This window comes from Meriones unguiculatus, chromosome 8 (assembly GCF_030254825.1).
Source record: "Meriones unguiculatus strain TT.TT164.6M chromosome 8, Bangor_MerUng_6.1, whole genome shotgun sequence".
NCBI lineage: Eukaryota > Metazoa > Chordata > Mammalia > Rodentia > Muridae > Meriones > Meriones unguiculatus.
This window is the reverse complement of record NC_083356.1, coordinates 27,230,131-27,334,468: the sequence shown is the minus strand read 5'-3', so window position 1 is coordinate 27,334,468 and position 104,338 is coordinate 27,230,131. Positions and strand designations below refer to the sequence as shown.

Genomic DNA, 104,338 nt, shown 5'->3' with positions numbered 1-104,338 from the left:
AATGCACATAAAATAAAAATAAGCATTTTTAAAAAAAATACTGTAACGATGGGGCTAGAGAGATGGCTCACAAGCATGCATGAAGACCTGAGTTTGGACCTAGCACCCACATCAAAAAAATATATATGGTGGAGTGTGTCTGTAATCCCAGCCCGAGGATTCAGACACAGAAGGATCTCTGGGGCTTTTGAGACAAGTAGTTTCACCAAGCTAGACTAACTAACTAAAGGTTAGCTGAGAGATCTGAAAACCTAAGGTGGAGAAACACACAAAAGGTTCATCTCTGGCCTCTACATACAGGAGCCCACACATAGACATAACCACACATATATACTGAAGACACAAATAACAGTGTGGTAATTATTCATGGGACCCCTAGCTGACCACGTGCATGAACGACCTCTCATTGAACTCATTGTGTCCCTGTAAGGCATGTCATTCTAGTTAAATATCCCTTAGGACCCTTCTTTGGTATGGACCAACAGAAATAAAATACAGGGGCTCAGTGGGAAGTACGAAGCAAGCCTGTATGCCAGTCAGGGGTCTGGGGGTGGGCAACAGCTGAGTTCAGAGGTGGAGCAACCTTGAGAAGGTCCCTGGAGAAACAGAAGCTGTGTCTCCGTTTGCAAAACACTATCACTCCAGACTTGAGAGAAGAGCGAGGACGACACCGAAGTGTCAGCCAAAGCATGGGCTCCTGGGGGACAGGGTCGAAATCACAAAACCTGGTGTCACTCAATCCATTCCATGAATGAAAAGAAAGAAAAGAATGAATGAAAGGCTGTGTGCCACGGAGGCCTTACGCCAGGCACCAGCCGGCCAATGAGTGCCTTCGCCAGAAGCCCCGCTCCTAAGGCCACACCCCCAGACCCTGTCACCGTTCCCTCCGACTGCTCGCAAACTACGGAGCGGTGGATCGGGAGCGTTTCTGAGACTGCGCATGCTCCGCAGCGCCCACGGGCAGGTTTAAAAGCGATTGGCCGAGCTCCCGCCGACTCCTCCCAACCCGGCTCAGGGCCTATCCACAGCTGAAGGCTCGCCTTTCCCAGCACCGCCCCGCCGCCTGCAGCGCCCTGAGGCGGAACCTATAGTCAATCAGGCTGAGAAAAGAGGGAGGAGAACAGGAAGTGACGCACGAGAGCCAACGGAAGGTGGGCGGCCGGCGCTTGTTGCCCTGGGAACTGAGCTCTCAGCCTGCGTCAATTTGCGTCATCGGTCGGTGGGCCTTTTACTGTTTACGCATGCGCAACCAAATATAATTTTTAAAAAATATATAAATATATATCTTCAACAATTTTTTTCCTTTTTAGCTAATTTATCCTTCTCTCGATGTAGCTGTCATGTTGTAGAGGCAACAAATTTTTGAATTAATAAGGAATAACGTTTTCACACATGAATTCACACAGCTGTCAAATGATAGAATTTTTTATTTGACCGTTATGTTTATGCTTAAGTATTCATACAAAAATAGAGTGGTCACCTATAGAGCCAGGAATATTGTCGAAATTTTTATAATCCAATCTTGTAATCGGATTTTACGCTTAGGGGAAAAGTATACATAAGAATGAGAATATTAAAAAAATCCCATCAAGTATTAATCGAAGAACCTGCAATGCCGTATGTGACCACCAGATGTCAGAAGGTGCTAGCAGCCATGCTAGGAAAACAAGACATCTGGGTTGAATTAGGCTCTAATTGCCTCAAATTGCCTCTGAAACTCAGGGTTTTGTCACTTTGTCCAGGAGCCTTGGTCAGGGGGTTCTGGGCAAATTCCGAGTAGACTAGCCGAGAAGAACCCGTAAGAGAGATTTTACTGCATTGGCAGTGGTTTAGTTTCTGAATAGTGATTTAAGAATTCAAGTACATGCTTTAATTCCGGAACCATGGAGGCAGAGGCATGTGGGTCTCTGTGAGTTCAAGACTAGCCTGGACTACAAGAAGAGTCCCCTATCGCAATTTAAAAATAAAATAAAAAAAAATCTTGACACAGGTTTTCTCTGTGTAGCCCTGACTGTCCTGGACTAACTTTGTAGACCAGGCTGGCCTTGAATTCACAGAGATCTGCCTGCTTTTGCCTTCCAAGTGCTGGAATTAAAGGCGTGCACCATCACCACAGGGCCCAAGAAACAAATCCAAGTTATTAAGTACATTATTTTTTATAACACTGTATATCAAATGTCACATGTACAATAACATATAATATAATTGAAATTGTATGTTGTATATATGTGAAGTATTGCCTTATGGTTAAAATGTTGGTCTGTTTCTTAAATATCACAGCATTAAATTAAATTTTTACTTATTTATATGTATAGGTGGGTGTGTATATGATGTATTTAACCCCACAACATAGGAAGCAGATGCAGACAGATCTTTGTAAGTCTGAGGACAGTTGGGGCTACACAGAGAGGCCCTGTCCTGGAAACTAGAAACAAAGGAAGAAAAGCAGGCGGGGGAGCAAGTCTGTAACTGCAGTTCTCAGCAGTGAGGCAGAAAGGACTGCAAATTCAAAGCTAGCCTGGAGTGCAGAGCATAGCCACAAAGCATGATCCTGTCTCAAAGAGAGAAGAGGGGGTGGAGGCTTGGGCAATGGTTCTGTGGTTGGTTAAAGTACCGGCCACACAAGTTTAGGCACTAGAGTTAGGATCCTGGGAAGCCATGTAAAATGCTAGGTGGGCCTGGTGGCCAGCCTGTAATCTCGGTCTCAGAAGCAAAGACAATGGAGTCCCTGAGAAAGCTGCCTAGCCAGACTAGGTGCATTGGGGAGCTGGGCTGTGGTTTTCCTCAAGAAGGAGACGGAAGAGGACCAAGGAAGATTCCTAACATCAACCTCAGGCCTCCACATGCATACTTAAGAATGTGCAACAAATACACACAGATGTACACACACATGCCCCCATCCACATGAAAACACATATACACACGTGCATACCACACACAGAGACACACGAAAAGAAGAAAGGCAAACTCTTTCAGTGAAGAGACTGGAGAGAAGCCAAGTGTGGCGGGGCTGCACGCCTTTGATCCCAGCACTGAGGGAGGCAAAAGCAGGTGGATCTCTGTGAGTTTGGGGCCAGTCGGGTCTACAAAGTGAATCCAGGACAGCCAAGGCTACACTGAGAAACACTGTCTTTAAAAACCAAAAACAACAACAAACAAACAAAAACAAAAATCTTGTGTCCGAAAGATTGCTCAGCAGGTAAAGGTGCTCACTGTCAAGACAGAAGACCTGAGTTCAATCCTCAGGAACAACTACTCCCACAAGTGTCCTCTGACCTTCATATGGGCACATAATAAAATGTAAGGAAAGCCTTTTTTTTTTTTTTTTTTTTTTTTTACTAGTTCTGAGATCTGAGGCTAAAGTTTGATGGCGGATTGCTAGAGGAGCACACAGGAGGCCCTGGTACTGTTGAAAATAAAATTGGTGTTGGGCTATATAATGTTTATTAATTTTTGCCCTGCAGCTATTATGGCAGTATTATTTAACCTGCTGTCACAATAAGATACACACACACATGTTAGATTTTATAATTGCCTTATTTACCTTGGGCCAGACAGATATTCCACTTATGCTGTCTCTATAACCTCACCATTCACCTCCCAGACTCCATCCAATGCTGTCCACCTTGACCATTCTATCTGGGCTACCTTCTGTTCATAATCTTATAAATACCTGCTTGTACTCTTCATCTGGGCATTTACACACCATTATGGGAGCCCTTACTCCAGGCACACATGGTTCTTTCTCCACACTTACCCATCATGGTATCCTCCTTCCTCCTCTCTGCAGGTCTCTCCTTTCTGCTTCCCATGATTCTCCTGTTCCCAAAGCCTGGGAACCTCAGCCATGCCTACTCCCCCATTCTTCCTTGCCCACAGTTTAGGCCTTTTAATTAACCAATCAGAAATAATGTATTAGGCAGGCTTCCACAACAAGGATAGGGTAGTAATCAGATCTTGAGGGCCAGTAACTAGCATCAAAATACAAGCATCAGACCAACCTCACAACAACTGCCCTTTTCTGTCTCAATAAAAAGGTCATTTTTTTATACAGTAAGAATAATTAGGAAACAATTATAAAAACCCATAGGTAGTAAGACTATATATATAATGTCTAGTCTAAATGTATTTGGCAATCTTGAAGAAAATATTTATCCTATCTATGACCTAAGTTATTTTTATTACCGTTTGTATCTACCAACCTAAAAACATCTACCTAGACCTAAAACATCTTTTTAATTCCTAAGCAACTAAACTAATTGCAAAACTATGATTATTTATTTAGTCTTCAACCCCATCGGAGACTTGAGGAGAAGTAAAATTAATTACTTGAGTAAATAGGAAGTACATGCTAGCAGCCTCCCAAAAAATAAAAATTGACAGAAACAGTTTGCTGCCTGAACAGCCATCCAAAATTGTTTACAACATTAGAGCATCATATCAGCCTTCTGGCCCAGTAACTTTGACAGACATATATGTGAAGCAGAAACTATTGACTTGACCTGCATTTAAGCTTGGCCATTTTAGGCAGAATTCTGTCTGTCATGGAAGCCAAGGCATTTTCTTTGCTTTAGAAGCTGGTTTGCCACATTAGAAGGCATCTCCATAAGGAGATTCCTATGCTGCCAGGAGATGACATGTCTCATTGTCAAAGAATCCTTAAAATAATAAAAACATTTAAATGCCATAATGTGTAGGTCTGTGAGGTTTTTGAAGACTTATCTACTTATTTATCTTATATAATCTATCTATAGAATCATATCTATTTGTTAAACATGGGATGTATAGTTCTGTGATAAATTAGACTAGTGTCTGACATAACCAAGAGTTGATTAACTAACAATTAACTTTCATTACCTAATATCCTAAAAAGTTTGTAAGAGTAGGTTTTAAAAGTATTGGAAGTAAATCTTAAAATTGTATCAATATACCAAAATTTATACGAAAGAATCAAAAATACTTCTTTTTGCATCAATATACAAAATTCTTTACCAATTAGTTTGAAATAACCTTATTTGAGAATAACAATAAAGCCTTAAGTTGAGGAGTAGATTCAGTAATCCACCTTTTGTCTTATGCCAACTATATTTCCCTTTCTTTTTTTTTCAACCCCAATCTCCATACTTGAGAAGAGAAAGGAAAAGAAAAGAGAGAAATCCTTGAGTCTAACCTCATTTTCTCTGTGAATAAGATCATTAATAATTTATAACAGATTCCCAATGACAATAAACATTCATAGGCCAAGAAAACAACTAAAAATCTGCCCAACCCCCCTTTAAGGAAATGGGATGTCGTTATCACGCTTTTTTTCTTGCTGATTTTTGGGACAAAGGAATCCTACTTGGAGGCCCAAAGAAAATTGGGGAAAAAAATGGTTAAGTAAACTAGCATTAACATTTGTGGTCCAGTCTCTGAATGTTGAGAAATTTCAGGCTTAATAGAAGTCCAAAATGTTGGACCAGTTGAGATCAGCGGCTTTTTCAAAGCTCTCTTGGGAGCAGGCCTTGAGGAGCAGCATCTGAAATGGTCGAAGTTGGAAAGCTGGATCCTTGAACAAGTCTCGGCATGCTGAAGGATGAGTCCTGTCAGGTTTGATCTAGCATCACCACTGTTCAGTTCTGTTGTTCTGAAAATATGTAATTTCTTACAAGTATCATACAGTTCTAAAATTGTAAATGAATGAGAGGTGCAGGATGCACAGATCGATTAAGGATGGTTTCTGCTCTTTGTGTGAGCAGAAGGAAGACATATATAAATCTTCATTCAGGTCATATAAAGGATATACATGTCATGGGGATTTTGTAGCCAACAAGAATTATTGGGGACGTGTAGACATCTGTGTCTCAGTCACTTTTAGAGCTATTTTTGTGTAGGGCGATTAGCAATATAAGTTACTTTTATTATTGAAAATACAATCAATTATCACATTGAAATCAAAACAAGGTTGTATAGATCTAAATATCCTCCTTTGGGCTTTTGGGCATCTGTTATATTAGGCCAAGCTGTTACTGTAAGAAGGCCTCAAGTTTCAAGAGAAGCCAGTTGCCCTGACCAATAGAAAAGGCATTATCTAAATTAAATCAAAATTATTTACATTCCTTTTTACCTTTAATGTTTAAGCATATCCTAGGCATCTTGTACCTGTTTAAATGTTCAGGCCTGGGTTTTTATATTTGTTATGGTTGTTTTTGTCCTATCCCCTTTGTTATATGGAATGGGCGGTTACGCCTTTATAGCTAAACTTTATATAAACTTCCTTTTATCTTTAGAGTTTAAGCATACTCTAGGCATGACCCCATTCCTACCACCACCACTGAAAGAAAACATTTGTCAAAAGGTTGAAATGCAGCAACATATGCTTATAATTTCCTGATTCCTTCCTTCTTTCTTTCTTTCTTTCTTTCTTTCTTTCTTTCTTTCTTTCTTTTAACTTTTTGGAGACAAATTCTCTAAAATCACCCAACTGGGTCTAGAACTCCTGTGTTTAAGCAATCATCCGTCCTCAAAGCTACAAGCAGCACCATCACACCAGCTTGTAAGTTTCATGTCAGAATGTATTACGTTTGCAGTTTCTTAGCCTATTGTACACCAACAGTCCCAGCACCTGGGAGGCAGAGGCAGTCAGATCTCTATGAGTTCCAGGCCAGCCTGGTTTACAGAGCAGGTTCCAGGACAGCCAAGACTACACAGAGAAACCCTACCTCAAAAACAAACAACAATAACAACAACATCCAAAAAAGCATGTACCACTATCTGGCAAGATTCAAATTCTTTATGTGACTGAGGATGACCTAGAATGTCTAATCTTCCTGCTTCCTGTGCGTGTGTGTGTGTGTGTGTGTGTGTTTGTCTGCTCCCCACCACAATGATCAATGACTAGTCCTCTAAAACTGTAAGCAAGCCTCCAATTAAACACTTTCTTTTATGAGCTGCCTTGGATACGTTGTCTCATCAGATCAATAGAATAGTAACTAAGACAGTAGCCTTGGCTGGGAACTGGAACACCCTATTGTTGGGGGCCTTTTGGCACCTTGCTGCCCCCTAAATTTTGGCATCTGGCTTGACCGGACTACTGCCCGGATACAATAGTGCATTCCTGGCTGACCTGGGCTTTCGATAAGATCATCTTCCTGAAATACCTTAAATCCTCCTCTCCCTCAGGGCTTCCTAAGTAACTCTTCTGAGGAACTTTCCAAATTACCATTATTAGCACATCTTGGTGGGCCATCCTGTGATTTCTAGTCACTTAGTAACCCTGCCAAAGGCAATTACATTCCTTCTGCTTCTGCCTATATAGTTGTATGGAAAACTCAAATAAACTGAGACTTTGATCAGAGATACTGTCTTGGTCTTCATTTCCCGCACCCTTGTCCCCTTTTCATTCCCACTCCCCCATTCAGGATCTCCGTTGAAAGACCTGTGGGACGGGTCACCCTATATAGACCAGGCTGGCCTCAAAATGACAGAAACAGCTTGCCCCTGATAAAGGGGATGTACTACCATGTTCAGCTCTCTCTCTCTCTCTCTCTCTCTCTGTGTGTGTGTGTGTGTGTGTGTGTGTGTGTTTTCAACCTTGTGAGTCCTGGGGATCTAACTCAGATCATCAGGCTTTGTGGAAAGAACCTTTACCCACTGAGCGAGTTTTGGAGTTTTGAGACTGGTTCTCATGTAACACATCCTGGCCAGGAACTCCTTATGTATCTGAAAATGACCTTGAATTGTAGATTCTCCTGCTTCTACCTCCCTGGAAGCAGAGATTACAGGCATATATCAGCACGCCCATGTGTGTATGTGTTTTCAATGGACTGAGACAATGTATTGGAAACTCAAAAGGAACATTTTCATGTTTAATTTTCATTGTTTATAAATTCTGTAATCTTTGGCAACTATTTCAGTTGAAACTATTTAAATGTCAAAAATAAGCTACTTGAAAAAACACATATTTTTGAGACTTTCTTTCAGTCTGATGGTCAATGATGTCATATTGGCTTTTCAAGCCCTGCCCTTTCAGTCTTGGTCAGGGTGACATAGAGGTGGAAAAAAAAGAGCCTGTGGACATATTTACATGCACATATGTGCACACACAATATTATAAATTGCATTTTCATAAGTGTATAAGTTTTAGACAAATATACAAGGTCTAACTCTTGGTAGCCATTATATAGACAGCAGAGATCCCTCTGTCTCTGCTTTTTGGGTTCTAGGATTAAAGGTAGGTATGTGCCCCCATGCCTGGAAATATACATACTTTGCATATTTGTAATATTCTGAATAATTAAGATTCTTAAATTAAATTTAATTTTATGTGCATTGGTGTATGGGTATCAGATCCCTTGTAACTGGAGTTACAGTGGTAGGCTGCCATGTGGGTGCTGAGAATTGAACCCAACTCCTTTGGAGGAACAGACAGTACCTTTAACCACTGAGCCATCTCTCCCGCCCCCTAAAGCTTTTTAAAAATAAATACTCATTTATTTTATTTATATGTGTGTAGGTGTGCATGAGTCATAGTGGGTATGCAGAGGAAAAATAACAACTTGTGGGACTTAGTTCTCCTTCCACTAAATGGGGTCCAGGAATCAACTTTAGGTCCTTAGGTCCTTAGGCATCAAACATCTTGCCATGCTGAACCATCATGCGGTCTGTGATGGTTAATTTGGAATGTCCACTTGATTAGTCAGTAGAGGACAGGGACTCTCACTGCTGAGTGTGTATGTGAGAATGTTCCCAGACATTAGACCTGCCCTGACCCATGGCTTAATCCAGCAAGGGGCTGAAATAGACTGTCGGGGGTGATGGAATCATGGGATGTGGGGATGGGTGGAGAAAGCTATGCTCCAGAACATGCTTTTGAAAAGTGTAACTGGGTCCTGGTCCCTTCCTGTCACCACTCTTTGTTTCTTGGCCACCGTAAGGTAAGAGACACAACTCTACCACATGCTCTGGAGGCCATGATGGTCCGCTTCAGCACAGCAAGCTAAAGGAGCAATCTAGTAAGGGGGACAAACCTTCCATGTAAACCAAGAGAAGTCCTACTCTTTCAAACTGTTTCAAGTATTTGTCATAGAGATGAAATGTCTTGGAAAACACACACACACACACACACACACACACACACACACGTGAAATTGTCCAACAAGAAAAGACAAATAGCCCCATTGATTACAAACAAGTCATAGACCAATGTGCGCATGGAAGGGAGAGTTCCAGAGCATCAGAGGGGCTGGGAGTTCAGCCAGTAGGAGAAAGCTCATCCCCAGTGTTCCATGTCTGGTCTGTTAGACAAGAAGCCAATCTTATTTAGAGGGGACTTCCTGCTTGAGGAAGCAACAACATGGGATTGGCTCAGGGGCTGCCTTTGCAATTCTCCAATGACAACAGAAGGCAGTCAGTTACAGAGCTACCCTGGCCTAGGAGCAACGAATAGGGATGATGTAAAAAAGAAGTGAAAACCTATAAGAAGTACCTTATACCATGTAAGCATGAAGAATTGAGTTCAGTCCCTGGAACCCACATAAAAGCCTGTTGTGACAGTTCACACCTTAATGCTAGCACTAGAGAAGCATGCACAGGCAGATCTCTGGAATTTTGCCAACTGGCCTAGGCGAATCAGTGAGCTCCCAGTTCATTAAAAGACTCGGTTTCAAAAGAGCGACAGAAGAATATGTCTGATGTCAACCTGTGCTCTACACAATCACATGCACACACAGGCATATGTGCCCACACACCCACATGGACATATACATACACCAGTCATATGCCACCCGTACACAGAAAGAAAGAAAGAAAGAAAGAAAGAAAGAAAGAAAGAAAGAAAGAAAGAAAGAAAGAAAGAAAGAAGTAGAAAAAAAGAAAGAGAGAAATAAGTCTAACTCCTAGATGTGCCTGCTTTCTGCCAGAGAGCCCACAGTCTCAGGTAAGAGTCTGAGACATGTGGGCCACAGTCTTTGCCACAAACACTCAGCTCTGTCACTATCCAGAAGGGTCACAGACATCAGAGACAGATGCCCAGCACTTATTCACAAAAGTATATGAAGAGCATCTCAGATTTTTCTTTTGTTTCTCTGTGTAGCCCTGGAAATACCAGAAACTCACTGTGTAGACCAGACTGGCTGAAAACTCAGAGATCCACCTGCCTCTGTCTCCTGATTGCTAGGATTAAAGGTGTGCAACACAAATCTCAGATTTAAAAAAAAAAAAAAAAAAAAAGCAGAAGCTAAAACATGGTGGTCCTTCTGCTCATGGGATAAGAAAAGCATCATCTCAAATATGCAAAATGGACTTGAACCTTTGTAAAGCTAGACATATGGCAAAGGCCAGTGTTCTCAGTTAGTCTGGAGGTTGGAGGGATCAACTGAACCCAGGAGGTCAAGACCAGCCTTGGCAACATAGCAAAGATCTTATATCAAAAAACAATATACTCTGGGTGTGATAGTGCTACACCTTTAATCCCAGCACTCGAGAGACAGAGGCAGATGGATCTCTGTGAAGTTGAGGCAACTCTGGCCTACAGATCCAGCCATGGCTACACAGAGAAACCTTGTCTCAAAAAAACATACACAAAAAAAGAAAAGAAAAATTAAAAATAAAAAACAAAAACAACATACACCATGTCTTAGCTAGGTTATCTATTGCTCTGATAAAGCACTAACAGAAAGCAACTTGAAGAGGAAAGGGTTTACTTCATTTGCATTTCCACATCACAGTCTTATTTTCAAGAAGGGTCAGGGAAATAACTTCAGGCAGGAACCTAGAGTCAGGACGTGAAACAGAAGCTGAAACAAAAGCCATGGAGGATTGCTGCTCACTGGCTTGCTCTTCAGGGTTCAGAACTTGCTTCTTTGTTTTGTTTTGTTTTGTTTTGTTTTGTTTTGTTTTGTTTTGGAGATGCGGTTTCTCTGTGTAGCCTTGGCTTTTCTGATCTAGCTTTGTAGACCCGGCTGGTTCTGCCTCCCTCAGTGCTGGGATTACAGGTGTGCACCACCACACCCAGTTGCTCAGCCTATTTTTGTGTAGTACCCAGGACCACTGGCCCTAAGGTGACACTTTCCACTGTGAGCTGGGCTCTATCACATCAATCATCAATCATCAATCAAGAAAATGCATCCCAGGCTTGCCCGAAGGCCAATCTGCTTGAGGCATTTTCTTAGCGGAGGTTCCCTCTTCCCAAGTGGCTGGCTTCTATCAGCCTTCCTCTAATGAAGGTCAGTGACCAGGGTTAAAGGTTCTCTGTAACTGCATTCTTTCAGGTCTTTTCTTAGTTGGTGGGACTTCACGCACTAACTGTTGAGTTTCATTCTGTTACTGTGACAACTACAATGACCAGTCGCAGCTTAGGGGAGGAAACGGTTTATTTCAATTTACAGATTACAGTCCGTCCTGGAGGGGTGTCAGGGACAGGAGCAAGAGGGAGGTGAGGCACTACTCAGAAGTATGAAGGGAGATGCTTCCTGGAGGTAAGAAAGCTGGATTGCGCTGGGCCTGGAGCCCAGGAGTCAACTGCTCCCACTCCAAGTCGCTACTTAGTTGCTGTCCCTCGCTGTGCCCTCTGCAGTCACCACTCAACACCAACATCTTCCAGAAAATCAGATAACTATGTTTCTTTTCCCCTCCTTACCACAGTCTATCACATATGCTGCTCTTGGCAGAATACAAATGGGCTGGCTGGGGCTCCAAGGTGTAACTAGTGCTTGGGTGAGGGATTCAGGGGCATCAGAAATGAATGGACACGCACTTCTTGGGAGTTGAAAAGACTGAGCTCTCATCCGGCTCTTCACGATGCAGGGAGGTTCCTGTGATGGTCGAGACTCTCGGCAGAATCTAGAACCACCTGGATGGTTCTGTTCTAGGTACAGGCCTGTGAGGGGCTTCCTAGATCGAGTTAATCAGGTGAGAAGGCTCATCCTGACCTGTCAGATTTATTAAAGGGAAAGCCGGCTAAGGACCAGCACTCATCCCTGTTTGCTGACTGGTGGTACAAGGTGGCCAGCTTCTTGAAGCTCCTAATGCTGTGACTTTTCTGTCATGATGGACTATGCCCTGGGACTGAGTCAACAAAAACCTTCCTTCCCTAAATTGGTCGAGTGTTTTGTGGTTTTGTGTAGCAACATAATCAATGAATACGGTAGTCTTCAGTCCTCCTGTTGTTTTAGGCTCATGTTCACCTTCCTCTGAAATGGTGAACATTTGCCCTTTCCAGCTTGACTACTGTCTCCTCTGCTCCTTTCCCTACTGTCATGTCTATAATATGATCCAACCCCCTTCCCTCCTCCTGACTCTTTGGGAATTCTCATTTCTCTCTCTCTCTCTCTCTCTCTCTCTCTCTCTCTCTCTCTCTCTCTCCCTTTTCTTCAGGGTTTTTGTATGTATCCTTGGCTGTCCTATACTCCCTTTGTAGACCAGGCCGGCCTCGAACTCAGAGCAATTCACCTGACTCTGCCTCCCTGAATACTGGGATTAATGGTGTGCACAACCACACCAGGTTGGAAATTCTCATTTCTCTGAGCTCTCTAGACATCTATCTCATCTCCTCCTGCCCTGTTTTCAAACACACCCAAAACAAGCTATACAAAAACAACCAGCTAAAAAGACAAGCCAAAAAACTTCAATGGCCAATCTGTTTTTAGCATTTAAGTTTTCTGTTGAGTGGTTCCTTGTCTGGCTATGTCCTAGTGCTTGACACTGAAGGTTCAAACCTGGGCATTTAGAAGTTCTTGACTCTTCAAAGGTATCGGGTGGCAGTGACAGTAAGGATGGTGGCAGCTCAAGCCTCTAATCCAGAATCAGGGAGGCAGAGGCCAGTGGATCTCTGAGTTCAGGACCATCCTGGTCTACAGAGACAGTTCCAGGACACCCAAGGCTATGCAAAGAAACCCTGTCTTGAAAAATAAAAACAACAAAAAGGAAAGATTGCAAATAGCAGGGAAACTATTTAAAGCAAAACAACAATACAGATTAGGAGTGTGCTATCAAGAGACTAGTCGGTCACATGGGTGAAGATACTCAGGGCCCTTGCTTGTGAAGTCTAAAAGAAGGGGAGTTGATTGCTTAGAGGTGTAGTTTTCGTAGTTCACTATTTAACAGAGTATATTATTACAGCATCTTTTCTACTGTACATTTCCCCATCATGTGTGATTTTAAACTACATGCACACTGGATTACAAATAGGAATAATATGGTTTTCTTAAAAGTTCACTTTAAGGACAGTGTATCTTATTATGCATATACTCCAAACTATTTCTGGCTCGCCTCTTTCTTTTCCTTTCACTACTAGAATACAACAGAATAGAATCTAAGTTTGATGGCAATTAAGTGGAAGAGAAACTTGTTTCATTGACCAGACTGGTGTGTGTGCATGTGCATGCATGTGAGATTGGGCACCATTGCATGATGGAGGTAGGGAGGGTGGTGTCATAGGCTGTTGGCTCTATTGTTCAGAAGAGTGTGTGCATAGCCCAAGCCAAGTGGCATCCCAGCCCCCTTAGCTATTCCTTGTATTTGTCTGCCTCTCAAATGAGAGGAAGCACGTAACAGACAGCCTTCTTTCATGGCTTTTCTTTTTATTTTTATTTATTTTTTAATTTATTTTTATTTTATATACATTGATGTTTTGACTGCATGCATGTCTGTGTGAAAGTGTCGTATCCCCTGGAACTGGAGTTACAGACAGTTGTGAGCTGCCATGTGGGTGCTGGGATTTGAACCCGAGTCCTCCGAAAGAGCAGTTGGAGCTCTTAACCTCTGAGCCATCTCTCCAGCCCTTCTTTCTTTTTAAAGATTTATTTATTTAGGGCTTGAGAGATGGCTCAGCAGCTAAGAGCACTGTCTGTTCTTCCAGAGGTCCTGAGTTCAATTCCCAGCAACCACATGGTGGCTCATGACCATCTATGAGATCTTGTGCCATCTTCCAGTATGCAGGCAAACATATAGCCAGACATTGAATGCATCATAAATAAATCTTTAAAAATTTATCCAAAAATTATCATGTATACAGTTTTTTGGCCTGCATGTACGCCTGCACCTCCAGAAGGCACCAGATCTCATTATAGATGGTTATGAGCCACCATGTGGTTGCTGGGAGTTGAACTCAGGACCTCTGGGAGAAGCAGCCAGTGCTCTTAACCTCTGAGCCTCAGAGCCATCTCTCTAACCCCTTTCATGACTTTCCTTTTTTTCAGATATGAGCAAAAATGTCATCTCTCAGAGGCCAGTCATCACACAGGCATGACACTTTTTCACTGGAAATGGTATTTTTTCCCAATATATCGGGGAGGGGGGGGGAAACGTAACCTTGTTGAGAGCCGGCAACATGGCCAACTTGCTGACTGCTGCCCTTGTGCTTGACACTAACACGGGACATATCTATGGACTCAACCAACGTGGGATACAAGTATTCAGGAAAAAAGAAATGACCCCTGCAGATCGGTGATGTTGAAAATTTTCACCATTGCTCTCTCATACAGCACTTATCAAGGGTATAGGAGAGGACAGGTATTGTATGAGAACGTGCCTTGGTTAAGCAGCTGTAATCACCTCTTTAAATGATTTAACCAGATGTAATTGCATTACGTGTGGGGATCTTAGAAACAATCCCCCATAGATACCGAGGGACAGTTGTGGTTTATGCTTATTTGGACCAGGATACACTACGGTAAAGACTACCCTGAAACCTAACATGATTCGACCTATAAAATCCCACCAATTTAGTTCCTCCAACTCAACTTGGAGCCAATTTACGAGGTGTTCTGTTCAGGCCACACCTACTTTACTTTCCCAAGTTTACTCCCCAACTCATGCAGAATTCCATGGTCTCCCGGCTCCACTTGTTGCGGTGCCCAACTTAGACAACTTGTTATTTATTCTCCGGACCATCACTTGCTAGGATGTTTCAAACAGTCTTCCTTCTACCTTGTCCCTGTGTCCTATTCCTTATGACACAGTCCATCTTCTTTAGCATGGTTTTGCATGGCGGGCCTGGCCTTGAACCCTTGCTGATTCTCTAGGTTTTGTGGTGGGATTACAGGAGGCTCGAGAACTATCTAGCTCAGTCGCCTGCCTAACAGACTAATTCCCATGAGCCACAGGACAGGGGCTGGGGCCGCTTTTCCTCCCTACTCCTTTGGCCAAACCGTTGCTCCTTTCTCTCGGCTCTGGCTTTCACTCGGTCCGTTGGACTACCTGAGTGTGGCACATGCTTCCTGGCTCCTTCTAGAACATGATCTCATAAAACATTTCACTTTCTTCAGCTTTTGAAAGGAATGGTCTGTGCGACTCGGGGCTCCTCGAATGCACTAGGAGAACTGAAAAAGTTTCTTCCGGTCATTTCCGAAGGGATTTTCCTGGGTGCGGTCACCTAGGCTTTCGGGCCACCACGCTACACGGCGTCTGCGCAGGCGCGGGCGCGCGGGGCATCACGGGCCGCCCGGACGCGGAAGATGGCGGACGCGGCCGTGGGTAAGGACAAGTGCGGGGAACAGCGGCTCGTGTCGCTGCCCCTGTCCCGCATCCGAGTCATCATGAAGAGCTCTCCTGAGGTGTCCAGCATCAACCAGGAGGCGCTGGTGCTCACGGCCAAGGCCACGGTGAGCGGCCGGCGGGACGACGAGAGGGGCGGGCGCGGGCACCAACCGCCCCTCGGGTTCCGCACACGCCCGGCTATTCGGCTGCCCGGCGGGGGCTGCGCGACTCCACCTCTTTCTGCGCCTGCGCACTCCGCACCCCTGCCTGAGCTCCGCCCACCGCGCCGCTCCCGCTGTCCTTTGCGCTGCTCTCACTCTGCGTGCTCACTTCGCTCCCACCGCTCTTCGTGTCCCGCCCACCGCGTCACTCCCGCCCTGCCTCGCGCGCGCGGTCCGGTGTGCGGCTGCGCGTGTAGGCGTGGGTCGGCGCAGCGCGAGGTCCGACTGCCGACGTAGTTTCTGTTGCTGACCTACAGGGTGACGCGGGAGTTCTCGAAGCTTCCAGGGCAGCCTGTCATGGGATGTTCAGCCCTCAGGCCTCCGGAGGTTTTTATAGTTTATGCAGAACAGCTGGTCGCAAGTTAGACTGCAGAGACAAATTATAACCTCACAGCCCCCTCCCATCACAGATCGCTCTGTAGACTTGTAGACCAGGATTACCTTAAACTCAAAAGAGATCCGCTGGCCTCAGCCTCCCAAGTCCTGCTGAATTTAAGGCCTGTTCTCTTGGTCTTGGCCACGTTTCTGATTGTAGAGCAGTCCTGCTACCTCCCCCTTCTGAGTTCTGGAATTAAACATTCGTGCCAACACTCCTGGTTTAAAGTTTGGTCTAGATAGTAGGAACCTTACTGTCCCGAGACCAGGCCATTATAACTGCCTCTAGATTGCTTTCCCGCATCTACTTACAGAACTTCAGTGCGTGGTAGTTTTACAATATTTTGTACTAGGGTCAAGGGAAGTACAAATCTTAGAAATTAACAACAGAGCCGACCTTAAGTAGAGCCTGACAAAATGAAGTAGTTTCCCAGTACAAATACAAGTCTTAGGATAACAAGCCCCTTGGGGTTGGAGATTTAGCTCAGTGTTAGAGCACTAAGGCTCTGGGTTCGGTCCTCAGCTCCGGAAAGAAAGAAGGAAGAAAAAGGGATAACAAGCCCCCTTTAGACAACGGTGTGTTATTTATACATAGACTGCACATTTCTAAAACATCTCAAGATCATGGGGGAACTTCCTCTTGTTTCTGTGTGGCCTTGGGGGGCGTGTCCTAGCATCAAGAACCTAAGAACTGCAGACCCTTCTCTCAGCACTTACTAGCAGAAATATGGAACCTTGGGGAAGACTCAGTTTACCTTAGTTTGGAGTCTTGGGATTTTGTCCTAGAAGGTACTTGGGCAAAATGAGATGTCACTTTTCACCTGGGGGTTGTTGGTTTTTAACTATGGTTAAAGAACCTTCAACAAGAGATTCAAGTAGACTGAAAATGTGTTCCCAAGACACAGACAAGTGGCAGTTCACATCTGTAATCCAGTCACTTGGGAGACTGAGGCAGGAGCATCTACAGGAATTCAAGGCTTAGTAGGGACTACAGAGGGGGACCTTAGTAAATTCCTTTGCAGACCAGATATAATTCCAAAAGATAGGGTTTCTTTGTGTAGCCTTGGCTGTCCTGGAATTGTGTAGACCAGGCTGGCCTTGAACTCAGAGACCCACCTGCCTGGACCTCCCTAGTGCTTGGATTAAAGGTGTTACCAAGCCCAGCTAGATAAAATTTTTGAGTGGGCTTTTACTCCAATTTGTAGAGGGTGGTAACACTCTACCCCACCCCTCTTTTCAGACAAAAGCTCAGACTAGCCTTGAACTTGATGGGTAGTGAAGGCTGCCCTAACTTCCTGTGCCTCTTGCCTCCACCTATACTGTGCTGAGATGACAGTTGTGCACCACAGCATCCCCAGAAACCAGTCATTTATAATATAATCACTTGTAAACATTTTTTATGTTATACGGCGAAGCTCAGCTGGAAAACGCCTGCTGCCTCCTGCTTTACAGTCATGCTTCCTTACTAATTTCATGTTTCCTCCTCCTGAAAAATGATTTCCTGTAATTTAATTTGAGGAACCAAGATAATGTGAAGTACTAATGAAATTTTAAGTGTTGAATTTTGTGGTGGATTTTCAACATCCATTTCGACCTTTCATTTGATTTTGTTGTTGGTTTAGGAGCTCTTTGTTCAGTATCTAGCCACCTGTTCCTACAGACATGGCAATGGCAAAGCCAAGAAAGCGCTGACATACAGTGACTTAGCCAGCACGGCAGAAGACTCAGAGACATTGCAATTTCTTGCAGGTACTTAATCTTGGGACATTCTGGGTAAACTTGTAGTGAACTATTCCTCCCTTTATTGTTCTGCCTGCTGCCTCAGTTTGTCCTGACTTGGCACCGGGAAGTGTTTCTGGCCCTTCTCCATTTGAACCCACCAGGAATCCTAGAAGTTGACGGCATTCCCAAGATGATTCACTAGCTATGCAGGCTTACTGAGCTGTACACTTGTCCTGTTTTCCCCCACCCCCAAAACAGAGCAACTGGTGCATGCAGCCATGGGTAAGGCTCTGGCTAAAAAGAGCTTCAGGCTAGCCAAGGGGCCAGCCCCACCTTCAACTAGCTTGGACAATGTTGTTCACAAAATCAGGTCATAGAATGTAAGGCTATGGAGTGTAAGTCTGTAAGCATGCACCAGGAAATGATGCTGGTCTCTGTGATTCTTCACCTAGAAGTGTACTTGGATCTCATCTTGGTATATACTTATAGAAGGTATTCTAGGGCTAAAGGTAGAAACAGTACCTTTTGGAACTTGCATTGTTGTATTCATAGTTCTCCATAACCAATTGTTGATGTTTTCTGTTTTTAAGATATATTACCAAAGAAGATTTTAGCTAGTAAGTACCTGAAAATGCTAAAAGAGAAGAGGGAGGAAGAGGAGGAAGAGAATGAGGACGATGAAAGTGACGCTGCTGAAGCCCTGGCGTAAGCCAGCAAGAAGCGCTCTCAGTGAGCCCAGGGAGCATGCTCAAGGACAGACTGACAGCTGGGAAGTGATGGGCACTGCAGCTTTGTCTCAGACTTGCAGCTTGTTTCATCCCTTCTTGCAGTGGGAAAGACTGGACAGCAGCCTCCCCCACAGGCCCTTCAGCCATCTTCCTCTAATCCCAGGAGAGCCCTGGGCAGATGGCACTGCTCTGGCTTTGGGAACAGCAGCACATAACACTGAGCTTCACACTGAACTTGCAGGGAAGACCTGGAAAGCTCCATGTCAGCTGTGTAGTCACTTGGACATCCTGTTCTCAGAAATGGCTACACCATACTGTGCTACCTTTGAATTTTTTCATTTTTTAAAAAATGGACTATGTAATTCTATTGTACAGAAATTTGCTCTTTCCTTTCCATTAAAGGTCTTGTATTTTACAGTAGCGTGCTTTATTGATGTAGTTTGAGGTTCTTTGATTTTTCTAATGTCTTTCTCCCTGAGCATTTTGTGAAATTTCAGAGTGAGCATTTCTGGCTGGAGATTGTGATCCAGGTAGAGTGTGTGCTTAGGCACAGGGCCTTGGGACTGCTCTCAGCAGCAACAAGTAAGTAGCTGCTCCATTCCCAGAGGAGAGCCCAGCTCATCACATGCAATTGAAGGAGTCTTCTGTGTGTCCTAGTAAGGGTTTCTATTGCTGTAATGAAACACCATGACCAAAAAAGCAAGTTGGGGAGTAAAGGGTTTTTTCAGTTTACGCTTCCACATCACTGTTCAACACCAAAGGAAGTCAGGAATGGAACACAAACAGGGCAGGAACCTAGAGGAAGGGCCTGATGCAGGAGCCATGGGGCTTGCTGCTTAATGGCCCAACCTGCTTTCTTACACAATCCAGGACCACCACCCCAGGAATGGCACCACCCACAATAGGCTGGGCCTTCTCCCATTGATCTTTAATTGAGAAAATGTCTTACAGCTGGATTTCATGGAGACATTTCTTCAACCGAGGCTCCTTTCGGATGACTCTCTCGTGTGTCACATAGCAGGGATTATAAGGACATGCCAATTCTACTGGCTAGCAATTTGTAGTTTGTTACAAATAATATACAGAACACCCAAAACATTCCCATGGCACCAGAGCTAATCCCTGTCCCTTACCCGCTCATAACCACTGTTTCTTTTACCCCCTTCTTCCCCCCTCAGCATCTCACTATATAACCCTAGCTCTGAACTGGGCCAGGTGTGCCTCTGAGTGCTGGGATTAGAGACGGCAAGATCCTCCCTGCCCAATTTTGCTTTTAAAACGCATCTGTTAAAAATCCACTCTTTGATACACGGAATTGTCACATGCAACCACGTGACTACTATTAAGGACAGTTCTAGCACCCTCTTGAAAAATCTCTTGCCAGCATCTCCATCTCCATGTTACCCTGGCAACCACTGAGCTGCCCTGCGACCCAGTTGAAAAAAAAGACTGATGCACAAAACAAAGCCTTAGGAGGTCACAGGTTTGACAGAACTTGTTCTCCAGAGCACATTGTTCATTCTAGGGACTTTCAGTCGCCCGGGCTCTCTCATTCCACCCCTCCCCTCTCTTCCCAGCACCTGCACACTTTTCACTTAGCTGTACAGGTCAAATCAGCCTGGAGAGAGGCCTCCAGGGGCTCCACCATGTTCACCCCGTTCAGCAACCTGAGCTAGCTCAGAGAAGGCAAAAAACAAAACGACACAAAACAAAACAACAACCCAGTTCTCCTAGTCTGGAGCTCAGGGCCTCGCTCAGGATAGGCTCAGTTGCATGACTTCTCATATTTCCTTCTGTGCTGCTGGTGTACAGGCACAGTTCTCACATACCACACTCTTCTCCTGCTGTGGTGCTCATCAACCCCAGTCCTTGGGTGATGCAGGACACTGTTGAGCTAGTCCATCCTTTGGGCACAGCCCCTGGCTCTGCAGAACAAGGTAGGGTCCAGATCCCTATGGAAAAGAGGCACTCAGAGAAGCTGGACTCTGCCTGTGCATTTGACAGCACTCTCAAGGGACACATCGAGTAACTAACTAGACACCTTTGGAGTAGGCAGCTGTAAATATGAGGAATTTTATTTCATTTTATTTTATTTTACTTTATTTTGCAGACATACTATGCGGCAAAACAAAATTTGACACCATACAAAATAACTTTATAAAATATCATTCACATATTTTATCAATTTACAGCATTCTGTGCATGTTAGGGGGCTACATAGGGAGGTGAAAAAACACTATACCAAACTTTTAGTATTAGTTTATACACACAGAAGAACAACATAAGTAGCGGTTAGGTTTCCCATGAATTTATTGCAAAAATAGTGCAAACTATTTAACCTAGTAAGCTGTGAAAACAAACTTGAAAGGACCCAGCTAAGCTTAAACACGACAAGAGATGCGCAGTGTCTCAGCATTCAGCTTTCTTCACCAGCTGTCTTGTTCATGCAGACTACCCGCCCAGGTCAGCGTGGGTGAGTGCTGAGAAAGAAAGATGTGAAGGCTGCCGCTCCTGGGCCCATCTGCCCAGCGGCTGCACGTTGGCAGTGCCTTTAGGGTCATGCTACTTACTCAAGGGACACCCATGAGGTCTATGTGTAAAAGTTAAGATGCCACGACTTTGCACTGAAGGTACCCACCCTTGGGTGATGAGGAGAAGGGGACCGAAGCAGCATGAACACAAAAGATCTGAATGGCACAGCCTGCTGAGAAGCGGAGTACCCTTTTCCTCAAGTGTGCTTGGGGAAAGATTCCTAATGTAGGGTGACCTTAGAACCACATACTGCAGGGGGAGAAAGGAGGTACTAACTTTTTCAGTTTTTCTTTCAACAGACTATTGGGGTCCAAAAAAGCATAATACCTGAACAAAATAAAGTAAAACACAATGCTACATAAAAAAGCAAAACAAAACGAAAACAAAACAAAAAAACCAAAATGCAGCACACGCAGGTCTTTGACTTGAGGTACCTATGTAAATTTCATCACCTGCCCAAAGTACTCATTAGGTTAAAATAAAATGCTTCCGGCAAGCCAATTATAGGATAGGGCATTGATTACAGAGAAAGTGCAACAGCTCTGAGCTTCATATCCATACGCAGCATACTAAAGGGGGATTTATTCTATAAAATATAGCTTAAGTATAAACCTGATGGAAGTTAAAAAAAAAAAAACCAAAAAAAACCAAAACAAAACAAAAAAAAAAACAAAACAAAACCACACACATCTAACTAGAATCATCTTTTTTCTTTTTTTCCTTTTTTGAGATCCTGCAAAAGGAGAGGGGTAGGGAGCAGAAGAAGAAGGGGGGGGGGCAGCTCCCAAATCACCTTTCAGAGTTTTGCCACCAAGTACAGTTGGTTCTTTTCTAAAATCCAGAGAGCTCTTTAAAAGACTAAAACTACACTACAGGAAAGATTCCCTACACCTTTTGTTTCTTATTGGTATAAAATCAAATTTGTAAGACTCCAAAATATTGTGTTACCTCCAAAGAATTATGTTAAAAAAGATCGCCATAGTAGGAAAAGTTGTAAACTGCCAAATATCAAAGCGTGGAAAGTCATCAATCTCCGACCTTATTTTCTTACCCATCAGAAAGCGTTCCTGACTTGAGAGAACACGGGCTGCAGCAGAATGTGCATCTTCCCCACCTCCAGCCTGGCCTCCAGACAGCCTCGAGCTTGCCCCGCCTCTGCCCGTGCTGCCTAGCACGGTCACCACTCACACCAGGAGATGGAATCGACAACTGTCCATTTGCTGCTTACGAAAGAAAGTCTTATACAAAACATGCCAGAGAAAGAGGGAGACGGACAGCTGAAAAGGCAGAGACACAGTACTTGGGGTATCTTTTTGTGAGGGTCACCCCTCTGATGGCACAGAAATGAAGCGATAGCTATGAAGACATGCATAAAAGAGCCGGGGTGTGTTATGTGTGAAGTCTGCTCTTGGACACATTTCCCCCTCCTTTTCCCAAGAGGGTAGGTTGGGATCCCAATACACCAGAGCAGTTGGGTGGAGACTTGCACGGCCAGTTGGGCTCCCCACTTGCAAGATAAAATGACTATTCTGAATTTCAAAAATGCATTAGGGTTAACATAAAAGGCACAAAATAAATTAAAAACATATTAAAGAAACGGAAATGATGATTTCAAGTTTCATGTGGAGTTAGTTATGTCCCACTGTTTGGTTACTTTTTCCAATTTAATTTGACAGACTTAGTAAATAGCACCCAACTGTTTTAACTGAGGTAGATCCACATTGTAAAGAAGCTGGGTCCCCTCCATTTTCTCTCGAGATTGAAGATGCTTTTACAGAAACAAAAATCTGTTGTAACCGATGCAGAAGCAATGACAGGTGGCAGTAACTGCAGAGAGCTTGGCCTAGGAGCAGGTCGGTGAAACCCACGTCCCAAGCATGCTTCCGGAAACAGTGGGTCCTGTCAGACCAGAGGTGAGAAATCACACCTTTGAAGATGACCTGGCTAAGGTCTCTAGACAGACTGCCACAGAAATGCACATGATCTGTTGCCATCAAGCCACATAGAAGAGCTCAGGTGAGGGGGAGAAGTGTAACCTTGGCAATGACCCCCCCCCCTTTTTTTTTAACTCCAGAGGGAACACGTGCTGAGTTAGGATTGAACATCTTGATCTGGACAGTTGAAATTTACTCTGCCTTTTTTTTTTTAATTTTTATTTTTTTGCACACTTTGAAATGCACAAATTCACTATTTGATTAAGGCTTAATTTAAAGCGACATGACTACTGGTATTACGCAAGGCCTGGGCATCCTGACGAAGCCACAGACTGGTATCAAAACCGAAGACAATGACATGAAGCCTCAGAATTGGGTTTAGCAGGTACTATAATTTTATAATTAATTATACAATCCATGTAGCAAATGAAAAATTATACAGAGGGGCCAAGGGTTATAAATAAGTTTACACAGGAACTGTCAATTTACAAAACAGCACTGCGTGGTTTCTAAACCGCAAGCACAAGACGTTGTCACACAGATCCACTGTACAGGCACAAACATGTCCATGACGTACAGAGTACCACCTGAACCAGGCCCTTGTAGCCGCTCCACTTCTCAAAGTAGCAGACGTTAAATGGATGCAATACATTCTGATTCAAAATGTCTTCTAGGAACATTTGAGTGGGGGAGAACTTAGAGTCTGGGCGAGGAGCCACGGGGGAACTTCTGAATTCATTTTTGGTTCTTTTTCAATTATTTTACAAAAATAAAGTAAAACTAGAAAAATTGATAAAACCAAGGGTTAAAACCCCTCAATAAATATTAGGCAGATAATCTGAAGTAAACGGAGGTAAGAGTCTGGAGTCGGGGCTATGTTCTCTCCCTGTATCTATGAGGCAGCAGCCACTGTTGCACGGAAACTTTGCAATTTTCTCTTACAACATTTTTTTTTTAAATAAAAACTCACGTGCCCCTACAATTTCTAAAACATGAATTCATAACAACTACACTGAAATTCCTTCTCAAACTCAAGACTCAAATTTTAATTTAATGCTGAATTATACCCTTTTGGAGAGTAATCACATAGGTCTATTTGGCTTTGAAGAGGAACCAAAATTGTCAATGTGTCATCCCTCCAGAGCCGCCACACAGGCAAAGGCCTTTTCTAGGCAATTAAAAAACACAAGGCTGGACGGGACTACTTCTCCTGTTAAAAAGCAATCCCTTGACAGGGAAGGGAGGGAGGTTTTCATTAGACTCTAACTGTTAGGAAACTGCATCACCCCTGGCTTGGGAAGGTCAGAGATAAAAATTACACCACAGGCATGTCAAAGCTGGAGTCCTATGTTTTCCGTTTAAGTGACAGACAATCACACCTAAGTGAGCAGCTCCCCTCCCCCCACCCCCAGTCACAGAACAGTAACAACAATGAAAAAGCATTCCAAAACATTAGGACCAAATAGCACCTTACGCTCGAGGATTCACAAACACATGATTCCAATTCCCTCCCTCTAACCCTACTTCCACTACGACAGACAGTCTTGCTGAGGTGTGGAGAGTGCGAGACCAGTAAGGAGGCTGGGCTGGAGCCCTGACCAAATAATGGTCTTCCGCCTGTCTCCCGAAACCCCAGCAGAGGTGCACCTGCAAGCCAGGGCACCAAGAACAGGAGGGGACCGAGAGTGTCTCCACAGCTGCAGGCTGCGGGGTGGCTTCAGGGTGCGAGTCGCTGAGGACTGACGGAGCTTCCTAGGCGGAGTCCACTACAGACCAGCCTCAGCACGACTCTGAAAGAACACCAAGAAAGGTGCAAGGTGTGGGACCAGGTGTCCCAAGACAGTGAAGCCAGAGCCTGGAGGGAGGGTTGAGGCCACCTGCTGTGCAGGATGGAGGGCCCAACCTTGATTGGCCATTACAACCAGTGGATTTCCCAAGAGCCTCTGTCCCCACACATGGACCTCACTGACACTAGGGAGCTTGAAGATGAAGAAAGAACTGAATGAGGAGGGTCTATATACTAACTTCCTGGTGACACGTACACGGAAGAGGATGGGGCCTGTGCCTTACCTCTAAATGAACTCAAATAAAGGCAGCTCTAAGCAAAACAGGGGCTCATTCGGGCTTTTAGCCCTCAGGAACGCAGGGACCAGAACTGCCAGAGCATTAGAAGGTTTCACATCGTGCTCTCACTTCAACCAGTTTAAAAAAAAAAAAAAAAAAAAAAAGTGTTAGCTCAACACTGCAGTGGCCAGCACTCTGGGCTGTTATCTCTCACAGTGTCATGAGTGGAAAGGCTGGCTGCCTCTGTGCTAGCGCCCTCTGAGGGCTGTGGCTCATACCACCGCACCTGGGTGTGACCCTAAGCAGAACATGTCTAGCACCCCGTGTCTTCCTGGATTCTCACCAAACACCGGTGGCACTCCCCGACACAATGCAACAGAAAGGGGAGGGGGGCACAAAGACATCAGGAAAAGCGTTCCCTAATACCTAGGCACCTGCCTTCATGACACTGTCCACCTGTCCCTCAAGATTTCCTAAGACAACTAATGGAGGAACCTGGGGGCTTACGCTGACTTTCCAAATTTAAGCTCAAGGAAACGTTAGGGGGAGGGGCCAAGGTAGAGCCATGAGGTAAGAGGATGACCTTCTGGGCAGCAGAGTGGACAACCCCTAGAGAGCTGGTCAGACAAATCTGCCAGTGATTCCTGCCCTGCCCACACTAGTGGGAGCTTCTACTCTAGTACAGCCCATTGCTCCTTCCAAACAGAAGGCTTGACGTCAGAGCACAATGCTCTCAGTCCTTCACTTCCACACAGGGTCCCAAGGTCAGCCAGGCCCACGCGAGCTGGATCCATGCAACTGCGTAAGCACATTATCTGCACGAGAGTCGGTGTTGAAGCACCTTTATGAGTGTGTAGTGTATGTATAAAAAGGGAGGCGAGAGCAGGGGGGCCACTTTCAACCCACCGGTAAGCAAGCAGGGGCAAAGATGCCTTCTTACATTAGATAGAAGAGCAAAACCAGGCAGGGACGGGCTATCTCCAGTCTCGGCCACGGGCAGCCCTGTCAGTCACTCCCACCAGCCTGGAGGATGCACGTTCTCCGTGCACAGAAGAAGCCCTCTGCCAGCCTCTCGGGTGCTAGAGTCCTGTAGCTGGGCAGTGCTGAGGAGCCCTCGGTCAGCGACAGCAGGAGGGCGCCGCCCCAGATCACAGTATGGCACACACGTTTTCAAGCCAGAACTGAACAAGGAGTTCACAACTTAGTTTACTCAGGCGATTAATTTGGCTATAATCAGTGTGGATAGCGATGCTTCAGAGCAAACACAAATCTATGAGAAGTCAGAGGTAGCTTTTATGCATCTGTCTAAAAGGTTTTTTAGAAACCACCTTCTGTAGTGATTTGGCTAAGCCGATACATTCAACTTGAGACAATAAAATGGCTGAACAAATCCAAAGACACAAAGTGAGGGGTCTGCAATGGCACTGACAACACACACACACACACACACACACACACACACACATATACACAGACACACACACGGTGGTTGAGTGTAAAAGCTCCTTTTGTTTCAGACGCTGGTACCTTGACCAGACAGTTCATGTGGGGCTGAACCCAGCAGGGTCCCGAGGCATGAGGGGCTGTGCCAGGCTTCAGGTCGCCCTGCCATCCATGGATGTACCACCAATGACAGCCTGGCACAACAGTAACCTCACAGCTGGCCAAAGAAGTGCAGCAATGGCCTGTTAACACTGGCTGGGCTATTCCTATCCCATCCAAGCTGACAAAGGCCACATGGAACTAGAATGGCATATTCTGGGGGCCTTGCAGATCACAACTAAACAGACCAAAGTGTCACAAAGACGCCTAACTAATTCATTTACATTTAAGCCTTCAGGTCTCAAAGAGCCTGCCGTCTCCTATACAGAGGCAGAGCACTTCTTGTCAGAGAGTGAGACAAGGCTAGCCCATGATGCTTGAGAAAACAGAGCCCAGTCTGCACTCTAGCATATAATACTGAAATGTGTATGGGGGTCACAGAAGTGAGGCAATGTCCCACACATCCACACCATTCCTGCCACTGTCAATCTGTTTACAATCACTTTAGATGAGTACAGCAGCTATGGAGTTGGACGCAATAAAGAAAACTGTCGCCAGATCAGTGCAACTTACAGGAGTCAGCATGCCTGCAACACGGCCCTAGCGACAGAGTGACAGGTGCTGTTTCCAGTGAGCCAGCCAGCCTGGTTACTTCAGGGGAAGGGCTTAAAACATAAGCAAAAGGTCTGCATTCACAAGTGAGGCATATGAACGCCAAGGGAGTGTAACTTCTACTCGGGGCACATTCCTTTTCTCCTGGGCGTGAAAGATGAGTCAGGGAGAGGTCACAGCAAGGTTGCTTATGGCTTCTCTGGGGCCACCGGGATTGTCCACTGCCTGTGTAGCAAAATGCCCATGAAAAATCCTTGCAACAATCCAAGAGGTCAGGGCCATGCCGAAGGACCCTGAAGGTTCTTGTGACCAGCCAGTGCTACCACCACAGGGACTACCGAGAGAGACCACCCAGCCCTAAGGCCTCCTGGACACTCAGGGGTCCCAGCTGCGTGACCCGGGACTGGTCTACCCTTAACACATTGTATCAAATATAGAATTTGACTGAAAAACTGCTTGTAAAAATAAAATTCAAATCACCCTGCAGATCAATGCAAAAGCATACCGCTGCATCTATAAGAAAAACAATTCATCCAGAAAAACTACATCTGTGGCTTCCAAAAATAAAGCATTCGCAAGCCTGAAGGTAAACATTGGGTCGTTTATAAAAGTTGGGGGAAATAATCTCTACCATATCCATCAGGTACCACGTGCATTGGGATAACCAACTCAGCTGGATCAAACCAGAGCAGGAGAGGAAAATAAATAGCAACATGTGCATTTAAAAACAATAAAATAACATATAAAAACAACAAACAAAAAACCCCGCCCAACCCCACTGCAGGGGCTGTCTATCAAGCGCTCAGTTATCAGGTAAACATCAGAAATACAGATGTTGGGCCAGCTGCAGACAGCACGGAGCTAGCGGTCTCCCCACCGGCAGTGCCCTGTGGCCTGGAGGCCAGCAAGCGGGTGAGTGTGAGGAGTTGCCAAGAGGCCAAATCTGGAGAAGGCAGAGCAGACCCAAAGTGGTATCAAGTGTGCACGAAAGGACTTCCCAACAGGAGAACAAAGCCAAAACCAAACAGCCCCTCTCTAAACGTCCTGGTGCGCTCAGCTTCAGAGTCAATGGGAACTAGGACAATCTGGGCTTATCCACACGCAGTGACAGGATGGGAGTTTTGCTAATATTCCTAAGGGCTAATCTACAGAACGGGGCCTCAATGTCTCCCCTAGAGTTTCAAGCTGCTTCATCAGCATGCTGTACACAGTGATAAAGGACATCAAGACTGGTTTTTAAGAGTGAGTATCTTACAATGTTCTAGGAAGAGTCCCAGCATGAGTGTCTACTTGGGTAGCCTCCCTTAAAGAGACAGGCACGTCCTAGTTTTCCTTCCAAATGGATACAGAGCACAACATAATCACATTCAGTTTGCTTAAAGCAAGGCACACCTTACTTACAGTGGGGTTGGGAACACAGCTAGCAAGTGGGCAGTCCTCAAACTCGGCCAGGTATCACCTCAGGGGATAATGGCACCTGTCGCCAGTCTTGGGCACAGGTACAGTCAGAAGGCTGGCTCCCTCAGAAGAGGGCCCGATTTTCTACCACACTCTGAGGTCTCACACTGTCTCAAAACTTATGCTAATAATAAGGGGAGGGAGGGCAGAAATTGGGGAAAACAATTATTTACCTGAGAAATTGCAACTATAGCCATTTATAAGTTCCACATCATCGGACATGCCGACGATGCGCATCTAACACAATCAGGGACATTTGGTCTGGGGATGCTTTTCATATTAAAAGTGTCACAAGTAAGCATGGGCTATAGAAAGTACTTTTCTCCAAGTACTTTTGGCCCATCAAAAAGAAAACTTGTCCTTCAAGATGATCGAAACAAAACAAAACAAAACAAAACAAAAACCCAAAACTCGCAGCTCAGATTTTTTTTCCCAGCCCACAGTGTTCCGAGGTGTGAGCTCTGACAGGGATCTTTCCTGCTCCCCTGGCATCATTGGGGGAGGACCTCAGAAAGCCTCCAGAGTCACAGGGGCGGGGGAGGCGTTCGTGGGAAGGGGGTGGCCCTCAAACACAGATGCCAGCTGTCTGCTGTGCCAGGTCCAAGAGGCTAGCAAGCAGGCCTGAGAATCTGCATTCTAACAAACCCACTAGCATGACTGAGATCCCATGGCAAAAGGCTAAAGACATACCCTAGACACACATGGTTTTAAGAGTAGCTGAAAGCAATCTAATTTCAGATTCTAAAAGTTTACCAGGTGCCACTTCTTCAGCCTGACCATGCTAGGTGAGCTAAAGAGTGTTTTTATACCCTTTTGGAAACAGTTCGAGAAAGTGCCACTTGCCAATGGGATAGCAGGCAGCCCCAGTACTTCTTCGACTGGAGGTTTGTCACTTTAAAAGACTTCTAAAGACACAGCAAGAAGAGACTAATGTCATTAGTAAGACACCCACATGCACACACAGATAAACCCACCGAGGGCGTGGTCTCCCAGGTCACTACGTCTGCCCTTCCCACCAGCTCCAGTGCAGGTGGGCAATAAACAGGGCAGCGATGGTACTGTGTCCTCTAGTATGAGGCGCCACGGCAGGGGGAAGGGGTGGGCACCCTCCCTCCACCTCAGGGTCAGAGGTAAATCACGCAGAGCTGGGGGATGAGGACCATCAGCAGGGATAGAGAAAACCCACAGAGCACAAAGCAGCACGGAGAAGGCTTGTCTCCTTCCGGGAACTTGTACATGGAGAGGATCTGGTTCTCACTCAGCTTCAGTACAAGCACAAAAAGCCCCACAGGACACATACGCTGAAGTGGCTGCTGCCACGCGCAGAAGCACTTGTAGTGTCCCTTTCAGTTCAAGGGTCTCTAGGCTGGCAAACCCACGTTGGGGTCCAGGAGCAAACACCACCCAGTCTGTGCCTCCTGTGCCAGCCTTGCCCATCACCAGCTCCTTGGGCACCCTCTGTTCCTACCTGCCAGTCTCATGCCAGCAGAGCCGCCAACGGCAGCTCTCTCCATTTCAGTGCATTCTGAAACCCACCTTCCGAAACTGCACGCGGAGAGGAGTGCACTCTTACGTGGACTTGTTTCCCAGCAATGGAAGAATAAATAAATTCCATTTGTGCTTCATCAGCTGAGCGACACACATGGATGAGGCAGGGGAGGACGGCAAATTACTGGCAAGCACACTGTCCTTCCCGGAAGTACAGGCCACACAGTCCACACTGGGGAGGGAGAGGAGAAGGAGGGGTGCATCGCTGTCACGTGAAGCCAGTTGCATATTCCTCTACTTAAGCACTAAAAGCCACAAGAGGTGGCCTGTCGCCAGGCTCCAAACATTTCACAAGAAGCACCCCATAGTCAACAAAAGGGGAAAAGCATCTACCTACCACATTAATACTGCAAACCAGATATATATATATTCTTCTCTTACATTAAAGACATAACAGTGAAAAAGGATTGTACTGTATTTATCACCACAGACCCGTATTCTTTAGAAACTTTGGAAAATAAACGTCACAGTCCTACAGGACACATCTTATGATTACACTGTCAGTATATTGTCTTTTTTTCTCTTTTTAAATAAATTTTTATCAAAATGGCACTTGTCTGCCAATCTCTCGGACATGTCACTGTTGTAAACACACGTGACCGTCCCCTCTGCCACTACGCCTCTGTTCAGGCCTCGAGGGCAGGCGTGGCAGGTGAGAGACACCATGCATACCTAGCAGCCTCTGCCCAGGGGCTGCAAAGCATGCGGGCCTCCCTTAGAACTCAACATTAGTGACAACTTGTTAGGGCCAGGCTTTAAAACCCCAATGGTGATGCATTCATGCTCAGAGCCTTCACAACTAGATTGAGCCCATCGATTTCATTGAGAATCAGCTGTTTTAAAAACACGTAAATCGAATGACCAAATAAATTAAAATGTTTTAAAGCCCTGAGAGTTCATAAACTGGTTTTAGGACATTTTTTTTGTTGTTTTTTGTTTTTAGGAAACGGGACTCTCAGTGAGCAGCTTATGGGTTTGGCAAACCACGTTTCCTACAGTGGGGTCTCATACAGGCCTGCAGCTCAAAATCCAAGTCTGAAATCGGGGACGGAAGGCATTCTGGAAAATGGAGGATCTGATAAAACCAAAGACGTCTCATGTTCGATGCTGGCTGTCACGGAAGGGCTGGGCAGCTGTTGGTCTGAGTGTAGCTGGTCTCGTGTGAATCCAACTTGGTACACAATCGCTAAACACTACAACACTTCAAGCAAAGTACATGGTGCGCAGTGTGTCCTGGTGGACCTGGACCGCCTTCGCCAGTGCTTGGTGATCTCGCCCATTGCTCTGCCCAGAGGTATGGCTTCCTTCGGCGCTGCAGGGACATGGGAGAGAAGAGAAAGAATGCAGTCTTGACTGGAGGAACTTGAACCAGGCACGAGCATGGAGAGCAGTCGTCAGAGCCCATGAGCCGCCAGCCTTGTCTTAACCCCCTTCCAGGTGTGACACTTACCTGTCGTGTTCTTTATCCACCAGGTGGTACCTGGCGCGGAAGGCCACCAGGTGAGCATAGTAGGCGGGTGCAGGTATTGACACAGAGCGTGTGCAGCGCACATAGGTGTGACACAGCTGGTAGGTCAGAATCTGCAGCTCGTCAGAAGAGAAACGATTGTCATCCCAAAGCACGTGGTAGTGGGAAGGACGGCTTGTCCCCTGAAAGAGGTAGGAGGGACAGAAAGACTCACCACGAGGCCTTACCAGAACCGCAACAAGCGTTCCCAGTAAGACAGACATGGTGGCACATGCCTGTGATCCCAGCACTTTTGAGGAATGAAGAAAGGATTCAAATTTGAGGCCATCCTTGGTAAAACACCCTGTCCTCAATCCCCCAAATCATCTAATCTTAAAAGCCCCATATCTATAAAACAGATTATACATTTATTTACATACAGGAAAGTCACAACCAAGACATTTCTGCCTCCCTCCAAACAGGCCTTGCAGGCTTAGTCTAGGCTGACCTGGGACACAGTGCCCCTGCCTCAGCATCCTAGGTCTCCATGCCCAGCTCACAGAGTGATAGTAAATATGACCGTGACTGAAGAGAGCCAGCAGAGAGGATATTTGATGTTCCTAATGCAGAGAAGTGATCAAGGTTTGAGGTGACTGATGGGAATGAAGGGGGCCCCATCATATCATCATAGACCTCATACATGTGTTAAAATATCATATTACACACCACCTCCATAAATGCGCATTTCATGTAGAAATAAAAAAAAAAAAAAGAGAAAAAGAACATTTTAGAAGGAGCTGAGCCAAAGACAATGCCTTCTAAATATATTAGGCATTCTACAATAGTTTATTTATAATACCAACAAAAAACTCTCATCAAAGCTTTATGTTAATATTAACATTCAAAAAGTGGGAGTTGGGCTGGAGAGATGGCTCAGAGGTTATGGGCACTCAGTGCTCTTCCAGAGGACCCGAGTTCAATTCCCAGCAACCACATGGTGGCTCACAACCATCTACAGTGAGATCTGGAATCCTCTTCTGGAGTGCAGGTGTACATACATGCAGACAAAATATTGCATACATAATAAATATTTAAAAAAATAAATAAAAAGTTGGAGTTGAGAATATTTGATGCACTTTTCCCTCCAAAGTCTTCTGCAAGGGAAGAGAAGGACTCACGCAACAGAAACACTGGTGGCTCCTCCCTGCCTACCTGCTACTACTCTTCAAAGACCTCGCTCTAACACCGGCAAGATGGCAGAATGCTGCTACAGAGCACTCCAGGACTTGTTTGTCCCGACATTTTCTCGGTAGCCAGAAACATGAGTTCTGGCCATGAACATGAGTTCCCACCAGGCTCCAACCACAGCAGCTTCCTGGAGTCTCACCTGTTTTAAGCTCACTGGCTGCCAGCACCTGGCCTTGACCGTCTCCTCACATTCCTTACACCTTGGTCTCACTACACCTACTTCTACACAGGTCCCTTCTACCTCTTGTTTCCCAGTGTCTGACCCAGAAAGTCTTCTGGTCCCCAGGCAAGTGCCCAACTCTCCTGGCCACAATATGCCCCAAATGCATGAAATCACCACAAACATCCCAGACCATCAAAAGGGAGCCTCCCTTCTTACCTGGATGCCGGCATGACTGCACAGGTAGAAGTCAAACTCAGTTGGGTGGGTGATTTTCGTGTCTACGGTTGTGCCTGCTGGAATGTTCCCACTCTTTCCAACCTGTGGCGACACAGAGAGCTCATCAGGTGTGGCAGGATGGGTGGGCAGAGCCAGCAAGAGCACAGGAGCACCAGCTTCTCAGCACACACATCTGTTAAGCACCAGCGATCTCCACAGCTTAACTTGGGCCGAGCTTATGGCTCACATTGCATCTAGGTGCTGCAGGTGAGCACAGTCTGTCTACTGAAGGATCTGCCTGAACAGGCTCCAAGAGAACAGGCTAGGCTCTATGAGGCTGAGGGTGAGACCAACTCCAGATTTTCCACCTCCACCTCCCAAGGGCTGAAAGTGAATTGTAAACCACCATGCTCACCTTAAAATACTTCAATTAGAGAGAGAGAAAGAGAGAAAGAGAGGCAGGCTCTCCCCTGGCAGTGGTGACATTTTACTTTTCTTGCTGGCATAAGCCAGGCCATAAAATCCTTCTATTTATTTATTTATAGTCAAGAGCTCACATTGTAGTTCAGGCTGGACTAGAACTCATTAAGTATTGGACTCAATTCATGACAATTCTCTCGAGTGTTGGGATAACAGGCGTGTGTTACTGTGCTCAGCCAGGCAATTCCTATGCACAATCCCCTAGAACACTGAGGTTATTTCTTGTTTTGCTAGGATAGGCACAGAGAACCGTTAGTTGTGTGTTCCAAGCTGGTCATGGATCTGTACTCAACACATCAGGGACTGGGTGCCACATCCTTAGCCTTATCCTTGTGGGAAGGGCCAGGGAGACGGACGGAGACACAACGACTCATGGTCAGGTGGTTGGGGTGTGGACAAGCAGGTCTGGCTTTGAGCCAGGCTGTTTGGTTGTAGATCCTCTGTCCTGGCTCTTCTGTCACATGCCTCCATCTACCCACACTCAGTGTCATGAGGTAGGTTAATAGCTCTTTTCTAAAACAGCACAAGGCTTTTCTTTTTTTTTTGTCTGTCTGTCTGCTTTTCAAGAAAGGCCTCTGTTCTATATCCTAGGCTAGCCCCAAACTTGTGACTTTCCTGCCTCAGACTCCTAGAAGCTGGGACTGCAGATCTGTGACATCATACCAGGCTTACAAAACATTACTCCTTGAAATTTGACTGCAAACTAAACTCAATAAAATAACTATATAACTAGGAAACTGAAGAGGTGGGCCAATGGTTAAGAGCACTTGATGCTCTTGCAGAAGACTGGTTTGGCTTCCAGACTCACATGTTGGCTCACAACCATCCATAACTCTGCTTTCAGAGGACCTGATGCCCTCTTCTGACCTCCACGAGTAGTCCATGAGCACGGGCACAGACACAAATAAAATAATCACATTAAAAGCACCTGTCTGCATCTATTCTTCTTCTCTGTCGCATTGTGTCAGGTTCACAGCTGACAGTCTGTGTGGGAAACCTGCCTGTAAACCTTTCTAGGCTCTGAGACTTCTAGCATGGGTGGCTTTTTTAAAAAATAAAAAAAGTGTTTGGAGTCAGGCATGGTGGTACATGCCTTTAATCCCAGGAAGATACAGGTGTACTTTTGTGAGTTTGAGGCCAGCCTGGTCTACAAAGTGAGTCCAGGACAGCCAGGGCTCTGTTACACAAAGAAACCCTGTCTCGAAAAATTAAAAAAAGAATGTTTGGGCTTAGCTCCAGAGGTGATTTCATCATGTACCATAAACATTTGTGGTGCATTTCACTGGCTCAGTGTTCCTATCTGCAGAAACTGGCGTTGCCAATCTCCTCTGCTTTCCTGGAGGGCATCCTCTCCCTCCTTCTGGACATCCAAGAAAGCAGATTTACACCCTGTCCTCACTGCTTCCTCATTATTGTCCTTCGTAGGGAGGGAGGCTGCCTCTAGGAGTAGCGCCCCTGGCAACAGAGCCATGGAATCTGCAAGGGAACAGACACCCAGCTGCAGGCACGTCAGCCTCCCTTCATGGTCTGCAGGGCCATTTCTTATTTTATAATAAATGCACCCACGTCTCCAGGCTGAGCTGATCTGCTATGAAACCATTTGGTTTTATGCGGCTGTGAATGCTCTGTAGTTTCTGTTTGTTGTATCTTTAATGCATGAGCTGCGGGCAGCGAAGTGAAAGTGTCAGGCATTCTTAAACTTCATTTGCATAATGATCAAAACATATGGTTTCTACACAATCAAGGTTTGGAAACCACCGGAGACTTCCTTGTCCTTCCATGTGAATCTGGCACCTGCAGCTCTCCTCACCCCTCCCATTCTCTGTTCCCACTCATTCTTGCTTGTTTCAGGTTCCGGCGGTGGTTACAATAGCCACCTGTGACACTGTACTTGTCAATTTCCCCTTGAAATTCTGTAAGCTTTTCATGCCCCTGCCCCCCAGCTCCCTGCTTTACATATTTTAGGGCACAGCACTAGGGGCAGTGGAGACCACAGCTTCAGTACTTTACTGGTAAGTGCCTCCTTTCATTGTGGCAAGGTATACCTCAGTGTCTCTACAATACGGATAAGCCAACGCTGGGCTACCCCGGAGGCCACGGGGCAGAGAAGACCTGCAATGACCATCTTGCAACAGTGTGGTGATCCCAGGCCTTACAGGACCCAAAACGCTAGATTCAAGGTCTGGTAGACACCCGAGGCCTTTCCTTTATCGACAACCTATGTCTCCCAGACAGCAGCTACCCTTATAGACAGCTGTGGGCCTTATTGTGCTGTTAGAAGCACAGAAAACATTTTTTCTGGGTCGTGGAAGCTGGCTTAATCAGTAAGCCTGATTTTAATCCATAGAATGCACATAAAAGTGTCAATGGTGGTGCACTCTTGCAATCCCAGTGTTGGAAAAGCAGAAACAAGATTCCTGGGGCTTGCTGGCCACCCAGCCTATCCTAAGGCTGACACTTTAGGCTTGTCACCTGGTGTCTGCATGAACACACACATACATGTTCACAAACACACATGCATCTAAGAAAGTAAAAGGCAGCTTTTCTCTCTCTCTCTCTCTCTCTTTCTCTCTCTCTCTCTCTCTCTCTCCAGATGGAGGGCTCGAGCTACATAAGCTCCCCCAAAGCCAGAGGTAGCTTCTGTTGGAGCTCAGGTGACTCCAACCTCTCACACTCCCTGACTGTATGGTCCACGGCTCTAAACAGCTGATTTCTCTCAATTCCCTGCTCCTCCCATTTTTACTCCCTCCTTCCTTTCTTTTGTACTTGTACTTGTTCTGTAGCCAAGGCTAACCTACATTCTCGAAGCTGCTGTGCCTGCCTCGTGGTGCTGGAGTACAGTTTATTCAAAGACGGGGATGAAACACAGGTCTTCGTGCATGTTAGGTAAAGCGTTCTACCAACTAAGCCACATCCCAGCCCCGCTGCCATGAGTTCAGTTTTTGTTCGGAACCACCTCTCTCTCATTTATCAGATAAACGACAGTTCGTGTCTGGCTCTTCCTCAACAAAGCCAGAGGGGGCTTGCGAGACACCTGAGCCTGGGTCCCCATGAAGCCTCTCCCGACAGTCTCCCCAGACTGTGGCTGCCCGCGGGCTGTGACTCACGCGCTCATTCTTGTCTGTGCAGAAGAGTCGAGTGTGGTGTCGCTTCTGCACCACGATGAACGTGATCCCTGGCTGATAGTCCTTCTCCAGCTTGATGCAGGCCTCTCGGATGGCCAGCAGCTCATGGTGGAGGACCTGCAGGGCAGAGGTGGGCGTCAGAGGCCTTGCTTTACAGGCATCTTGCAGACTGGGAAGAGCTTTTCCAGTCTGGCCAGCACTGGGTCAGGCATGCCACAATGCCTTCTGCCAGTTGGCCTAGTTTCATTGCGTTGCTGTGGTAAAGACTGACCAAAAGGGTTTATCCAGCTCACACTTCCAGACCACAGCCCATCACTGAGGAAAGGAAGGGCAGGAACCCAACAGAAAACACAGAAGAGCATTATTTTTGCTGGCTTGCTCAGCTGCCTACCTTTCTTACTTTCATTTTTGTTTATGCCGAATGGCCTGTAACTCACTATGTAGACACGGCTGGCCTTAAATTCACAGAGATCTAACTGCTTCTGCCTCCCCAGGACTAGGATTAAAGGCCTGCACCAATACACCCACCTCAGCTAGCTTTGCCATACAGCCCAGGTCCACCTCTCTAGGGATGGTGCTGCCCAGAGTAAACTGAGCCCTCCTACATCAAACAGAAATAGGAAAGTGTCCCACAGACACGTTTTCTATTGTTAAGATTATGAAGTACACAAAGCTGCTTAGCTTGGAATCCATAACGTTCCCAATGCTCATAAAACAGCACTATGAAGACTTATTGGCATGGACAGCAGAGCCGTTTGCTACTGGCTTGCTGACTGAGGGGACAGGAAAGACAAATGGAGCAGATACTGGCTCCTGTCTGAGCTCAGCCATCGCTCGGCACTCAGCAACCCTCATCCCTTCCACCCGTCAACTGTGGGACCTGCCCTGACAGCCTCATGTGAAGACTTTGGTGCACAAGGACCAGGAATAGTGGACTTTGGTTGTCAAGACAGTGTTTCCCTCCCTCTGCCTCCTGAGTGCCAGGATTGGAGGTGTGTGCTACCATGCCTGACCCCCTCAGATTTAACGGCCTGAGCCAAACAGTTTACAATGTTTCAAAACGTTATTTCTAGAATGCCAGTGCAACAATTTAGTTGAAGGGATTTCTGGTATTCTCTGCAGGGTGGAGCTGGCAAGGTTAAATCCAACCTCAAGGGAGGAGTACTAGACGGATTGGGAACCCAGGAGGTTCTGAGACAGGGCTCCAGCTCACGGGAGAACATTGTGGAAGCTGTCACCAAGGTTCTTACAGAATATAGCACTAGAGGCTTGACCAGAAAGAATCGAGGCAGATAGCCCCCTGGAGCCAGGAGGATTTGTTCTAGAGAGAAAAGGCTGCAGCCTCCGTCCTAAACGAGAAGGCAAATGTGCATGTACCGTGTCGCATGCCTCCAGACTACGAATAAGGTAGGCGCGTCAGATCGAAGAACAGCCCAGGTCACACAACACGGTTCTAAGTCTGCTTTCAGAGCCCCTGACTGAGCCTCTCGCCACACTCACCCAGGTCTCTACTGCCCGAACGTGAATCTGAAACTCCACTTCTGCCTTCCCCCACCATGAGCCGCCCTGAAACCAAACGACACCCCTCCGCACCATGACCTGTCCTCTAAACTATGACCAGCCAACGGACAGAAGCCGAGAAGACAGTGCCGTGCGGCCAACCTGCTGGAACTGGCCCTCGGAGACGCCATCTCGGTAGAAGATGATCCGGGTGGGCTTGAAGCGCGTGGATTTATAGAACTGAATGAGCAGCTCCCGCACCATGGCAGCCAGGTCCTGGATGATCTCCTGGCGGTGCTGCTGTACGCGCACGGTGGCGCAGTAGCGGTTGGGGTGTGCGTCCATGCTGCCCACGACCTGCGGGACACACAGTCAGCAGGCGGCAAGGCCTCCAGTGAGTGGTCCCTCTTCTAGGGTCCAGCTGGAGCCTGGCCTGTGGAGAAGTGTCTTCTCACAGCGGCCCTCAAAGCAGAAAGTTCTAAGCACCTTCTAAAAACGGGACCCTTGCCCCACGGAACACAAGAAAAGGCAAAACTGAGTCTATATGGTGGTTGAATTATCTGCGCAAAGAAAGCAGTTGAGGGTGCCTCTAGTTTTTCAAGAGCAAAAACACCTCTCCAAAGTGTCACATGCACATCAAAAACTCAGCATGGCCAGACTTTGGTCCCTAGGAAGGTCACAGCTCTGATTGAGGGGTCATGGAAAGGAGCAAACCAGAGAGCCAGAGCAGAAACCATGATGCTTCCAGGGTTCTGAGGTCAGAGGACAAAAGGCACACCACCCAGCTACAGCTAGGCCCTGCACATTCTAGGCTGGGGAAAACACTTCCTTATACCGTAAAGCATAAAGGAAAGGGCCCTGTGTGTCTGGGCAGCAGGTGACCTATATCTCCCCTGAAAAGCTTACAGAGCAGTGTCTATAGGCTTCCCAGTCTCCTTGTTCTGGCTCTGCTTGGGGCTACAGATTCTCTCAAGCATAGTTTCCCTCTCACACCATGTGAAAAGAAAGACCCAGAACTATTTGGAATAACTAGAAATGTCAACGCCAACAGAAACCTCCTCCTATTGAGAGCTGTGCGCTCAATAGGAGGAGAATTTGGTAAGCCTTGCTCCGATGCCAGCTCCTGTTTGTCAGCTCACCTACATCTGGACTCAACTTAAACCAAAGCAGCTGGGTATGCCTGTGAGGGATTTTGTGGATTGGATCATCAGCGGTGGAAAGACCCACCCAAAATCTGAGCCACAACTTCCAGTGGCAGCCTTCTGCTTTTTGCCTGCTTGCCCAAACTCTTGTTGGCAAGTTTTGTCTACTTTGTTGCTATAGGCAGATTCCAACTCAGACTCAGGAGATCTGGACTCCAGCACCAAACTGGGACCACAGAGACATCCAGTCTTGAAGACTGAGCAGCTACTGATTATTCTTGGCCTTTCTGTCATAAGAGTACATCCTCTAATTATGTGTGTGCTATTCCTTTAGAAAATCCTGACTAATATGAATATACTTGCCTAAGCCTCCAAAGCCTACGCAGAGGACCTGAACACAGTGGTGGGGGTGGGGGTGGAGGTGGGGAGAGGAACAAACTAATGGTGAGCAAGTAGAGATCAACGTGGCAAAAGGCCTGGGCCAGACCCCAAGCCATTTGGCTGTGTGGATCCTTTCTGACACTGGAGACGCTGGACACCACCTGAAAGCCACACCCGATAGCTATGCACAGCACACATGATACAAAAGGGGGCTCCTTTGTCTGGAAGGTGGAATGGTGTCCCATCCAATATCATATCCCATGCCCCACTCTTTAAGACAAATTAAACAATGGCGTTAAGTCATGTTGGCACCAACCGTATGCCAGGCACTGAGCAAGGACCTCATATCCTTTCACAATCCTAGGCTGACAACAGTACACGTGAAAAAGCCCAGAAAGATTGAGCTTAATTGCAGGAGAGAAACAGCAGAGATAAAAGCAGAGGCTTGAGGATGAGGCTCAGCTGGGTGTGAGGCTGCCGCCGCCATGCTGGGTGAGGGGTGCTGGATCCCACTCTAACCGAGGCAGCACCCATATGCCGGCTGCTATGCACAGGGCCTTTCGGCTCCATTCCCCAGGTGAGCCCTTCTCTGAGGCACTGATGGTGTAGGAAGGCATTTGAGGGGACAGGATCCGTTCAGACAAATGATCCAAAAGAATTGTTTTCTTTCATACCCGCAGCCACCCTGGCTCTAGAACTCTGTATTCTCTGACTAGAGCAGTGGTAAGAGAACAGACAGCCTTTGCACTCTGCACTCCAAAAGGCCAAAGAACACTTATTACAAATCCACAGCAGGCAGAGGGAGTGGTTGCTCAGTAGTCAGCCAAGGCCACATCGAAGGGCTCAGAGGTAATGTTCCCCCCAGAGGTGCCACAGACAACAGGAAAGGTGGCAGCCCACACACCTGTGACCTCCTCAGTCACCCCCATCACCTATTTGCCATTAGATCATGATCAGACAAACCAAGCAGGTTAGTAACCTTCATGTCTTTCTCCTAGCACACCACTGCAAACAGACCAGACACTTGAGGGCCCGGGGTGTTCTGTTTTCTCCTCCACCCCAGCAACATGACAAGGGCAGAGAAGGCAGAGGGAAGTGTGGACACTCACGGCAGCAATCGAAGGCTTCTTCCCATCACCAGCTGGTGGGTGGGTGACATCAGCTCCCAGAAAGATGACAGGCTGCTGGAACACTGGAGGCCTACAAGAAAGTGGGTGTTTGAGGCCCAGGCTTGGGACGCTATGTCTCTGGGAGGTAACCCTACCACTAACATGGGCAGTTTTAAAGAGATCTTCCTGCCCCCACCTCAATGAGTTCAGACAATATTCTGTGTGTGAGACCCTAGGTCGAGAGTAACACATCTCTATCTGAGGTGACATCACAGTTGTGCAAAGAGTCGGGCACTCCAAGGGGAGGGTGTCTATTTCACACTGTCACCTCCCAATCAAAGTCAGGTACAGTGGAGAGCCATAAGGTGACCACGGCAGTTCCTCTGGACATTTACCCAGCACCCACTCAGGACATAACCATGTAAGAACGGAAGCACTTCCTAAGTGTTCAGCATGTGTATCCACGTGCCCTTTCCAGGGAGAGGAGGACACCTGTCCCCTCAATCTCCACTATGGTTCCAACTGTCTGCAGGGGACCTGAACCCAGCCTCAGACTTAGGGTGGCATTTCTTTTTTTTTTTTTTCAATGCAGTTTATTCAGGAACCTTGAACAATCATCTGACCCTGGGGAAAGCCAGCCCACAGTTTAAATAGCCTTTGGGTGGCCAACCCCAGCGTGCCATGTGGGCAATAGAGTGGCACTTCTAAGACACACAGATTATGGCACTGTAGTCTTGGTAACCAACTCAAGATGCCAGGGTCCCCTCATTCTCCTCTGCTGGGAGGAAGGCAGGAGCTGGGCGGTAAAACACAGATCCTAACAACTGCCCTGCCACCACCAGGCCCCCAGGTACAGCTGGGCAGCGGCCGTGGGTGGGTATGATTCACCCGCCACAGTCCAAGCCACACCTGCCCTCAGCTTTCTCTAATCTGTAGCTCAGCAGCGGTTCCTATGAGCCCAGCCCGCCGCCGCCTCCCAGGCTCCTCTTAACTCTGTGCTGCCATGGCAACAAGATTCCTCTTTCAAGGTCTCCAGTGACATGGAGCGTCCCTGAGTCCAATGATTAGGCCACTCAGTGTGGCTCATTGGCATATTCTGATGCAAGACACACTTTCATGGCTGCCTCCCTTCCTTGCCTGTTCTTTCTATTACCAGTGTCCCTGAACTGTACCCTGAGCACAGAGCTCAGATCTCCTTGCCGTTCACTCAAGGGTGCTCATCCAGCCTCATGGCTCCTGCGCTCTGACAAGGGGCTCTCCTTACCACCTGATACAGGCCAGAGCCCCGCTCCCCAGCCAGAGCCACTCCTTTTTCATGAGGGTCCTGTCTTTGACACTAACTAGACCGAGAGTGTGAGACAAGTCTTTTTTCCCCTTCAATCTAGTCCACCTATTTCCATCTCCAAAACAATCGGGGCTCCTCATTCTGCCTGTCCCTCACTTCAGCCTGGCATAGACTGGCACCAGAGGCTTCCCAAGTACACTTCACATGGAGTCACAATCAGTCGCCCAAAACACAGGCCTGCCCATCACTCCCATGGTCCTTATGACAGTGTCCTCAACCGAGGTTATTATTGTGGTCACTCTCATCTTTTGCCTCCATCATAGGCCCACTGTCCTTGCCCTCTATCACCCAGGGTCACATCAGCCTCGGGAGGCAGATGAGGAAGACGACGACACAGTTCCACATCCACATCCCTTATCCCTACGGGGCATGCCGGCAGCCAGCACTTGGCACAGGAACAATAGCGGCTCCTACAGGGAACTTCCAGTCAAGTGCTCTGACCCTGGCAGTCAGCTACCAGCCTTGCGTGAGAAGAGTGGGAAATACAGAAGCCTGCATTGCAGCAACGCTCCAGAGACCACCACGTAACAAGAGTTTGGAGGCCCATTTCCTGACCCAGCTCCATCTCACTCCCTCTCACAACTCTTCAGAGGAGACTGCTGGTTCTGGCACAAGGAGCGGGGTGGCAGTGAGCTCTGCACTAGCCTTGAACGATCAGAGAGCCCAGTCACAACACTGCCTACCCCCTAGGAGCCTGGTTCTCAGGGGCCTGGGACTTACGCCCGCATGAACTAAATGTGAGCACTTCTCTAACGACCAGCCGGTCTGCGTGCCAGGTGTGGCCACCTCACCTGCCCTGGGGCAGCAGGATGTTGTTGACGCCTCCCAGTTTGACGTTGATCTTTAAGCAGAGATTGGATAGGGTCTGTGGCGTGGTCCTCTGCACGTTCTTCATCTGGACGCACTGAGTGGCCATCCCCAGCACTGTGTCTCCCACACGCTTGACTTCCGCTGCGGAGCAGAGGTGCACATGTCACAGCTCCTAAAGAGAAGCAGCTGTCTTCTGCCCTCTCTTGGATTGCACTGGTGCAGTGTTCAGCCACGGCAGCTGCACCAGGGCACCTATGGAAGATGCTGGCAGATGGAGGGGCAGAGCTCCTGGCTGAAACCCGCTGTAAAACTGCCAGGCACCTGTGCCTGTCTCCCTCAGCATGGGAAGCTGGAGGTGCATCTCATACCACCCATTTGTAATCCAGGGCCCAGGGTGGGGTGAGCAGAATCTGGCTGTAACTGAAGCCTTGTCATTCCTCAGCAGAAATGACACCCCATGTTGAGCAAATGCCTAGGTAGCTAAAAATACAATCAATGGCCTCCTCAAAACCTTTGGCAAACACAGAACAAGCATCAAAGAGCCACAACGAGCCACGTTCCTCCATCCCCAGATTCCTTCCTGAAGCAGCTGGTCACTGTGCCCAGGGCTGCTCCTAGGGCTGGCTCCAGAAACCAGGACTCCAGGAGCAATACTCATTGAGTCCAAACACTTCTCTGAACTTGCAGGGGAGAAGCATGCGTCTGTAGTCTGTCTGGGGCCAGAGAGGACAGACCTCGACTCATAACAACCACCAAGAAGCCCAGACCCCACCCCCCCCTTAGGCTCAGGAATGGGCAAGAGCCAATCATTTCATTCAGTAAACACCAAGCGGAACAGGCAACCCACACCCACTGGAAGCCCCTCAGCTCCCTGAAGGCTGCAGACAGCAGCCACCTACCATATACAGGAGTTTTGCCAGGCAGGATGACCACCACCAGCTGCAGGCCGGCATATGTGTTCTTCAGGTGACGGAACATGGGCTCCACGCTGTCGGCGCCCTGTGCGTATTTACAGAAGCAGGGCTGACCCTGGATAGGCATCCCGGCGTCTCTTGAGATCTTCCTCAGTTGCTCTGTGAAGGACCTGAGGGAAAAGGCCACTTTGCTAAGATGTACAGCATATGGTAAGGAAGTCATCAACCAGGGGCTCTGAATACAGTTTTAGCAAAAGCAAAATGAACAATAGAAAGGCACGTTGAATTTCTTCGGGACTGAGAATCCAGCTCAGTTGACAGTGCTTGCCCAGCAAGCAAAAGGTTTGATCCCCCACACGGGTATTTCATTGCATGACTGCAATGTCAGCATTTGGGAGAGGCAGGAGGGGCTACAGTTCGAGGCTAGCCTGGAACACATGTGGCTCTGTCTAAAAAAAAACAAATTAAGTTTTAAATTTGTTTTTGATAGGCCAGGATGGCGTCACCCTGTCCCACTCAGCATTCCACAGTCTTAGCCTCCAGAGGCTCAGTTTGGGGGTAGGGACCATGTCATGCTAGAATTAAATCTCAGACAAAGCCAGATATCAAAGCTCTATTAGTAACCCATGAACAGGGTGAGTGCACACATGCCCACAGAAAACCGAGGGATAGTGGTCAATAAAAAAATGCAGGCTCACAACCATCTATACTGGGATTGGATACCTTCTTATGGCCTGCAGGTGTACATCTGTACAGAGCACTCACCTACATAATCAATCAATCAATCAATCAATCAATCAATCTTGAAAAAAAAAAGACACAAATAACAACAAAAGAAGTCTAGGACCAAGAAAACTTTGCCATCGGCCTCCTGGGTGGCTGTGACTATAGGTTCCTGCTTCCACGTCCACTCTGCCTGTACTTTTATTCTACCTTTTGTTTTTCCACACTAAAGCCCAGAAGCCTGAGCGGCTGGCCAAGTGCTCTACCACTGAAATGGCACCGCTCGCCCTGGCTTTTGTTTTAGACTCAGTGCTCAGGTGAGAGCACTGCTTTCCCTCACACCTAGTCTGGCCTCTTCACATCTCATGTCCTAGGAGTCACCCCAGGCAAGGGTTAGAGAAAGGCTGCCCACCACTGATCTCAGGACCCCAATGACCCCCATCTGGGGACACGGAGGTCTCGAGCAGGCTTACTTCAGATGAACTTCAGTACACTGGCGCTGGGGTGCGAAGCAGGCAATCGCCCACACCTTGATCTCGATGCCTGTGTGGAACTGCTTGTTTCTCATGTCCCACACGCCCTGGACAGGGGTAGCAATCGCTTTGTTCTGCAAATAGAGAAAGAGAGTGCTTCAGAGTGAGGAAACAAATGGAAACATTCTTGCTGCTGGTCCTCCCCACCAGCACTTAACTCCTAGAGCACCAGACCATGGCTGTTGCTCTCCACCTCTCTAGCATCCCTTAACTAGCCCTGTAAGTAACCCCCACACGCGTGCAGAATGGGGGGTGCCGATTGGAAGGTGGCAAGCTACATGAGAAATGAATGGATGGCTGGACCAATATGAACTGGTGGATACAAGGGGTGAATAAGTAAGTAGATGGGAATGATGAAATTAGTAGAGCTGGACAGATAACGGCATGAAAGGATGGGTACATGGATGAAGTTGAGCGGGGTGAGATGGACAGATGATGGGAAGGCATGAATGGAGGAGCAAAGAATGGATAGGTAGGTGGGTGGATGGGTGAATGGGCTGCACTCAGATAAATGAATGGGAAAGCATCAATAATGGACAGATAAATAGATGGAGGTGAATAGAGTCAGACATTTTCAATTCCATCTCAAAATCCTCTGAAGAAGAAAGTGAAGTTTTGATGAGAGAAGACTTGGAAACACCGAAAGCAATGTGCAAACCTTTAGTCTTTGTCATGCGTGGGGTCCAATGAGTGCAGCTCTTGGGAGCCATCTGCCGTGTCCAGGGTTTATAATGGTTACAAACACACATGGCTGTCCTCCCTGCACCGCGTGCGCGTGCGCACACACACGCGCGCACACACACGCGCGCACACACACACACACACTCACACTCCACATGCCATCCATTTGCACCTACCCTGCCCCCGTAGAGGATAGAGGGGGGCTGCAGAACCCGCCCGGTCACATCTGTCATCTCATCCTTGACCATGATTCCAAATTCACGAACATATGGGTCTGTATTGAAACTTGCACTTCGCATCTTGAGGAAGAAAAAAAAATAGGGAAATGAGTCAGTGGAGGTCCTGGTCCCTCCAGGGCCCATCTCTGCTCAAAGTACAGAAATGTGTGCTGGGGGGTTGATGTCCTTGCCATGGTGCCCTATCTTGGAGGAACCTGAGGACCCAGTGCTCACCAATTTGCTGATCTCCTCTTGACGGTCCGGTGCTGACCTGGCAGTTGCTCTGATCATGGTTGAGGTCTGATTGTCTGTTAATTTCTTTATACATCTCTGTCCAGCGACTATGTTACAGACCTACAAAAAAGACCCACACAATTCAACACATGAGTTGTGCACGTTTCTAAGGGTAGTGGGAAGGGAGTTTTCAGAGGCTCAGCACCCAAGCCAGAGCCCTGGCTAGTGGTAGGCCTGCCCCCAAACCCACCACTCACAACAGAACTTCTAGGTACACCTGCCATGAAAGACATACATCCTTAAGCTTTGGTGGTACTCTGCTGGGCGCAAGGGACAATATTTAGAATTGTGAAATTGAGCTGGGCATAGTAAGGGCTCACATCTGTTGTGCTGGCTGATATGATGCCCACCTGGGGAGAGGGTACCTCAACTGAGGAAATGCCTCCATAAACTGAGGCTCTAGGCAAGCCTGTATAGTATTTTCTTAATTAGTGAAAGATGGGAAAGGCCCAAGGCATTATGGGTGATGTCACCCCCCAGACCAGTGGTCCCGGACTCCATACGAAAGCAGTTTGAACAAGCCATAGGAATCAAACCAGTAAGCAGCACCCCTCCACAGCTTCTATGTCAGTTCTACCTCTAGGTTTCTGCTGAGGTCCTCTTCCTGGTGAACAGTGATATAGAAGAGTAAATGAAATAAAGCCTTCCCTCCTCAACTTGTTTTTGGTCCTTAAGCAACACAAATCTTAAGGAAGACACTAATCATCCCAGAACTCACAAGGTGGAAGGAGGTAGGATCTCTGAGGCTAGCCAGGGCTATGCAGTGAGATCACATCTAAGAAACAGGGGGGCGGGTAATTCCATCTCAGCTGCTAATCTTACGCCATTTTGAGAGAAGGAATACACACAAAGGGAGGCAAATCTCAACAATGCCACAAATTAGCCCAGTCCTAGAGCACCAGGGAAGCCCAGCTGGATTCCAGCTTCTCCTCCCCAGTCAGGGTGTAGTCAGCGCAGACTTGCCTCCAGGGGAAGGTAGGTGTGTTTCTGCTCCTGTCCAACTTGTAAACACGGGAGGTGGGGGTAGCGCAGAACCAGCTTGTGCCTGTCCTTGAAGTACTGAGCCACGGTACACTCCACTGTCTGCCCACTCTCCTGCTGCAGTGGGAACCTGTGAAAGAGGTGATTCAGGCAAGAACATTGCAGGCCCCCTGGACACCGGAGCTCCCATACTCCTCCGGAAGGCCAAGCATCTGTGTTGTGTGGGAAGCAAATCCTTCAAGCATCTCCTGAACTATTCTAGAGGTCTTCACCTCTCAGGCTGCCTATGCCTACTGGCAAATATCAACTACCCACGCGTCTTAGAAAGGCACTAATCACAATTTCTATTGAACACAGAAAGATGAATCCAGAAAGGTCTGATGCTTCCCAGCAGACCATGGTGACTAAGTAACTCCTGTACCCTTGGCTCCCAGCGGTGAGAAGAAATTCCCAGATAAAAGCAGGCTGGTCTTAAATCTAGGGTTTCCTTGTAGGACTGAAGCAAGGAGTGATAACTAAGACATTAAATAGGGGAGGTGAGCTATGTACCACACGCAGGGGAAGGACAGCTCCCAGGTGGGACAGGCCATCTGGCCCAGTCTTCTTGAGCAGATTCCTCTGCTCTGTCCAGACTGCCAGGTAATCTGCCACCCCTTGTCCAACGGGCAGGTGACAGAACACGCATCTAGTCCATCAAACCCTGCTGTTCCATGAGGAGCAGACACCTTGGCACCCTAGCAACAGTGTTTTCTGTGAATGAAATAAGCCAGCAAGTTCTCACTAGGTACAATAGATCCAGAACAGGGCACAGTGCCGACGCTTGTCAGTTTTCTCCTAAACACACAGTCAATTGTGTTCTTGCCACTAGACAAACGACAGCACGACTGGCCACTTAACTACTCCAGTCAGCAGGGCTAGTCAGCTGTGCCAAGGGGCAGAATGGTGCCACAGGTGTCACTGCTCCTCCCAGACCTAAGCAAAGCAACACAGCAGACAGCCAACACTGTTAAGGCTGCTTCCTCTGTTCCCCTGTGCATATGTTGGGGAATTATATTTGTTTGCTCTTACCCATCCATCCATCCGGGTGTATTATCTGCATGTATGTCTCTACAGCAGAAAAAGGCACGGGATCCCATGGGACCACAATTATAGACAGTTGTGAGTTGCCATGTTAGGAATTGAACCCAGAACCTCTAGAAGAGCAGCCTGTATTCTTTACCATTGAGCCATCCCTCCAACTCCCACCTTTTTTTTTTTTTTGGTAAATTATTTTGCACATCATGGCATATGCCTTAAATCCCAGTACCCTGTAAGCAAATCCATCTTTGTGAGTAGTTCCAGGCCAGCTTGGTCGACGTAATGAATCCCTGTCTTAAAAACAAAACAAAATGGGGGCTGGAGAGATGATGGCTCAGAGCAATGGCTGCTCTTGCAATGGCTGCTCTTGCAGAGGACCTAGGTTTGATTCCCAGCACTCGTACAGTGGCTCACAGTCACCTGTATTTCCCGTTCCAGAGGAGCTAATACCCTCATCTAACCTCTACAGGGACCATATACATGCGTGGTGGACATACATGCAGGCAAAACATTCATACAATAAAAATAAAGATATAAAATTTTAAAAAACACTGAACTTACTGTATTTTAAATTATGTGTGTGTGTGTGTGTATGTGTGTGTGTGGGGGGGAGATTCATGCAGGTGCGGGTACCAGGGGAGTACGTAAGAGGCCGCTAGAGCTGGAGCTAGAAGAGGTTGTAAGCTGCCCAACATGGGTGCTGGGAATCGAACTTTGTCCTCCGCCAAGAGCAAGACACGCTCTTAACCACTGAGTCATTTCTCCAGCCTGTGGAGTTCATTTTTTAGAGCAGAGCGTGTGTGAGGCACAGAGGTAGCTGCCCCATCAGGACAGTCCCGTGGCTTCCGGTGTCTGGGAAGCTGAGTGCCTAGGGCAGGCCTAAGTTTGAAATGCGGGTTGGCTGAGGGTTGGCTGTTTGGCCGCCTTACGTTTGGTGACTGGCAGGCCGCCGGGTCACATTGCAGACACGGTACTTCCTCTTCATCTGACCACAGTGCGTTATCTCCACCTTTAGACCTGGTGACAAACAGCAGGCATCAGAGCTACTCTTGCCATGTGCTTACAGTCCAAGCCACACTCTACAGTAGGTTTCCACACTTGCAGCTTCGGCCACAGACGAAGCCATGGGGTTCTAGAGCTGAGGACTAAGAAATGGGGGCATCTACACCCACCTTGCTGGATCCACCTCCTCCAGAGATCCCTTCTGCCGGCAAAATTCAGCCCAGCGATGTGGGCGCCACTACAACCCTTCTCTGAGACCTATCGTCTGTGGCTCAGACAGGACACCCAGGCTCCTCCCATGCGGTTGTGCTCATTAGAGCCAGGGGCCCTCTGTGCATGGGTTCCGGCTATGTCAGAGTCAGTGTGCCTGGTGGCTTACTCTTCCCACAGCTCCCACCTCCCCCTTTGGAGGTGGAACAAGAACCCACACATGCATGGGCGGAGACTTTGGAGGTAGGGGTGGGGCTGGCCCCTGGCCTGCCGTGCAGAGTGGTTCTTTACCTTTGATTTCTTTGGTAAACTTTACCCTTTGGGAATCTGTCAGAGGTTTTTGTTGTTCTTCAATACTTTTAAAATCCAAAACTTCACAAACAAACTCGATCACTGGCTGTGCCTTGTAAAATGCTGTTGCTGACACTATATGCAGGAGAAGAAAGAGTCAGACAAGAACGTTCGATGGCGGCATCTGGAGTAATTCCTGTGACTACTCAGTAGCTCAGGAGACCCGACCTTGCTTCTCCTGTTTGGAGTGAGTCCTGGCCCTTTGTGATGAGAAAACCAATGTCCAAATATGCCCAGGGCTCCATACTCCAAGGGAGGGACTGGCCCCAGGGGTTCCATGCTTCCTCTAGCCAAAGGCAATGGTAAAGGATTGGCTGGGTCTGAAGAAGTCACTCAAGGAGATTACTGAGGTCTTGAAAAGTCTGGCCTGACAGGGGACATCCAGGATGTCAGATCCCGTCAGGTTTTCTGGCTACCTTCAGCAAGAGGCATTCCTGAGGTTTTCCTTTCATGTAGTTCTTTGACAATCAATGCACATCTGAGCAAGGTGTGACCTGTGGGCCTTCCTGGGGCTGTTGTAAGAACTTGCCTCTTCCTGGCTGTCGGTCTCTGGCAGCGGGAAGAGGACTACAGAGTATGACCCTGAGTCTTCTGAAGCAGGAGGAACAATGGGGGGGGGGGGGTACAGTGTCCCTAACGTTGAAAGCTAACTAGGTTGTGGGGGCTCTGAACCAAACAACGGATTAGTCTGTTGATGGAATCACAATTGAATGGTATGTCTTGGGGGTTGTAAGAACTCAGATGAAGGTCCTGACCCGAGGAAGAGCTTAGCTTCCTGGAGATGTGCTCTCAGGAAGGCCCCTTACCCCGACCCCCTTCTATCTCCTTGCTTCCCAGCTACCATGTGATAAGCAGCTATGCTGTGTCACAGCCGCTGTGTCATGGTGTTTTCTTCAGGATGACAGCATCAGCTTACTGTGGCCTGAGGCCTTTGAAACCCTAAGCAAATCTTTAGTGCTATAAATGGTTTCTTCTAGGTACCTGTCACAGCAAGGACAGGGCTAATATAGCCCTAAGGATGGAAGATCACTAGGCAGTGGTCAGCCATTGGCACCAAATGGTGCCCTTTCCTTAGTACAGACAGCAATGAGTAATCAGGAAACATGGGAAGAAAGTGAGGGTTGTAGCCCCAACCCCACACCTCGGGTGCTCTAGCAGTGCAAAGGGCCTGGTAGAGGCAGCTCTCCAGGCTGCCTCAAGGGTCCCTGGGGATGGAACACTCCAAGGTCCTTGATATCCAACTAGGAACTACCTCAGACACCAGGCTGGTGCCACACCAGAGCCCTGCTACAGACGGCGATGAGCCTCTGGGCTCCTCCGCCCACTGCAGCGGGAGCTGCATGGGCCCCCTCCACCCTGCATTAAAGCCCGTGGGCTTTCCTTACCATCGATATTCAGCATCATTTTCCAAAGAGAAGGTCGGACGGACTGATGGAAGCCAAACCACACTTCTCGGCCCCCACCCAGAGGGTTGGAACAGCCTTCAGATGCAGTGAAGAAGGAACGGCCAACAGGGGTGTACCTGCAACAGGGGCAAGCCCTCCCCTGTCAGACACTCAGCCAGGAAGGGCCACGCTGACTCCATGTCTCTCCCCCAGTCATCCCAGCAGCCACAGCTACACTCCGACATTCTAGGCTTTCTTCTGTGAATTTCACTCTATGGAGCTCTGGTCTGCATCCACACCGTGTAAGCGGCGTCCCTGTGGGCTTACACCGTCCAGCAGTCTGTACGGGACACTGGACAGCTTCCTGTTTGCAGAGCCTACATGCTGAGCTGTGCACACAGATGACCTGAGCTGCAGGCTGCCCAGCCATGGCAAACACACTCTCTCTGCACCCTCGGCTATAGACTACTGGACACGTGGGATGTGCCACCACTCAGGATGCCAAAGGGAGGACACTCTTCAGCCGAGGTACAGGGGGCACTGTTTGTTAATGAAATCATCAAGTGTGTCCTTCTTACTTCCTGCCTGTGCTTGTTAATCCTGTTGCATCTTACCATCTCCTGATCGTAAAAATGAGTGTAAACAATTCAAAGGAATTCAGGAGGAAGAAACCATAGGAATTCCTGCTGCTCAACTAAACATTAGACAATGTGGCCAGTGAAGTAGCTCAGAGGGTAAAGGGTGCTTATAGACAAGCCTGATGAACCAGTACCATTCCTAGGATCCACATGGAGGAAAGAGGAAACTGACTCCTAAGTTATCCTCTGACCTACACACACACACACACACACACACACACACACACACAAACACACACACAAGGCATGGCCACACAAATTAAAAATACCGGTTTGTTTTTGAACCATAGACAAGATCTTGTTAATCTCCATTTTGGGCTATTTCTGTGCCTACCTGCCTCCCTCCCCTCAATACTTCTTGGCAGTGATAGACATGCCAGGGCCCTGCCAGAGTGACAGCTGGCTCTGGGACATAGTCTCCTCGATGCCTAATGTGTAGTTGGGGAGCCAAAGGAACATCCAATTTTCTCCAGAGCAGAGAGGGGTCAATCCCACGGCCTAAGCCCAGACGAGTTTTTTTTTTTTTTTTTTCTGCTGCTCACTTCTGATCTCCTTAGTCAATTTCCACCATTTCTGAGGTTCTACTGTGTGCTTTGTGTGAGAGCCAAGTTCAGACGTGGCTCCGTGGGCTTGGTCCCATGTTCTAGTCAGTGCAACACATCCTCTAGCAAGAGGAAAAAGGACAAATCATTGAAACGATCTGTACCGCCCTTTGTTAGGTATAGCAAATGTCATAAGAGCTGTGGCAAGGTCTCGCAAGGACAGGCACTCAACCAAGCATGATGTGGATGGTCAATGTGGTGTCCAAGTGTGGCCCTGTGAGCTCACAGCCAGAGGTGAACCTTCTACACTCAGGCAGGGCCACTGGTGATGACTCTAACGTTATCTTCTTCCATCTCTGACTGTTTGCCCCACAGCCTGCACATGTGAGGCCAGCAACACTGGCTCCTCCCTTCCTTGGTCAAGATCTCAATCTTTCTGAGAACACTCCGCTTCAGCTTGTAGCCCTTTCCCCCACCCAGCTTAGGCCCTCACCTCATGGATGGCAAGTGCCTCATGACAACGTCCAAGGCCTGGATCGTCTCGAAAGGGACGCTGGGCAGCCGCCCCGAAAGTGCATCGTGTAGCGCCTGCAAGCTCACGCACGACACCCACTTGATGGAGACCTTGAAGATGCGATCTTTACCTTCTCCTGGCAGTGTGACCTCCAGTTCCACCTGTCAAACCGAAGCACGAAGGTCATTTCCTCCCCCAAAGCACAAGAAATTAAAATTTTTATCTTACTTTTGTGTGTGTGCAGCGGTGCAACTGTGTGGAGGCCAAAGGCCTCCTCAACTGCCTTCCAGTTTACAGGTTCAGCCTTTCTTTGAACCGGGGGCCGGCTGGTTAGGCTAGGCTGCTCAGCTCTGCACCCGCTGCTGAGGGCAGAACTCAGGTCCCCATGTTTTTGTGACAAGCACTTTACCAAATGAGCCACCTCCCCGGGCTCAGCTTTATCTCCTTTCAACAAATGTGCAATCACACAACTGTGTGAGGCTGGGGGCCAGCATACTGGACAGAAATGTACTTGTCCAAAAGTGGTCAGAAGTGTATTCAGCTCAATCCTCAGCACACAGGGCATTCATGACTCGAACAGTTATTCAATCTACCCATAACTTAATGTCCACTGTCGGATCTCAGTTGTGCCTACAACACTGCATCATGACTGTGGCTCATACACCATTGCATAGGTAAAGATCAAAATGGCTTTGTTGCCAGGAGCAGTGGTGCGCACCTGTAATCCCAGCACTAGGAGGCAGAGACAGGTGGATGGATCTCTGTGAGTTTGAGGCCAGCCTGGTCTACAGAGCAAGTCCAGGACAGCCAAGGCTACCCAGAGAAACCCTGCTTTGTTATCTGCGGTTGACACGTGCCCATGTTTCTGGAATATTTTATCCTTAAGTACCCAAAACTTACAGCAGGGAGACTGGTTCACCTCACCCTATAAGTATCACCAGACACTGAGCTGAAAAAAGCCCAAGGCCCCAGGGCCAGAAATAGGCAGAAAGGGGACTGGGGTTTAGGATGGCCAATGACAGTACTCATAGGGAAACCAACCCAGATGTGTGTCCAGAACCCAAGTATGTCTGGTACATCACATAGCCCCAGTCTATGTAGGAAAGATGGTAAACTGGCTAGACTCAGCCTCTGAGGACATATACACTGATCCGTGCGGATCTTGCTTGGACATCTCTAATGGAAGTTTCATTTTCTTTGTAAACTCAGTTATGTTATATAAATGTTTTTTTTTAATCCCAAGTGTAGGATTTCAGTCGGGCTTTAGTTTGCCCACAGCTGATAGTTGTCTCACTCGGGGCATGATCTTTGACAGCTGCTAACAGCCTGCCACATGAGGCAAGGAGAGGGGTGTAGCCTAGGGCTCTGATGATATAAATATGACAGCCCAGAAAGACAGAGTGTGGTGAATGGCAGTTTGGAGAGACCAGAGACAGACGGACAGTGTGGCAATTCGGAGCGGTTAGACAGAGAGAAACGCTTCAGAGCACAGCAGCTTAGAGGAAACTGCTGGCTGCGTCTGTGGTTCATGGAGAATGGTATAGCCAGGAGAAGTAAAGGGGTCTGTGTCCCCTCTCCCCACTAACCTTTTCTCTCCTACCTAGGGTTGGGCCATTGATGGGAAGTAGAGGCCTAAACACCCCAAGTAAAAAAGTGTTTTAAAATGAGCGCTACAGACACCCTTGCCAGAAGGAAATCAAATTGAGAAAAAAATTGTGTGCGTTTTGGTACAGCACACCACTAAGAAACAAAGGGAGAAGAAAGCTGCACCCAGACACAAAGAAACAGTGTTTGGGGGATGTTGTGAACACACAGAAGCAGCTGTGTCTTCAAGGTTTCCCTGTCCTCAGCTATGGGGCCACATGCCCCCCTCCCCACAGAAGGAGCGGCAGCACCAGCAGGTGTCTGGCGTCACAACCACTATGCTGACAGGCCAGAGGGACAGCTGCAGGGCTTGGTGCCATGCATCCTTGTCTGACAGGGACGTGCAGGTCACGTTCTGTTTCAATGTGCCCAGGGAGCCACTGTGACTTTGCATAGAAATCGTCTGGGAAAACAAGTCACTTGCCTGTGCTTGAGAAGTTTTTTTGCTTGTCGATTGGACAGAACTAGAACCACCCGAGAAGTGGGAGCCTCAAGTGAGGAATTCCCTTTGTCAGACTGGCCTGTGAGCATTCTCGAAGGAGGGCCCAGCCCACTCTGAGTGGAACTTCTTGAGGGGTGGTTCTGGATTATATAGAAAAAGCAAACTGAGAAAGCCAGTGATCCATGTTCTTCTATGGTCCCTGCTTTAGTTCCCCCCGAGGCTCCTCACTTGTCTTCTCTCAATAACGTCCTGTAACCTTTAAGTCAAATAAGCCCTCCCCAACCCCAACCTGCTTTTGTTTTTATCCCAGCAACAAAACTTGGTATCAGAAGTGGGGTGTTGCTGCGCTAGGCCTGACCATGTTGTTCTTCTGGAAGGTTGTGGAAGCGTCTGGAACGTCAGGCTAGCAGTGCGCAGAGCCTAACGAGCTGTTGTTAAGGGAGCTTGAAAGAAAAGAATGTTGAGAGTAGTGCAGACAACAGAAGCTTGGCTTGTGAAATGTAGTGGGAAGCAAACACCATCAGAGGCATTGGTGTGATGTATTTGAATTAAGAGTCGATGTTAGTGAACCTTTTGTGTTTTATAGGGACAATTGATGCTGATCAGCTGTAATTAGTAAAAGACCAGTATCACTGATATGAAATAGTCTCTGAGTATTTCCTTCGGGTCAGCACACAAAAGCAGTGGTCTAGAGGGACCTAACACTGCCAATTAAAGCTGAAACATGGTAATATTTATATCCTCCACACGGTACTAGCTTTGATGGCACGAAAGCTGAAGAACTGAAGGAGTCATGGAGAGAAGCTGAGGCTTGGCACCACATGGCAGGCTTAGAATTTCTGAAGAGGGGTCATTAGTGAGGGTGCAGCCTCAGTTGCAGTGGAGACCCCAGGATTGAAAGGGTCATAGAATGCAGCTGAGACTTGATACCAAAAGGCTGGGTCAGAGTCCCTGAAGAAAGTGCAGGAGGCCATTGGTAAAGTGTGGCCTCATCTGCAGTGGAGACCCCATCACATTGGAGCTGTCAGGACGGGGGGATGACCATCACAGGCAGTAGCAGGGGGAGTGTGGGGTCAGATCCAGAAGTGGCACTGCCCAAATCCTGCAGACTCCAGAAGACCATGAGTAATCCAGACACTGGGCACTGAGCTTTTCTTATGAGACAGGCTCTCACTCCATAGCCTTGACTGGAACTCATGTTTCCCTTGCTCATCCTCCAGTGGGACTGCTTTTACACCCTGGTTCTTCTTGTTCTCAATAACAAAGTATTTAACTTGTTTTTAATTTTACAGGAAAATCCAGTTAAGAGACTTCGGATATTTTTTTAAAGACTGTGAACTTCTGTTTTGTTTTTTTAGAACCAGAGTCTCACTGTGTAGCTCTTGGCATCCTGGAACTCTTTCTGTAGAACAGGCTGGCCTAAAACTCAGAGACTTGCCTGCCTCTGCCTCCCAAATGCTGGGATTAAAAGTGTGCACTACCATGGCAGGGTTTTTAAGGTTCTATTTTATGTAGGGGTATTTATACGACCTCTGTGTGATAAACAGGAAAGAGTCATGGTTTAAGAGTGATGTTTTTATGTGTCAGGTTGGCAAGGGGTCCACTCTTCTTGTCACACTGACACAAGCTAATGTCACCTGGGAAGAAAAGATCCTCAGCTAAGTACCTCCACCAGACTGGCCTGTAGGCAAATATGTAGGAGGTTTTCTTGACTAATGATCGATACTGGAGGGCTCAGCCCATTGTGGGCAGTGCCACAATTAAGCCGGTAGGTCTGGGTTGCAGACGCCACGGGAAACAAGCCAGTAAAGGATGATTCTTCCACGCCTACGCTTCAGCCCACACCTCTGTTCTTGCTTTGACTTCCTTCCCTGACTTCTCTTGGGGTAGGCTTTGAGGCCTCCTATGCTCCAGCTAGGCCTCGGGTAGCAGTCTCCTTCTGTTGCCTTAGGATCAGGATGTAGAACTCTCCTCTCCCTCTCCAACATCGTACCTGCCTGCACCCCACCACACTTCTCAACGTGACGATAATGGGCTAAACCCTCTGAAACGGTAAGCCAGCCACACAATTAAATGTTTTTCTTTATAAAAGTGGCCATAGTCATGGTGTCATGTCACAGCAATAAAACCCTAACTAAGACATCAGGACATGTGAGCCAAGTAAACCCCTTCCCCTCCAAGTTTTCTTGGTCACAGTGCTTATCAGCAACAGAAAGTCAACTGCAACAGTAGCCCTACAAACACCTGCATCAAAACCAGTGCATTTGTGAAGTGTGCCAGGGACCCAGAAATGCCCTGGCAGGTGAAGGCAGAGACACAAGGGTGGGTGTATGTAGGCTTCTCAGGGGCTCCCATGAGCTGGGTCTCAGCCGTAATTTCCATCTAAGAAGGGGACACTTAACTCTCCCTGGCCTGGGAGGCAGCAGCTCAGAAGCTGCAAAACCCCCAGGCAGCTGGCAAGAGAAGGCACAGCTGGACACAGCTGAGGGTAATGCATCGAGTGAAAGAAGACTGGGGACTTCAGTACCAACTTTAGAGGAAATGGTATAACTTTCCAGTTCTGTGCCATCTCAAAGTGAGACCACGGGGCTGGCAGGTGCAAGTACTCTCAGCCCTAAGGAATTGCTGCTTTCTTTCCGCATAGGCCAGCAGCGAGGTAGACACCAACAGGAGAGGTGAGTTCTGGAGAGGGCTGCACCTTGGAGAGGTGATGTGACGTGGACACTGATGTACACCCATGGCAGGTACCACGGTCCCCACTGAGCCACTAGGTAGATGCTAAGCTAATGAACTCAAGGAGAGTCCTTTCTTGCTACAGATGACAAAAAGAGAGAGAAAGCTTTGCTGGTAGTAAAAGAAAGAAAAATATTTGTGATGGGCTCAGACAGGAGGGAAATCCCCACGTTAGCTGAGAGGTTCCCAAGTTCTCTGGGGCTCCAGAGTCATAGGAAAGCACTGTCGAGGTCTAGGATTAAGTCAGAAGGAACCGTGCGCCTCCAAGTGCTGTGTGCAGGCTAACACAAACAGGCAATAACGCACCTACCATACCTGCGGAGGGCTCATATGTCTTGGGCAGTGGGCTGGAGCTCTGCAAGCCTTGCTACTCACACCACAATGTGAGAGCAGAGAACACACAAAGCCTCCGGACCCGCAGTGGATCACACTGCAGCTGAGTCCCAAGGTGTCCCACATACAGGAGAGGCGGGGCTGCCTGTCCCAGCTGCTCCACTCTGTGGGGGATGTCAGGCTGGCGGCGGGGGCAGGGACTGTGTCAGGTCCCGTTACGAGAAGAGGCATACAGGCTACATCTGTTTTCACTACAGTTTGAGCTGGTAGCTCATATGACTGTGTGTCTGCATCTGAGCATCAGAGACGTACCATCCCTCCTTCAGGACGCCTCTCCTCAGGCTCCTCCCAGTGTCTAATTATAAATCTGTACCAACAAAACTGTGAATAAACTCCTTATGCTTTTCTTTCTTATAGAGCTTTAAACAAAAACAAATGTGTAAATTAAACACAAAACCTTAAGATCAATAAATCTCCAATTCACAGCATGTTAATTTGCCAGGGAGAGCCTGCTCAGCTCATTTACACCCAGTCCTGGGATTCCCTCCAACTCAGAACCCTCTGCCCATCACCCTATCCTGGAGTGGCAGTGACAAGCCACGTGCCACTTGTGACTGGGAAAAGCGAGATCAGAATATGGCCCAGGGAGCTGGGTAGTCATCGGCCCCTCTCTCTGCCCTTAACATAGCGCATTCCTGTCAGCATGGTGACACGGAGCAGAGCCACCAGGTACCAAGACCACCTGGCTCCACTGGGAATGCGGACAGGCACAGAGGAGCCAAGGCTTTTGGTCACTTAGCAACACAAACGTCTTCAGGCCTGCAGAAAATGTGCCGGGCCCATCATTCTCAGACATGTCAAGGTCTGGACAGAAGCTTTATTACTTTTTAAATAAAGCGAAGATAAGGGCAAAAATAATAAGGGAAGGTAACTGTTTTCTACAGCCACCGCGGCCAACCTGACTCATCTTCCCCCTCCTCACTGCAGAGGCTGCTGCAGCACACCGCTCTGTTACGCTGCCAGCAACACACACGCACACGCACACACCACACACACAGGCTGCGTCTGCTGCTCTGTGGGCTGCACTGGGGAGTGTGTTCTCTATCTGACCAGCCTCACTGCACACCTCAGCACACACCTCATGGTGAGGCCCACACACAGCAGCTTCCCTGGCCTGCCAGATGAAGTGATTTTATACAACATCAGAGAAGTAACCCTGGGGCATGTCTGAATCTCACCGCACCACCTGCACTCGGCCATGGCACTTGTAGCCTCACCTTGTCCCTGCCGATTGGAAGGGGCATGGCAGTGTACAGGTTCTTCCTTCCATCGAACACTGGCTTCCGGTCCCCGAAGATCTGGGTCTTAAAGTGCTGGACCATGTGCTCCACTATTTCCCTGAAACAGACAGAATTCATCAAAATGTCAAGGAAGCTGAAGAGGCGGCATGGGGGTTGGCGTCTGTCTGATAGAAGTGAGCTTCAATTTGAAGCCACTTAAGGAGACCAGGGTTTCCACCTGTCATGTGGCTTTCTGCTCTCTGCTGTGGGGGTAGGGAGAAAGTAATAAATGCACCACGACCTGAAGCCGGCTTCTCTCAGTTTACTGGTCGCACAAATGTGGGACAGCATCCTGTTGAGTTACATGGACATATTAGTGGATGCTTCCGTTACCTTCGGACTGCCCACGTGCATTGAAATGTAGCCGCTGGACTCTCTTTCCCAGAGTTGTAGATCATCTGTTATGGGGCTGGATATCCCCCATAGTCCACAGACCACAATTTCTGGCACATAACAGGGTACCTCGCCTGTGAGGGCCATGGGCATCACCAACATCTTAGATGAAACCCCTCCTCAACTCTCTCCAAGACAAGCAGAGAGGAGCTGCAGAGACATCGGAGAGGAAGCCCTGGGCTGAGCAGGCACGCGCTCGGCTCTGGACCTCACTAGGCTGTTACTGGGAGCCCTCGGGAACGCCTGTGCACGCTGTACCCAAGAGCAGCCCACATGCTTAGCACAAGGACAACAAGCATCAGCCGGCCACCTGGCCTCAACCTTGCCAGCAGGCCACACCACCATCACCATTTTCTGTGGGGAAACACTGAAGCCCAGGGCCTCCAAGAGCAAGGTGCCCTCTTCTACACCCAGCTTCCTGGCCCCTGGGAAGGGCTGTGCAGTAACTGGCATGTGCTTGCTGTTACTTTCACTACAGTTCTGGAAGTCTCTTTAAAAAAAAAAAAAGAAAGCCATACTTCAGTTAATTTCTAATTATGCAGGTTTTCTGCTACCGCACGCTTTGTGAGACAAAGCTAAACACTTGCTCAGACTGCCTCCCACCCCAGCTTTCACACAAGACTATGAACAATCCACAGTTTTATACAGCCACACAGACACATTAATTTTTTTTTAAATTGCTCTTATATTTTGTTTTAAAAAAGATTTTTGTTTTATTTTTAATTACATGTATTGCGTGTGGGTGTGTGCATTCAAGGACAGAGTCTGTGGAAGGCAAAGGATTCCTTGGAGCTGGAGTTACAGATGGTTGTTAGCTACTTGGTGTGGGTGCTGGGAAATTCACTGCCACAGTCTCCAGTGATCATTATTCTTTTACATTAGGCTATCTGGAGCCTGATAATGTCCTACTATGTATCTTTCTTTTTTAACCCCATGAGACAGGGTTTCTCTGTGTAGCCTTGGCTGTCCGGGACTTGTTTTGTAGACCAGGCTGGCCTCAAACTCACAGAGATCCATCCGCCTGCCTCTGCATCCTGATTATAGGTGTGCGCCATACCACCTAGCCCTACTATGTGTCTTAAGGATATCTTCTTTTTTTTTTTAAGCTTTTTTTTTTAAAGTTTTTATTTATTATTTATACAACATTCTGCCTACGCACCAGATCTTACTATAGATGGTTATTAGCTACCATGTGGTTGCTGGGAATTGAACTCAGGACCTTTAGGAAGGACGGTGAGTGTTCTTAACCTCTGAGCCATCTCTCCAACCCCTAAGGATATCTTCTAACTACTATGTACAACACATATAAATATAGATATAATCAAGCTATAACAACATCCAGGTAAGCTATTGATTACCTATAGATAGAAACTTGGGAATGTATCTACCTATCCTTTTGAGATAATCACTTAAAACTAAAATACTAGGCCAGAGGATATGCAGTATCTTTAATGTATGTACCCAACCGCCTTCTTAAACTTGTAAAGCAGACTATGCCACAGATGGGCTGAAATCAGGGCCAGGAGGAAAGAGGGATGGATGAGCTACTTCCTCGGCAGTAACTATATTTTTTGTGAGTCTAGCCATGCCCTCTAGAAACATGAGGCCTAGCTATCTCGTATTACGGCAGGCAAGACTGAGGTGTCCCTGCTGGAAGGTGGGTGCATGATGTCATAGCACGAACAGTGACATATCTCTGGCTATCAAAGCCTCCCAGTTGGGCTAATCTTGGCTTTCACAGTCTGCTGTGCATGGAACAATGGGAAAGAGACAAAGACAGGGGCAGAGTGAGGGCAGCAAGGCAGAGTTATGCCCATGACATGAGGAAAGCATGAAATTAGCACTCAGCTAGCTACCTTCCTGCTGAGCCCATTTTGCCAAACTGTCCTGCTGGGTGCTTCTCCACTAGGGATGGAAGTGGGATCCTGTGCAAACACAGTTAAACATTGGCCTGCTTCAAGGGGAGAGCCCACAATTGCGCACAACACTGTTTCTGACATTACATCACATTGACTACCATAATCTTATGGCCCACCACAATTAACAGTGAAATGAAGAACGTTAAAGGTTTGCATATTTAACCAGCCAGAAGCTCTCATAATTATCTGCAAGCCTAGTGGGCTGGTCCTCGCCTCGGTCCGCACCACGCAGGCCCCTCAGTTGCTGAGAGACTGAGCTGACGCAGTTCAAACCATGGCAACCTCAGCTTCTTACAGACATGACAGGCAAAGAGCAGCAGAGTCCATAAAACAGCACGTGACCACTGCCAGCCACACGCGAGAGCCTGATGTAAGCCTGAGTCACGCCTCCTTTCAGAAAGGGCTTTCTGCTTGCTGTGGATGGCATGACAAGAGCCTGATGGGAACCACAGAGCCCAGACGACAAGAGTGCCTTTGCCTACCCTTATTCTAGTCCAGAGGGTATATGCTACAACATTTGAGACCAACAGGTTTCTGTTCCAGGAAGCTAGCAAGCAAACTGACACACCCATTATCAATCTTCATTGAGACAATATAAAAGACCCAGAAAGACCCTCAGCACTGACAGCTATGGCTTCTGTGGAGAAACATACTTGTTACAGGAACACATTAAAAGGGCCTGATGTGTAACACACTCTAGGCACACTGGTTCAGCAAGTCAGATAACAAGAGTCCTAAGGCTCTCCTCCTCCAGCAGCTGGTACAGAAGGTACACCAGCATGGGGGCACCAGCACCCCTGGAGACAGTCTGCAACACAGATTAAGGCTCTCCCACAATGCAGCTGGCTTTGGACTTAGCCTCTTGCCTTAAAATGTTTAGAGGAAACAGAAGGTCGCTGTTTGGGGACTGAGTTACTGGCGGTGGGCCACTGGCTTCACATTTACTGGGCATCCTGGCTCTGGAGCCCAGCAAAGCGGCAGACCCAAAGTTGCAGGGGTGGAGAGCTTTAGGCCAAGAAAATGGCAACTGGATTGATTCCCTCAACACCCTGCCACGTCAGGTACACCCCACAGATGAGCCAAGATCACGGTGTGGGTATGTGATCCAACCACAAAGGTGGCATACAGCCTAAGGGAGAGCCTGCGCTCTGACAAAATCTCTCGGAAAGGAAACTCAACAATGAGTGAGTGAGATGGGCTGTCCACAAGCAGAAACCAGAAGTCGTCCTCAGGGGGCCTGGGAGATGGCTCAGTCAGTGAAGTGCTTGCCATAGCATGAGGACCTGAGTTCTGATCACTACGTTGGAGAAACAAAGACAGCTGGATTCTGGGAGAGCACAGGCAGACCGGCATGGTCTAATCTGTAAGCCTTGGGACCACGTGACAGACCCTGACACAGAAACAGGGGTGTGCTAAGGAATGACACACAGGTTGACCTCTGCCTTCCACAGGCACATTCACTCATTTGTGCACACATGATGTTTGAGGAAAAGCAGTAAAAACTATCCCAGTTGAAAAAATCAGAGTACCCTGATTCTTAGCTCACAGCCCTCTGACCGAACGTAGAGATCCCTGGCCTTGCACGCGAAGAGTAGCAATTCTGAAGAAGAGGGAGAAAGAAGCTTCAAGAAATGAAAGCCAGTATTGTCCCATATACCTTGAAAGGCCAACATAGAGTTCGAGAAACAGGAATCCCAAAATATTTACACGGGCAGGCTGTAGTCACATGGTGGGAGAACAATATTAAAAATAAGAAGAGAGGCAGTTAGCTCAGCAGTGGCTGTTTTTGTAGAGGACCCGGGTTCAGTTCACCACCCACGTGACAGTTCACAATTGTCTGTCACTCCAGGGGACACAGCTCCCACCTCTGGCCTCTGCTGGTACACAAACACACAGACAAAACACCCATACACATAAATAAAATTAACTTAAAACGTGAAAACAAATTACGACACGTCCACTATTGTAACCAGCTTGTTTTTCTTCTGTGTGAATGTTTGAAGAAGAGAGACTATGTAACCCTGGCTGGTCTGGAACCTTCTATGTAGACCAATCTAGCCTTGAACTTAAGGGATATGCCTGCCTCGACCTCTCCCACACGTTGAGGTTAAGGTCATGCACCACCCGGCTTGACCTCAGAAACATAGGGTGTTCAACTGCTGTTACCAACACAGTGGGCGAGAGAGAACCGACTCTGCTAAGTCGTTCTTGGACTTCCGTGCGCACACTGCAGGATGCGCACGCTCTGTCTCTCTCACAGATAAACACAATATGGATAAATGTAATAAAAATTTTAAATTAAAAAGTGGGTGGGCTGGAGAGATGGCTCAGAGGTTAAGAGCACTGGCTGTTCTTCCAGAGGTCCTGAGTTCAATTCCCAGCAACCACATGGTGCCTCACAACCATCTATAATGAGATCTGGTGCCCTCTCTGGCCTGCAGGTATACATGCAGATACAATATTGTATACATAATCAATACATAAAAATTTTAAAAAAGGTGAGTTAGCAAACTGGCCCAGTAGGCAAAGGTGCCTGCTACCTAACACTCTGAGCTCCAGGCTTGAGAACCATAGAAAGATGCAACTCTATGTAGATGAAGACTAGAATGATTCCTCTGGCCAGGCCGGCCGGCTTCCTGGCTTCCTGGTGTTAAGATTACAAGTGTAAGCCACCATGCTTGCTTATAAATCACTTCTAAGTAAGAATTATCAAATATAAAGGAAGACACCTTCTATTATTGGAGGTTAGTCTGTCATTGGGACACAGCAATTAAAAGCACGGTGTGATGGTGCCCGCCTTTAATCCCAGCACTGAGGCAGGTGCATCTCCAAATTCCAGGCCAACCTGGTCAATACACAGAGCTTCATTCAGGCCAGCCAAGGCTCCATAGTAAAATTCTGCCTCAACAACAAAAACCAAGCTGGGCACAGTGGTGCAGGCCAGTAACCCCAGCACTCAGGGAGGCAGAGGCAGGCGGATATCTTTGAGTCCAAGGCCAGCCTGGCTTACTTAAGAGTCCAGGACAGCCAAGGCTACAAAGAGAAACTGTCTTGAAAAGAAAAGAAAAAAAAAAAAAAAAAAAAAAAGAAAGAAAAGAAAAAGAAAAAGAAAAAATGACACAATTAGAGCCAGGGAAATGGTTTGGTGGGTGAAGGTTCTCACTGCTGAATCCAAACACCTGAGCTGTATCCCTGGGCCCCTCTTAGGGGAGGAGAGGACCAAGTTCCACCAGTTAACCTCAGCACAGCTTTCTCAATACACAGGGACAATGAATAAACGTAATTTTAAAATATTTCAAAAACAAAAAGATACAACAGTTAATGAGAATGCTTGAAGCAGAAATCTCACCATGAGAGAAGCAAGCCCACATCATTGTTATGTGAAATAAATAAACCAGTAAGGAAGTAAAGACTGTACAGAGTTAGGCTAAAAGGACTAACCAGGTCAGCCTAAGACCAGGGCACACCTGTCCCCACCAGAGGATACGCTTCTCAAGATAGACTCAGGGCTAGGCCCCATGCCTTTGACCCCAGGGCTCTTTTAACTAAATAAAAATCAAACTTGTGCATCACAAGTGAGACCAACTCAGAAGAAAGTATGTACACAAAGATGATGCAGAAGAAAAGAGTAAACACTGACCCTGCGAACAGAGACTGAGCAGAGAAAAGAACAGCGGCTCAGTAAACAGAAGTGGAAAACTTAACAAAGCAAAATGTTTGCTCTGGGTAAAGATGACTAAGCTGCAACCCCTTAGCAAATTTAATTGGAAGAAGAGCAAACATAAAATATTCAGGATGAAAAGGGCTTTATACAGGGCCCACAGACACTAAAGACAATATGGAGCCTGGCATGCCTTTGGCTCTAGCACTTGGGAGGCAGAGGCAGGCAGATCTCTGATTTTGAGGTCACCGGTCTACTGAGGGAGTTTCAGGACAGCCAGGGCTACACAAAGAAACCATGTCTCAAAGAACAAAGCAAAAATAATGAAATGTAAGGGGGAGGTGGGGATTGAGTACCATGGAACCTGCTGAGTTGGTTGTTGATCGTATCTTGTCGTGTTTTTTTTTTTCCATGCTAACACATGTTATGTTTTTAAAAGGAGCTGTGCACATGCCTTTGATCCCAGTGCTTGGAAGCCAGAGGTAGGTATTTCTCTGAGTTTGAGGCCAGCTTGGTCTAATCAAAAGCCTTTTTAAATAAAGAATGGACACACACGTACACACATACATCATGAACAACGGTTCTGCTGGAAAACCCAGTTAACTTTGATAACATGTAGAATCCTTGAGAACACAAACTACCCAAGTACAAACAAAATGAAGCAAACAACAACAACAAAAAGCAGTGCCCTGATTATCTGAGGACAGACTTAAGCTGCACGAACCAATTCCTACAAACACAATTCTTAGCCCAAACAGTTGCAATGACAAATTCAGGGGGTATTTAACAGTGGAGTTACACAAATCATGAATATTTCCCCCTTCCGGTTTATGTGTGGATAGGGTGTATGGAGGGGAGGGGGCATCGACAGTGCCCAGTGTCATCATTGCCCTCATCACCCACCACCTCGAGACACACCCCCTCTCTCTCTCGTTTGCAGACTAGGCCAGGCTAGCCTCTCCTGTGCCCTCCTCCATCAAACAATCACTGGGATTACAGACACGAGCTACCCTGTCCAGCTTCATGTAGGCTCCTTCTGCTTGCTCAAAAAAGGGCTTTACCCACTCGTCTGTCTCCCCAGCCCTGAATCTTACACTGTTTGCTCTTACAGTGTACACAGAACAACTTTCTGAATTATATGCTCCTCCACAACTCTGACATAGAAATCTAACAAGACAGGACAAGAGGCTTGCAGCCCACAGGCACAAATTCAAACCAGTTCTGTATAGAAAGAATACATCCTGAGTCTGAGCTGCACAGCTCCTCTTTAAGAACATGTGTTAGCATGAAAAAACCAGCAAGATATGACCAACCACAAACTCAGCGGTGACAGAATTTAACTGACTGTTGGCAGATAAGGATGATTTCTCCCTATGAAATTTCTTTATCTAGTAGGACATCTTAAAGAGAAACTGACTACTTCTCACCATCAGTAACAGGACGGGGGGGGGGGCTGCACTGCCCACGCTCAATATCCTGGGTTTCCTCCACATTCCATTAATGAAAGTAAAGAAATAAGATGTACAGTAAACTAGAAAGACACCAAACCCTCCTCATTAAAAATCATGCTAAGGTTGGAGCTAGAGAGCTGGCTCAGTGCTTAGAGGCACCTGTTGCTCTCCAGAGGACAGGGTGTGGGTCCCAGAAACTATGTGATGGCTCCACACTATCTGTAACTCCAGCTCCAGGGGATCTTATCCATTCTGGTCTTCATGGACACTGCATGCACATGATACATACACTTACACACACACACACAGGCAAACACTTGTACACATAATTGTGAAATGAATGAACATATTCGCATTTACACAACATTCACCCTTAAAGCGTACAATGCAATGATTTTAATTAATGAGTTGGAACCTGGACACCATCCCATCAGTCTAAGTTTGATGCATGTCCATTGCCCCCAAATAAACCTCTGCACTCTCCCTGCTGTCATTCATCTGTGTCTGGAAAATGGTATTTCAAGATGCTAGTGACGAAAGCAAAGAAAGAATCTAACAGTTTAAATTCAAAACTGTAATAACTTAAAAATTCCAACCTCTAACCCCAGTCATTATTATTTTTCTCTTGGGTTTTTGTTTGTTATTCAAAGCAAAGCTCTAGATTTGGAAAAACAAACTTGGAGAAGTCAGCAGTGTGAGGTTCCAGCCTAGAGTTAAGGCTGAGCACTAGCCCAGTGTATACACTGCTGTGGGTTCAACTCCAGCACCATAAACAAGACAAGCTGATGAATTATTGGCCTAAAGAGAGACCAAAGCAGGTACCCTAACAGCCACATGCATGGCTGACTGACCCTCCCTTTCAAAGGTGCCGTGATAAATAGACAGGAACAGAAAAGCCTCTATAATACCTCATCTCACACTACACACAAAAAGCAGTTCCAGGATGAAGCACAGATCCAAGCACAAAAGCCCAAATTGTAATTCTTCTAAAGAAAAGAGGATCTTTATGGCCTCTCTTCACACAAACTTCGTAGGGAGAAATACCTGTCATTTCTAAAGTACAGAAACTGGACTGCAACAAAGCTCAGAAATTTTACTCATTAAGGCACTATTTAAAAAACCAAACCAAACCAAAGAAAACTCTAATACAAAAAAAAAAAAAAAAAAAAAAAAAGCAAATTTCAGACTGGAGAAGAATATTACCAACCAGATCACAGACCAGCTTAACAGAGAGCTCTGGATCTAAACGACAGAACTTACCGCCATGAGTAAGATGGAGGATGCCCGACCTAAGGACTCCACATACACGTGTAAACATGGGCATATGTCGGCCCGCACACATGCACTGCACACACATACACACAATTCAATGCAATCCTCCTAACACTGAGAGTAACTGCTATCATACAGAACAACACAGGTGAATCTCAAAAGACAATGTTGGATAAAAGAGGTGATGCTGCATGTCTTCTGTTGGCAGGACATAACAAAAGGTGATAAAAGTTGGAACTATGTGACTACATCATAACAACTTCACGGGAAAGAGCAGACATGCTGGGCTGAGGTACCTGTTCACTCTGCGCGGGCATTTCTCTGGTTTAATGTCCAATTCATAGTGATAAATGTCAATTTTGGGGATGTCCATTTCAAAGAAATTGGCCTGCAGTTTGATTGTTCTCCCGGAGGTGCCGAAGTCCGGCCGAGGTGGAGGCTTGAAGGCATATCCTGGGATGGGTGATGTTGCCGGAGCAGGAGACGCAAGAACTGGAAAACAGTGGGGAGACAGAAGACTCAGGCTTGTTCCTCAGAATCATGGTGCACCCCAGCCTTCCCATACCCTTCAGATCCTGAGGCCCATACCTCTACATGTGCTCCATATCTTGCTTCCCCCTCTGTTCATCCATTCTCCCACCTCATGACATCCCCGTGCAAATCCACCTCATCACAGGGGCAGGGGACACAGTAATGTGCCTGCCTCTGGCAGCTTGCTGGTCAGTGGTTGCCGAACCCTTCTTTCCCACCCCCCACTCCCGCCCTCTTGTTCTCCCGGATCACCAAGACAGGTCTCCTCTGCTGGGGACTTCTGTTTCTCTTCCTGGCTCAGAGAAAGTTCACACTGTAGCCTGCCACCCTTCCCAGGATCCCATTCCAACAGAATGTCTGGGTCCTAGCCCTCCCCCCTCCCTCAGGAGGCTGCTCAGTGCACCTCTTCCCCTGAGGCCCCCATCCCTGTATATGTGTTCCCCAGCAGAGATCCCGCATTGGCCCAGCACAGGAACCCTGAGGAGGCTTAGGGGAGGGGAGGCAGCATCCCATCCCCATTTCCAGGCACTCTCCCAGATACCTGGCCTTAGTGTCATTTCATATGTAGTATATATCCTTCCTCTCGAATCAAAAACCTGTGGCCCTCTAGCATCTAGCCTATGTGTCCAGGTGGTGCCGATGCCTAAGAACTCAGCCGTTCATATTTCAGCCCTACCCAGCCATTACTAACCAGTGTCCCCCTTCCCACTGCCCCACCGAGGCCCAGGTGAGGATTTATCACCTGGAAGTAAATTCATCCCCACCCTCCCTCCTCTACCTCCATTTCCCTTTATTACATCCCGGGGTCAGCCATGTCATGCTGTGCTTCCATCCCAAGGTCTGAGGGTGCAACAGAAACCCAGACACACCTGACGGACTCTCCACCAGTGCTCAAGGAAGCTGGGCCTCAGACAAGGACTGGAAAACTCCAAGTCTCTAGAAGGTACCTGTAGCAATCATCAGAGTCCTGGGTCCAGCCTTCCTGCTCCAGTGGTCACACACACATGTAGGCACACTGACCCGCTCCCCACCGGCCCCAGCAGCGATCACAGCACCTGTGCTGTTTGACTTCCATAGGCAGCATGGACTCACACAGGTTCTCAAGTACTGGCTCTCTCTGGCCCTGGAAACCTCCCCACTCAAGAACCTCATCTCTGCAAAGGACCAACCCACGTTTCCAGGGGTGATGAGGTTTTTTGTTTTTGTGTTTTGTTTGTTTTGTTTTTGAGACAAGGTTTCTCTGCACAGCCTTGGCTGTCCTGGACTTGCTTTGTAGACCAGGATGTCCTCAAACTCACTGAGATCCACCTGCCTGTGCCTCCCAGAGCACTGGGACTACAGGCATGCGCCACTGCACCCGGCTCAGAGGCGACCGACGTTTTAACATTAACCCAACCATCAACTCAGAGCGTGCTGGGTTGAGTCGGGTTATCACAATCCTTCGATTTACCTGCGCTGCCTGTGGGGAACTGAAGCGACGGAATAGAGGGAATTACTGGCAAGGAAAGCAAGGCCCATCAGACAAGCCTTATCTGTGGCACAAGTCAGAATTGCCAAGGTAAAGGTGTCCCCACTGCTGCTCAAATCCTCAAATCCTGCTTTGTTCGGCTTTGGATTTGAGACAGGGCTTGCTGCTCTGCAGCCCGCACCTGGCTGGGAACTCACGAGACAGAACAGGCTGGTCCAGCCTGCAGCTCTTCTCCCGGCTCTGCCTGAGTGCACACAGCAGTTGCAGGCATGTACTGTGACTCCGCTAACTACCTTAGCTGTAGCCACGGAGCAGTGTCATACCAACTCCGATGCCAGTAGAGGACAAATCACAAACTGTATTCAGGAAAAATACAACTCTGTGTTTGTTCATTAACAGACCCACTTTTACTTTTCATTCAAATATCCTGTTTCAAAAGACAAGCCACCCGCATTTTAAAACTCCACAAGCCCTATTGACAGTCACTGGGAATAAACACCCCACCAAAAACAGCACAGTGAGCGGTCTTGGGAGTCGGAGGGGGGGGGCAGGGGGCTTGCTCACTCTGTTTTGTTTTCTCCAAGAAAGCCTAAGTGCCCCTGAGCTGAGCTGTTTCCTTGAAGGCAATCATGTCTCTCCTCTACACTAATATGACTTTAGAGGTGACATAGTCACAGCTTGTAAAACAGGCACCTCTCCAACAGCCCCCTCTTACGACCCTAACATGTTAGGGGCAGACTAAAGATCAGGAGCATATGAAAAGCTTTTCTCAAGTAGGTTTGGCCCTTCTGGACAAGCATCACCCAGCAGGAGGAAGTCAGCTCGCTCCATCAGCTCAGCAGGACATTCGCCACCCTTCCCTCCACAGGCCCTGACAGCGACATAGAAAAGCTCAACAACCCTGCCCCTTCCCTTCAGGCCAAAGGAAAACAGACCTGTGGTCCCTGCTTTTCGGGGGTTCTCTACTGGTCCATGTGGCATGGGCGCGGGGGTGGGGTGCTTAGAACACAGGATCAGTTAATCCAGTCAGGAAGCTGGAACACACTCACTGCATGGGAAGACCCCAGTTTACAAAGGCAATTTAAGGAGCACTGGGGAGGAGGGGGGCGGAGAAAGAACCTAGGCTCCTCCCTTCTGTCACAGCTGATGTGTCCTCATCACCTAGACCTGGCCAAAGCTTATTTACAGAGGTCCACTTCTCGGGTCACCTGAAAGCCTATCCTGTATGCATCAGCCATGGGAACGGAGGACGACTGTGAACCAGCTCAAGCTGCAGGCAGAATTAATAACAGCAATGGGGAAACTGTGAAGTGTGCTCTCACAAGACACTGTTTCCAGGACTTCTGGGGGAAAACGAAAGCGCGGCCACTTCACAGAAAGCCATGTAGATACAATACAGAAGCACAACCGGATCATCCAAGTTCTCTGGCCTAGACCTCTTCCTAAGTACTGGGATCCCTCTTTGGAGACACCAGAGGCCTATTTTTGTCACTCCCAGGGAGCCCCAAGTGCACACTGCCAAACAAGCAGGAGGCTCAGACCTAAAGCCCTGGAGAGGAGCTGCGTGAGCACAGAGTTCCCAAGAGAAAGGAGCAGTTCAGGGGAGCAGTTAGGCTTGTGAGGTGCAGGCGTTGGACCTGACAGGTCACAATGTGCCAAGATGGAGGAGGCAAAAAGCAGGCCTACCCACACACATCCTCACACTCCTCCAGTCTGACAATGATTATACCAAGATAAAGTGAGGAACAGTACCAAAAGACTCCTGGTGTGCTGGCCCTGCCCTCCGGGCACGGTCTCCGGAAGGATTTGCTGCTGCTCCTCCCCCAACCCCAGGCAGCTCGGGGTCATACTACTGACAACCTGTCTCCTAGGCTTGTTCTCAAAAAAAAAAAAAGTTTCCAGTTCCGTCTCCTCAGGAAATCCTTGGGACCAGGAAGGCAAATCCCATCTTTAACCTAGAAGTCCACAGATCTTCATGATTGGAAGAAACCTAGGAGGCCCAGGGGGAGGGGCGGTGCCAGCCCTCAACCCCTCAGTGATACCCGTAAGTTAGATATTGCTAAACTAGAGAGGGTTCCCTGGCAGGGAGACTCCCAGGGCCCAGTCCCAGCGTGGTGCCAGGAACAGCGCAGGCACCCAGTGTTTGCCGACTTGCTGATCACTTAGCACATTTGTTTTAGAGCTCCATTTTTAGAGCTCCATCACAAACAGCGAAAGGGAAACACAGAGAATGAGTAATCGACTTCCTGTATGAGCAACTGGGTCCAGGAGACCAAGAGATTTGGTGTTTCTGACAGATGCCAAAAAAGGCGCCTGTGAACAAGCCTGCTGCAGCAGAGGGTGGCCTCAAAAGTCCCGGGGAACTGGGGACTCTGTACAGGAAGGCAGAGGATGCCAGACTCCTGTCCCTGGGGCTGCCCCTCCCACACCCTCCAGCAGCACCCACTGTGCATGCTCACGCACATCTGCAGCCTGCCTCGAAAGGCCAAGTGCTGCACCCTGGAAACACTTGCTGTGCCTGCGTGCTCAGTTCAAACACAAACACCAACCCCAGACAAGGAACCTGAATTAGTGGGGAGGAGGTACTGGGTCACAGGTAAGTTCTGGGAGCAACCCACGGGACACCTACACGAGGCCTGAAATGCCTTGGGTCCCCAGCACAGATCTGACCCAGTGCTAGAAGGGCCTCAGCCTCCCACATCATGATTGACTAGCAAAAAAAAAAAAAAAACAAAACAAAAACTGAGCAGATGGTGTAAGGAGGAGGCGGCGTAGGGCCACACCACATTCCCAGGGCTGTGCAGCAGGCAGGTGGCGGCCCAGAACGGGCTACTTTACTGATCTTTCTACCTACCCTCAGGCACCTACGGAAGGGTCCTAGAGAAATCCTGTGGCTCAGCCCTGACAGCCTAGGTTACCACCACCTGCCCATATCTTGCAGTGGGATGGGTGCCAGATGATGTTGGAACGTCGTCAGCAGCCCAGACCTGCACTGCGTATAAGCATTTCCGGGGAGAGTTCGTTTCCTGAGGGCTGTGAGGCAGCCCTGGGTAAAATGGCCAGCCACTCCTCCCGGGCAGCGGGTGGTAGACAGACAGTCCTTATACAGGGCGCCCTGCTGCAGGATGCTGGCCTATGCTTGGCCACAAACCACTACCAAGGAAAGTCATGGTGCCTTCTGGAGAAACCTATGCTCGCTCCCTCTCTTACAGGCCCAGAAACAGGGGGACCTGGATGTCCCTCCTCCTCACCAGGCCTTCTGTCCAGGCCCTCAGAAATGTGTGTGTGTGTGTATGTGTGTGTGTATCACTCACTGAGTAAAGGGGCTTTGTTTCTCTACCCACGGTGGAGATGGAGCCATTGCTGTCGTATACTTTATTCTTTTCAACCTTTATAATAAAAAAATTACAGCAGAAAAAAAAAAAGGTAGAAAAGATAAAACTGCAGAGAATGTTACCACTCAAGACAATCCCTGTAAGATGAGCCTTCTAAGTACACATGCCTCAGCTAGACCTGACACGATTTTTCCACCCTCTTCCTTCTTTTAACATTATTCTATGCCCAAACCTCAGTGCTTTCCAAACGCCCTCTGGACCACACAGAGACTAGGCCTACACCCCTGAAAGAACACATCTCTACATCTCCCTCCATCCTGGGACAGAAACCAGGACCCACAGTGAGGGCTCTGACAGCACCCTCCCTCAGTGCTGGCCTACCTATATTTCTGCCCTTCCAGACACACCCATGTCCTCCTCTTCAGAAGCTCTACAGCTTCTCAGATCTAAGGTAATCACCTCACTGAGCTCATCTGCGGCCCTCACCCTGGTCCAGGCACATCAGAGCTTAGAAGCCCTCAACAGGCCACCCCTACATGGACAACACGTTCTGGTACCCAGGACACAAGGACCTGACAGGGATGGAGACTTCCTGCACCCTGTGGGTCCCCTCAAGGTCATCCTCACCCCAGCATATCACTGTCTACATTGCAACTGCACATAAAATTCTAAGATTCCTTTCTTTCTTTCCAGATGGTCTCATGTAGCCCAGGTTGGCCTCAAACCTGCTATGGAAGCAAGGCTGGCCTTGAATTCCTGAACTTCTTGCTTCCATCTCCCCATCGCTAGCATTCTCAGTGTGCACCACCACATCTATGGAGTGCTAGGGGATTAAAAAAGGGTCTTCTACGTGAAAGGACATAGCTGCCAACTGAGTTCTATGCTAGCCCAGTATTCTGACCATCTCCCCCAGGACGGATGCTACACCCAAAACCTGCCACCTCAGAGCACCTCAGTCAAGTTTAGCCCTTTCTGCCCCAGCACCTGTCCTCGATACAGTCCCAGGTGGACGGAGGAAAGCCACCTTTACCAGCACTGCTGTGAGCTTCCTTCCCATCGATGTGGGATTCTCCAGTTACATCTGAATAAGAAGTCCTTATTTTGTATTACATATTAGATTTGGTATTTTAGTGGCTTTAATTCAGTATGACTAATTTGATCTATCAACCTATGTATTCTGTTTCATCCATGAAAACCATTATTCTAGAAAAAATTCCCACAAAGCGTCACCAGGCTGACAAGGGAACTCGTGACCTGAACGTGTGAGAACCAGCTTCCCCGGATCTCAGGGGGCCAGTGTGTCTTCATCGCTAAAGAAAGAAGCTAGTGCCCAGCTCCTGAAAACATCAAACCTGCCCTCAGACTGGCTATGGGGGATAGGCAGGTCAACCGTTCCTCTCCAGGGGCCTTTCGGGAACTGTGGCACCTGCCTTCCGGAGGCGGGAACGGCGGCGAGGTCAGACCCGCACCCTGCAGACATGGTAGGGCCTCTGCCGTCTCCATGGCTGCAGCAATGTGCGTCACTTCACCATTTACCACTGCCATGGCAACCGGCCTCTCCTGCGGCTGCTCATCATGCAGGCTGCTAGCAGGGGAGGTTTGAATCAAGTTTTAATCAGGAGGCTGATGTCCTGAGGCCCGGCAGTGGCACCTCCACACGGCACCCTGGCACGCCCATGCAGGGCCATCATGTAGCCCCGGGATATGCTGTGGTATTAGGCATTCCAGGGCACTAGAATTACAAGATGCCCCCATATACAAGTGTTACCGGCCACTTGGAAACCGCTGTGGGAAATGTGCAAGCAAATGGGTGTGGCCGTCCAGAGATTTGTGTGTGTGTGTGTGTGTGTGTGTGTGTGTGTGTGTGTGTAGACTTAACCATAGGAATGGGGGCACAAGCTCACAAACCCAGAATGCCAGAGACTGAGACAGGAGGATCATGAGTTAGAGGTTAGCTTGTGCTACCCAGGAAGACACTGTCTTGACAAATAAACATTAGGGAAAAAACCACGCAAAACAACTGTTCAAGGGCTCAGGGGCTAACAGCGTTAGCTGATCTTGATCTTTCAGAGGACTGAGGTTCAAGTCCCAGCATCCACATGGGGCGGCTCACCAACACCTGCAGTTCCAGTTTCAGGCGCCCTAATGTTCTCTTCTGGTCTTTCCGTTAACAAACATTCAGCCTGTTCAGCTCGGCAGAAGGCAGCTCCTGCAACCCCGCCCTCACATGGTCAGGCTTTCTTTCCTTAAGCACCTACTGTGTAGCAAACGCACGTTTTGCTCTGCTGGACACCTGAACCAGCTGAAGACCATGTCCTTGACCACAGGTACCACGTGACAAATCACATGGAGCAGGAAGTCACCTTGGAAACCAGAAGGAGAATTTCCCACCCCTTGCTTGCTCAGCCCGCTGAATCACCAGGTCTACACAGAAAAATAAGGGGCTACCACACCGAGGGGCTCCGTGGGAGTGAGAGAAATGGGAACCGTAATAGGACAGTAAACACCCTTCCCAGAAGGCTGCTTCCTGTCACCACCCACCTGCCAAACGCACTCCTGCGATGACATCTAAGTATGAGTTATATGACCTTTAAATGGAACAAAGGTTGCATGACCTCACTCCTGCGTGACTTAAGTGTTCCTTACATGGGGAAAGGGGGTGGGGTGGGGGATTGCTGCCAGCAAAGCGCTTGCCATGAGAAAATGGAGACGAGCTCAGAGCCCCAGCACCCATTAGAAAAGCCGCTTGGAGGGCCAAAAGAGGCAGGTCCCTGCAGCTAGTCTGCCGATCTAGCCAACTGGTACACTCCAGGCTCAGAGACAGGGTCTTACACATATGTGGCAGAGAACAATTGAGGGAGAGACCTGAGGCCAACCTCTGGTTCACATATACACCAACACACACACACACACACACACACACACACACACACACACACACACTCTCTCTCTCTCTCTCTCTCACACACTCTCTCTCTCTCTCTTTCTCTCTCCTTGTGAAAATCTCAACCTCACACAGTATACACAGTATCTTTTTTTTTTTTTTTTTTTGGTTTTTGTCTTTTCAAGACAGGGTTTCTCCATGTAGCCTTGGCTGTCCTGGACTCACTTTGTAGGGCAGGCTGGCCTCAAACTCACAGAGATCTTCCTGCCTCTACCTCTCCTGAGTGCTGGGATTACAGGCCACACGGGCCACACACAGTACCTTACGCCAATGACAAGCCAGATAGGTTGACTGCGGCACTAGGAAAGATGAAGCAAGTGGACAGATGTGACTATGACAACACATGTGCCACACTAAATACCATTCTAGGTGAAGAGTAAGTCTGCCTCAAGCAAACAAAAACCAAAGGCTTCACTCTGAAAACAAACAAAGCAACCCCAGGGCTCTTCCTCCAGGACCCAGCCTAGCCCCAGGCATCCATGGAAAGAGATGCAAACACATTCCAGCCTTGCCACTCAAGTGCCAAGGTGATTGCAGAGTTCTTTCCAGGGCTTCAAAGCAAGTACGGCTGAAGGCACACGCCTTATCGTCTTTCTAGAACTCTGTGCTCATGCTAAACACGAGCCAGAAATTATGAATGAAAAGAACGTGATACAAACAGCCAGGGAAGCTGAGTACCCGTGCCACGCCCTGGGTCATGCCAGGCATGGACACCAGCCCCTCTCTGCCACAGCCAGCTCTGCAGGGAACCATCTGCAGACACTGCAGGGTTGGGTGGCTTGTCAGGGTTCTTTGTCTGGGCAATGGTCAGGCAGGGCTGCGGTCCAGGCTGGAGCTGGGCATGTAGGCTCCAGAACAGTGTGGAACCTGCAGCACAGAGCGACAGAAGCTTCCGTCAAACAGGTGCTTTGGGGAGACTCAGGATGCATGGCTGACAATCCTGCTGTCATGCAGTGCGCCGCATGCCACCCACGCTGACAGAGCTACATTAAACACACAGTCTTTTTGGACAAGACAGGGCTGCCTGGAGTGTGTACCAAGAATGAAGCCGGGGCCATCTGCTCCTTGGCTGGGAAGAGAACACAAGTACCTTGCACTATCAGCAGAACCAGTCAGAATCACTGTCAGGCAAGACCCAGGTAACCACTAACCAACTGTGGACAAAGAACGCTAACACAAAGCCAGCCCGCTACAAAGGAACGGCTTCCAACACAGGAACACCCATGCTCACGTCTGCCTCGCTTCTGGCTCAAGAGTCACAGCCAAGTACAGCTTGGACGGGTACTGAACTTGTGGTCAGATAACTTCCACTCACTTCTGACTCCCCCAGTTTGGCAAATGCTACCGTAAGCTGAGCAAGCGTGCAAGGCTATGGGGAGGGTACGAAAGAACCAGAGCAGAAAGGGATGGAGCCTCTGGCCTTCCAGGTCCTGGCTCCCAGACTTAGCTGTGGCTGAGGAGGCGGCACACAGAACAAGGGCCAAAAAGGATTGACCATTCCAATGTTGCTGGGTGTGACAGTCCTCACCGCAGCTTGATCACAGGTAGTGAACATGGATGGACCAACGTTTGGCTACTTGTGGGCCTTAGATTGGGGTGGTTTGATCTTAGAAGGTGTTTGGGGCCACTACGGAATTTAAATGTTCCAGAGCACACAAGGCTTGGAAACACATAACCAGGAATTCTGGCCATTACCTAATGTCCTGGTCAATCTCTTGGTTCTATCACCGGGCCCTTTAGTGAGGTCCTTTCTCTTGCATAGTGGGGGCAGAAAAGAGGATGGCAGGGACCATTCTCTAACCTATCACCTCTGAAAGCTACCATGGATCCAGGGAGTCTCTTGCTTTGACCACGCCTGATCAAAAACCCTCTGGGAATCTTCTATTGTCATCATAGTTAGTTTGGGTGAGACAGGAAGGCGCTGGGTTAGAGGCAAAGGGGAACCGACACTCCAGGAGGTGAAGGTGCTAGGTAAGGACGGTCAAGGGCTTCTCAGAGGAGCCATTATCACAGAGGCTCACGTGGCCCTTTTGGTTTAATGAGTATTCTTCTAAATATATTTTGACCTTCTTTTGGCGAGAGCTATAATGTGCTCTGTGAGTGCAGGATGCACACAGCAGCTTAAGGTTCGATGTGACAGGAGTAACACTCCATGCATAGCTCCAACCACCCACTTTCACCTCAAACTGAAACAGCTGATTTACAGGGTGGGCTTTGTAATGTTTGTGTGTGGGGGTGAGGGTCAGTATAAAATTGCAACCATGACCCCCTTTGAGAAATGGCCTCCAAACCCATCCCCCAAATTTTTTTGTCTAGTAAATGGGGAACTGTTCCCTCACAAGTCATAGAAGCATCCTCAGGTCCAGCAACTCTCTCCCCTGCAATATTCAAAACACATTACACATAAGGAGCTGTTCAAGGAAGCTGGCTACGGAGCTAGTCACTCCCACCACTATAACTGCACCAGCTGCTCTGAGCAGCCGGTTCAAAGCCGTCCCACAGTGAGCCGTGGGGTAGCTTGGGGAAGCTGACACCTTACTCTGTCCGGCCTTCCATCCGTTCCTGAGTCAACATGCATCATGGTGTCTGCCAGCATCTGCCTCTTGCTAGACTGTAAGCCTCCTGACCTCAGCAGCTGTGGCTCTCTGTGCCAGCTGTGGACCGGCTGAATGCACAGGTGACTGCAAGAGGAAAATCACTTTTCTTGATTTACAATTCAGTGTTACCTGTCTTATGAGAACTCCAAGCCCCCCCCCCCGGGAACAGTTTCTTCACACAGCCAACGTCTTCTCGGGTGATGCAGGAGCACCAGACACAGAACACCAGGTTCAAGGCTTCAGTGTGTCTACACCTGCTCCTCAGATTCACCTCCTACCTCTACAGGCTTACTGGCATGGGGAGAAGGGCCAGGCGGCAGACCCATTCCTGGTAGCAGATCAAGGACCCTGCTGTCCAGCTTCCCCCGAACCAACCATGTCCTCCGGAGAACCCAGGAGGCACCTTTAAAACGTAAGGAAAGAATCTTTTCCCCCCTCAAAAACTTTTCCCACCCTAAATATAAGGTGAATAAGATTCAACTCTCCAAACTAATGATCCAGTACTCCCAGCACTCAGGAGGCAGGGGCAGGAGGACCTGAGTTCAGAGGGAGTCCCCAGGACACTCAGGGCCACACAGAGAAACCCTGTCTCAAAAATCAAAAACCTCAACTCCTTTTGCTTCCAGCTGTGTCCAGCAACAAGGAGAGCAGCCATGCCACTCTAGCTTCCCATTGGTGGTGCTGAGCTTTCTTTCCAGTTGTGTCCAACCTTCTTGTCCCGCTGCCATGCCAGGCACCAGGTCTGGCCACGTACTGGTAGACGGGAAGGATTCCTGTTTTTTGGATGGGCACTGATATACTAGTCAGTACCTTAGTAGACTAGGATGCCAACCCAGGCTCTTCATCTCCCCTGTTACATGGCTTTGCACCCTTCAGAGAAAGCAGGTGTTTGGAACTTTGAGAAAGAGAACAAAGTGGAATGAGCTGAGTCCTCAGCAAGTCACCCAGGTAGCACTGAGAAACAGGGCAGCTTCAGGAATGCAGCATGTACCAGCTCTCAGAAACCCATACTTAGAAAGAGATGAAGGACAGGCAAAACTCAGTGTTCATACCCCTCCATGTGGGACCCATGATGGTCAGCAGAACCTGGCTCGGCCAAAGTGGCTCTTCAGTCCAGAAAGAGCAGGGTGGGTACCACTGAGTACCGAGGCAGGGGAAAATATGTACCCCATTCCATGTACCATAAGATAAATCCCACCCTTTAGACAAAGAACCACAAGCAACTAATGACACCTGAAAGAGGGAGAATTAGCCTCTCCCTGGATGAGACAGTCCTCTTATTGGTTGTCCAATCAGTGGTCAGCCTTAAAACCAGATATACACACCAAAACAGATTAAGTACAACTTGTGTATATGTATGTGTTTATCAATAATAAGTAAATGAATAAATAAATAAAGGATGATCAGCTTGAAGAGGAACATGGGAAGGTAGCTCAGAAGAGCTGAGGGGGGAAAAAAATCAAGGGGAGGGAATAATGTAATTCAATCTCAATTAAGAACATATAAAAACTGGGCAACGGTGGAGCACACCTTTAATCCCAGCACTTGGGAGGCAGAGACAGGCAGATCTCCGGATTGAAGGCCAGCCTGGTCTACAGAGGAAGTTCCAGGACAGCCAGGGCTACACATTGAAAACCTGTCTTCAAAAACCCAACCAAACCAAAAACCCAAAAACACCCATCAGTACTTAAAATAACATGGCTAACTAAGAGCAGAAAATACGGGCACTCTCCGGAGCACCAGGCAACGTGAACTCTGCAGTCGTGAAGGAGAGTGGATTTGCAGGCAATGCCCTACGCAAAGAAGTGTCCTCATCCTTGGCAGCTGGTATTTTTAAAAAATGACCCTACATGACAGCTGTAATTACAAAGGGCAGCTCGGGCTGGGTGTGGGGCTCATACCCATAACCCCAGAACCTGAAAAGTGAAGGCAGAAGATCAAGGTCACGCTTAGCTACCCACCAAGACTTGTTCTCAACAAACCATGAAAAAGAAAACAAAAACAGAAACCTCACAAAGGCTAAGGTGGGCTGAGCAGACCAGACTGAGGGCAGTCAAACTTACCATGCCAGCCACTGCTCCCTTCACAGAGAGACCCAGAAACACGCCCAGCTCAAGGCCCGTGGGAGGCTCGTTCCAACCGGCCCCAAAGGCAGCAATCCCAACACTCAAAACAGGTCCCTAACCTGGGCTTATGTCATGGTTAGGGGAGTTCACAGCTTTGGTGCTGTCCGTACAGCTGCGCCCACTGCTGACTTCCTGGCCAGGATTAGCTTTCCACCGGAGCTCCCCATCTAGCACACACGGAGGCTCGTCCAAACTTCTTCCCACATGAACAGCCCTCGGTCTCTAAGGAAGGAAGAGGCCGCTTTTTTTTTCTTTTTGACCCGAAGCGGCTGCCTCTGCTGCTGCTCAGGCTCAGAGTCCACAGGACAACAGCAGTGGATCCCGTTTCCAGCGGCACACCCCTCTGCTAGCGAGAGCGCACCTTGAGAACTTTCACCTAAGGAGAGTAGTGTGCGGCCAACGTTCACTCGCGCTCTCTCTGCACAGATACCAGCATAAACAACAGCTGACAATGGCGGTTCCCCGGGGCCTCTGCCACCACTTGCTTCCCAGGCTGAGCTTAGGACGCGGAGACGGGGACCTCAAACTTTATCTCTTAACGGGCCATGAATAAATCATCCCTCAGATCCACTAACTAACTCAAATCTGCCTAAGCCTGGCTTGTCCTTACAGTCGGCAAGATCAGACACATTTTAAGAGAAAAAGAATGGGGGGGGGGGGGAAATGTTATGGCAGGAATGGGCAGGTGTGAGGCTGAGCTGCAGCTGTGGCAGGGCACCTGAGCGGTGTGTGGAGGCCCAGAAGACAAAGCAAAGGTGGCCCTTCCTGCATGCGTCAGTTGCACCCCACGGGACTTCCACCAAGCCTTGGCCCTCTGCCTGTCTTGGAAAGAATGGATGTCATATTTTCCACTGAGGCAGCAGAACGCATGAGCATCTTCTACTAACCTACCCACACAGGTTCCTTCTCAAGCCAAGGTATCACCGGCCACCCAGGAGAACTGGCAAACAGCCCTTCTGTCGGGGACTCTTGGCAGACAGCAATGCCAGCCAGTGCCCAGGCTGCAGGGCTCACGGCATCACCAGTCCACCTCAGAGCTCATCACTCTATATAATCTAACACAGAAAGGTGAGGTGGGGAGGGGTAGAACCTGGCAGCAGAAAGGGGGCAAGTGACCCCCATAGCAATAGGACACTAACAGTGACATCTCAAACCCCCACCACTCTGATGGGAGGAGGCTTGAACCAGGGAGAGAAGCCTGGCCAGCTAATAGGGCCACTGCAGGATCTACCATAGACAAAGGTATGACAGGAAGCAGGGCCTGGGCTCGCCTCCCCCGCCCTGGGGTAAAGACTCACAGAACAGTTTTCGCCAGCACACCTCAGAAAAGACACGTCTTGCTGAAAACCACCTTCTTGGAGTCCTGCCCACTGCCAGCACACCTCACAGAAAAGCCAGGCCTTGCTGATGTCGTCCTGCTTGGTACCCTGTCTTGTGTCTGGTTTTACCAGGTTTAAGTCACACCTTGTTTCTTGCCAGGCCAGATATTAAGCCTCACTTTGACCAAATAACGGTCCTTGGTTAGAACAGTGGTAGGTCCACACAGCTCCTGCAGTGCGGTGGACACAGAGCCACACTACTCCCCTGCTGAGACTCAACGTATCTCTTACCCCTCAAGACAGCCACAGCATCGGCACCGCCGGGGTCCACTGCCAGGCACTTGTCTTCTTCAGCTGCTTCTCCTACCTCCATCCTCAGAACCCAGAATCTGCAGGGCTGTAGCCCACCAGGCAGCTCTGCCCCAGGAGAGCTGAGACCTTGTCTAGTCACAAGGTTTCCCACATTCCACAGACTCTGGCCACTCTGGGCCCATGTCCCTCAACTCTCTCAGTGGCCTGCTCTGAGCTCCCACGGAGGTGCCCAGCCAAAGCCTGTGTGGTATCTACACTGCCTAGCGCCAGCCAAGTCTTACCACCCCCTCTCCAATCAGGAAGGGCTCCATGACTACTCTGAATCTGTGTCTCTGAGTCACCAAGCCCCCACAATTAACATCCTTACTCACCATGTGCCTGTCATGGGGACACTCCTTGGGCCAAAATGTAGGCACCGTCACTGGCTCTTCCGTTTTGCCTTCCACACTTTAAATAACAAAGTGAGTCTAGAATGTGCTGAATGGACTCAAGTTCCTGAGTCTGTACCATAGCCCAAGGTGGGGAATGTGGCTCAGTCAATAGTAGAATGCTTACTTAACATGCAGAAGGCCCAGGGTTCAGCCCTCAGTGCTGAAAGAAAACAAGAGTGACACTCCACAAAATGTGGACTGCCACACCATCTCAGCTGGGTGTGCCAAGGTGCCCTCGAACCCTGACCTGCACATCCCTCTTGGGCCACTGTTCCTACACAGACACAGAAGAGCCCTTGCTTAGAGGAAAACCGTTGCTAAAACTGTACAGAGAACATGCTGCCGCTGCTCCCACTTCTGACAAGGAGCTTCTACGACACACCAGAGCCCCAGCAGGACCATCCAGCGCCCTGTGTGCCAGGCTGGATGTCACGGCACAGGCTGCCATGTGACCCTCCGTGGAAACGCTTACACGTCCAGGGTCTTCTGTTAGGCGCTCTGTAACTGCAAAATAAATCCTCACATTTGTGTTAAATTACAATAAACAGAAACAGCACCTTCACACTTGTAGGATGGCGCACACCCAGAGCATTGGGGCATTCACACCCAGAGCATTGGGGCATTCACACCCAGAGCATTGGGGCATTCACACCCCAGAGTGCTCCGTGCACACCCAGAATAGTGAGGTATGCACGCAGGATATCTATCCCTTCCACACAATATTCAGGACGTTCTTCCAACAAAAACTGAGTGTAGCTGCCTCAGCTTTGTCCGGAGGAGTCTCAGGAACCACCCACCCACCCCTCTCCCTGCCACCCCCGCACCTGGAGCTCCGTGGGTGCTGAATAGCACAAACTTCGCTTGTATTTCCCAGCCTGGGCCTAATACAGTAACCCAGAGGAGCCTCTTAAAAGCAAATTTAACAAGTGACAGGAAACAGAAAATGTCCCCAATTTGTCCCACCAGCTATTTGAAATGTCACTTCTAAATACTGGCATCCCATAGAGGGAAAATTTTTTCCCTAGTCAGAATAATTAATTAGGGAGTAAATTGTTGAAATCAAGCAGATATAATCCACAGGACTGTTTGGCTTCTTTAATCGATTCCTTCCTGAGGATAGACAGGCTTGCAATTTAAAATAAATTAAAACTGTTCCCTCATTCTTCAGAATACTGAAGAACAGCAGTCCTGAATGCGGGTGGCTTCAATTCCGGGCTGTGCCGGAAGCAGGGCCTGACTGCTGTCTTTTAAAGGACCCCATTACGGAGTTCGCCAATAGGCTCTAGCAGAGACACGGCTCTTTTCATAATTTTATTTTCACAATTTCATTTAGGAGTACTGCCATTTAAATCATTTCTTTCACACCCTCTTCCCACTCCAACTCCTAAAATTCAGTTCAATTAACTCTCCCCCCTCACACTCACAAACACACACGCATGCCCACACCCTGCTGAGCCCATTTACTGTTGCTTGTACATACATGTCTTTAGGGCTGACTGCCTGGGTTTGGATAACCTATGGGGGCCTGTCCCTGAACACTGACTCCCTTTCTCAGCAGTCATGAGCTGCCTGGGGTTCTTCATCTCGTGGTGGGCCCTGTGAGCTCCCCATGGGCACCCCCCGACTGTTTCTATCTAACGCCAGCCTGTGGCAGGTAGGCGCTCCAGCCTGGGCCAGCTGAGAGTAATGGCTGGGACCCTGGTGCTCAGGTGGCTGATTTAGCATAAGGCAAAATGGCAAAGTCACCAAGGAGCCAGTTGGCTCGTAGAAACTTATCACCTTAGCCAGCGAAGAGCATGTGGTATGTTCCTAACACATTCAGATACCGTGTGTCCATCACTTATCTCCTAATTCCAGACACTTTCATTAGCCACAAAAGACAGCTCGGACCCACTGGCTGGGCTCCTGCATTCCTTCGAAATCCCGTCCCTCTAACGTCTGCTCCCATCGCTGAGTGCTCCCATGGCTGAGTGCCCCGGCCACTTTCCCTAAGGGGAACCACATAGGGAAGTCATTTCCTGGTGCCTTCGCTCTGCACCTGAGAGGCATACCTGTGTTTGAGCTTCAGACTTAGGGGTAACACATCCCTGGACATCACCACTTCCAAACCAAGGTGACTTCCCTTGGCTGATGTGAGGGGCACAAAGACTGTCACTCCACATCCCTTAGGGCCTAGCGGAAGAAAGCACTTGGCCCACACTTCAGGCCACTGTCCCAGGACCCCACCTTCATTCAAGGAGGGTGCGTACTGACTCCCCTGATGGGGCCGGGCCACCTAGGCAGAGAGAGGACGGAAGTGGCCACTGCCCAGATGCCTGAGTAACTAACGCCAGCACAGTGAGGAATGTGGCTTAAGCTTTGGCCAAGGTACGCTAGGACAATGACAGGCTTAGGCAGTGTGGCATCGGCGTGGGGCAGCTCTCTCCCAGCGGAAAGGTTTCTCCAGGAACTTGAACCAGCAGCCGGGGAGATAGCTCAGCAGTTAAGAACACTCACTGCATTTTAGAGGACCCCAACCCTTAGAGGGTTCACACCCAGCTGTAACCCCAGCCTCAGGGACTCTGATGTCTTCTGCTGACCTCCCTGGGCTCTGCCACAGACACAAACACACTTCTTTGTTTTGTTTTGTTTGTTTTTCAAGACAGAGTTTCTCTGGGTAGCCTTGCCTGTCCTGGACTCACTTTGTAGACCAGGCTGGCCTCGAATTCACATTCACAATTTTTAAAAAGATATTTAGAAAAAGAGAGAGAGAGAGAGAGAAAAAAAAAAAAAAAACAACAAAACAAAACCTTAAAACTATATTAGCAAAATGCCTATGAACAACACTGGAAGCTTTAGTGGCTTATTGTGTGTACTAATACTGACTTAAAGCCAAGCCTAAGGGCACTTTCAAGGATATGCATGGGATACCTGAGTCTCCAATGTGCAGCTAATGATCTCTAGGTCACACATGCAGGTCACAGCACTTTCAGAAAGAGTCCGCCTCTTGGCACACACATACAGATAGATATTTATAAGCCATGTGACATGGGGAACTGCCTCAACCACTTCAGGTAAGAAGATGAGGGGCCCCCAAAAGGCTGCAGAGAACCACAGGGATACTCATTAGAACCCCTATGCTCACAGCCTGGTGGTGCACACACCTCATGGGCCCAGCTTTCTCCAGGGCGGGTCCGGAGCTGTCTCTGGTGCTACCAAAGGTACAAGATGGATGAGTGAGCAGCTCTCCCTTTGAAGCCTCAATGGGAGCTGCTGACCTCACATGCTGGGCCAAAACTACATCTTATTTCCCAAACAGTTCCCTTAACTATAAAACAGGAACACAAAAGGGGCTGATGTCAAGCTCAGGAGGAAACCAGACACAGAACTGAGCAAGGAGTTTCTGCCTCGGCTTCCTTGATGATGAACTCTCTAGATCTGCAAGCCAAATAAACCCCTTCTTCCCCTCAAATTGCTTTTGGTTATGGTGTTTATCATAGCAACAGAAACCAAACTAGGACAGGGACCAAGGACACAGTGTCCTTTCTGGGCTGTAAGTCAATTCATCCAATACTGGAGCAGAAGCCACCAGCAGAGCTCATAGCCCCTTCTAAAGGCAGAGGTGGCCGGAGTAGTAACGCACACTCTAAAAGTCCCAGTACTCAGAGGCAGAGCAATCCATGTGAGAGTGAGGGGAGATAAAGGTCATACAGGGAGGGCAGAGGCAGAGACATCTTCACTGTCACTGTGCCTGAATTTGGAATCACCTGGGAGACACATCTCTGGACGTATCTGAGGATGTGCATAGAGGACTTCCTGTGGAAGAGAGACCCATGCCAAATATCAGTGCACTATCCCACAGGCCTGGGGCCCAGAATGAACACAAGAGTGTCAGTGTCTCTCTGCTACCTGACTATAGGTGTAATTCAAGCAGCAGCTGCCTCAGGCTCCACGCCCCACGCCCCACCGAGATGGACTATACACTCAAATCATGAGCCAAAATAAATCCACCTTCCGCTAAGTTGCCTTTATTTAGTTATTTCATCACAGCAAGGAGAAAACTAACCGAACGATTTTTTTTCATTACCCACAAAACACTTAAGTCACTCTGGGCACTAGCAGCAAGGGACGGGGTCACCTCTCTCGAGTGACAACTCCAACAGGAAGCAAGTGTGAATTATGAGAGACTGCCATCTATACCACCTGTGAAGGTAGAGGCTTTCTTCTTGAAGACAAGGCTCTAAGCAACTTCTCTGCAGTTGGCCAAAGCTGCCTGGGGTCCACGGGAGGTCAGCAGACAAGGAAAGAGTATGTTCTCAATTCCTGCCCAGCTCCCTGACATAAACAGGGTTAGAGATCAGCAGCCCTTGGGTGTGGGGGTACCTATCTCCTCTCACATGGCAGCACAGTGAGGGATGCGGGACCTTCGGAGGACAGAGCGATGGCCTGCAGGCCCTCCACACACTCACAGCCTGTAGAGCAATCCTACACAACTAAGGTAAGACTTAAAATCGGGAAACAGCTTGAGTACAGGGCACAGTTCTAGAACATTTTGGAACACCCCCACACACACACTCTCTCTCACACAGAGACCATATGCTGGAGAGGGTAACCCCAAGATCTAAAACACTGATGTGTCAACCCATGTTGTTGTCAAGACTGTTAAGGCTGCAGGGCTCAGACACACAGGCAGGTAAAGCTACCTAAATCCTCAGCCAGTAGGACTTCAAACACCATGAAGCAAGCAAGCTCACCTTAAAACGTCCAGAGCCTCACAGACACACCCATGTTAACAAGTAAGCACCCCAGTAATGGGAGTAGGTTACTGCTTTTTTTGAGTTGTTGGCCAATGGGGTCATATAGATGCTCAACCCACAGCGGCAAACATCCTAGGCTTAGTATCATTGCTCTGGGTTACTCCCAGGACTTGTTGGTTAAGACCCTAGTGCTGACGATGTCAGTTGTGTAGCCTTCCTTCCTTCCTTTTTTTCGTGCGTGTGGCTGGGGTGGCCTTTCTTAAGATCTGGCCCCGAAAGGGCTGCGGTTGGCATTCATTCTGCAGGACACACGGAAGAAAGCAGCCTGCCTCACATAGACCCGTGACCTTTTCAGGCTGCTGAGGATCTGTTGCTAACGTGGAGACCAGAACCTGCGACCTTCAACTCAGCAACCTCGGACGGCAGTTCTACTGAGAGAACTGCACTTGTGGCGGGCGTAGGCAAAATTTATCTGAGCAAAAGGTACTGACTGTGAATGGTGCCTTTAGGCTCAAGTCCCATCCCCAAGATGGCTCCTTCCATAGCCACAGATGTTTAGAAATTGGAAATACTTCTCCCAGCCAGTTGGATAAGGGGTACTCAACCTACAGGGATTTCCATCTTGCCCCACCCTGCCCTTTCAATTTGGATGGGCTTACTGGAGCTATAGTAATTTGTCTTGCTCCACCCACCCACCCACCCAAAACCAGCCCTGCCCTTGCCTCCCCCCCCCCCCCCCCGTGCTGAGGGCATTAAGAGCATGTGCCACCACACCCAGCTTGTATTGATCTGTGTGTTGAGACAGACTATGCCTTCAAGCCTGAGATCTTCCTGCCCCGGCCTCCCCGGTGCTGGCATCATGGCATGTACTTCTACACCCAGTATGAGGAACCGGGGACCAAAGCCAGGCTTCACACTAGGCTAGCGCTCTATATAGACGGAGCTACATGCACACCTGACCATTTAAAATCCTCAGGCTTCATGCTAACACAAGCACTGGGCATGACAAAGAATAAAGCCCTGTGCCCCACTTGAACGACGGTCAGATTCTGTCACTACGTGAATACGAATTGTCATCTAGACTTTTTCTCAAAACATCAAGGAAGCAGGCTGGGTGTGGCGGTACACACCTTAAGAGGGGCAGAAGCAGGAGGATCTTTGTGACTTGGCGCCAGGGAGATATGATGAGACCTTACCTCAAGAATCGTTACAGCCTCACAAGGGAAGTGAGAGTGTGGCACACTGCAGGTACCAGAGCTCTGGGAGGAAGCCACCGCCTGACACTAAGGCCACAAAGGGCTGCCTTTTCAGTCACCAGCAATTACCACAGTCCAGGTATTTTGGGCCACTTCTCTGCCCTCTTCTGCGCCCACGATTTCTTCTGGGGGAGGGGGCTCGTGACATCTGTTCTAGCTCTGGGTTTTCAGAACTCCAAAGCAAGGGACCAGGCACATACCCTGCCCTTGGTTTTTGAAGTTTGGCAAATCACTGTGTCCTCCACGGTTATCTGGTTATTACAGTTTAAACAGCTATTTATTGAGTGCTTAGCTCAAGAGACAGTAAACACTGTTCTCTTCAAAAATACATAAAATCGCACCCGGGAAAGTCACTGAACAAACAGGGATGCTTCTGCCCTCACAATGGGCAGACAACACTCCCCACCTGGCAGCCAGGCTAGAGGGCAGGTCTATCACGTACCTCACCAGGCCTCAGGACCTGCAAGGAAACCGAGGGCTGGGGCCCACAGCTCACAGCAAGGTTACCCACAGCCTTCCCTTTTGTTGTTCTTGGATGTTTTTAGTTTGTGTTTAAAAGGGGGGAAAGCTCAGTTGAGCGCTTGCCCTGCTCTAGCTCCTGTGGAGATTCAAGGCCAGAAACACACAAGGAGACTAGATGCAAATGGCCCCAATGGGCCACCATCCTACCACCTAAAGGGTAGGAGTCAAAGGACATTCCAAAGCGACCCACAGAAGCAGGGGCTGGGGCAAACCAGTAGAAACATGCTTTAAGCATGGCTCCCAGCCCAACTGAGCACCTCCATTCTGACAGAAAAGTAGGGAAGGACTGAGCATCAAAAGAGCAGGTGCCAGTGAGCTTGGTGGCAGCGGCAAAAAACAAACAAACAAACAAAAAAACAATAGGAACAGACCAAGAAAATAGTTCCCACTGCACTCTCCAGGCCATGGTCACAACAAAACCAAACTAGCATTTAGAATTCAACATCCAAAAAAAAAAAAAAAATTTCAGAAATGTGCTGGTTCATGCCTTTAATCTCAGCATCTGGGAAGCAGAGGCAGGCAGATCTCTGTAAGTTCCAAGCCAGCCTGGTCTACACAGTGAACTCCAGGCCAGCCAGGGCTATGCAGTAAGACTGTTTTAAAAATAAAAATCCATTTGCTCTTTAGTGCCTGGGAGGCCCCAGCCCAGTTCCTAGTCTGGTGCAAAGCTGCGGGCGTGACCCAAGTCAAATGAACAGGACCAGTGGGTGGCACCCGTTCCCTCAGGAAGCCTTGGTCTGTGAGCCACGCTGAGCCTCTTTTCCATCAGTCTCAAGTGCTCTCCAAGCGGCTACAAGGTGGCTGGGTGGTCCGCCCCTGTGAGTGAGCTAGAGTTCACTACTGGGTTACACGCTCCTGTGCCTGCTGCCTATTCAGTGGCTTTGTTTAGAAAACAACTTTGAAAACATCTGACAGACCGTCTACAAACGCATGTGCAAGAAAAGATGCTATTCCCGTTCAAAGAGGAGGAGGAAGACGAGGCTACTGTCCTTCTAGCTGGTCACCCCCAATCTGCAACGCTGAGCCCTTTTCGGGACACGAAGTGGCGCGCAGGAGCTCAGCAGGTTCTCTTGGTTGAGGTTCACATGCAGTCATCCATCTGCAGCTCCTATGTCCCACAGCCCAAGTCGGCCATCACCTAGACAGCACCCAGACCACACTGGCATTCCTCAGAGGGGCCAACACCCCTTCCCACTCTACACTCGTAGTCACGATTAAGAATGATTAAGAATGCGCGCCCCGCGGCACACCTCCACACACAGCTCTGCAGTCATTCACACTTGCTCCATGTAACTGCGTGATGACTGGGCCCCGTGATCGACACAATGGTGAGAACAATCAATCCATGACTTGATGTGACAACTACAACATTACTAAGAGTCACCGACAAAGTACAATGCCTCGTGCTAATCGCTCTGATGCGGAGGCAATTTTACATGAATGTGCGGCAACTCCTCACAATAACGGTAAGGAGAGCTATTACTACTCCCACTCCACAGACAAGGGAAAAAAACCCAAGGAGCCAAGCAGAGAGTGAGCTTCGGAAACTAACCATTTCCCCAGGCTCCTTCCAAGCCTGGGACAGTACCTTCCCCACCTCACCTGCAGCTCCCACCCAGAGAGGGGTCACTTTAAAAGGGGCAAAGCCTGATGGTGGCACATGCCTTTAACCCCAGCACTCAGGAGACAGAGGCAGGTGGATCTCTGAGTTCGAGGCCAGCCTGATCTCCAGAGAGAGTTTCAGGACAGCCAGGGCTCCATAGAAAAACCCTGTCTTGAAAACCCAACCAGAACTACAAAAAAAAAGGTGAAGCAGCATCTTAGCATGTTGTCTCGTGCTGGGGCACCCCGTGTTCTCAGGAGTAATCTGCTTGTTCTCAGTGCATCACAGGAGACTGCAAAGAGGGGAGGGGGCAGACGAGAACAGGCCCTGACAGGCGCTGACTGCACGCCACACGCCACCACGCTTCCGCAGTTCTCAGGAACGGCTTCCCAGCGCTGACCCCGCCCGTGAGGTGCCATCAGGCCTCAGCTCATTTTATTTCCCAAGCTCTCCAAAATGAGCGTGCACACCTCTAGAAAAACACCAAATTGAAGGCAAGGTAGTTGTGGTGACTGTACACACTGAGGAGACTGTGACAAGTTCAACACAACCCAGAGGCCAGGGGACCAAGCGTTCTCTTAAGAGAACGCTGCTGGCTGCCGGGCTTCATCAGTGCCACAGAGACCAGAGGGGCACATGCCAAGCTACACAATGACATGTGGCAGGTGGCCATTCCTGGCCTCAACAGCTACTGCTGCCAAGTTGCTAACCTCGGCTCGGGCACACACTTGGTGGCAACTGACACTCTGAGGGCAACACCAAGGTAGATGCCCAAGTCAGGGCTCTCAGCCTCCTCACTGTTCAGATTTCAACCACAAGGCAGCGGCCACGCCACTCAGCTACAAACTATTCGCCTGCTGGCCCAGGGCAGAGGCCCCCACACACCTGATTAGGAGCTGGGCACAGGACTGGAGGCAGTGGCCCACGCCACAGGCAAGGACAGAAAGCACAGCCCAGGTGATAGCTGCAGGGCGATGAGGGAACAGAAGAGGCCGCAAGGACGGTGCAGGTGACAATCCACAAACCAGAGAGCGTCTAGGGCTGTGTGAGTGTCCGCCCTGACTGGACAGAGGAGGCATGAAGAGGCTCTCAAGTCCCCTCCCCAAGCAGAAAACCGTGCTTGGCTTCCTACCTACTTTTACCCAGTCTGTGAGGACCACCTGTGGTCATCGCCACGTGTGGGGGTGACTCGTGATTCCCAGTTGTGTCCCTGCCTTTAAGCTGGACACAAGGCTTCAGCAGCACAGGGCTGGCGGCAAATGCTCTGACCCTAGGACTGACTGATCAGGACCCTGAAGTCTTAGGGTTTTGCCAATCACTCACGAGTGTCTAGGCTACTAACTCTACCATGTGTTCTAGAGAGATAAGTGGGCCTTAGCCCTCTGAGGTATAGCTGCCAAAAGCGAGCAGACTGCACACTTCCCATCAGTTTTGATGGCTAATAAAATATGACAGAAAGGTCTTACCCAAGATCATCGCTACTAGTCCAGGCCTGGGGGTCCACACCTGTAAGCCCAGAGACAGGAGGATCCATTCAGTCTGCCTTTGTCTACATATCCAGTTCAAGACCATCTTCAGACAACATCCTGTCTCAACTTCCCTCCGCACTTGAAACGAAACCTTCCACTTTCTAAAACTCTTTCTTCACTGTCTAAAACTCCAAAATGCCAGTGGAGCCTGGCAAGGTGCACCGTGGCACTTCTGCATGGTGACAGCAGGTACAGAGGCAGTGGAGAGAACTGGTCCTCGAAAAGTTAGTTCTCCACATCGACTCCCATACAAGACAGCGAGGAAAGCACACAAAAACCTAGACACAAATGCTCAGAGGAGCATATTAACCTCGGCTGAAAGGAAGAACGGACCCCAGAGAGACAAACGGATAGGTGGTGGCAAATCCATGCAACAGAATATCGTGTGGTAGTGGAAAATTGCATTCAGAACTTGGCGTTTCCTGCTAGGAGTTCAAGATCAGCCTGGGTACCTAATGAGAAGTAGCTGAAAAAGGAGATTGGTGTCACGGAGACAGAAAAAGTCCTGAAACATGCTAAACCCTGACTCTTGAGAACAGAATGATAAGCAAAAAACCCCGACACAAAAGGCCGTGTATTGCATGGTTCTATTCATAAGGAAGGTCCAGTAAGGCAATTCAATAGCCAATCAGTCTTGACTTCCCGCCTAACAGGAGGGGAGTGGGGTTAGAACTAGGTATTGGCGTTGATAAGACGCCTGTGGGAGAAGGGGTGCGTGAAGACAAAGGACCAGGAGGGTGTCAGGTGTCTTCCATCACCTTGCTCCTCTGAGGCAGGGCCTCTGCCTCTCCTTCTCCCTGAACCGGAACTCCCATTTTGGTTTTTGGTTTTTTTTGCAGCTGAGCTAGAAGCCAGAGAGGTGACGCCATTCTCCTGCCTCCATCCGCCTTGGCACGAGATTGCAAACTAAACCCCTCATATCGTACAGCAAGCGTACAGCAAGCGCTCTTAGCCGCTAAGCCAGTTTGCCAGCTCTCCAGCTGTGCATTATTAAATTTTCAGGGGACTTTTTATTATTTGTAATTATGTGTGTATGCGTTTACTTGAGTATTTGCTTACAGGTGCCTGTTTGTGCGGGACAATAGGCGCCCAGGAGCTGGATTCAGGCAGTTGCGAGCCTCCCGGTGTGAGTGCTTGAGAATGGAACTCCGGGTCCTCAGCAAGAGCAGCATATGCTCTTAACCACTCAGCCATCTCTCGGCACCTTAAATGGTTAAATGTGTGTTATGTAAACACCGCTATTTTTTTTTTTAAGGCTGTCATTTTCAAAGTACTTCCCGGCTCTGAAGCACCAATCATTCTCCTTCTCCCTCTGTTGAGGGTGCAGGCCCACTTGGACCAGCTACTGACATCACTACACACTGATCGGAGTCCTGCTGGGTCAGGCTGGGGTAGGGCCCATGAAGCCACAGGTGCCACCCCAGAGGCCAGGGCTGGAGCAGCAGGAAGTGATGACAGCCACCTGCAGCAGCAGCTGAGGTTCAGCCATAGGAAGGATGACTTGGCAAGATTCTCAACACCCGCCTTACCGAAACATGAACTGAAAAACACCTATTTCAATAAAAATTGTGCAAAAGATAAAACAAGAACCACATTTCAAGTAAATGTTCTTTGGAGCAGCAGTGCCGCAGTAAGCTTAAGCTTGGAGGGCTGGCCTTGCATGCCCAGCGCCAGCACCTCCTCTCCACCCTCTCCTGGCAGATGATGATAAGTGTGTTGCCGCTCTCTTGAGAAGTGAGGCCCAGGTCTCCTGTGAGCACTGAGGCAATTCCTTTGCCACTCCAGGCAACTAGCATCCTCTAGGGAGGGGTGACCCAACAGAATGAAATTCAAATCCCTGCAGGGGCCAAGGCAGTCCTGCAAGCACATAATGCAAGCCCACCACACACAGGCCAAGCATCTCTCCTTATATAACAGTGCTGTTCTCAAACAGCCCACCCCCAAAGCCACCGGGGGCAACCAGGCTCCCCTGGCAGAGGTCTCCCAGACCCCATAGAAACCACAGATGTTCATTCCTCAGGACACATCCCCAGCTAGGACACCCGTTACAGCCTGGTACTCACAAAAAGGAGCCTGTCTAGCTGTTCCCAAGCCCTGCGGCTTCAAGCGCTTAAAAATGCAGAGAGCACAGGGCTGGAGAGATGGCTCAGGGGTTATCTAGAGTATGTGGCTGTTCTTCCAGAGGCCCCCAGCTAAATTCCCAGCCACCACCTGGTGGCTCACAACCATCTACAATAAGGCCTTTTTCCCTCTTCTGGAGGGCACATGCAGACAGGATACTGTCTAGATAATGAACAAGTGAATGCCATGGCATTTCTGGAACTCCTTCCTGGTAACTAAACCTGGCGCTCAAGGACAGGGAAGACAAGCTGAGGTCGAAGCAGCCCCAGCACAGCGGTCCTAGATTACATCTTGAAGCTTTTTCAGAAGAGAGGGCCAGGAGAACAGACAGACAAGCAGATAACTTAACTGTTTGGGAGCGCTTGCAAAGTCCCCTGTGGACTCTGCATCTCCTAGGCTGTGTCCAAGGCAGGGACGGCTCTCTCAGGCCCACCCAAGCCAGGTTCCTGGCCCAGCTCCACTCTTGACACCAGTGATCTTGGGAAGGGCTGGGGCTATATTCTACCTTCTCAGAGCCCCTACTCACAGCACCTGGGAGTCCCGTGCCCCTTGCAACAGCAACCACCTGGGCTTCCCCTGGGTCTTCAGGGTGCAGCTGGAGAAAGGCCCATCCAGCTCAGGGCAAGAGAGCTGACTGAGTGCCGGCTGTGGGTCCCGGACCACTCAGGTTACCCCACTTCACCTGAGTTTTCCACACCCATCTCCAGCACTCGCCTAACTTCAGATCCCTCCCTTCAGCCTGCAGACCATCACCTCACCCTCACCCCAGCCTGCAGACCATCACCTCTTATTTTAAGGGTGTCACCACTGGCAGCAATAGAAGCCAGGACACTGTGAAATCTGGCCTCTCTTCCTGTCCTGGCCATGAAATTACTTAATGTTCCCTGACAGTGATTATCAGGATGAGGGTACAGCTGAAGCCGGTGTCTGTCTAGCACGTGCTGGATTCACACTCCAGCTTCATGAAATGCACAGGTCCATCTCCCATAGAGACTCACTGCCTACTAGGAAGGACAATGAGGCACTGGCTCAATTCCATTTGGCCCTGTAGTGGTTCCAGTGAGAAACAGCCCTAGTTTTGGGCATTTGAACAGTTGGTTTAGAAGATACGGCCTTTTTGGAGGTGAGTTTTGAGAGCTTAAAGCCTCTGCCATTTCCATTTTGGTCTGCTCCATGCTTGCAAACATTTTAAAACTGTGAGCTCCCAGCTTCCTGCTCCTGTGGCCATTCCTTCTCAAGGTTATGGACTCTGATCCCCTAGAACCATAATCCCAAATAAACTTCCTTAGACAAATTGCTTTGATCATGGAACAAAAGAGAGAGAGAGAGAAATAACTAATCTCACCCACAACCCATCACCACCTCCTAAAGAAAGTTGGGAGAGCTGACAAAGGGTCCTCATGCCTAGCCCTGCGGAGCCTGTCACCTCCCCCACTTAGCTCCAAGTTCTGTCAGTTCTCCCACAATCTCTGCAGGCCTGCAGAGATGAGTCAGCAGTTAAGACTGCTGGCTGTTCTTCCAGGGAGGGCCAGGGTTCAGTTCCCAGCCACATGGCAGATCAGAGCTGCCTGGACCTCCAGTTCTATGGGATCCAGCACCCTCATACAGACATACCTGCAGGCAGAACACCAATGCCTGTGAAATTTAAATAAATTTAAATTTAAAATACCAGGGTCACTCCACCCTAAGCGGGTCCTGACCAACCAACCACCTGCATTTTTTCTTTTCACTCCCATCCCAACACAGCTGCCAGCTCCTGTCCGAACACACACGTGAAGAAGGGCTGTCAGCGGACTTTTGCCGCTTCCTCCCAACCCTCTCTCACTCCCAAACAGCCTTCCATGGCCCTACAGTTCTATCAACAACCAACTCCTTCCTTAAACCACTGGTACCCCCCCCCTCCGGCTGCCTAATCCCCAAGTCAACTCCTCACTCCCTCACTGCGCTCCTCCAACAAGAGCAAGATGTCCCAAATCTGGCCACTTGCTCTCCAGTGACCCTCCAAGATGCTTCTTCCAAGGACTCAGCTTCAGGTGAGATTCCTGGGAGTCAGGACCAGAAGAGGCAAGGAGCCAACAGCACCTGTGCAGACCATGTAAACATGGGGAGATGGAGTCTTTTTTTTTTTTTTTGGTCTTTTTCAGACAGTGCTTCTCTGTGTAACCTTGCTTGTCCTGGAACTCACTCTGTAGACCAGGCTGGCTTCGAACTCACAGATCAACCTGCCTCTGCCTCCTAAGTGCTAGGATTAAAGGCATGCAGGGCCACCACCCTGCTAGAGGTGGAGTCTTGCTAACGATCTTTGCATCTCCACAAGACTCTGCTCAGCCTTAAACGTGCCTAGAAGAACTGCCTGACAGGAACAGAGCTGTGCGGCACACCCAGCAGAGAACACCACTGGCGGTGGCAGCGTAATCGGGCAGTAGTGGGAGCCTGGCTCTGGCGGGCCTGAGGGTGGCTACCTTGGACCTCCAATCCTGACAGAATGCTCAAGATGACTAGGGACACATGGGACTCCCATTCAGCCTATATACCACATGGCAAGGGAAAAGAATCCAGGTAGCAAAGCCCAGAAGGGATGGGCAACATCCCACCCGCTCCCGAGGCAGGGAACGGAGACCCACACCTAGGACAAACTCAGCACACATGTCCAAGACGACAGGACTGAGGTGGATGGCCAGAGACCATGGGAAGAGCAAGAGCGGAGTTCCCAGAGAGCTCATCCAGGGCCCAAGAGCCAGAGGCACCGGGTTCTTGGCAGACAACACAGGGCCTGGCTGCCTCTCTCACTCCCGGTCGGCTCCCTACTTGGGGCTGCAGTGGCACATTTTGGTACAGCATCTCAGGGACACACCTTCAGGCATCGTGAGGGCTCCAGATGCGCTGGGCGCGAAGCAAGCGCGTGCACTGAGGCCTGTGGCTCCCGAGCCCCGAAGCCATAGGGACAGACCCGTAGGTCCGCCCACAGTCCCAGCATCTCACTTGACTGGACGAGGCTCCCCACTGAGATGATGAACCCGGTAGGGCTCGGCGGCTGGACTGAAAAACTGACAGAAGACCACCCTGGTTGTTCTGTCTCAAAGAGCAAGGGGACCAGGGAATGAATAGGGATCTCGGGTTCCTCCGCTGGAGCTTGCAGCTGTTTCCCCAGAACAAGAGCTTCACTTGATGGCGCGGGCAGCAGGCTGAGTCTGGGCCAGCAGAGCCTCACTACGCGTGAGCTAGCGGTGCTGGTGCGGCAAAGCTGCAGGGTGCCCAGAGAAAGAGTGGAAAGACGGCATGGCTCCTCACCCCACACTTGAGCCCAAAACTGAGGACGGGAAATCTACCTTGGGTGGGCTATCATCCTGGCTTCCTGACTTTCTGTGCCTTGAATCACGTGCCGGAAGTGGGCACATAGAGAAACAGGCTCCCACGGCAACTATGAATTTTACATTCCAAGCGACCTGTGCAAAAAAACACTCTTGGGATGAGGGGATCAGAATGAACATGAGCAGGTGGGCCATCAGCTCCTCACAGAACAGGAAAGCAGGTGGGAGCGCTCTGAAGGCCAGGCAGGTAGTTTGAAGAATTGATCTACGAGAAGGGCCCAAGGGAGGTGTCAACTCTGAGATTTTTAAGATTGGCAGTGTCAGCTGGGCATGGTGGCACACAGCTGTAATCCCAGCTCTCAGGGTGGCAGAGGCAGATGGGTCTTTGTGAGTTCGAGGCCAGTCTGATCTACAAAGGCAGCCTAAGACAGCCAAGGCTACAAAAAGAAAACTGTCTTGAAAAACCAAAAAACAACCAAACAAAAAAGACCTACAGTGTCAGTGAGAAGTCGAAAATGCAGGCAAAGAGGGTAGAGGCCTAGTTTTCAAGGCTTTGGTAAAAAGCTGGTATAATGGCACACATGGGAATCTCCCATAAAAGATAACTGAGTTCAGAGCCAGCCCAGGCTGCATAGTAAGACCCTGTTTCATAAAGCCAAAACTCCAAGAATGATTTAGAAGTCAGAAAAGCAAAATTTACATTTTTTTAAAATTAACTTCATATTCTAACATCAATTGTAGGAGCTGGGGAGATGGCTCGGCAGTTAAGGACACTTGGTGCTCTTGCAGGAGGAGAACCCAGATTCAATTCGCAGCATCCACGCGGAGACTCGCAACTCACTGTGCCTCTGGTTCCAGGAGACCTAATGTCCTCTTCTGGCCTTCGGGGCCATCAAGCAGGCCTGTGGTATACATACATACATACATGCAGGCAAATACAAATACACACACACAAAAAAATAAATCCAAAAAAACCAAGCCAATTGTAAGCATGTTTCTGAAGCCAAGAGAACTGACAACAACCTGGCATAACAATGGCAGTGGGTCGTGTTAATGTGTGCTTTCACCAGCCCCTGGTGGTGACACAAACCTGTAATCCGAGGATGCAGGAAGCAGAGACAGGAGGATGAGCTACACAATCCACCCTGTCTCAGAGAAAAACCAAATCCCTGTATTGCGTACATACAAACATGTCAGGGTGAAATGACAGGTCTGGAATGTGCTTTAGGATGTGAAAGGGACAGCCGACATGGGAATGACGACTGCAGAAGAGGGCTGCATAGGCAGACACAAAATCTCCCTTTCACGTTTGTAAAATTACTTCACGGCAGAAACTTTTTAAAAATCATCTGTTACATTTCCTACAATAACAATTCACAAAATCAAAAGAAACATTTTTTTTTAAATCATACTGATAGCCCAGGCTCTTTCATTGTAAAGAATAAACCCGATGGTGTTGACAGAGAAAACGCAAAGTTACGAAATGTTGCGTCTTAAGAATGTATTAAGTCAAAGCTTTTACATCTTTTTTTCCCCTGCGCTGTTATTTAAATTCCTCCACAAGCTACTGGGGAGATTTCCCACAAGTGCTCAGCCACCATGCTGTGCATTCATTCCAGCTGTTGGCAGTGCTTTCCCTGCGGCACACAGGCCGCCTGGCTGCAGTGGTACCCTCAGACAAAACTGGGAGGTGGGGAGAAGCTGGGGAGCATGGCCGACAGCTGCCATCGAGACCACATTGAATGAAGTCAAGATCCAAGTCCCTGTCCTCATCGGCAACTCTCAACCCAGGTTTCACCACCCCTGAGGTTATTTTGTAGCAAATTCTCCTGGGCTATAATCTAGGGGCCATCTATCTCCTCGAGGGAGGTAAAGCTCCTGCCAGACCTTTTAAGATCCTTCCGTGAGGATCCACCGATTCAGCTTCAGCGTGGGTAGAGAATTTACCTACCCTAAACCTTCCTGATAGCTCAGGAAGGAAAAAGAAAAAAACCAAAAGCGAGCAAACAAAACCCCCAAATCTGTGTGGTTCTGAACCTTGGCCTCTGGTGTTACTACCTTCAGTAACAGTATTTGTTTGTAACAAGCACAGTAGGAACCCACTAGGATTCTATTTTTCAAGTTAATTCACTAAGTATTTACTTCCCATCAAGCTCAGAAGCAGCAAAACACTAACTCTTCTATAATTCAGATCTAATGGCTTTCCATTCTCCTAAACTTGGAAATACGATGGAGTCTCTTTGAGGCGATTGTATGGGAAAAAAAGCGGGGGTTCCTTTTAAACAAAATTAAAAGCCTTGGTGTGTACAATAAAATGGAGCTTCACTCCAGCCTTGCAATTACGGCACACTGGCCCACCTGAAACTTGGGTTCCTTCCCAGCCAGCCATTAGCCAAGAATTATCCTACAGGCATCTCTTTTCTCACCCAAGGCTCTCTGGTTAGAGGGGACTGTCTCTCCCTCAGGCCACAATGCGGAGGCCCACGCAGCAGCAGCCATCTTCAAAGCTGCCAGTGACCAAAACGTACCAGTTGATCCAGAAGGCTACCGCATTCTTTTTTTTTTTTTTTCATCCCCTTGTAGAGCACACAGTAGGCTCTTACTTCCACCCTACCCGGGGACTCACTGGTTTAATCCGCATCAAACAATTACTTCGAACCATAGGTCAAGGTCAAAGGGACCGGGAGCCACTTCTCTATGGGAGTGCTCAAACAGGTTGTCCTAATGCTTGCTGGCTCCCGGATGTTAAAGGGCTCTCTCTCTCTCTCTCTCTCTCTGCCTGTCCTCGGAATGAAGACCCATTGTGGCAGGCTGAACCGAGTCAATACGCAAGAGAGAGGAAAGCCTAGCCTCGACCCCCAAGGAAGTCACTAGAAACCGACACCCTGGAAAAACGTGCGGCCCCGGGGCTAAGGTTTGCTGGCTTCCTCCACAGCGCCGAGCTGGGGGATTCCCACTCGGGCAGGAGGCTGTCCCCCGCCACTTCGCGGGGACACCTCCAGTCCCCAGCATCTGCCGCCAGAACCCGGGCACCTCCCAGGCGCAAGGTTAAAAAAGGGTCTTCAAATCGATGGAAGCCCCCCACCCCACCCCCCAAAAAAAGGCATCTTAGAAGTTGGTCAGCGGGCGTCCGAGGAGCCCCATGACATCGGGGAGGAGGCGCAGCAGGCTCGGGGCAGGCAGCATGGGGAAACCGGGAGGATCTGGGAGGCTTCCAGACCCCGCAGCGGGGAAGTCTGGGGAGGCCCCAGGGCCCAAGCGCCATAGGTCAGGTGGGCAGCAGGGAGGGCCCCGCGGGCGCCAAGCACAGCCTGGCGGACAAAAGGGGCAGGCTGAGCCCGAGCAAGCGGCGGGGCGGCCGGGAAATGGGAGCCACGTGCCCGGCGGGAGAAGGCGAGAAAGCCTCCCGGCACTTGACTGTTTTCCCCGAGCCCGCGAGTAAACCGCCCTGCACTCGGGCTCGGGGAGCGGGGTGGGGGGGCGAGGAGGGAAAAAAAACGCGTTCGCGTTTTTTAAGTTTTCTGGAACTTTTCCAGGGAAACGGGCAAAAGCCGGTGGAGAGGGGTGCCACGGCGGCCGCCCGGGCTCCGTGGGGAAATAATCTCCAGGGCGATCAAGCCCTTGAATGGGGAGGGGCGGCCGTCCGGCATGGAACTGCGTCCCGGCGGCCGATCGCGGTGCCCGGGGATGAGGGGCGGGAGGGGGGGGACCCCGGAGTTCGGTTCCCAACCCGTCCAGTTCCCCGCCCCAGGCCCGGCGTGCTTGGGGCGCCCCGTTGGCTCCGCGCTCGGGGCCGGCAGGAGGAGCGCTGCGGGAGGACGGCGACCCACCGCAGGCCGGGCCTGGGCCACCCCCACCCCACCCCCCGCGTCCCGGCCGGGCTGCCCCGGCGCCCCGGGCCTCCCGGCCCCGAGGCCCTGCCCGTCCGCCCCGAGGCCACGCCGCGGCTCCACAGGCCCCGCCGTCCTCGCCCGCCCCGCCCGCCAACCGCCAACCGCCGCGGCACGAGCGCCGGGCGCCGCGCGGACTCACCGGGGCCGGCTCCGGAGTACATGGTGGCGGCGCTGCCGAGGGCCCCGGCACAGAGGGGCAGCCGCGCGCTTCACGGGACCCCCGACGCCGCGAGCCTCGAGGAGCCGCCGTCCGCTCGATCCGCCCCGGCGCGGCCGCCTGGCAGAACAGGTTTACCCGACGCGGCCGGGGCGGCAGGCGGAGGCGGCGGGAGCGGAGGGGGAGGGGAGCGGGAGGAGGGAGGGGAGAAGGAGGGGCGAGACGGACTACGAGGAGGGGACGGCTGGCAGGGAGGCAGGGAGAGAGGGAGAGAGGGAGGGAGGAAGGGAGAGAGAGAGCGAGAGCGAGAGAGAGAGAGAGAGAGAGAGAGAGAGAGACGGAGGGAGGGGGCGGGAAGGAGGGAGGGGACGACGGAGAGGTTGGGGGGGAAGAGGAGGAGGAGGGGAAGGCGGCGGGGAGGGAGGGTGCAGGGGAGGAGGTTGGAGGCGGCGCGCGCCCGCGGGGCGGCGGGACGGGGAGCGCGGTGGCGGCCCCCCGCGCGCTTGTCCTGAGTCGGGGGGGACCCCAGAGGCGACCCGGGGCAGCACGCGGGCCGAGACCCTTCCCGGGACCGAGCGAGGCGACGTCTGGCTAACGGGCGCGGCCAGCCCAGCGCGGCGACCTGAGTCCGAGTCCTCCCGCGCCGAGCGAGCGGCAGAGCCCGGGCGTCCCGCCGCGCACCCGCCCCTGCACCTCGGCCTGGCTCTTTAAGTTATTAACGAAACGGCGACGGGAAGCTGGCTTCCCCACCCAGAGCTTGAGCCTGGACGCGGCCGGGCCCGTGCGCGTGACCACACCGCCACCTCCCGGCGCGCCTCGACAGCCTAGCTAATCCCAATAAAAAAAGCACCCGAGAAGCACGGCGTGGTCGAGATTGATTTTATCAGCTGTCGGGGAGCAGATCTGGTCCCGGGGTGAGGGGCCCGCTTGCTGGGCTCAGAGCCCCCCCCCCAAGCTCTGCTCTGAACCCCCCCAGACCAGCAGGCCCCGAGCACAGCTGTCCTTTTCCCCACTTGTTGCTGACACGTCCTCCCGCTCCTGTCCAACTGCCTCTGGAGCCTTTTCTGTGCAAGCGGCAGTGTCAAGCTGCGGCCTCGCCCCGCACCCGGCAGTGTCTCTAAAGCCCACGCTTTTGGCCCAGGCCAAGACAAACAGGGTCCCGCCACAGGGGCCCCGGCATCGGGGCAGGCTCCTTGTCGTGCACACTGCTGGGAAACAGCCCCAGGGGCGAGAAAAGCACCTCTCCCTCCGAGAAACGTGGAAAGGGGGAGGAAACTAGCTAGATGAGGTTTTGCAGGTCTGCTATCCCAGCAGGCTAGGAGAGAGAGGAGACAAGTGATTGACGCAAACGGGTAAGCAGTCATCCCTGGCCCTTGTGGCCGTCGCTTATGGTCACCACCATTTTGGGGATGGAGACAGAAGAGGTTGTTGCTCAGGACCGGCTCAGCAGTAGAACACTGACTACACGGCACCTGCGTTCCCTTCCGGCACTGTCCCCTCCAAAGCCATGAAGTCTGTTGGGGGGGGGCATGTAGTAGCTGTTGATAAGGTGCTTCATGAAGCACTGTTCTCAATCCCCAACACCCCCAAAACGGAGCAAGGTTACACATGCCTAGAATCCCAGAACTCAGAAGGGGGGGGCAGGGTTCAAGGCCAGCCTCCTACACATGAGCTGCGTCTCAAAAAATGAGACCTGAAATGAAATGTGTTTCTGAGCAGCAGGAAGTGTGGGCACAGC

General features: G+C 49.2%; 2 protein-coding genes across 2 annotated transcripts; one reads left to right on the top strand and one right to left on the bottom strand.

Moving 5' to 3' along the window:
- The first annotated feature begins 15,399 nt into the window (after positions 1-15,399).
- Chrac1 (chromatin accessibility complex subunit 1) lies at positions 15,400-18,917 on the top strand. The gene is made up of 3 exons (XM_021628862.2): positions 15,400-15,581; positions 17,675-17,801; positions 18,365-18,917. The coding sequence occupies exons 1-3, from the start codon at positions 15,435-15,437 to the stop codon at positions 18,481-18,483; spliced, it is 393 nt and encodes a 130-aa protein (XP_021484537.1). The 5' UTR covers positions 15,400-15,434; the 3' UTR covers positions 18,484-18,917.
- A 1,644-nt stretch (positions 18,918-20,561) lies between these two features.
- On the bottom strand, positions 20,562-102,932 carry Ago2 (argonaute RISC catalytic component 2). Its single transcript, XM_021629060.2, has 19 exons — positions 102,583-102,932; positions 68,706-68,901; positions 59,651-59,771; positions 53,201-53,382; positions 51,528-51,664; positions 50,083-50,217; positions 49,509-49,596; positions 47,485-47,632; positions 46,462-46,581; positions 46,186-46,308; positions 45,269-45,402; positions 44,058-44,242; positions 43,140-43,299; positions 41,004-41,094; positions 38,534-38,728; positions 36,854-36,988; positions 33,267-33,368; positions 31,643-31,842; positions 20,562-31,504 (listed from the first exon to the last, which is right to left on the bottom strand). Exons 1-19 carry the CDS (start codon positions 102,602-102,604, stop codon positions 31,396-31,398), a joined length of 2,583 nt encoding a protein of 860 aa, XP_021484735.1. The 5' UTR covers positions 102,605-102,932; the 3' UTR covers positions 20,562-31,395.
- Positions 102,933-104,338: the final 1,406 nt, after the last annotated feature.

Excerpts from the sequence above, each read along its gene's own strand:
- Chrac1 (XM_021628862.2), top strand. The coding sequence starts at position 15,435 with ATGGCGGACGCGGCCGTGGGTAAGGACAAGTGCGGGGAACAGCGGCTC. Across the intron at positions 15,582-17,674 it reads TGCTCACGGCCAAGGCCACG|GAGCTCTTTGTTCAGTATCT; the intron begins GTGAGCGGCCGG and ends TTGTTGGTTTAG. Across the intron at positions 17,802-18,364 it reads GACATTGCAATTTCTTGCAG|ATATATTACCAAAGAAGATT; the intron begins GTACTTAATCTT and ends TCTGTTTTTAAG.
- Ago2 (XM_021629060.2), bottom strand. The coding sequence starts at position 102,604 with ATGTACTCCGGAGCCGGCCCCG. Across the intron at positions 51,665-53,200 it reads AGGCACTTGCCATCCATGAG|GTACACCCCTGTTGGCCGTT; the intron begins GTGAGGGCCTAA and ends CCCCTGTTGCAG. Across the intron at positions 31,843-33,266 it reads GCAGTCATGCCGGCATCCAG|GGGACAAGCCGTCCTTCCCA; the intron begins GTAAGAAGGGAG and ends TACCTCTTTCAG.